Source organism: Centroberyx gerrardi, chromosome 5 (assembly GCF_048128805.1).
Source record: "Centroberyx gerrardi isolate f3 chromosome 5, fCenGer3.hap1.cur.20231027, whole genome shotgun sequence".
NCBI lineage: Eukaryota > Metazoa > Chordata > Actinopteri > Beryciformes > Berycidae > Centroberyx > Centroberyx gerrardi.
In genome coordinates, this window is record NC_136001.1 from 14,481,799 (window position 1) to 14,625,977 (window position 144,179).

The 144,179-nt window shown below is 42.4% G+C and overlaps 3 protein-coding genes across 4 annotated transcripts; 2 read left to right on the forward strand and 1 right to left on the reverse strand.

The window, feature by feature from the left end:
• Positions 1–4,622: 4,622 nt before the first annotated feature.
• Positions 4,623–22,719, reverse strand: arhgap40 (Rho GTPase activating protein 40). The gene is made up of 15 exons (XM_071903867.2): positions 22,404–22,719; positions 19,892–20,115; positions 18,805–19,025; positions 17,689–17,767; positions 16,290–16,441; positions 15,312–15,477; positions 14,630–14,721; positions 14,042–14,119; positions 12,296–12,455; positions 11,200–11,282; positions 9,870–10,076; positions 9,482–9,625; positions 8,855–9,006; positions 7,755–7,810; positions 4,623–7,294 (listed from the first exon to the last, which is right to left on the reverse strand). Exons 1-15 carry the CDS (start codon positions 22,550–22,552, stop codon positions 7,188–7,190), a joined length of 2,070 nt encoding a protein of 689 aa, XP_071759968.2. The 5' UTR covers positions 22,553–22,719; the 3' UTR covers positions 4,623–7,187.
• Positions 22,720–45,041: 22,322 nt separating this feature from the next.
• Positions 45,042–118,261, forward strand: ppp1r16b (protein phosphatase 1, regulatory subunit 16B). The gene is made up of 11 exons (XM_071903836.2): positions 45,042–45,124; positions 66,585–67,030; positions 89,825–89,895; positions 97,590–97,735; positions 99,376–99,479; positions 105,001–105,125; positions 111,686–111,811; positions 112,065–112,140; positions 112,686–112,815; positions 113,403–113,550; positions 114,630–118,261. Exons 2-11 carry the CDS (start codon positions 66,763–66,765, stop codon positions 115,101–115,103), a joined length of 1,668 nt encoding a protein of 555 aa, XP_071759937.2. The 5' UTR covers positions 45,042–45,124; positions 66,585–66,762; the 3' UTR covers positions 115,104–118,261.
• A 5,388-nt stretch (positions 118,262–123,649) lies between these two features.
• Positions 123,650–134,154, forward strand: fam210b (family with sequence similarity 210 member B). Of its 2 annotated transcripts, none has more exons than XM_078283905.1 (3): positions 123,650–124,336; positions 130,787–130,986; positions 133,056–134,154. In XM_078283905.1, the coding sequence occupies exons 1-3, from the start codon at positions 123,788–123,790 to the stop codon at positions 133,270–133,272; spliced, it is 966 nt and encodes a 321-aa protein (XP_078140031.1). In that variant the 5' UTR covers positions 123,650–123,787; the 3' UTR covers positions 133,273–134,154. The 2 variants fall into 2 exon arrangements, with proteins under 2 accessions (XP_078140031.1, XP_071760023.1); XM_071903922.2 differs by having other exon boundaries at positions 130,790–130,986.
• The last annotated feature ends 10,025 nt before the right edge of the window (positions 134,155–144,179 follow it).

Genomic DNA, 144,179 nt, shown 5'->3' on the forward strand with positions numbered 1-144,179 from the left:
TATAAGCCTACCACGTTGCAAAATGTTATTTGCAGTGAATTATCCAAATAATGCAATTGAGTATATTTTTCAAACTGCTCTCTCTCTCTCTCTCTCTCTCTCTCTCTGTCTCTCTCTCTCTCTCTGTGTGCCTAGTATTGGCCCTGTCAGAGCCTGTAAAGAGCTGAATGAAGTGTGCCGTCCTGTCTGTCTGTCACAACAGTGCAGCATCATCATCCTCTGACACAGTGAGATCACTGGGGTGTCCCCCACCCCGACTGAGGAACACACACACACACACCCACACACACACACACACACTGGGGACTGGCTTGCTAACCTCCGGCATTCCACTGTCATCGCTACAACTGTCCTCCCACCTCTCTCTCTCTCTCTCTCTCTCTCCTCCCTCCCTCGCTTATTCCTTTCCCATGGTATATAGGCAGGAAAAGACCCCTGGAGGGAGTGATGCAGCATGGGCGTTTCTCTATGGTATGCACGTCATATAGCAACTACTGGACAGCATGGTGACGTGTGTGTGTGTGTGTGTGTGTGTGTGTGTGTGGGTGTGTGTTGCTGAGTGGGTGTAAGCATGGGATATTGCGGGTCTGCGTGGGCAAGATCACAATTCTGGCGCGAGGAGCTGTTAGACAGATACCTGAAGGACAGAGCTGCTGCATCCCTCCTCTCCTCTCCTCTCCTCTCCTCTCCTCTCCTCTCCTCTCCTCTCCTCTCCTCTCCTCACACATGGCTCAGTTTGGAGTAGCAGGAATGGAGGCACAAGTTTTTTTCCCTGCTCTTAAGGACAAAATGGGATGTGTAGGACACAAAGGGGCGGGGTACAAGTGCAAAGAAATAAAGAGATTGGGGAGGCAATTTTTATGGTGATGTATTTGATCAAAGTGATGGTGTGTGTCTTCTGTGTGTGTGTGTGTGTGTGTGTGTGTGTGTGTGTGTGTGAGAAAGAGAGAGGGCGGGAAGACAGTGACGCATGGGGGAAGTCGTGAGTCATGACTCATGTTCAGGAAGGGAAGCACAGCCCTCCTCCTTCAGAGGTTTTTGAAATGAAGAACGCCGCACAACACACAGAGCTCCAGGCAAAAAGCTCTCTATTGTCCTCGTGTCTCTGCGATAAGGTTTGCATGCCACTCAGTAGCTGCTGTCAGCATCTGCATGCAGTCACGAACACACACACACACACACACACACACACAAAACCATCTCTTTCACATCAAAATGTGAATGTCTCAGTGTGGGCATATGCATACCTACAGTCATACAGACACATTTTGTTCTATAGATTATAACACACTCTGTCAGTCTGAAGTGTGACTGTGTGTGTGTGTGTGTGTGTGTGTCTGTGTTTGTGTGTGTGTGTGGTAGTGACCCAGGGGACGGGGTGTCTGTCAGTGTGAGATGAGTGAGTGTGTGACATGTCACAAACATCATCAACTGTCTGATTCTTGTCACAAACACAAAGAGAAAAGCCACTGCAGACTTTGTCCAAAACACATACTCCTTTTGGATCTTGTCCTAAAGCCCTCCCTCCCCTCCCCATTAGAATATTAATTTGAATTTGTAGAATTTTTCTTTTCTTTTCAAATATATCCTAAATAGAATAATATAGCTCTGAATGGCTGAAATAAATTCAAATTCCCAATTGCCTGAGTAAATCAGTTTAAGGTTATCTGGGCCGGAAGCAGCCTCCTTTTAGCATATTTGCACTGATGGATATTGAAAGATAAAGAGGGTCTTTTCATGCAATCATTTTATCTTTAATTATGTGTTTTATTAATGGCACTTTTTATATGGAAATGTCATTATATGACTACTGCATTTTTTTTTTTTTACATATTATAGGCGACATTTATTTAGAGCTGCTCTTTTTTAATTAAACACTTTTCCTTTAAAAGTACGGGGCAAAGTGAGTGGCTATTTAAATATCTTTGATGTTCTTTTCAGTGTGTCAGGGAGCTTCCTGATGCAGATTCATAATCAGCTCTGCACGGCCTGCCTGCCTGTCTGCCTGCTTTTTCCAGGAGAGATAGCATTCTGTTCATTACGCGCTTCATTAATTTAAATGCTAATTGATTCTGCGAGGGGGCTTTCAGACCGAGGGCCAAGTCCTGTCTTCCCCATTGATTGTGTGCATGCTGTGTGCACCTGCTGAATCCTGGAGTGACGCGTCCTGACAGAACAGCCTCTCCCGCCTGTCTGTCCGCCTCAAGTGTGCCGCTGATACGGTTTGAGTGCTGCAAGCCAGGGAGACAAGTGCTACACTAAAAACCCCGGAGCGGCCGAGCATACGCTGGTAGTTTAGGGGCCCTGAATAAGAGGTAGAAAGAAAAGCACAGCCAAACATGAATAAAGGTAGCTGGCACACACTTAGTGATTGGAAAAAAGACACAGAGCATGGGGCAGTTAAATGATCCATGCTCCGTTGCTAGGAGACACTGGGGCTGGATGCTGCAGATAAACGATGAGTTTCACCCCTGGCGGCGAGCAGAGGGTGGGAGAGAGTTTGAGAGAGGAGGGAGGAGAGGGTAGGAGAGGGAGAGTGGAGATAGGGAGAGAAAGATGGGAGGGAGGAGGGGAGGGGAGGGGGACTGGCGGGTAAAGGGGAAACCGGGAGCGAGGATGAGGAGAGGAGGAGGAGGAGGAGGAGGTTAGTCACGTGACAAACAGAGACATTCTCATTCATGGCAGATAAGCTCTCCTTTCTCCCTCCTGCCCCCCCAAACACACACACTCAGACACACACACTTCTTTAGAGCTCCATACCTTCCACCTCTATCTTCCCGTCATCTCCACCTCTCTCCTGTCATTCACAAAAGTTGGTCAGGGCCTGTTCGTTTATTTTCTTCAAGGGCCTGCATCCTTGACATGTACATTTATTTCACATTTTAGGCATTCAGCTGGACATTTTTAATTTACGGTGAATTACACTTCGACACCCAGGTGTTGATGGACATATTGGCTGCTGCGGGGATCAAACCTGTGACCTTACTACTTTTAGGGTGGTCTCTCTAACCACTAGGCCACCCTGCAAATGATTTATCTCAATTATGGCATTACCTCAGCACAGGCTACAGTCCTATAATTATGAGCTGTTATGTTAAATTTGTTGCAGAAAGTTTCCTTTCCATCATCATCCTTTGTCTGCCTCACTTAGAAACATCATTAGCAGCAGAGAGAGAGAGAAAATTAGAATGTAAAACTTTTTTGTGTGAAAACCATCTCATCAATGGACTAGTCACTAGCAGGAGCCAGGAGGGAACCAACGCTGCCACTAAATAAGCACAGGAAAGTGCTTCGTCTAGCACCATACTGGTACTTTCATCCCTCGTCAATCTAGTCGACTCCGGTCAATCCAGCACAAAAGACAGAGGAGGAGAGGAGCGTTTCCTCCATCAAATGCGAGGGAAGTGGTGTGTTCTGAGTGCGTGCCGTGATTAGCCCTGAATGGGACGCAGAGGCCTGATTGGCGGAGAGAGCCGGGGGTCAGGCGTTCTGCCAGGGGCTCATACAAAGCTGCTGATTGCTATTCATCCATTGATTACAGTAATTTAGATCTGCAGCAGGCCAAAGGGGCCTATGTCTGGCAGGCTGGTTGGTATGCTGTCTGGGGGGTGCAGTCTGCGGTTCGTTTAGTGATTTTTGTAGTCAGAGACAAGTGAATGAGGCCTGCAAAAGAACCAAAAACAGTGTCAGGAAAAAGTTATAGCCCCATTGACAAAAGGTGCAACGCTGTACTCTATTATTATTATTACTATTATATCCATCTGAGAGAAAATCTAGGAGATATGTGATGTGAGATGTGTGTGTGTGCTGCATTGTGTAGATCTCAAACAAAACATAAATATCTATCTGTGCATTATTGAGGGAAAATATGTGATATATAATAATATAATATAATAATACACTATTTAAAGGGTTTCATTCCAAAATGTTATATATTCATTTCGGAAAAATGATGCTATCAGTCAATATTTCAAAAACAGATGATTTCACTATTTTGCAAATAAAGGCCTTTAGATGGCACATTACTTTAATCCATAACATGCTTTACTTTCATGCCAGCAATCATTTTGTAAGTAGGCATCAATGTTTTTTTTAAACGGTGAATATCTCATTATGGAATTAAACACTTAATTTACAGCCATAATTAATTGGTATATGTTATAAAAATAAAAAATAGTTCTCTGGTTACTCTGGTTATTTGGTGGAAAAACTGAGTAAAAGGTATAAGACAGCAATATGTCTGTTTTTTACCGATCCTTCTGACTTTCAAATGCACATTTGGACACCGTGAGACCTTGGATAATCAAAGTTGATGAGGCAGTTAGTTGAGAATGGTTTTCTCGGAGCGAAGGGAATGATTAATCAAGGAACTGAGCAGCATTGGCCTCTCCACCCGCACACATTACAAGGTTAATCTATCCATTGATTATACCAGTAGAATAAACCATTACTTCACTATAGATTTTCTCCATTTTCGTGTGTGTGTGTTGTGTGTTCTGCTGCCTCTTTCTGCAGCTGTAAATTCACATGCGTGATAAATGTCACCTTATGTGATACCATCTTATACCTCATCCATTTCCCCATATTGAAAACATTCATACATATTTAACACAATATTATTTTCACATTTATTGACAAATAAAAACATTTTTTTTTTTTTACAAAAGCTTTTGTTGCTGCCGTAAAGTCTACGGTATTTTCACAGGAGTATTAAAAACAATGACTTGTGTAAAGGGCATAAATAGACATTCTAGACATTTGTTGACAGACATGTAAAATAAACTGACATCTTTACCACACTAAAAGGTAGAGTCCACAACCACACATATGACAAACCTCATTTGGTCATGGCAGGAAACAGTTGACTGGCTATCACTTACTCTTTACAGACTCCTTGGGTAATGATATAGATAACACTGTTTCAGAGATATCTATTATATTTTTTACCCCAAAGGAACAAACAACTTCCTCTTTTTCTCTCACAGACAAACACATTCACATATATACGGACGTAGAGTCAATAGAAACCTCATGTAGCGTGAACCTCGACGACCCCATATCACATTGTTCAGCTGTGTGTGTATGCATGTCCATGCGTGCTGCGTGTGCCATGTGTGTTTTACACAATACGTGTCCATGCGGTGTGCTCCTGGTTGGGCTGTATAGTGTCACACTGCTCGCCCTCTGGGATGCTGCTTTAGAGGTGACCTAGTTCTCCTGATTATTGTCAGCAGAAGGCAGTTTCATCAGCGCGCTTTGTGCCGAGGCATTCAACTGTGCCTTGGACCCTGGGACAGGCCAATTGGACTTGTGTAATGAAGCTCGACACACATGCACACACGCGCCCGCACACGCACACACACACACACACACACACATTCATGCAAGCATGCGCGCGCACACTCGTCATCCGGTCCAGGGCAGCAGAATTTATAACCGCTATTTATTACCTTCTCCGTTATCAAAGAAATGTGATTCTTCTGCGCTATTCTGATGCATGTACCACTGTGCCATTATGGTCCATTATGGGGAGCTGACAGAGATGGAGCAGAGGGTGTTGATGGATGTTGGTGCCGCCCGACTGTCATTACTCTGCCTATCGAGTCTGCCAGACACTTCCCACAAAATGGCCGCGGAACACCAACATGGCTCCGATCAGAGGAATAAATGATTCGCGTCTGATGATCAGTACAAAATGTTACCACATTCACTTGCTGCTCACGCCTGTTTGGAATAACTTACTGGTTTTCTGTGTTATGAGCAGAGAAGCAATACAGTCACAACAAACACACAGTACTGCTGCGATAATTTCAATGCCTCTTCAAGGGAGAGTGTACTGTTTGAATGAGCAATATTTACAAAATGAAATGTATCTTTCAAGAAGTACTGTTAATCGTTCAGGAGAAACAAAAAGGAGAGATGCAGAGCGTGAAGCAATATGTACAAGAATACTGTAAATTCCCCCACAGGAGAATGGGTGAGTTTACACAGCTGTTGCGATACTGTTATACTGAGTGTAGCAATTTGACTTTATCCTAAAGTTACTCTACAGAATATTCATCAAATACGGAAGCAACACCATTATCACATTCATATAAATAATCAATTATACACAAGAGTCACTTCAATACTTTTGAATCCATTCATGTGTTTAAAAACAAAAAACAGAACACTGAAGACCAGCTTCACTATCTGTCCTTAACTCCCTTTTGGAGGTACAATAAATGTCCTTGAGGTTTAGACACCAAATCCCTTGGTAATGAAAAGAAAAGAAGATGAAGTAGAGTCTCTTTGTACACTGCTCTTTACGGGTTAGGGGTCCTTGGAAGTTCATGGATTTTTATAAGGCCCGAGAGAGAGCAGAATGTCACAGATAGAGGGATATCAGTTCATCAGGGTCTCTTTCCCCTTTTGAATGGCGTGGATATCAACAGAAAGGAGCCAATACACAGGAACTCTCTATCTCTGATTCCTTTGTGGTCAAAATGGGCAACGGAGAGAACGGGCGACGGGGAGAGAAAGAGAGAGAGAGAGTGAGAGAGATCAGTCAGTCAATCAACCAGTCATCCAGTCAGTCGGTAACTGTATGCTTATAGCCAGAGGTGCTCAGCATCCCCATCTGCTCTCTCATGGTTGGAGTTGATTGCTTGAGAGTGTAGCTGGCAAACCAAATGGCCCCAGCCGCTCTCTCCTCTCTGCTCTCTCCTTTCCATTGGCTCTCTATTGGAAGTAATGAGTCACGTCACCAGCCTTGCTGCGGCATCACAGTCCTGCAGCAACGCAGGAGAGGAATGAGGGAATGGAAGGAGGAAATGGAGAGGTGAGGAGAGGGACAGAGAGACAGAGAGGCGGACGGAGAAAGAGAGCAAGGCGTGTGTGGCCTTCATCTGGAGATAGATTGTTTTTTTCGGGCTCTGCTCCTGGCAGATTCCACATCTATCCATTTCTCCTTTCTCTCCACTCATCTGTCCGTCTCTCTCCTTCGGCCTGGTTGCTTAAAGGAGGCGAGGGACTACGGACAGATTGACAGAGAGAGAGCTGCATGGATTCCATTTTCTTTTTCAGGCTCTGCCCTTGCCTGCCTCGGTCGTTTCCCCATCTCTCCATTCCCTGGTCTGTCCTTCATCCATCCCTCCATCCTTTCATCCATCATCCATCGTTCCACACCCCCCACTGTGTCCTGACCGTCACAGCCCTCTGCTGGCGTTGGGTTTCAGCTTGATGAACCACTCTCCTCCAGGATTGCTGTTGTACAGATCCAGAAGGTGTGTGTCGGGGTCCAGACAGTGCTCACCTGTGTAACACACACACACACACACACACAATTTTACTGAAAGCCTTATTTGTTGGAATTTTTATGGCTGAGCTAAATAAAGAATCAGACTGATTAGTTTTAGGTAACAGTTCATGACTCAACTTTAAATGTCAACAATATGCTCAAGTCAGTAATCTAAAGGTCAGAAGTTTTTCTCCGTTAAAAGACTTCTTTCACAAAGCTGAACTCACTGAACAAGTTTTCTATCCACTTTCAATGCTTCACATGTACATGCTCTCCTGTGTGAGAGCATGTACATGTGTGTGATAAGCATTTGTCTGCTCTGATAACTGCAGATGCACTGCCCGTGTCTCTCTGGCTCTTGCACAGTTCATTACATAAGACCTTGCTACCCTCATCAGCTCAATGAGCATAAAGACATGCAAATGTCAGAGCCGCTCCGATCAGTCGGAGAGAAATGGTGCAGCATTCCACCTACCGATGTTCCCTCCCACTTCGTAGATGGCACAGTCCGGATAGGCAACAGAGCCATTCCTGTGGGGGAAGACAGACAAGACCTTCATATCATTCTGTGCATTCCATAAAGGTTTGCTTTGTTGAATGGTGCAAATAGATAGTTTCATTCCAAAATAAAATATTCATCAGGTGAAAAAAGTAACACCAACTATTAAAAATGTACTACTAAAAATTGCAGTAACTTGACTGTTACGCACGTTATATAACACAATTAAAGTCACAAGCTTTCTTAAGACTTTGCTTAAAACCTTGTTAGGTTGGAATCATCTGTATTTTTGGAAATCTGAGCTGACGAATTCAGGTGGCATACTTTTATTGAAAAGCATACGTGTTTCAAACGACACTCTTTTAGTGATCTTTAGTTTTAGTTCAGTCAAGACAACTCATGTATTGATATTAATACGTTTATAAATGGTCATGACAGTTGGTTTGGTTTTGGCAGAATAGATCTGCTTTTATTGCTTGCTGCTGCACATACATTAGACCTTAGTCAGGGAGAACATAACCCCCTATAGTACATAACAGCAGATCTAAGCAGGTGGAGCTGGACAAAAGCAGCACGACTCATGACAGCAGCAGAGTAGCAGTCTGCACAGCGAGCTAGACAGAGTGAGTACGTGTCATTTAAACAGTCTGACATTAGGGTGTGTCTATGCTGATTGGTTCGCTTGTAAAGGCTCGCTGCTGAGTTAGTCCAATCAGCTGAAGACAGGCTGCTAGAGTTTCCAGACTGAATTTGCGTTGCTCAAGAGAAATATTTCTCAATATAGATAACAAATACAGGTATATGCCCTATCAAATATTTTCGCTGTGTGACAAAATCATCTATCTCTGTCCATCTGACTCAAGAATGCAGCGTTTCTGTAGTGAGTTTTATTGGAGGCCAGATTCAAACCAGTCAGTCATAATCAGATGGGCAAGGTTTGTATTTTTGAGACGATGCTGGGCCTTCCACCCTTGAAGTAATGCAAAAAGTGCACAACTTCCCCACACTCAGCCCTTAAATGAAGACGAGGCCGAGGTTAGCACATAGTCATTTAAACGGTCTGTACGGCATCGTACCTCCGCAGCTTGCCCTTGCCGTTGTCAGGGCTGGAGAGGAACTGGCGGTGAAACTGGGCTAGCAGGTCTGAGGCCCGGGAGTTGATGTTGACCTGGACCTCCATCGTGCTGCTCACCAGATCCCCAACCTGGATCTTCACTGTGCGGCATGGCTACAGGACACAAAAGAGGAAGAGAACATCTATTAATAAACTGCATCAAGGGGTGATTTGTATGAAAATGCATCTGTTACCTTCGGCTAAAGTTACTGTTCTAACTTTTTTCCGAAGTATGAACAGTGTGTGAAATGCTTGTTGTGGATCATAGGAAGATTAACACTAACAAATAAATCAGGATGAGGTCCCATTAATATTGCATGTTTCCAAAGTGTGTACAGTTGGCCTGACTCATTTATCTGGTGTGCAGACATTATTGGCCAGTATTTGCTTTTCAAAGATGTATCAGTATTAGCATTGGTTCCACAGACACACAAGAAATTGAGATTTTGACATGCTAACCTATGGCTATTATTATTATTATTGTAACTTTCCTGCCCTTTTATCGGTACCAAAAACCCTATATTGGTTGGGCCCTAGCGCACAGTAAGTAGAGTGTGTGAAGCAGTGCAGTAGTGCGAAACCAGCTGACCTCTGAGGTGTTTTTATCAGGTTTGTCCCGGCTGTCTGTGTGGATCTTCCTCAGCAGGTTCTTGATGCGGCGGTCGTAGAACTGGTAGCGCCGGTTACTGTTCTCATTCAGCTTACGCACCTGGCTCATTAGGAAGTTAGGGATCTGCAGAGAAAAATGAAGCAAAACAACATTTTTTAATGATTGTGTTTCCATATAAAGAAATTTTGAATTGAGTTTCAGGCATGGCTAATATTTTATATCCAACTTGCTAGATGAGAACAGGCATGTGAAATGTGGAAAATATAAACCGGTTTCAAAATAACTGAACTACTTGATGAGTGCTCGTCCACCAACCACCCTCACCCCCTGCTGTAAGAATCACACATATTCAACTACAGGCAGCTACCGTCCAGAGCAGGTCCTGGTAGCGGATGAGGAGCCTCATAATGTCAGCTGCCTTCTCTGCCTGTCCTTTCTCTGCCCCCTCGGTCAGCCTGCTGGGCACGGCCTTATGGAGGAAGAGGTTGGGAGCCATGATGGTTGCTACGGCCCACAGGTTCATCCTGTTCCTCTTCTCCCTGGACACCACCTTACTGAGGAACTCGAGGAGAGCCTGGAGGAGAGGGGGAAGCCATATGCACAGGGATGAAGGCATGGAAGCGTGCATACAGACACACACACACACACACATACACAGAATGAAAGCCACTTTACTGCAGAACTCCAGCCATTTTGGAATCTGCCAGTAGGTATCAAAATGGATGCAGCCTGAGCGTTCCCAGGTTTACAGAGTGGAAAGAGAGTCTCGCACTTCCAACTGAATGATCTGTAAATGGCTTAGTTTGTTTGGCCACCGCACTTGCAAAAGAGGCCACTTATACTGAAACTCAAAATGGATAAGTATAGATTACGAATGAATGAATCATCCCTAAAACTTGTAAGTCTGAGAGGCATGCTAATGCACAGTAATGCTCAACTGTCTCCAGTTGAATCACAGTATTAGTTCATGTGGGTTTTAACTTATATAACAGCCAAACCCACAGACACCTGCAAAATACGCTTCTCAATGCCATAAGCAGAGTGACGGCACACTTATATCAGTGAAAGTGAGTCATGGTTAATGCGGCCATTATATAACCAAAGAGGGTTTAAAATGTGGAATAAAAACAGAACAATACCACGATGCGTTATAAAACAGTGTGTTGGTCCGTCACCTTCCATGAAAGCACTAATTGTTGAGAAATTCGAAGAACTGCATGTAAGACTGGGGTGAGAATCCGACATTACAGCTTTTCCTCAGAGCTCGTCTCGCAAAAGCCTCATTAATTACTTTTACCGTTATGGATTCTGTAAACATCTTGCAGAGTTTATGCCCTGTAAGCTGAAATATTTCTTTCATACTCACTATTTCACTTTAAAAGTAGCTATTTACCAGTTTTCTGCCAGAAACACCAAGATTTCACCTTATAGATAACACGTAAAGAGGGAATGTAGAGAGAGTGTACTGATATAAGTGTTCAGCCTATTCCAAATGAGATCAAATGAAATGTGTATGACATGTGTGTGTCTTTGTGTGTGTATGTGCCTATCGTGGAGCATGACAAGCCATTTTGGTCTCTACTTTGTCCTGTGCATTGTTGTGCATGTCCCATAACGTGAAGTGTTATGTAATGTGTATAGTGTGCCAGCGTGAGAGTGTGTGTGTGTGTGTGTGTGTGTGTGTTTTCGGTCTGTACCTTGAGTGTGTTCCTGTTGGGCTCAGGCAGCAGCAGGATGAGCAGGTTCAACATGTGGAGTTTCTGTTTCAGCTCTGAGATGTCTAGAGGAGGAGGGAGACAGCAAATATAAGACAGGTTGATCACACACACACACACACACACACACTCCTCATTTCCTCTGTGTTTGGCCCAAGAATAATGGGATGTGTAAAGATTAATGGCAGTCTGACAGGTGGCCATTAGGTTTGTTAGCTTATGTCTCCGTGGTCACACATCGTTCATCACGTTGCACGCCGCACGCTGATTCCCCACCACCTATACTTCAGCTGGTCATCAATCAGATTATATTAATATCAATACGTTTTTTTCTTAAGGTGAAACTTATGTGTAAGTAGCTGATCCTTTACACCGGTTTCTCACTGCAGAAGCATGGAGGCAGTGCAGAGACGGCTCTAAAAAAGGCTATCAACTTGTTCATCTTAATGTTGAGAGAGCAGCGAAGATGAGCATCACACAGCGCTGTCATCACGGTAAAGAGACTTCGGTAATTATGATGTTAACCATGCTGAGCTGTCTGGCTAAGTGGGCAGTAGATTAGCTAGGTAGAGTAGAGGAGGAGAAGGGGAACGGTTGTGTACATGTAATTATCGCAGCTGGACTACTAGATACAGGAGCACCAGAAAACTTCAATTGAAGGATCACATGCTCCTGTATAGAGTTGAGCAAATTCCTCAACCCTTGGGTTTATGAAACCCTTTTCAAAACCAATCAGATAAACTCAAAAGTGCATGGTGGTCAAGCTAAAAACAAGGCTGCTTTTTCTCAGTTTGTGAATTGGCATTTTGGAGATAAAAGGTTTTCACCCGACAACAGTGATTTGTACCTACTGTTCAATGATTATACAATATCAATGTAATAAGATTTAAAATGTTGTATACTGTACAGAATAACACCACAACAAACCTGAGGTAAAATATGCATTAGGGAATCGGAATCTAACTTTTAATTAGTTACAACCGGCGCTGGTAATCACGTCTTAAACCACTAGCTGTTCCAAGTCAAACCCAAAGCAATGAAAAGCGTCGGGGGCGTGGAGTGTCGCGGTTACACTGACCTCTGACGGCGCTGAAGGTGTTGAGGTGCTCGGCGGTGAGCAGAGGAGCGGGCAGTTCCCGGATGAACTTCTTGAGCAGCGCGGCAGCGTCGTTGGGACTGACCTCGTCCCAGCTCACCGCTCCTGAGTAGAAGTTAGTCTCCAGGTTCTGCTGTAGCAGCTGAGGACAGGGCAGAACCAGACGCTTTCAGAACAACATGATAACAGATAACAGGTACAGACTGACAAAAAAATCAACACTATACCAGTCTTTCTATAAGTTCACACCCAGTTAATTTAACACTTTTGAATAGTTTTGAACAGCCGCCCCAGAGCTATATCAGCTCTATGAGTGGACAAACAACTCTCCAATCAACACTTGTCAACTCCAAATAATTGTCACTGAAAAATCAACACAGCATGGATTCTGACTGATCTTGAAAATCAGTCATGACTGATGAATCGAGGCTCTAATCATCCTAAAAGTCATGTAGCCTACACAGCAAATTTTCCAGTGTTCATAAATGCTGAATTTGCAGTGACAATTATTTGGAGTCTTGAATGGAGAGTTTGTTTCCTGATATGGCTCTGGTGCGTTGTTCAAAACTATCAAGTGTCAAATGAACTGTGATGGGTGTGGACTTATATAAAAACTGGCATAAGAGTTGATTTTGCTGCGTACACACTGGACGCTCGCAGGGCAGCAAGCTAACTCGCTAGCGATGCTATCTGTCCCTATTTAAGCCTGTTAGTATTAAGTTAAATTATTGATTCTTATCATTTCACAGTCTGTTGCTCACAGAGACAGCTATATATATAAAAGCTGACATGGATAATATGACAGTCTAATAAAAACACTAAATAGTTCCTTCAAATTGGTTCACCGACAATGTAAAAGTGCAAGGTCTGGGCAGGTTTGTATGAGCAGGGGATGAATCCCACAGACCCCGACTGATTCCTGCCTCTCTGTGTTTATTTATAGTCAGGGTAAAAGCCTGCTGTGCTATATTCTGCTAATAGGACAATATGGAGATTCATTCCTTAAGTTATGAGGATCTTAACAGCAGCTGGGAGAGGATCGGTCACAACCAAAGCAGACTCAACTTGGTTGTACTCTCATGTTAAAAACCTTTTTAATGGTATTTCTGTATTATGAGATGATACAATCTAAATAATGTAATTAAAAGCTAGTTGTTGGAATAAAACAAAGTCTAAAATAGAGATACTGTTTTAATGCTGTTATGTTTTGCTCTACCGTGATCACTATAAACTAAAGATGAAAAAAAAAAATCAGAGACAGAAAGGGGAATTCATTAAATTTTCTCTGAATGATCATTGTTGACAAATCCATGATCCATTAGCAAGTACTTGATTGATGGACCTATCCTAGTGATTTGTTCCACTTCTGTGTTTCTCCCTCAGTGCTAAACAGCGCCCTCTGCTGACGACTTCAATTTACTTGATAGACCATCTATTTGGAAACTAAATGTCACAGGGGAGTTTGGCAGCTGAAAAAAACAAGTTTATTGATTTTGTCACACAAGTGTCAACTGTGTTTAAACTAAGTAAAAACTGGTTGATTTTCCACACTGACGTCCAAGCATTTCTGACATTTTACAATGTCAATAATTTGGCTGGACTCCAGGGTCATGAAACATTTTTCTGCATGTTGGAGGCAGCAGTCATTTAAAGAGAAAAATTGTGAGATTTTGTGTGCTATATCAGCATTGTGTGTTACAGAAAAAGATGTGGCTCCAGATACTTTACCTTGATTCTGGACTGAGACCCTGGAACCCGCAGGATCCCCTCAGAATCTACTCCTTTCTTCTCCAGAAACGACAACAACTGCAGAGAGAGAGCGGGAGAGGGAGGGAGAGAGACAGAGAGCAGTGAAAAAAAAAACAGTGACCGAGATTTAAAAAAAAAAAAAAATCAGAGCAAGAGAGGGAGAGAGAGACTTCAGCACAGAGTCGAGCATCAGCAGATATGAATCTCTCGCTTGCCTCTGCTGGTTATTCCCGGTAACTGCTGCCACAAACAGGGTGTGGTCGGTGGATTTCGCATACAGAAGATACGCATACTGATACTGTCCTACGTGCTCTGTCTGAAGGAGTGGCTTGTGTGTTGCACATGGGTAAAATATTCTGAACACACACTGGGAAAAATATGTTTTAGGGGACTTAGATAAATTAAACACACCTCAAGCCCACCTAAATATGTGAAACCATGTTCAGATACTAAAGCTTCTGCCTTTATCTGCTGCATATAAACCATCTATTAACTGTCTGTATTTAAGTTATGAAAGAGGGCATTACTTGAGGAGGTTTTACACAGATATATCTTGTGGGTGCTCACCGCCTGCAGGAACAGAGGGGTCGTGCTGTTGGGTTTGACTTTCTGATCATTCTCCAGCAGCGTGGCCAGCGGCACCCCGAAGAGGGCGCTCTCTGGGAAGGAGGAAAGTTAAAAAAAAACACATCTTGTGGATGGAAGTAAACAATTTACTTTGTTGAATATCTATGGATGACAATAAAAAGTATTAAAAAGTACAAGTAAAGTACTTTGCAAGTACCGTATGCACTTGCAAGTAACTTTTTGGCTCACCTGCCAATGTCTGGTAAACTAAAAAAATCACCTGACAAGATATATTTTTACCAACCCAAATAATGAATATCCATTTTTTTTAATAGAAATATGTCACCCTACCAGTTTTCAGGGCTATTTTGTGCATAGAATCTGCTACTGTGTGAAACATTCAATAAACAGACAAGGGCAGATTTAGAGCAGATTTTAATTTAAAACTTGCTCACTCACTATGGGTCAAATTTGTAATTCATCATGTACTGACTTGCCACATGCGAATAACGTTAAGTTTCAACTAACATTGGGCCAGTTAACCATCCAGGCAGCGGAGACACAGGAGGGAAGGTTGGCAGAAGTTAAGATACCAGCCAATCAGCAGCCTGTTTGATACGGCCCCTATGCTCACTTGTGTGTACATGCCACTGTGCATGCTTGTGTGTGTGTGCTGCCATACCTGGGATTTTCCTCTTGCCGCTTTTGTGCCTCTTGACCTCGAGCTCCAACAGGTCGCACAGCGCCGTCATGTCGATGAGAGCCAGCTGACGCACCTTCTTCATGTCGCTGTGGGACAGATCCTGGATACGAGTCACACCGAGACGACACTGAGGGCAGATCACCCTCTGAGGGGTGAGGAGGGAGGGAGGAGGGAGTGGAGGGAGGGAGAGAGAGAGAGAGAGAAGGTGAAGAGAGAATGAGGAAGAGACGCGGAGGGGATTTAAACAGGAAGTGGAGAGAGAGAGAAGAAGAAAGAGAGAGGTATAGGAGGCAGGGGAAAGAAAAGAGGATGAAAAGGAAGAGAGTGGGCAGAAGAAAGCGATGGAGGGAGGAGAGGAAAATGTAAAAAAGAGAATGTGTCAGACAGTGTCAAAACATTAATGTATAATTCCTGTACTGTGTATCACTTAACGTCGTTCCCTTTCTCATTTCAGGGGGAAAAGGCATCCGTGTGTATCTAATTAACACGTGTTTTTCGAGTACGCTAGTTCTTCCCTCTGCAAAGGGAATCTATTTAGCCAAGAATAGAAAAATAAATCTTCTGGACTCTGTAACTCTGTATTCACGCAACAACTCCAGTTTTGTTCTGAACGTATTACTTCATTGCTTTTTATTCTGCTTAACCCTGTTATATAACTAACAGGGGAAGGCTGATTAGAACTAGCTTAAAATAATAATTGTGTGTGTGTGTGTGTGTGTGTGTTAGAGCTTGACTTGAGCCCAAACCTATTTTTCCTTTAAGTGTACAATTTGCAAAGTCCCCCTGCCATTTCATGACATCACTGGAAATTTATGAAATCTCCCAGCTTCCCCTTTTTTGGAAAAAAAACTTTTGAAATCTCCAAGGAAATTCCATGACCTGGGACGTCTGTTTCAAGCACCTGCAGATGCCCTGGAGAGGGAGAGAGGGGAGAGAGAAGAGAGTTTGGTTCCTTACGGGCAGGGTGCCATCCTCTCTCCTGCGGTGGCTGTTGTTCTGGGGCAGTTTGGCCTGTTTGAGGAAGATGACGGCCTGCTCGCAGTACGCCACGTCTGTGATGAAGATCTCCTCTTTAGGAGCCCCCCGCAGCTGCTGCTCTGGGGTCACAACTGACCAGGAAACACACACACACACACACACACACACACACACACACGCACACACACCAATCTATTAGTCCAATTCATTTTGAGGAAGTCCATTGTAGAAATAAACACCACAAGATAAATCAAACACACTCCATGAGGGAACAAGAGGAGGAAGGAAAATGACAATGAAAGCAACTCCACAAATACGAGGAAACATGAGAAACTCATACCTCTCTAATCTAGCAAATATTTATCTCTAAGCATCTGGCAGCAGGTTGGCATTTTAAACTGTCTAACAGCAGTTGATACTCAAGACTAACTACAAATGTTCACATAAATGAAATAAGACCTGAACACTACAGATGCCACTGTCACCAATTAATGTGACAAATATCCTTCGGTTGATCTTTGTCAGGTCATCTAAACAATATTGCACTTCCTCATCAGCCATTAGTCATGTATTGAGAATGTGCAAAAATGTTTCACTGTTGTTTGATTTGCCTACAGATGCCAACCTGCTGTACGCTTTCGCCATTAAATCCTCAACAAATTAATTACAATAGGCTTACCAATTAGATGTAACTTCAGGCACATGAGGTTTTGTGTTTTTTAATTTTCTTGTATTCTTTTTTTCATGTATAAAAACCTTCATATCATTTACAATTAATTGAGGTGGGGCAAGTGAAGCCTGCACTATAAGGACAGTGGCTTTCCCCAGCAGCAGCACCAGCAACGAGGAGTAAGGGGATTAATCTGAACCAATTAAAAGAGAGATAACAGGGCTGCGGCCTGATCGCAGAGGGTTAGGGTTGATGTGAGCCACTAATCACATCAATCTGCTGCTCACCTAACTTCTTCAGATCTGATTTTTAAGACACGCACAATTCACACAAGTAGTTTGTAAGTTGATCTGAACACGTAAACTGACAGTCTATTCAACTGTAACAACAATTTTATGTGGCTGATTCGGGGGTGGAGGTGGAGGTGGAGGTGGGGTAAAGACTTGTTTTCCCACATTTCAAATAATTCTAATCTATCATCAACGGGGATGTAACGAATGAGAAAGAGATAATGATGTCACAGACAGTCAGAATTAGTGTGCGATGTTTTACTCACAGGAGGCTGGACAATAACCGCACATTCCCGTTTGCACTTGTATAACCACTTCTGACTGGCTATGACAAGACTGTCACCTCTTTGTTATTCCCTTTAGTTACTTGCCTTTTTTTTTATTTGGGCTCACTGTGACTGCATTAAGCAGCTCTTACCTGATAGTGGTGTTTTGGCAACCGATGCCATACTGTTCTGGGCTAGGTCCCCACTATGCTGAGACTCAGGGAGAAGGGTCTGGTGAAAAAGGAGAACATATAAAGAGAAATCAACAACAGGCAACACTTGGAATGAGGAAAAAGACCTACAAACAATACAATCATTTCTGTTTGGAGCAACTTCTACTTAAAAATCAGTGACATCTGCTAATGAGAATGACAAGCGATTCATCTTTTCTCCACCGCTGGGAATAAAAGTTGTGTTTTATTTTGTCAGTTGAGTAGATGGGCGAGGATAAAGGGAGTGTTTCTCAGTGATAAAGGACCGATAGGGATCAGAAGAACAGTGTTTCTATTCCCCTCTCAGTGCTGCTCAAACAGACAGCGGGGACAAAGCATGGCCTTTACATGTGATTTGCCTTTATTCTCATAGGTCAGCAGCCCCTCTGCTTGGAACATGACAGTAGAATACACTGAGGATGCTAATAAGTCCCTCGCCGAGTCCTGACAGACACCAGGGGAATGGATAGTTGTATATTCTTCTGCATACAACCTTGGCACAGAAAGGCTCTGCTCGCATTTAAACCTGTGTGTCTTTTGCCAAGGGATTCTATAATCATAGCTGTTATTCTGGGAATGGAAACCAGGGCAATGAATGAAATTGTAGTTATGTGACTATCTGGCAAAATTCTCTGGGTGTTTTGAAGAACTATGCATACATGTACCGAGTGTAATGTATGGATGCATGTACACATGTTGGAATACATACATGTTTCTTTGCATTAGAATCACAACATAGAAGAAAATAAAATTTGTTGTAGGGTCAGTCTTCTGTTTCTTGCTATTTGTAGATTCTTTGAAGCTATGGGCGGCTGTGTAAAGGGCACCTTCAAAGTTAATTTTGGCAGGGGAAAAATATAACCTTATGTTTTCTGTGATACTCTATTGATCCCGAAAGGAGCAATTCTCTTTTTTGCTTGTAGCGCTCCACAGGGAGGTCAGAGGTCAGGGTCAGGACAGCGCCCCTGCAGCTGAAAGGGAGTCTTGCTGTCACAGGGGCTTGAACTGAAACAGTTCAAAGACTTTCACAGTTTCAGAGTTTTAAAATGTCCTGACCTGGGCGATAGGGGAGTTGAAGACGTCGCGGACGTCGCGGGGCGGGGGCTTGTTCCTCTTGCGGAGGGACAGCGTGTAGGAGTCCAGTCGCCGCTGGACGGCCTCAGCTTGGGTCCGGGTCAGAGTGGACAGCAGAACGGCGTCGTCTACATCCTCGCTGTCCTCGCTGATGAGGTTGGACAAACCGGCATCGGCCAGCCACTGCTCCTCCTGTTCGCCCTCTGAGACACACACACACAAACACACACACACACACCAGGCATAAAGAGATATGAATACGCACAGATGCAGACATGTAAATACACACAGTCATAACATGAACAGTCATGAACTGAAAACAGCGGCAAGATGTGGAGAAAATGCAACTTAAAATCTTAAAATGTATATAATGTTACAATACTGAAGTATATTTTTAAATTTGTTGGCAACATTTCTTTTCATTTATTTTTGCTAGATTACTGAAATGTATACAGTAGTTGGCAAATAGTTAAAATTTAAATACTGAGGCATGAATACACATAGACACATGTAGATATAAATACAGGCATGGGCACAGCCACAGGTTTGAACAGGGATGCACACACACACACACACACACCCACACACACACACACACACACACACACACACACACACACAGATAAAGACTTCAGAGGGGTTTATTCACTTCAAAAGTGGAACTAAAACAGTGCATCTATTTAACATAATACCAAAAGGATCACCGGGTAATAATGGGTATAATCAGATTATTTGAATGGACATAAAAGAGCATTCCCATCAAGTCGGCATTCATGAATGGCTATTTGGCTTTTTGCACATAAAAGATGCCTGCCTGCCATAGAGTGTTTGATAGTGTTGTCATGGCGATGAGCGCTGCTTTGCCGCATGAGAGTCAGAAAGCCGATATGTTGCCATGGCAAATGCATCATTTCACAGAACATTTCAGTGGCAGTTGTGTTGAATATTCATACTATTTAAGCCTCACGCACTGTCTTCACATGAACCCATCGGCTGCCGTCTGAGCAGTACAAAACGATACAGGAAGTGCCCTTTCTATCCGACCTAATTCTACGAGTGAGGTATTTACCCTCTGACTGTCTGGAGTCTCTCCTGGTGCCGTCAAGGTCTGCGTAGCCACTCCCCTGTCGGATGGTCTCCACCTCACTCCAGAAGGAGTCCAGGCACAGTTTGTCAGGGTGCTGCTCCTGATCCTGGGACGGCGGCGTGTGTGTGGCGTGGGTGTGTTCAGCGGCTGCCTGGTCCTGCGGGCTGGCCCAGGGCTCCACGTTCATCTCGGAGGGGCTGGGATCTCTGATGCAAACATACACACATGTAAGGAAATCGCACGCATGCATACAAACAAACAAGCATGCGGGCAAAAAAATAACCCAAACAAAAACACACAAACATATACAAACGCAGGAGAAATGCTGAAGACTGGAGCGATGCAGGGAGGATAAATCAGCCAGGAGAGCCCAGAGAGATGGAGAGACAAAAGGAGTGGGATGGAGGGAGGGCCGGAGTGAGGAGAGAGATGCCGAGCGTGGACACAAAGGGGGGTCTCTATTGTTCTTGCAAAATGTGGCCTGGAGGCATAATACCGTGTGTAACCACTAGATGTCACCGCAACGCTGTGAGGTCTGTCTTTTCTAGGGGTTACACCCTTCCATCTACCGAAACCTCTCTGGGATACATCAATGTAACACAATAACATTGGAAGACACACTGTGCACAGGAGGAAAAAATCATACATCTGAATTTGCTCTCAATTTCCTTTACAAACACCAGCAGAATAGCTACACCCATGACTTTTCATGATAACATAACTGTGGGCATTGTTCTCAGACAACAATGGGACACACACACTGCGCTGGCAGACACACTAGCAAAGTTAGTGGTAAGGAGTAACAGCACCCTCGAGGACTAAAATGCGACCTAGTGATTACACAGAGAGGAAGTGGTCAGCTGACTCACCCGACTGGAGCGCAGTTCAGTCACATTCTACAAGTCAGCAAATCTCAAGAGAGACTCCATCCTCTCTTCTGAATTTCTGTGGAATGCCTGCAGGGCAGGCTTGATGGCTTATCATGCCAAGATGCCCGCTTAACCACCAGTATTTGAGGAATTAATGTGGTTATAAAAGGAGAAACAATGGCATGGTAATTGACCTATATATTAGAACTAGAAAAACCAAACATACTTTTGGGTTGTTTTCCTGATGATCATATCAACCTCTTTCTCATAAATACCCTCATTAACTACAGGGAAGAGTACCTTTTTTTGTTTTGTTTTTAAATTCAATGAGGGCAATAGGCAGAGCAATCTGGATCAATGCTTTGACATGTTAAACCATTTTCATGGTGTGTCAGAGTCGGGGGGGGGGGGGGGCAGCTGTGGTGTCAGGAGTTTCATTTAGCTACTTACGCTCACTGAAAGCTTCTTAAATTTCTTAGAAAATAGTAATTCTGATTTCTCTACAAGGAAAAGGGTCATATACTAGACCCATACTCTATTCTAGTTCAGTAATATTGCATCATACACAGATGAATGATACAATATAAAGCAAGAAAAATGTCAGTATCAATGGGCCACTTAACTCATTTGAAGCTATTTATATCACCATGGAAATTAAAGTAATTCAATGAAAGAAAAAAAATTATTCTAGACTGCTATATTCTGTGCCATCATATAATCATTCATTCAGTCACATTCAATCAATGATTTCATCTGAAAGACCTTCAACATTTCAGCTGTGTTCTGAGCTTTTGACAAAATACTGCAAAACATGAAATCTATTTTCTCCGTCACCTGCCCTACTATAACGCTCCGATAACCCCAAAGACAGAGCGATATGGACATAATAAGGCCTCTCATCCTCATACAGCATCTGGCTGGCACCGACATCCCAACCTCACACACAGCTGTCCGAAGCCAAAACATGTGTTCACAACCTGCTGCTACTTGTGGATAAAATACATGAAGCCTGAGAGATCAGAGGTGTGCAGACAGCAGAGCCACAGCAGCGCAGCCTGGACCCTGCTTCTGTCAGCTGATGACATACTGTACATAATGTAGGCATATAGAAAAAGAGACAGGATTCTCTGATATGATAATCAGGTTCCATGACAATTTCCCAGTCAAATTAAAATATTATAATATCATTATTTTGAAATGGGAAAAAAGTAAACCACTGACAAGCTCGCACGAGTAACTTGAGTTCTATCCCCCAAAGGAATGAAGCATTTTTTCTACACAGTCACACAATTTTCATGCACTTTAAGTGTTAGGATAACAGGAAATATCAAACCTCAAAATAGGGTCACCTCCAAAAAAAGGTTGGGAACCCCTGTGTTTGTGGATAACACCGTTGTGTAGTCCACAGCAGAAGCTACAACTACCACAACTGCATGGGTTTGAATCTTGAATGCTATGATGCTGTATCTTAGCATTCAGATTTTATTTACTGCCGCACACTGTGGCATCTACAACTTCATGATTGGCAACTTCAAATGTAGACAACATCCAGCACCTTTACCAAAACATCTGAGTCTGGAGCCGCTGATCCAGCCCCAAGTGCAGTTGTGTCTCAGCGGACCTACCTGTCTTTTTTGGTATGTGTGGGAGGCTTGGCGCGCCTGCCACCGACTGGGTTTCGGGTTGGACGGAACCTGAATTGGTTCCACCTGGTGCGAGGAAACTGCATGGTGGGGCCGAGCCTGCTCACCACCATCTCCTCTCTGCCTCCCATATCCTTAGTGCTGGAGGAATCCAGGAGCTACAGTCCAGCACAAAACCTAGCTTTATCCAGTCGTGGTGGTTGGACACCGTGTGAGAGCGAGTAAATCTGTCCCCTGCTCCGGTTTCTCAGTGTGAAACTTATGTGTGGTGCAAGAGGCTGATGCTGCAAGGCTTTACGGGGGCCAAGGGCAATGTGGCGTGTTTGTGAGCTGAGCTGGAGCTGGAGCTGGAATGCAGGAGGGAGTGACGACTCCAGTACATCATCACGTCATTCACACCTGTCCCCTCCCTCACCGCTCCGAGGTGACACACCCTGCCTGCCTGCTCGACAGCCATCAACTTCCTCTGAACTTCAAACAGGAACCCTCTACCACCTAAAAACAAAAACACTTTGGCTGAAACACAATATGGAAATTGCTCTTGCTAGTCCAGTTGAAGTCTAATGGAGATAAAAGATCAACCCTCAAGCTACATAAGTGAAAGGGCATAAGTCGACTAACGTAAAGGGCCACTGACACTGACATGTACAGCTAGGGGCATTTTATTGGCCTTTTAGTGTATACAACTCTACTTAAGCTAATTAATCAAGGGTCCTTTGTTGGAAGGAGAGAGCAGTTTATCAGCCCTTTGGTGGACTATTATATGTCTATAATTAAGTTACACAAACGGATCAAAGGATGAAGGATATTTTGTTGACACATTTCAATAGCAAACTTAAAGTTGGTGGTTGAGCTCACAATGCAAACAGGTAATCTTACCCCAACTAAATATCACATACTTCTGTTATGACAACTCTAATGACATGGCATACTAAATCAAATCACTCCATATGTAGAAGACAGCTCACTGTTGCAACATTCACATTCCCATAGGTGACATCCTAGTTCGACCTGATACCTGAGTGAGGCTAACAATAACTGGATGTCAAGTGGGTGGCTGTGTATGTGTGTGTGTGTGTGTGTGTGTGAGAGAGAGAGAGAGAGAGAGAGAGAGAGCGTGAAAGTTAGATAGAGGGAAGAGATAAAGACAGAAAAACAGACTGTAGGAGAGGGAGTTTCTCAAGTTCCTCAAGTGAAACAGGCCTGTCAACATTGCTTGCTAACCCAACCATCCCCCACCCCCCACCCCACCCCCACTCCAACCACACACACACACACACACACACACACACACACACACACACACACACACACACACACAACCCTTCCACCCAAACCCCCCACCACATCACATTCACTCATCCTTGTCATGATGATGACAAGCTCAGGTGAGGATGTAAACAGACGTGGAACATCTAGTGAGATGGGGAGAAAATCATTCCTGCTGTTTTGACATTCAGGTAATTACAATGCAATCTATACCTCTTTTACACATTTAACATAAACATGCATGTTGTGTGTATTTCAAATGTCTGCTTATGCATGAGTTGACTTTTGCACGATTCAATCAAAGCAATCATAACATGACATATTTCCATGAAAATTCAAATTGTAATAGCAGTTTACAAGGATGAGCCTAACCAGTCATTTATTTCACCTTCTGCAGTCTGTCATATTATTCTGCTTTTAATGTAACTACAAATCTGGAGTACAGCTGAAAAAAGGTTTTGCACTTCAATATCATAGTTGTAATACTGAGGCAGAGTGAATAATAACTCAAACCACAACCCCTAGAATGACCTAAAAACCAAGTTTGCCTGCAACCTCACCACAGAAAACCCCTGGAGGACAGACTAGAAAGAGGAATGAAGAAAGTTCAGAATCTGATTTGGCGTGCTTCCTTGTTTTGCCTCGGGAACCTCAAGAGGAAAAGCAGCCTTGTCTTATTTTTAAACCTGGTGAAAAATACTCTGCACCTTGCCGACAACATATAAAGCTCTGCAACAAAAGAAAACACGTTACATGCTACTGTTGTAAATAGACAATTGAAAATGGCGACAATTGAAAATGTCAATGAGTTGAGATTGTGCCATGTTGAACGGGCCGTGCATTAACAGGGAGAATCAACAGGAAACTATCCACTCTAAGAAAACAATGAACAAAATGTCAAGCTGGTGTCTACGTTTATATACAACATTGTGGGAAATAACACAAAGTAACCCCAACCACCAACTCCAGTCATGGACTACAGTAATCCACTTGGTCACCACTGAGAAAGCGGCTGATAGAGAAAGCAACACAGTCTTTAATCCTCGTAGCTGAATTCCACTGCAAGCCTCTTAGCTTCCAGAGAATGCAACAGTTAGGTCGTGCAGCCTTGAGAAAGTGTTTTTTCTCAAGGTCTGTCACAGCATGCAGGATCTGACCCATGACAGAAAGTGAGGCTTTCAAAATAATTCAAAAATAGTGATGATGAATGATGGTTCTGAATCACAGTATCACCTATAAATTCCTCAAACTTTGTCCCAAAAACAATACTTTGGGATATGAAAAATGAACAAAAATCAGACCATGAAATTGTTGCCCTGAAATGTTAACAGTGGCTCCTCAAGGACCCCGAATATCTCAGTCACTAATGCCAAACTGTGGAGTTGCAGAGGAACAATGTTTTTACACCCTGGCCCAGCACCCAAGCCCAGTAAAGCCTAATAGTGGTAGAGTAGCTTAATCCAGACCTCAGCCTCAAGCCCCAGCAGCCCTGGGTCTACAGCAGCAGCAAAGACCTAATCCTACCTGGCCTTGGCCCGGCTGTTGGCCCTGCCTGAGAGGAGCTGCCGGGCCGCCGATCCGCTTCTCCCCCACGGCATCCTGCGGTTGTCCCCCAAAATTGTTGTGAGCAGTAGGAAACAGCAGCTGCCTGCCCCTGGCAAGCTGTTTCCTTGTAATCTCCTCAGTGCATAAACACATAGAACAAGGACAGTCTCACCGCGCTGGCAGGCACGTCACTGCATCGCATCCTGGGGCAGGAAGGGAGCCTGAGGGTCTGCATGGGGGGGCTGGGGAGGGAAAGACGCTGAGTGGCTGAATGGCCCACCGGGGCTGGGACACAGACCGAGGTAAGAGACTGTCTGAATGGCCGGCTGGATGGACGGGGCTGGACCTGGGACAGCGGCATGCCTGAATGGATGGCAGAGGCTACAACAGCTGCATGACTGATGGCTGGCTGGCCGGTTGGTTTGGCTGACTAGTTGGCTAAAGCTAGGCTGGGGCTGCATCATTTCCACCACAGAGATGGGGGAATGGAGAAAACATCCTCTACATTAGCGACAACACACTCACTTATTCAATTACTGACTCACTCAAACCAAGACGCACTGAGAACTACGGTCTGCTCTTTAACTTGACTTCTGTGTCTTTATGGTTTTCATCAGTAACTGGAGGTGATGATCCACTTCACTGTCACTCATTTACAGCAGGACACTCACAACTAAAGAACTATGGACTCTTCTAGCTACCACCTCTGACAAAGCTCTCATAAACACTTCAGACTGAAGCTACTGTACAACACCACTAAGGGCATTTTCACACTATTTGCCAAACTGAAACAAACTGAGCTGTTGGTAAAATCCAAAATGCATCAGAGAATTAAAGTTCTTTTTAATGGGTTAGGCCAATTCTCATTATTTTTCTAAAATGCCCCCACATTTTTATCATGGTACAGTTACCACAACAAGACCATGGTCCTCAAGAGTTAAATTCAGATCAGATAGTCTGGAAAGAGACTCTTGCCTGGGCGCTGTCAAACTTCATCATGGTTTACATCACTTTAGAAAATGATTTCCTACCAATCATGTCTGTTCTTTATTGAGCGAAATGTTGTACTACTGTGAAAATTTAACTTTAACTGTTAATCTTCACCTTAGCTGCAATTTTTCACAAACTCCCATCGCCCTCTTCTCATATGCATGTAAACTGAGATGACATCATGCCACGGGAACATCTGGGTTCTTCATTGATTAGATGGCACTGAATGGTGCAATACAGTGATGTATGTATTAATGTAGTTAAATCTTTTTGATCAAAAGATAAAACACACTTTGGCATTTTATAACAAATCATATTGTTCTATAAGCGTGTTTATATGTATGTAACATGCTATAAGCTATGTTTGCTAACGGTTCAGTTGCTAACATCAACTAGCTAACGTTACTGTATTCTCTATAGAGATAAAGAGATAAAGACCGCTGATGAACTAGGGAGCCACATGCAGAGCTGAGATCACATTCAAATAAACTGATGCAGGTGTATATGTCATCACCACAAATGCATCATGGGACTGTACTGGAATCTGTACTTCTCCATCAACTCATTAAAGTCAGTGGAGAAAGAGTTTGGGGTAAATGTTTGAGAGTTGTACCTAAGGGCAGCCTGATATTCAATATCAGCACAAAATGTGGTTGAGGCAGCATTTTTTTTTTTTTTTTTTACAAAAAAGCAAAATAGTCTGAACACGCCCCTACAGTGAAAGTAAGATAAGCTTGTTTCAAAGATAGTTTTAGGAAAGTAGGCCTTGAACTGTTGGAACTGGTGTGATTGCAATTCATTAAAGTTGCTGAAACTGTAGCAAAATGGATAGAGAACAGCCTTGCAGCAATAAAAAAGGCAGAACTGACTCACTCATTAACTCACTTGTTCAAACCAAAACATTCACTCAAGTAGACTTATGGACTCTTCTAGCTGTATCTCTGTAATAGACCATGGCCCTCATCTGACCTGAGCTCTGTCTGTATTTGGCATTTTGAGTACAGAGGCTGGCTGATAACTGAAAGGTGGTTGGTTTGATCCCCGGCACCAAGAGAGGGCTGTATTCCAGTTATGAGCTGGCAACTGAGAGAGGCTGGTATTTCAGCTCAAGTACCCATCAATACTGCTGAAGAGATACGGGGGCCGTACAAGCTTGGCAACCCTGCACTCTGAACTCAGTAGAAATAAATATGTGTCGCAAGCTTTGTTAGTAGGTTTATCTGCCAGTGTATCTAGGGGGGGAAAGAAATGACACTTGTCTTGTAATTGACCAACAAACTACTGTATACAACAACCTGTTGGAGTTCAAAATATACTTACTTAAACATTAACTCGCTTGATGACAGAATGTATGGACCTGTCTCTATCACCTTTACCACTATTACTACAGCTTTATGCTGAACCACTCATTAGCTTTCTGAGAAACTCAAACCAAAAACATTTTACCATGAATGTAAAGCAACATATCTGCACCTATCATTTTATGTACATTTTGTCAGAATGCGTGGAAGCATTGTTGCTGACCCATTGCGCTCTTTCAGATCCTGTTACTGACTGACCACAGATACCTAATATGACCTCCTGCACAGTATCAACCCACAATGAGCCACTGCAACCAAACAATTTACACATATCTCATTCTCAGCAGCCACTAGTCCTCTAAACAGTGGACATTTTCAGGACCTCTTGCAGGGTTGCAAGGGCTCTTAAGATTTTTAAGACCAAGACACAGTTCTGGGATCCAGGCAAATTAAATCTACTGGTACTCTTGTCATGTGGGGATGCCACACACCCACAATCCTTCATCATTTGAGAAGATACAAACAGCAAATTACCACTCAACACCAATGAATGGCAGCAATATCACAGCTGGACTGAGAGGCACTGTAGTCTTCCCCTCCCTCCACTGGATTTCTAGGTGGGTGAACTCACCAGAAGAAGACTTCCAACTCAGTGTGCATCCTGCCCATAGTTTTATCAAGTGCACAAATCGTTACCTGGTGCTGAACTGGTTTGAAATGGTTTGATTCATTACAATGTCATAATCTAGCCTGGTAAGACCATCCTGATCACGTGACCTCACATTCTGTTTCGCTCCACGGATCAGTCTGGACTTCTAGCCGCCCACATCGATTTCTTGAAATTACAATGTAACCGGGCCAATCAGGGACTGCGTCGTAGTTGATGACGTGAAATACAGGCCGCCGCTGGCAAAACAGTAATGGCGTCTCCCGAAGCAACGAGCGGTAACATTAACGTGAGTAGAGTAAACACAGCCATAAGTGCAGTTATTGCAGAAATAGACTCAATAACAACAATTAAACAAGAACAAGAGTATGCACTAGCGGAGTTTCTTGGCGGAAAAGATGTTTTCGCCGTTCTTTCAACTGGATTTGAATTTGGATTCACTGATTGGCTGAAGGAGTTTGTCTGTCAAAGCAAGTACTCCCGCCCACTGAAATCGATGTGGGCGGCTGGAAGTCCAGACTGATCCGTGGAGCGAAACAGAATGTGAGGTCATGTGATCAGGATGGTCTTACCAGTTATAATCTACCTCAATGTAAAATTTTGTCATTTACTAAATTTGTTTGGATATGAGAGAGCTTTGTGCGAGGCCTAGTTTGGATATGTGTGGAGGTCTGTAGGAGATTAATACCCATTTGCTCAATACATTCACGTCACAGCCTTCACGTCACCCGTATAGGAGCTCATTATTCAGGATTGGACTGTGTAACACAACAGCAGCGGACATTCATAAGCTTTAAATTCTGAGAAATCCATACAGTGTTTGTAGAAACCTATATTAGCTACTGGTAAAGGCTATGGGATAAAACCAATCATGTGACATCCCAGACATAGTTCAATGTGATTTTTCCTAAGCAGAGATTTTTCAAAAGCAGTATAGACATTCAGCAAATTTGCTACACTTCCGCACTGAGCTTTATGCCTAAGATAAAATATGGTTTTAGTTAGTTCTGTATGTCAAAGGAAATTAGGTGCCTATTTCTGGAAATATTTAGTTAACTGTGCTCTCTATTTAAGCAGCAGAGCAGTTCATTTCCGCAGTGGAGATACAGGACAGGTTTCTGTTGAAACACGTGGAGCATCCTCAGACTGTGGGTGTGTTTATTAACTAGGGGAATGATGTGCCAAAAGATGATGGAGAGTTTCATTCCAGAATGAGACATCCATCATTCGAAAAAAAGTGTCACTTTCACAAAATGGTTGCTAGCACAAAACAAAACAAAAAATAATAGTACTTTTTAAAGGATAGTAGAAAGCTTAAGTCTCTGATTGACAAAATGAACACTTTTACAGACTGGATCCTCTATATTTTAGAGATATTCAACTTCAGGTAATGATTTGTTTCCAAAATGGATCCAATGTGCTTTGGAAATAAACTCTTCAAATATCAACACTCTGCTCTCGCCACTTTAGAAGCCCTGGATGTCCAATAGATTGTATTGAGTACTATAGCTCAGTGAAGCCTCCTGGCTGTGACTCACATTAGTGTTAAACTAACATGACCATTGGGCTTTTTCAAATAAACCTCCCCATGTCAGTGGAAATCTCCCTTGTGGCTATCAGTCACCGTTGGGGTCAATACAGTCAATTCAGTGGTGACATTTTCTCTAAAAATCACTGAAAATGTTTTTCCATAAAAATGCTCCCACATCAAATCAATAAAGAAATAATTGAGAGCCAATGCTCTATCACCAGTAAACTGAACACAGTATCAATTAACATTTTAAACTGATTCAGTTGAAACCAAAGTAGGCTGAACGCTGCAGTATATGATGTCTAAATAACTGGCAGGATTAGCACAGTCCGTGCTGCGTCTTTCAGCTCTCTGGCAGCTGGCCCAGTCACTTCTTACACACTTGGTTCACCCATAACCAGCTCAACACAGATTAGGGAGACAGCAGAGATCATTCTTGGGATTTTGCCTTCCTCGTTGGCTCCCTCTGTTCATACTACCTCATTACTCCCTCCTCTCTTCTCCATTGTTTAAAGCCACAGTAAGTGTATAAGCCACCGCTCACTTTCCTGCTCTCTGGGGTCTCCACTCTCATCATGTCTCATTTCCCTCCAGGTAAAGTACAGTAAACCCCTTTTCTGCTCCCCTATGACTCCAGGTAAGCCTGCCACTTCATCACCTTCCTTACCTACAAGTGTCCAGTATAAACCCCCACCTACTCTTTATCCATCCTTCAGCAAACCTAGCCCTTCTCACCACAATCTTCCTAAAATCCCCCCTCCCCTCCTTTCTCTCCCATCACCCCCGACTGTCTTTCTCTTTCTTGGTCAACTGTAAGTCAAGCTCCTTCTCACCCTGTCTGACAATCCTCCTTAGCTTGCAGACATTTAAGCCTGGAGGAAGAGGAGAGAGGAGAGAAGGTGATGGCATGTTGTTATGTGACCCCGCAGATGGCATGTGACAGCCAGCTCAGCCTCATGCCCTGCTCATCCACCTCTTGACAAGCAGGGCACAGTGCCTGTGCAGAGTAAGAGGGAAAGGGAGGGGGGGGGGGGGGGGGGGGGGCAGGAAAGTGGAGCAGAGGAGAAAACAGGAGAGGGAAAAAAAATGAGAAAAGAGAAGGAGAGAAAAGAAGGGAAATGCATGGGGAGAGGGGAGGAGAAGAGAGGAGACGAGATCAGAGGAGAGGAGGGAGGATATGAGAGGAGAGGAGGCATGGGAAAAAAACTGAAGCTACCTTTTTTTTAGTTCTTGGCATTGTATGTTGTCTCTTGCAGCTCGTTACTTATAGGCTAACTAATGAGGATTGATGACTGCTGACTTACCACTGTCTGCAGTTATTGTAAGTTCCCCTGGACAAGAGAATCAGCTAAATGTCTAAAATGTAAATTATAACTGAGGAGAAGAGGAGAACTCAAATGGGACCCGGGCTAAGCCAAAGCCATCGGCACTTCCAGATGGTTTGACTAACGGGCGCATGGTGACGCAGAGCCTGGGCGATGCAGCATGTCACTCATTTCAATAACTGGAAACTCAATATTAAAACCATGGCTGCATACCCGCAAATGTGCGGCCCACGTGCACACACACACACACACACACACACACACACACACACACACAAAGAAACTAAATGTAATGCAATGTACAGGCACCTATAAATGCTGGAGTTCATTGGATGCAGTCAATGCGGGTTTGTTTTAAAACTGATGACAACAGTGTTCCACTCAAACCAGTGTTTTGAATTTAAATTAAAATAATTTTAAATAGCAAAGCATAGGTCTATAGTGCACAGCTTACTCATAGGTACTATAGATTTATATGGGATGAAAAAAAGGATCATACGCACGATTTCACTGGATAAATGTATGTAGGCAGGATTCTGTTTCAGTGATCTAATTCCTGCATCACACCCACAGTGATGTCTTCCACTCTTCATTATACTTCATTTATGGCTTCAAATGTTTGGCAGAAAAACACATCTAGGTGGTGTAGCTAAGAACATTTTCTGAAAGCATAGATGGTAACTGAGAAGGAAAAGGTCTTGCTTATGGCCATATCAACAGGAGGTCATTCAGTCAATATCCCCCTGTGTAAGGCTCATATCTGAATGAAGTTATAATTTATAAAATCACAAAGACATAAGAGTGTCTAAAACACCTTTGCTGAGGCCATGCCAATGATATGTATCACCCTTTTATTTCCTTGTGGTCAAAAATGTTTTTTTTATGGTGTGAATTCACTCAAGACAGGAGTTCTTATATTGGCTTCAGCCAGGGAGCTAAATAATTTATCAATTAATTGCAAATCAGCTTCTTAAGGCAAGTGCCTCTGAAAACATGGTTGAATGTAATTCTTGGAGAGATAAAACTAGGATGTTGTTTCTTACGGATGTCTGAGATGAAACCCTGTACTAAGGTGATCATAACAACTGTCAGAAATGATTGAAGCCCTATCTGCAGGGTGTAATCCTATCCCTGTGCATATTGCACATACTGTATGTGCATGCACATGTGAGTGTCCATGTGCGAACATGCATGACCCATAAGAAGCGAGCAAGCGTGAGAAATGACTGATTGAAACTCTATCTGCAACATGGAACTCTATCTCTCCTAATGATCAGGTTAAACTGGCTTCCTTTAACGCCGCCATATTTGCTCTACAGTTTAGCTGTTGTTGACACTTGGTTTTTGGGGGCAACAGAAACAGTGGGTTTATTTGCATCAGTCAGAAAGACAGTTAAAAAATGATTGCTCATTATGATCAAAAGGTTATGTTAGGTTATACTATGATCACATGGTTATGTTAGGTTATATTATGATCACAAGGTTATGTTAGGTTATATTATGATCACAAGGTTATGTCAGGTTATGTTATGATCAAAAGGTTATATTAGGTTATGTTATTATATCTTCTTATGGATGACTCTATAATCACGCTTCTGGAAACAGACCGCAAATTGTGTCATCCACACATACAACTGTGCCATCACTCGCAGCAGCTGCCTAGCTGAGTTGTGCAGAGCTTAAGCTACTAGCAATGAAAGCTGTCCTTGAACACATTCCCTTCTCTCGCCATATGGAGCAAAAGTGGATTACATGAAGAGTTCTACTTTGACCCTACTGTCACTGTTTACTCTTACTGACCTGCAAACACGCCCACCTGGGCCGGCTCTTTTAGTAAATGTTTTCCATTTACCTAAAGCAATCACTATGGCTAGGGTATTCTTGACAATTTACACTACTGACAAGGAGCAGGAATTCTTAAAAAAACAAAACAAAACAAAAACAGGTCTACAGCCTTATTACACAGCATGTGGAGGCCAGTGATTCTCAAAGAAGGGTCTGGGGACAATGAGGGAATGCCAAGGGGTCTGCAGCAAAATGATGAATATCCACTATTATCTCCATTTTGAAGTAATTGACAGTCACAATGCAATAAGATGGGCAAACACATTCACTAAACACCAATAGAGGGACAGTCAAGCATAGATCATATCATTATTGAAGCAGTCAGGTAGACATGATTTTAATAAAAATGGCCAGGCTAAACAATAATACACATCATCAGCATGTGACACTTTTGAATCTCCAGCTGAAATAACATTTCATTTTTTCATTTTCATTATTTCATTCCTTAAATTGATTGACAACATACACAACCTCCATATTGTAAGCCATTATATTATCAATAGGAGCAACCTTTATGAACCATATGAGATAAAAAATAAAAATAAAAAATAAAAAATACCACAGACATCAGTCCCTATAGGAATAGTATAGCAGGAAAAAAAGGTAGAGATGTACCCTTTTTCTGGAAGTGAGCAGTATTATAGGCTAATGCATTAAGGTCAAACATAGTAGTTGCTTTAGCAATAAGATCTACTGGAACACTTGCATGCAACTATATGTAGCTGCAGTTATCATGGGCTGTAATGGAGTGCAGCAGAAATGCAAGATAAAGAAGTTGTGCAATGCTTTGAACAGCATGCACGAGACAGGCAGAAAAAAACGACCATAGCAACAGGTCCTGGTACCCTAGCAACCCGAAACGCTTCCCGACTGGAGAAGCGGCACACAAAGCCAATGGCAATTTTACGCGCACAAAGCACACAATTACACATAACTCGAGTTAGCCGCTATTACCAATCCACATATACCTTTTGAGTAAGATAACAGCTGCGTTTTTTTCCCAAAGAATTCACTGGGTTTTTGCAAGATGTGCAAAGGGGGAGTGGGTTACAAACAAAGGAATCTAGCTACCGCACTGAACCAATTCACTTACCTGGGAAAACAGCATCGACCCCCCGACGTGCGAAGGCTCGACTGTGCCTCTGTGGTGTGGGAAGGGGATTTTACCACGACAACAGAGAGGACTCTCGTAATGTAACGCTGTGCAAGTGACAACAAACAGATGGTAAGTAGGCTTGCCTTGCCTGGAGAGGAGAAGAGAGGAGAGGAGAGGAGAGGAGCTGCCGCTGCTGTCCATCCACGTTATCCTTCTCACCTTGCGGCTGACGTCACCACGCCGGGCTCCACAACAACATCGCCATATGACATGCTGGGGTGCTCTCCGCTCTCGCGCTGTCCCTAGGCTACTGCATCGCTTTTGTATAGATATGTTAAGTGTGTTATTCGATGTGATCTCAACGCAGTAGAGTGGGTGTGAACGATGGGGCTCGAGCATAGATCACATCATTTTTGAAGCAGTTTGATTTTCTTAAAAGAGAAAACGGATAGATTACTACAATAATAGTAATGCATTTGTTTGGGATCTTCGTCTGAAATAACATAGGCTATCAGTTTCATATTACCTCCAGATCCAGTGAAACCGATTGACACTTCGCCAGATTTAACCCTTTCCACCCAGATTTCCCAAACTTCCCCTTAAGTAGCTTCAGACTTAGAAAAAAACATTTGTTATGTTCTGTATACATATTCTGTTTCTACTCATTACACTGCTTTATTGAAACCAAACCAACATTGAATTCTACCATACAGGAAGTCACCATTAGCCAGTGGAAGTACCTCCACCAGGCGTAGGATAGATGTTAATATGAGGAGTGTATTCCAGCATTAGGGACAAGCGCAGTGTGTTTGCATTACTATAAATGGAGACTGAATTCCATCTGCTGCCATCTCGACCCCTGAATAGCCTATCATGTTCACTTATGCCTTCTCACTGTGTATCTGCTCTCATATCAAAGAAAATATTGAAACCACATAGACACGCTGATGCAATAAGATTAATTTCACAGACATCTTGTTGCCATCGTGTACTGATCACCTATTACTCATTCAAACCAGCCCTGCACTGTATCCACTGGAGTCACAGCCTGTAGGTGGGAAGATCATTCCTCCTGGACAGATAAAATTCTTTCTGGCATCCTGTTTTTGTTTTCATTGTCCTCTCGGCTTTCTTTCAGACAAGCCAGTTCATTCCAGCGCTGTGTGTGTGTGTGAGTGTGTGTCTGTGTGTGAGAGAGAGATAGACAGAGAGAGTGTGAGGGAGAAAGACACACACACACAGACAGGCAGACAGAAAGAGAGAGAGAGAGAGACAGAAAGAAAGAGACTCAGAGAAAGAGAGCACAGAGCGGCAGTAAAACAGCCCACTCTCTTCCTGCCATTGTTTCATCCCAGAGACCCAGATGAGGCCCAGCTAGGCCACGCCTCCCGGGGTTAGCTTGCTCCCCGTCTGTTGGCCCACTCCTCCTACTGCTGCTCAGAGTTTCCATGGAGACAGAGAATATGCCTGCAGATGATTGCATCCCCTGCTGAAAGGCATTCATGGAGACAATACAGGGCAATCTGAAATTCTGACTGTTTAAAGAGCAATGTGGAGAAAATTTCACCTATTTCTTTTGTGGGTATTGCATTATGCATTGGGGAAAGGGATGGTGAAATTCGGTCTGTCACGAGAGAAATGCTATGAGAATTTCGTCTATTCTTTTGTACGGATTCAAATGTGCATTAGGGAAAGTAGAAACCTCCATAATGACGTTACTTGTCAATTACACTCAAATAGAAACTTAACAAATGTAGGACTGGAGTCTCTTACCTCATCCCTTATTAGTGTATAACTGTAAGGTACACGACTTTGTAATGACATACTATAACCCGTGTTTGTGTGTGTGTGTGTGTGTGTGTGTGTCTGTTTGTGCATATTTGTGCATGTGTAGGTGTGACTGTGCTCATGTGAATGTTTGGTATGCCAGAACTCCATGAGTGTGAACTCTCTTGTGTATTTGTGTTTTGTGTGTTTGTGTGTGTGTGTGTGTGTTTAGATGCCTTTGTGGTTTTGGTGCATATATGTGCATGCACATGTGAGTGTCCATGCACTGACATGCGTGACCCATAACAAGTGAGCAGGCGTGAGAAAAGACTGATTGAAACTCTATCTGCAGCGTGGAACTCTATCTCTCCTAATGATCAGGTTCAACTAGCTTCCTTTAACACGGCCATATTCCTCTCTGCTGAGCCATTTCACAAACACAGCCTCCTGTTGTTGACACCTGGTTTAGCTCCAACAGAAACAATAGGCTAAATTGCATCGATTAGAAAAACCACACCCGGCGTTGCTCAGGTCTTACATTGGCTTGCATAGTGACATGTGTGCATTAAGCTGGATTGGTAAGTTCCTTAAGGCCCTGCTCTGCTTTAGTAGACCTGGAAAAAGGCCAGACATCTGCCGCCTTGCTCGCTTGATCCCATTTCACACTGGCACGTGAAGCCTGCCCTGCTTATGAGTCAACAATTTGCATCAGCTTTTTCAAGTAAATCAAACATATATTTAGTAATGACGAGCATACATTGTCACACATAATATATATTACATTGCACATACCTATATGATAGGCTAATGCAGATTGTTGTGTCTTTTCTGAGAGAAGTTAACTTGCAAAATTTCAAAGTGGAATGTGAAGGATTTTGAAATGTTCTCACCGGGCAGCAAAATGACTGGAGCCTCACTCAAAACATTGTTAAAGGCCTCACACACTAAGAAAAAAAAAAATCTCTATATATATTGTTAACGAATCAAGTCAAGTCCAGTCAAGTTTATTTATATAGCCCTTCATCACAAGCATGTCTTTGTAGAGAACAAGTCTACCTAGATCTAAGTAATCAACACTCAATCACAAAACAAAATGATGCAATACAGTATGCAACAAAATAAAACACAAGAAAACAAAACAAAGCACAAGACAGAAAATAGGAAAAACTCCTAAGAAAAGCCTTATAAAGCAGACAATTATGGCTTATCTATCTCACATGGCCTCTGTGTATCGAAAGCACACGTTCACATTCATGTGCAAGCATGTCATTTACCACAACGATGTTTACTCTTTCACATCATAAACTATTATAGCTTTTATTTTCTCAAAACTGTCAAAGCATTTTTTAGTTAGTTTAGAAAGAAAAGGTTTAACTTGAGTGGGGCGATTACATAAATTCGCAGACAATGGCCACTATTCAAGCAGGGCTAAACTCACTTACTATATTTAACCATGTCTTACTTATGCCATTCATTCACAGCAATATCCTGCGTTGGGATTAACCCTGATTTGAGTGGGGTAGCAAAGAGTGTTGGTGGGATGTGAGCTCACCCGTAGAGTTCTGATGACGCTGGACAGAGGGATTAAATGATGTGAAAGACAAGTGAAAGAAAGAGAGAGGTACGAATTGCATAATTTCCTGTGGAAGTTAATTCAAGTTTTTAATTTAATTTAATTTACGATTTCACATTTCTTAATTAAAAAAGAGTTACTGTGTGTTTGTCTATACATTTTGCATGAGCATGTGCAGGGATTCGCTGTAAAGAAGTATTGTGTATATTGCTCCTGATGTGATTAGAGGAGTAAAGTGATTAAGTGGGTAAATAGGATTTTGCAATCTACAATCTTCTCAGTACCCCCATATGAGATTTGATCCAGTTCAACAAGTTCAATAAGAATACTATGTTGAATTCCTTATATTAATGCACCCAAATATTTGCATTTTTATGGTGAACAGTATAGTGCTACCTCATCTCCTCTCATTTCATCTCCTCATCTCTTCTGTTCTCCTCTCCTCTCCTCTCCTCTCCTCGCCTCTCATCTCAAGCTGTCTACTAACATACCGAATGATAGAATAGTTAGTTAGAGAGGTTATTCATGGAAACTGTATCCAGTTTTATTGTCTTTAACCCATCATGATGTTCATATCTATACTGGTCACGCAATGGTTATTTTGTCAAGAAGAACAATGACAAAGGCCCACTGGATTTAAAGTCTTTCCAAGGACCTGTTTGTAATAGTGAATACCTGCTTAAATCAGACACAGGGCCCGTTCTGCAAACAACCATGTGGAATAACATCAGTCATAAAAATTTTGATAGTTCACGAGCCTGCAGCCGCTCATTTTCAGGCCTGGCCAGAGAAAAATTGTCCCCACTGAAAGGGGACTAATGGAGATGGAATGGAGTTGACAGTCAAATCAAACTCTCAGCTGGTAACTGTAATCCTTCTATTCCACCCCTGGATAAACACATTTGTTATGGTAAAAGCATTCTTAGCAGTAAGAAGAGTAATGTATAGAGAAATCTTAAGAAAATGGCTGACTCCCCTTTGTAACTGCTGGCTTTTGTATCCTCTTGTCAGTGAAACACGCATACACAAATCCTACCCATTCAAATTAATGAATGCTCACCGGCCAAGTGGACATTGCAGGGGAAAATGACAAATGCCTGAGATGTAGAGATTAGATTTGAAAAGGTGGCTGACCATGCGAATGTGTGTTGTTGCATTCAATAATGTTTTGCAGACAATCTGCTACAGCAATGGTATATCTGTGGCCAACAGGGTATTCAATAAATAAAATAAATACACAGGAATTTGTCTTGATGGCACTAGCACACAAGACATATCATTAACTTCAATAGAAACACAGCACCGTGAAAACAGCACCTCACATATAGTGCAGACAGCACAATGGCTTGTACACATCACTCCACATATATACATTCAACATCCATGTATTATGTGCATCCAGACAGCACTGCATAGAGTAAAGCACTGCTGCAATGTCACCTGATTCCCTAAGAACCTCTTCTCTCTTATTCAGCAACCTATAATGGTTCCTGCCCAATGCTATTGCTGTTGCTGAGGTAAGTAGAAACTGTATGAGAGGGCATTATTACTGACAGTGCTACTTTGTTTTGCAGGTGCCAAGGGACTGCAGTCAAACACCACACCAGCACCCCTCTGTGTTGTAATGTGGGTACTACCAAGGTGTTAGCAATCTACAAAACAATCGAAGATGTTCATCAACAATGATAGTAAATGCATGTCATGTGATACCATGTTTTTCAGGTACTGACAACTTAAATGTTCGTACTTCTCACTTGACTTAAGGGTGATTTAAATAAATGTATCATCATCCCATGTGTTTTAAAGTGTAATTTCCCAGTTCAACCACCAGAGAGCGCTCTGAGCTTTCAGTACAAAATGCCTGCTGCTTAGTAGGCAATGCTGCAGAGGGCAATTAGAGGGAGAAGGAGGGCGAATGGCATTTTCTTGTTACCAGATGTCACAAGAGGCCACCCCCCTAAAGATTTTTGCAACAACCTGAGTGAACACAGGCAGTTAATTCTGTTCTTCACACCTCATCATTTAATCTAAACAGGTTTACATGGTTTTCATAAACAATACTCTTTGAAATAAGGGGGCATCTCCTGACCTTTTCCTGAGAGATTGGCTTGAATGTATGAGCTGATTCTTATGCAAATGTATGCACAACACATGATTCACTCCAAGTGCAGCTGTTTACATTTCTGAGTTTCAGACAATCACTGAAATGACCAGATGTAAACTGGTGTTTTTTTCAGTCCTTACTTAACTATAGGCAATTTGACAGAGATTACATTCTCAGGTACGGCTGTGACTTGTGAGAATAGTTGAAGAGGGAAGGAGTGGTGCACCGTTGGCTCAGTGCAGCTCTACTGAAGCAGTTGGGGGTTAAGTGCCTTGTTTGAGGAAACTTCAAGACTTGGCTTATGGGGCTTTTTCACTTCCCTCATTCATATTTTTCAGCCAGTCTATGGATTTGAACTGGCAAGCTCAGGTCACAAGTATACTTTGTTTACATTTCAGGCTCCTTGCTGCCTGAAGGAGCCACCACTGGTCTGTCTGTGTTAAAAGAAACAGTTTTTAAAGCGCAAACCACCAACCAAATTGTTAAGTATCATATTCGGCCAGTTCTGTGTACTCCGTGCTCAACCTCAGTGGCACTCCCACAGCAGCCTAGTTGCAGAATCAGACCACATAATGCCTCCAGCAGAGAGTGAATTACCCCTCTGCTGTTATTGTTAGTGTCTGTTTTAAGCTTTGGAAAGCTGTTGTGTCATTTTTGCACACAGTAACATTGGGACCAAAGCTTACCACTTACTTCCAGTGTCCAGCACAGGATTGTACAGGGAGCTCTTGGTCAGACATGGATTCACACTCCAGGTATTTAGCTGCACTCTTTTACAGCATAACTTATAATGAGTCCAAGCAGCAGAGTAAGTCAGTATTTTTGAATAGCTATGCTTGTAAGTAGCCCAATAATAAAAATTAAAAAAATGCAATGGACAGCAATACAATGCCAAGGAAGAGAAGAGGATAGAGGGGAAATTCTTTATATTGTAGCCAATGCAGATGAAAGAGAATCACACTCTTCGCAGAATTGCCAGAGAGGAGGAGAAGTCACACTGTAATCTGGTTTACTGTCAAATCCTCCAATAGAAAAATCAAACTTTCAGATCTCACTTCAGAGCTGCGTTATTGTTCCTCTCAGCATGATATTGCGCGGTAATAATTGGCTGCTATGACAGGTTGGAGAGACGTACAATAATTTGTGTGTTTGAGTGACAAAGTTTGACTGACGCAGACTGTATCTGGGTTTCGCTGCTGAACACCCTGCCTGCAGCTCGGTCCCTTTAATATCAAACAGAACTCTCTGTATCCTTTCACAAAAACCTACAACCAGACACCTATTACAGAGCCACTGTACATTTGGAGGAAACTACTATTACGAATCTGCAGATGGTTTAAACTGTTTAAACTACAATACTAGAAAAAATAGGAAAACTGTGAGAAAGATGGCGAAGAATACATGAGAATATTTAAAGTGATTAATTTAGATAATTGACAGAAATTACCCTGGGCAAGCCGGACGAAGTGGATGATGATGACAGCACCATTAACAATATCTCAGGAGGACAGGTTAAGTTGCAAACACTGCTGCCACTGAATGACAACGATTTATATTGCTATCAGAAAGAGGGCTTTGGCTTCTCTTCATACAGTAATTACATCAAACTGTGCAAAACCAAAGCCGTCTATCGTTTTTGTAGATAGGTGGCTCTGTTCCAAATGCTGGATTCATGATTTCTCCCTTCAATTGAGACATCAGCAATATGCAAATAACTTAGTAAGTGCTCCCTGGAAACACACTTATTTGTGAATTCACTGTCCTTGGGCCGTAATGATGACACGTTCTATTCCTTTCTCAGAAGAATTGCTTGCACCGCAGAACTTTTACACAAAATCTACCACTTTTGGATCTGAGACAGCAAAAAAAGTCATTGAGGGTTCAGGTTTTTAGGTCATTGGCTGATGTAATTTTTCTTTAGGAGTGTAATAGGCTAGTAGAAACATTCTTGTGGTGAATTGTCTCCCCGGTTCAATGCCAGATCTAAGAGAGTTAATGCCGCCTGGATAAACTGGATGTGGAAAATTATCTCACCGTTCTTTTCACTCCTAAATGTATAGGTATTCTCCAACATGCTATAACTGCCAGAGGAGTCTTATAGACTTGAGTGATAATAAAAACTTAATTATTCCCTCTTTCACTTTTCTCCCTGTGCACTCAAGTTGTTCCTTTCACATTTCATTCAAATCTGTGAGTGCACCCCCCATGGAGCCCTTAGCAGCAGTTCAATGGCGGACACTATTTCCATTTTCTATGCCTGCAAAGTGGTCTTATTTGCCTGTTAAATGACCTTAGAGACAACACACGTGTCATCTGCAACTGTCGAATTTGCATCTCCATTGCTCATAGTGTGCACGACAAGTACACTTATTTGAGGGTCTGTGTGCACTTCAAGTACACCGACCCTTCCAAAAAAGTACTTGGTGCTATTCTCTTGATCTCTCCACTACATGCCATGCATCATTGTCTTCATTCCTATAAAAAAAGACTACTCCTGTATGATGGGGTGCCTACCCGCCTTGAACAACTTCACCTCTGCAACAGACCATAAAGCAGAAATAGTAGTTATTGTTGAGAAAAATCACAGTGCTGGAGGAGCTACCTGCACGGCCCAAACAAGACAGGAGGGTCAAAGGAATGTGGCATTTGTTATGTTGCTGTAAACTGAGACCTAGCCAGCTTTTGGATTTATCACTCAACTGGTACACATTTTGACAGATGGGCACACAGACAGACAGACAGAGAGGCATGACAACTGTGTAAGCATCTGTCTGTAAAGATAATGGCCAGGCTCCACCTCTCTTTCAGTTTTCAGCAGCACAATCAGCCCTGAAGTTACGCCATACATGGATCTGGCTTCAGAATGTGTGAAAATGAATATTCATAGTGCAGATACGCTGATGTCACATTTTCTTCAAAGAGAAAACATATTGTATGCTCTAAATGCAGAGAAAGGCATTGAAACTGAAGAAAAAGTATAGCTACTCTAATACTCAAGCAGCCTCACAGTAAAGCACATTATACTATTGACAACTCAGCTCATCCAGTGCCGTTAACCACAGGAGGCCGGTCAATATTAAAAGCTGCAGTGCTCCTACAAAAGGGAAATGCATGAATACTTTAATCGCATTGTGATAAATAACAGTCAGATTGATATTCAATTGATTGCAAAGAAGTGGTTGGTAATAAGAGCGTGCTCGGTCCGCGTCGATGTGCTAATATCTTAATGGGGAGATTTGACAACATGGACTCGTGGCTCATGGCATCTACCTGGCATTGATCCAATCTACATTAGAGAGAGAGAAAAGGAGAGAGAGGGAGAGTGAAGCGAGAGACGGAGATAGATACATAAGGGGGTGGGAGGATCAATGCAGGCCGGAGCAACTTGGGGCCAAAGGCATGCGGTACATTGTGGAGCAGACTCCTAATACGTCTCTTAATAACTCAACACGCATTTTTCTTTCAGGAAGCGGGCTGCAGCATACTGTAGGAATCCAATAATTTGTGTCTGTGCGCTTGTCTTATTAGTCACAAACTGTGTTTCTTTGTCTGCCTGTCTGGCTGCTTATTCAAACCACACAACTGATAATGAACAGGTTCTGACTTGAAAACTCACTTTCAAAACTACTTAAGCCATCAGCGCTTAATGATCACATTAGCAATTTTCAACCACGTTACAGGCAAAGTCAGCATTTTCATTTTTCTCCTGAACCTGTGTTTTCAAAGTTAAATGGCTGCAGAATAAACTTGAGCGGCATACCCGAGGGACACAGGAAAGACCTTGTGTTCACTCTCGGCTGTTGAGTGCCTTGTTTATTAATGCCACCCCCAACACAACAACCACCTCGCTCTCTGCTCCTTGGGAGAAGTGGGGCAAGTGCAGCCACAGTGCAAGGCCATGAAATATGTAGAGTGCAGTCTTAAGGCTCAGTACGCCCACCATGGGACCAGGAAGATTGGGGTTAGAGGAGAGAGAGAGAGAGGGGTGTGTGTGTGTGTATGTGTGTGTGTGTGTGTGTGTGTGTGTGTGTGTGAACAAACACTTTACTCCATCAACCCATACTGCTGACCCAGTTTCTCAGATCAGGACGTGTGGTGAGACATCAAACATTGGTTTTCTGCAGAGCATGGTCATAAACCGTCCAAGAGAATGGCAGTTTTATTTCCCCCATGTTACCAATGTCTATGTGCGTGCATGTGTGTGTGTCTATGTCATTACATTTTTGGCAGAGATGGTGTGTGTGTGTGTGTGCACGTGCACCTACATGTGTGCGCCCACAATGTTTGGTTATTACTGCATTTTAGTACATAACACTTGAGACACAAACTCATTAATAATACATTACGATCATTTTGTCTCCCATGAGGCTCATTATGAGTATTGCAGATATCTTAACCTCGTGACACGTTTCTTTACCTGTCACGTTCCTAAACGCACGGTGACGTCTTCATAGCGAGGTGATTCTGCCTCGGCCACGAGTGCCTCGGAGCATAGCTGACATTCTGGAGCTCTTAATGAAACACATGGCTGGGAAATGAATTTCCTCTCCATCCCTGAGGAATCCCCGGGAGCCTATTACAGGGGAGACAGCTTTTCCTCTCCTGGTCACTAATATTCATAGTGGGGTGGGGCAGTGTTCCGGATACAACCACAGAAAGATAGAGAGGAGTGGAGAAAGAGAGTTAGAGTGAGTTAGAAAACCTGGTAGAGAATGTGAGAGAATTTGCGAGAGAGAAAGAGAGAGAGAGGAAAATGAGGAGACAGACAGACAGACAGACAGACAGACATAATAGAAGACAGACACAGAGAGAGAATGAGGAAATCCCAAAGAGTGGGAAGAGAAGCCTCAGAGATCACATTAATTTTTCATGTGCATTACACATTCTTACAAGGTCTACTTTCTCGCCGGAGAGTGGGGGTACAGACAATGTAACCTAATTTAAGGGTCTGATTCATTTTCAACTTTAATTTATTTTTGATGCACTTCATGAGCATTAAGACAAGTGGAAAAATACTGCTAAATGATAAAAAATAAAATACACACATGAAGGGCTAGTGCAAAGATGATGGCAAAATAACTTTTTTAAGGCTCAGCATCACCGCTTAGGAAATAGGCCTATGATGTGGGAGATGCAAAAGGAGAATTTTCAATGCTTATGCTTTAGAGTTATTGAATCATTTTTAACAGCTGGCACATCCAGATCTATTGTTTTAGTAGTTGAAGATATGATGCTACAACACCATACCTTTTCCATGTCAAGGCCCCCCAAACAGATACAGTGAGGAGAGTGATACCCTTGATCTGCACATTCATAAATCATTCTCTTAGTGTCCTAGCTAAAAGGAAATACAAAATGAAATAAGACCCTTGCTCATTTTCGCTGGGGTCCCCTTGGAGCCTCCTCGAGGGCCCCCGCGCGGTCCCGGGGCCCCGCTTTGGGAACCGCCGCCATAAAGTGTGCCCGCATTCGCGCTCCAGTCTCCTCCCTCCGTCCCTCTCCGGCCCCGCCCTCAAGGAGTGACTTGGTTGTGTGAGAGAAGAGAGACTCTGCAGACACACGCAGCTTTTCTTATCAGCCCCGCTCTGTCTTTTACTAACGGGACAAGTTTACACCTCCGGGATATCGGTGTCCGCTCTCCCTTCTGCCCTCGCATCCATGTGAACGTCTCGACTTTAAACGAGAGTGTGGTGAGTGGAGAAATTGTTACAGATGTTGCCAGTTTGTGGGGGCTGAATGCAAGCACGCCGTGGACTGATTGTAACTGAAAGGGGGGAGAAGAATTTTTTTTCTCAGTAGAGGAAAAAGCGGCAGGCAGGCAGGCAGGCAGGAGAGGCATGCCCGTCTCCTGCTCTTCTTTGAGCAGTTTTAGCCCCACTTTACCGTGTGTAAGAGTAACTAAACGCTGTAATGGCGTGTAATTATACTGGTAAAATCAGTATTTCCGCTGCTGGCGCCTATAATTCAGCAACAAGGCTTGTGATTAAAAGATAGGCTTCAACATCCTCCCCGGGATGTTGCTATTACATCGCTGTAATGTTGCTCGCTGTGGACCGCGGCTGCAACGTTACTGCTACTTTGCAAGTGTGGGCTGTTGGGACACTTGACCGCTATTGCAAGTAGTTGAGGACTGTAGCGAGCGGAGTTTATTTTGCTGTAACTTCACAAGCCACTGTCCCATACAAACCCGAAGGAAACTGTGTTTTCCAAGAGAGAGAGGCTCATCAAAGCTGTAGATATTTTGGCAAAGAGGGAGGAACAATGTCTCCATCTCAAACTTTAGAATGATAAATACGCAAATATGTATAGCAATTCAATTCATATGTATATGTTATGCCTTATTGTATGTAAAACATCGACTTTTTTCACTTATGTTCTGTTTTTCAAATCTGTGATATAAAGATTTAGCTTGTAGGAGTTTTATTTATTTTTATTTTTTTACCCCCCTTGAATCACTTGGTGAGTTTGAGTATTCATAAGCCTATCGTAGCCTACATCTCTCACATAGTAAGACAGAGTAGGCTGCATTAAAAATCCATGACATCCTTAGTGCTGTGATGACCACTGTGCCATCTAGAGGCTCTGTCTCTAGCTGGCACTGCTTCTGCTCTCCTACCCAAACGCACTGTCTCAGCCTTCTCAAAGTTCACCAAAAAAAAGATGTAAAACACTGGTGGCTGTGTTTGTCTCAGTTTGTGCCAGATGTACGCTTTGTTAAGGTAGGTGGTATCCTTGCCTGGTTGTGTTGCCCTTTAAATGTTTGATGTGTGGAGACATCTTGAGCGCTTTCTCCTGCTGTGCCTCTCAGCATCTGCACCGGCTGTCAGCTCATGTTAGAAATGCGCTGTCAGAGAGACAGTACTCTGCCCATATGCACACACATGCGCGCGCACACACACACACATGTGGGCACATACATACACGCAAACTCACATGCAGGAATACTTGCACACACATGAGGACATACAAGCAGGGAAGTATATATGCACATGCAAACACAGGCAAACATGCAAATACAAACACACACCATACTTAAAAATACTCATGAATACACATGCATGCACGCACTCACATGCATACAAACAGCATTAATCCTATGAGCACATCTAGCCTCACACGGTCACACGCACATGTATGTGTACACGCACTCCCTCATGAACACATACTGTACACACAGACACACATTCTGCCATGATCACAAGAACCAATGCACACCTTGTGCAGTGTGCACACGCACTCATAAACACACACATGCACACGCACACACTGCTTGCCCCTGGTAATGCACTCCTCCGTATTACAACCAGCCATTACCCCGGTATTTTAGACGATGAACCATTAGTCTGTATACGGTATAATGGCAAAATTAGATTCCTGTGAGTGTCTGTGTGAGCAGTCTCTCTGATCTCTGAGGAGCCCCACTGCTCTCTCTCAGCACTCCCACTTCACTGATGAGCTGCCTCCATAATATATTCTCTGTAGTTTTGTACCCTAACTGATGTTTAATTATTCCGACACGGTGATTTGGCTGTTGCTCATGAAATATTGAAACGGAGGAGGCCCAGGAGGCATGCTAAAAGACACAGGCTTCACTTTATCCTTAAATTCAGCTTGCAGAGGAGCTGGGCACTGTCTGTGATTGACATCAAACCAAGTCAACACAAACACCCAACCACCCAAAAGTTGTTTATTGCCATTTTTGCTTTGCCAGTGCTCACAGGGAGTCTGTTTCTTATGCTTGAATTGGAGATCTCTTCCTCGGCCCCCTGCTTCTTAAGATGTCTTCCCTAAGCCATGCCTCAAACCAGCGTGCTTGCTTGGTATCGAAAAGCGATTATACTAGATCAACGCTCTGATTACAGCTAGCGACCAGGCACTGTCTGCTAATCTGTGATCTTAATACTGCGGCAGGCAAATCTCAGGGCAGCCATCGAGCCTAATTAGAGGCCTCAAACTCTGCCGCCCCATTTCTTAGCCATATTTGTATGCCAATCTCTTACAAGCACTCATTCACTTTCTCATTCCCCTGATGTGGATTTAAATATGTAGGATTGGCGTAAGAGTCGGTGCTTGTGCCTTGTGGTTGAGTTTTGCCAAATCATCAAGGAGTGGATGTTGGTCAGGCAAATTTGGTTTTCCACACATTTTCCCCAAACTCTTTATTGAACAGCATTGAAAGCATTTCTCCTTGTTACTCCTGTGTTACTCCTGTGTGCTTATTCATTTGTGTGTTTGGCTGGGTTATTGACCAGTGTAAACAATGGATTTTAAAATGTGTAGCAGGAGTACAAAAGATTATAGTCCTTGTGTCTAGTTGGTGATTTTATGCAAAATTATACAAAATTGCAAAAGAATACCAAATTAAAAAGGATGAGCAAGTAAATTATAGTTTACTTCACATTGTCCCTGAAATCATGTTTTTTGGCTGGGTTGATAGTGAAGTGATCAGTGGACACAATGGTGTGTCCCCTGCTGGTCAGAGCCAGCGGGACCCTTGGGATTTCTGAACCCCAACTGTGAGGGTAAAACCACCGAAACTGGCTGCATGTGTCTGTGTCTTTGTTTTGTATTGCAAAGCTTTAGCACCATGCCATCTCAATCCTTTTAGCCTTGTGTGTGTGTGTGTGTTTGTGTGTGTGTTTGGGAGTCTGTTAATTTGCAAATGCTCGTGTGTGAATCTGTGTTTCTGCATATTTAAGTGTATGCAGCGCAGTGTGTACTTGCATGGCTCTATAGGCCTTTATGCATATACAGTAGCCTGTGTAGCTCACAGCGTTTTCACAGCCTTCGCCGACCCAGCGCTGCGTTTGTGGCTCATTGCACTTGTGCTTTAGCTTTTCTGCATAGAAGCCCAGCATCTTGTGCAGACTGTGTCCTCAGACGTACACCCACCAATCAGAATCAGTGAATCATCATGAACAGGAAGTGAGCTCATAGAGTTTGTGGCCTGTACTCTGTGTTCAGGAAGTGCATTTGACCCAAGGGGCCATTGTAAAGGTTTTTTCCTCACATTGTTATGGAAAGCACAGCAAGCTTTGCTGGTCCAGTATGAACACAGCACATGGTTACGACGGGTAATACATTTTCAAAGAATTTTGCGAGTAATATTTGAGGTTTCCTTATTATTTACCTATGTTAGAAAGCATGAAATTTGTCTACTGCAAAACACTGCTTGTCAACTGCTCTCCATACAGCCTATATGAGGCTTATAAAAGTTCTTAATATCTAAAAGAGTCGTGCTCTTGTTCTGTCCTGATGAGTAAAATGCCTCTTAGATTAGAGCAACACAGCTGTTGAACTTCAAAGGCAAAATTCTGCCGACATTGAAAGTGCTGTTGAAAAAGTGCCTGTGTGTGTGTGTGTGTGCTTTTTGAAGGCTGTTTTTATGAATTCCCCCTCTGCTGTTTGAGATGGGCCCTTTAATGTCTGGTTTGCTCTGTGTTCCCTCCCTGTGTGCTCTGCCCCCATTGGTTTTAAATGGACAGCACACTCCTGTGCCTGGTTGTGCCTGGTCGAGCCAAGGCTGCAGCTGAGATGTGTGTGTGCGTGTGTGTGTGTGTGTGTGTGTCCATGGTTTATGGTTTGTGTCCTTGATATTGCTCCTTCTATGTGCTGTATATGTGCGAGTATGAGCGTAGGTGTGTCTGGAAGTGTTTTCTTGCTATCATCATGGTTCACTGTGCTAGAATGCCCCGATTATACACACACACACACACACACACACACACACACACACACCCTTAACATGCATTCTCAGCTTGTAGAACACCCTGTTTAAGTTAAAGTATGTGCCACACTGTTTCACCACTAGTGTTTTGCCCATTAAGGTTTCTAGGTTTTTATGAACTAGTGATAACCAATGTTCTTTGGCTCAGATCTCTAAAGTGCGGCCTCCCTTTAAAGTGTTGACATCTGTATCCATTGAAATATTAATGAGCAAGCAGAAGTTTGTCTGAAAGCTTCCTTTTAGGAATCCTCAAAAGAGGCCAAATATCTAAGTGCGTTTGTGTTGAGACAAGATGCTGGTGATGCCATCACTGCCTTGTGTGTGTCTTAACTGATCAGCGACAGTTGCCGCATTCATTTCCAAATGAGTCACAGGAACAGGCTAGTTGCACATGAACGCTGTGGCGACGTGGCACTGAAAAGGTGATGGCGTGTGGTCTTCCCTTGCACCAGCTCTGATGCAGTGACATGGCCAACGGTCTACAGCAGCAATCACCAGACCCAGAGTCCTGCTGGTTTTCAGTCTAGCTATCCAATCAGGGACTGATTTGCACCTGGGATGCAAGGTGAATGCAGTTTCAATCACACTGAAACAACAAACTATCATACCATACACAAAAAAATTACTCTTGAGATTTTTGAATGATCCCGCCCCTCTGCCTCCTGTTTCAACAGGAAATACATCACATTAAGGGAGCAAAATGCTCTCAAAATGCAGTTTTATTGTGACTTAAACTTGATTGAGAACCAGTGGTCTACAGCCTTTACTTTATTCTGCCTTTATGTAGTCTCCACTGTTGGCTTCAGATATCCACAGCACACCGAAAATTGATGATTGTTTGGAAATGTCACATAATAAAATCACATGTAAAAAGAGGAGTTAATACTGGACAAGGCCAGACATGCTTTAACCTGGGTTAGGGTTGTTCCTAATCTATTTAAGTTTTGGAGGTAATAGAGGTAATCACCATAGTTTTTTAGCATGAACAAAACCTCAAGACACACCTGAGTTCACTCAGCAGCACAGCTCTCTGACTGAGAAGCACCGATCTATCCAACATAATAAAGGATTGCAATGATGAATCCAAAACTCTCCTGCCATCCTTTTTATCTACCTCTCCTTTTCTGGATCTAACAAACGGAGAGAGGAAGATATTTGGTTTTTAAATGGTAAAATGAGAAGTCAGCATGTAGAGCTATGACTGTGCCTGCAGTTATTGGGACAGTGCAGGCTTTCTGTGTGTCCATCTTGGTGTAGTAGTGGATTAGAAGTGACACTTACTGCAGGCTGGCTGAGTCTTTAGCCTTGTTTACTCTGGCTGGGTCTTAGCCGGGGACTCAAACCATCATTAGGCAGTGAAATGACTCAACATCGGGACAAATCCGCAGACAGAGAGAGAGGCAGAGAAACAGAAAGAGGAACAGTTTAAAGAAGAAAGGGAAGAGAGAAAGACAACAGAGAAAAAATGGATATTCCTGAATTTGCCCGGAGATCCAGAGTGAGCCGGATGACTGCAGCAGGGGTGGTAGTTACAACCTGGAGGCCAGGGCGTGCTGTGGTCAAACCCCTTTATAAATAAACAGACAGATTGGTCCAAAATAAACATGAATTGCTCATGTCAGTGCGCAGTGTGGAGCAGATGGGTGACTAACCCCACCCAGGAGCGGGACTGCAAGCCCTAAACATGAGCTGCTGTTGTGGAGAGAGGCTGTAGGCCAGGTTTTCCCGGCCTTGGGGTTGGGACCCTTTGTGAGATAGAAAACGACCATTTCGGACATTTATCCATTTCAAAATAGACTTGGGGAGGAGGGGGTCAGGAGTTTTCTGACCTCAGTGACGTGAGGTCACGTGTCAGAAAAGGATGGGAACCCCTGCTGTAGGCTCTGGACCTCTTACTGTAAGCTCTAAGCCTGGCCTGCTAGCTGCCACCACAGACGCAACACGCTGCTCCGCTGATGTAACGGAAAGCAATAGGCTTACCTTGTGCAGGTGAAATAAAAGCCCCCAAGTTTATAAAAAGCATCTCAGTGGGGAAAAAAAATGAAACCATCATAAAAAAACAAAGATGACAAGCAAAGAGAGACTACAGACACCAAACGACAACAAAGAAGAGCTAGAAAGATAAATGGACTGTCTTTTGGACATGGCTGTCTACTGGAGGCTACTGCCGGGGAGAAGAGGTTTATTATATCCTTTCGGAGTTAGCCTAGTGGACTGTTAGACAGGGAGCAGGACAGGAAAACTGTGGACTGGGTCTAGATGAGAAGACTGAGAGTCATCAACACTTGAAGAGATTGCCCCAGAAACTATAATACGGCTGATAATTATCTGCTTGGTCATCTTGGTTTTGTATGAGTACATCTTACTGGCTGTCTTATTTAGGCTGTTTGCTGATATGATATAATCCGCTGAGTTAATAAGATTGATTCTGACCTTAAAGTCATGTTTGAAGAATGGCTGCTGTTGGTGCATGAGGAATACAAGCATTGCTTAAAGCTCAAACACTTCAACAAGGCTGCTATTGTTGATCAGCATTCCCCTACAAGAAGCCTCAGTATGCCCAAGCAAAAGAAAACAAGAAGCTTATTAGTTGTACAGTAAGAGTGTTCTTAATCCATTACCTTACACCCTGTCTGTTGGGTAATCTGGGGCTTCAGCCTGACCTACTACTGTCACCGTTGTAGCCCTGTACATCTGTGGTGGAAAATCATCTGATCTTACAATACGGCAGGAGACGTGTCTTATAGTTTGTTGTCTTGCTGCCTGAATTATCATTTTGTTCTTGCTACTTGGAACAAAATGATAATTTTAACCATGAGTTCTGTTATAAATAGAAAATCCATGTCTTGTTGTCTACTTGGAACAAAATGATAAGTTTAACCATGAGGTCTGTTTAGAAATAGAAAATTCATACCTGTTCATTGTTTGTGTCTGAAATGTGAGTCACCGTCTGTCATTTGGAGATAGTTTGGTTTTAAGCCAGATGGCAACAAACAAGTACAGATTCTGTGCAATGTTTGCCTTAGGGTTGTAGCAGCGCTCCAAGGTAATAAAGTAGTAATTATTTATTAATTGAAGTGTGTAAATAAGGACTACAATAAGAGCAAGACAGTAACAGACGGTCTAGCTGCTACTACTTTGAGAAATACTGCACTGAAAAATGTGAAAAAGTGAAGGTATTTGTCAAGGTGCAAAAGTACAGTCAAATAATTTTGTTTCCTTAAACCGAGACAAATAATCCTAATTAATAATTGTGATCACAATATTTGGCAAAAGAATTGGGATTATCATTGTTGGCATAAATGTGCAGCCTTAATTGACAGTATGCTTTATTGTTGCATTCTTAAAGGAAGTTAAGGCATGTTTGGCAAGCTGAATACATGTAAGGATCTTCTTGGCTACCATTTCACTCAGTAGAATAATACATTAAATTGTTGAAATGGGATTAAATAAAAGGCCTTAAATTGGAACTACAGTCTGGGTTTTTCCCTCAACATTTGGAGAGGTAGATCTTGCCTTCCCCCTTGGCTTAGGATTTGTTCTTGGCCCTTAAAAGGTTGGTAACCACTGCTTTACACCTTGCCTGTTGGGTAATCTGGGGCCTCAGCCTGTCTCTGACCTACTACTATAGTAGGCCATGGCTGCACAGGCCATGCACTGGTTTTGTCCTGCTTGGCTAAATACTGGATTGAAGGCAGTACAATGGTGGGACTGTTGGACCTAGAGCAGCGTTGACCTGGCTGTGTCAGGCAGGATGAAGTACAATTTTGAAGTAGGTTAACAGGAATTGTAATGTGGAGTTTGTATGACTGTAGGGCCAACAGCGCTGTGCAGTGCTGAGTAATATGTTGGTCACTCGTATGTTGGTCAGTAGGCCCTACGGGACGAGTCCTGGCAGAGAAGCGTGGATGTACTGCAAGATTGCTGGCCTAGATGGACTATTTACAAGCATCAAGCAAACAGCTTATGCGGACATAAGCTAATGTAACTTGGGTGCTTATGAGTTGAGTTTAGCTTGCTGCTTCATGTTTTTTAGCCCCGTGACAGCAGGGGCTCTATGTTTGTTCGGTCGGTCACTCTGTTCCCCACTTTTGGTCACGTGGGTGAGCAGGGAGTTCGATTGCAGACTCAATTGGGAGACCCGAGTTTGATTATTGGCAGGAACGCTTCCACAAAATTCAATGTTGCGGGGCTGTTAGACTCTTAGTCTTATTGCCTTGGAATATCGGGCTTTCTTAGAATACACATGCATGCAGGGCTTCAGTCAGAGTTATCCTGGAAGTATTGCTCCTTCTCGGGTCAAAGTTGAGTGCTGCTGGCCAGTCCTGCCATTTTGTAGCACCTCAACACACTGCTTTTGTCTATATGCTATCTGCTGTCTACCACTGCCCTGGTTCGTCACAACGACAGGGGAGACAATGACCCAGAATCAAGTTGACCTGAGTGCTTTAAATCAAGGCTCCACTGGAGGAAATAAATTCTCTCCCCAGCAGCACGCCCAGCGCCAACTAGGACAAGTAATCCAGACAGAATAAAAACGTCCTCTTGGAGGACGTCAGGGGAGAGAGGGATGGAGCAATGGAGACATGACAGGGTTGGTAAAAAAAAAATGGAGAGAAAGAAAGAGAGAGAGGGCATGAAGGCAGACTGTTACGGATAGATGGAGGAGTGATACAATGCTGTGAGAGTTCGGCTTAGATCGTTCTCTGACATAAGAAAAGTTATCCCACTAGAGAGAGATCTGGGCAGTCGGATGGAAAGAGTTTATTTAGAGTAAAGCAATATTCAGCACAAGATGGAGCAAGTTTCTGCTTCCTATTCCTCCACAAGACAATTATAGTTTCTTATAGTGGCCTGACAGTTAATCTGAGTACAGATTTTGCTTCTTGGCATGGCTGCTAATTCACAGGACTGATCCCATATTACATACATTGTAGTGAGGAATTTGTTTCTCCACATATTCCTCTGATCCATTTCACCAGAGGGATCAGAGTGTAGGGTCAGCCATTTGTGGCGTTCCTGGTTCTGGTTCAGGATGGTCACTATAGCCACCTGCTGCCTCATTTGGCTTAAAACATGCACTAACAAATATGTATGTATGTGTGTGTGTGTGTGTGTGTGTGTGTGTGTGTGTGTGGAGTCTGTGGAGCTTCATGGCTCAGTGAAGCCTGTTCTGTTTTCTGTTTATCTGTTTACATACAGCAGCTGCTGCCACTCTGCTTTTCTTTCCACTCCTCTGCTCTCCTCTACCACTGATTAAGTATAGTCCCTCTTTTTTCCCCCCGTCCTTCTGTTGGTAAAAGGAAACTGCTGATACTGCTGAAGGGAGCACAGAGAGACTTCCAGGGCCAAACATAAAACACTGACAAATTAGTTCATACTGTCAGGGACCAACCTCAAGGTAAAAAGACACATTTGAATAACGAATCAAAAGCTCAAAAAAGGGTGTTTATTGTGACTCTCCTTTCACTTAACACCATCCTTGGTACTGTGTTATCAAATCACCAAATTGAATTATTATTCACACTATTTCTGTACCCAGTTGAGTAAAACTTGAGTGAGTTGGATGCAAAACGACTGCCACAAACTGATCGCAGGAACACACGCCATGGATATAACAAGCAATGGATATCTACAGATGGAGCATAAAATCCCCTCGTTTTACACGTTTGGCGTTTAACCCACCGAGGGGAATTGCTTGGAACATCTTGCAGCACTAATACAAGCTAGATGCAGAGTGGGGGGACTTCTACAACAGCTACCACTGTGTGTAAGATGTAATATACAGAGTATGTGTGTCTGCCAAGCCCTCCAAAGATAGATCTGTGTTGTGTCAGTGTGACTAACGCGATTTCAGTTTGACATGGCCAGGGGTCACATTTCGGCTAATGGCTGGGGTTGTCAGAGAGGTCAGATGTCAAATCGCAGTGTAACACTCAAAACCAACTGCTTCCTGTTTTAATGGCCATGTGCTGTGCCGTTAGCCCTTGGTGCAGTGTTTCTTAAACAATGGCTCAGGGCCCAAAATGATCACTAGTATGTGGTAATGATCCTGAGTCTCGGGGTGAAACGGGAGTTGTAAAATTTGGGTCCTCGGGGGAAGAAGTTGAGGAGCTGCTGTCAGTGTCTGATCATTAGCATCAGTGAAGCCCAGTGGGTCTTTCCAGGGCCAGCGACAGCTCCAAACAATTTGAACACAAAATCAAAAGCATTATTTGTTGTTTTGAGGCCATAGCCCAAACTAACAAAGCACAACAAATGATCTCATAGATTTCGCTTTGGGTGAAATTCATTGATTTTGAAAATGAGTAAGTCCTGATTAGCCCTGTTTAGTCCTGCAGTGAGTTTTTGAGGTGTGAAACAAATCGAACATCAAGCAAGTTACCTCCATGGGCTGGATATCACAGATAACATCCTTTAAGTACCTATTAGCATGGGGTAAATACCACACATTGTCAAGCCTTTTCTGGTATGCAAGGAGTGGGCTGCGCATTGATTTTCTTAGAGTGTATGCCAGTGCTGGGAAACTCTGGAGGCTCAGGCCGCCACCTTCACCAGCACCAGTGACAGATAGTGTAGTGACAGACAAACACAGCACAGTCCCTTGTCATGCATGTGGTTTCATTTTGTTTTGCCTTGCCCTGAACACCTTCATACGGCTCCATCTATGAAATCAGAGCAGGCCGTCACATTGCAAAAGGCTTTATGGTTCAATTTAATCAGAAGAGAGAATGAGAAGTCATTTCATTCCAAGAGGCTGTATTGCTCAATTTAAACATGAAATTGGATCAGGCTATTTCATTTCAAAAGTATGAACATGATAATTCTGTAATCCCATTTTGCTTTCCAAAAATGGTGTAAAAAGTTAACTTGAGTTGAAAGAAAAGCTTTACACCGCCAAGCTACATTAAATCTTACATTTCACATTGGCTCCCTGCAGAAATCCTGTATTAATTTTGCCATTTTTAATGTAATTAACAGCTGAAATTTTCTCCTGTGACCCTGAAACCAAGCCAAACCATTGATCAAGCACTGGCAAATGACAACAGTAGATGGGTTGGAATGACACAAGGTTTCTGCCGGACACTAAAGATTTATATCTCCGCAGTGAATGATGGCTGACATCCTTGGTCTCTGTCGTTTGCACGGCAGCTGTAACTCCTACCGCTGTCTAACTGAATGGTCTTGGTGGGCTTTTTTAATCAGCTTGGCCTGCCTTTGGTATTAGGAGGTGATTAAATGAATTAGCGGGACCTGGAGACATCGGCAGTGGCCTGGAACATAGGGGCAGGGGCTCAGGGGGCCAGGAGGGGTGGGGGGGTTGGGGTGTCGGGGGGTTTAGGGGGTAGAGGGGGCATAGTGGGGACTGGGCTCAGCCTCATTCAGCTGCAAATTCACAAGCAGGCATGCGTGCACAGTGTACACACACACGCACACGTTCTCATAACATGGTGAGGCATAGGCAGCTCACAAGGACACACACATGTAGCTAAACACATAGACACAGACACAAACACACACACGCACTCTCTCTCTCACACTGGGCCATTGTGTGTGACAGTGCCGTCAGTGTGTCTCCATACGGACTGTCCTGACACAGCACACGCCTCCTCGCTGCTAAATGTCACGCACTGTTACCGACATTATTAGTGATGCAGAGGGCCACTTGTGTGTGTGTGTGTGTGTGTGTGTGTGTGTGTGTTTGTGTCTGTATGCTCATGTGTACACTGACAGTTATGCATTCTATGTGCTTGTTCATGTATGTGCTTGTGTGTGCAGGGATCTTTCAGGGCCTGTTGAATTGCACTGAAGATTTCCTCTTCCCCCTGATGTGTTTGTCTCCTGCTCCCTGTGTGTCTCTGTCTGCGCCTGTGTACATTTTTGTCTTCGCATTTGCCTGTGCCAGGCGGAGACTGATAACGGTATTTGCTCGTCTCCTCATAGCAGCCTGTGATGTATTGGATGAGGAGAGGGGACAGTGCGAGTGCAGCAGTACTCACCAGCAGCACAGAAACAGGACTTCTTTATTTACACCACATGCTGCTGCTGCTACTGCTGCTGGCCTTGTTTGTACCACACAGCTGGCACCAGTGTTACCCTGGCACAAGCTGTGGTCCAATCACACACACTGGAACGCTGCGTACACACACTCATATGCACAAACTCACACATATGCATACATGGGACACACAGGCACAGAAGCAAACCAGCACACACATGCTCTTGGGGTCTGCAGCACGGCCTTCTCTGTGGAGACCTGCTGATTGATGGGGTCACGACCTTAGTGGGCGGAGTTTTCTTATTTTGGCAACTTCCTCCGACTGACCGTTGGAGCAGAGAGAGGAACTGTGAAACTCTGCACTGCTTTGTCCTGACCTGCTCCTGCAGTCAGGAGTTGCAGCAATCGGACATCCAGAAGATCTATCCAGTACCTGATGAAAATGACAATTTTAGCGGTACTTGCTATGAAGAGCCTATCTATAATGTGTTATGGGGACATTTATAAAAATGTCAGACATTCATAATGGAATGTAACTGAGTGAATTATAAGATATGGTCTTCATTAGAAGTGTTATTAAAATCCTTTGTACTGGATAGAGAGGTGTTCAAGTTTTACATAGAACAAAATCCTGTAATATAATGTTTTCAATAGTGAACATTATCATTTAGCTGAAAACCTTTTGACCCCTGCTGGGTTTTTGTCAGCACCTGGATTCTCTTCTAATGTTGAAGCTTTCATTTTAGGCTGAATTGTAATCTTTCTTTGTTCCTTGTAGCCTTTCTTGTCTTTCCATATCTCCTCTCATATTCTCCCCTCTCAACCTTTATTAGATGAAAGGAAGAGACGGGAGAATGTTTTGGCCTTCTCCAAAATGTTTTGATAAGGTGATGAGGAGGAGGTTGCGATGATGAGAGAGGAAAACTTGAAAGGCTGTTGCTGTTCAACCGCCAGACCTCAATTTGAGCATCATGTCCATTACCTTTTAATGTATTCTCTCTCCAAAAGAATCTGCATTAGGACACTGATTCTATTGGCACCCACACTGCTCAAAAACACTCAACTGGAGCGTCTGGCTTCTGCTTCAAAATTCAAATGGATTCAAATGCATTCTTGATCCTGGTACTAAAAAATGAATTGATAAGACTGCTTACCTTCCGTTGCCTTTGTGCATGGAAAATTAACTTTCTGCTGACTTTTTCAACTCTTCATGAACCGTAGTACAGCGCTCAGTATGCCTGTGCAGGGTTTGAGCCAGGATGCTGCCTTGGCATTGGAGAGAAAACAACAAGTTGGCTCCAGCTAGGGCCGGGTGTTGTTGGAAATTTCTGATACCGTTGCCAGTAGTGGCACCTTAGATAGTTTGTGTAAATTAACTTGACACAATATTGCATCACATCAGCTGCATTGCATTGTATATTGATCTAAAATTTAATCTTATTTAAGTTCACATATATTCATTTCTGATGTCATGTTAGAAATTTTATGGACCATATTCGAAACAGTTTAATATGATGCCTCAATGAAAACCTTTTTCATGCACTAACCGTGGCAAGAGGTGACTAAGCACCTCAGTCATCAAGCACACTAACTATCACCATGCATGGATAAAAACAGATTTCTTTACACATGGTTACGACAGAATTGTCATTCACCCATAAGCACAATCTGTTAGAGCATTGCTATTTTGATGTGCTGTTTGTTTGCTGTGCACTTTTACATGATGTGCCGTTGTTAGTAGAAAGTCTGGGGAAATGCATTACCTCAGTCGGTGATTGAATTGGTGCTGAACGGCTGATCGCACTGTTAAAAACATCAGTAATTGGAATTGTCCTAAAAACAACCTGATCGTTGCATCCCTAATCTTCATCCACTTGTAGCATTGTGGAAATGTCTTTCTGAGTTGAAATGTGTACTGATGCAGAGTATGTAGTGTTGAGTTGTGTGTGGCCTGTAGCCAATTGCCAAGCAGTTAAATATACAGCATGCAGATGCTCTGCCAGTCACAAGTAAAGCTGAATACAACAACACTGATTGGCTGTTAGAAGAGCAGCTATAAAAGGTGCAGGATTTGTTATGGTGTTGTATTCATTTAACTGAAAAAAGTATCCAAAGTTTGCATTGAAGGTCCTAACATTTTGTACACACCTAGAAAACAATGCTGAGTGCAAACTGTATTGTCAGTTAACTTTGTACGTTTCGGTCGTCGGTGAAGAGGGACAATTGGGCGTACTGACCAAATTCCAGAGGGATGTTTTATATTTAAAAGAGGCCTAGATCAAAAAGCCAAGTTCAAAACCCGACTGTGGGGTATTGCGTACTTTAGTGTGGTGTGACATCACATACCGTGGTGCTGCCATCTATACGTCTGTGTTGTATTTCCCACTGTGCCAAATCACCTTCATAATGTTGATGGAAGGTCCAGCATGACCTCAATCCAGCTGGTTTGTGGAGATATTAGAGTGAATTAAAGCTGATGTCAGCGCTGTTGTCGTGCACACACACATATGAGCACTGTTAGTATGCATAGAGACATGCACATACACACACACACACACACACACACGCTTATATGCCTATACTTGTGAAGACCTTCAATGACTGTGTTCATTCCCTAACCCTAATATCAACCCTCTCCACTACATGCGTAACCCAAAGCTAACCCTAATTCTAACCCTAACCCTGAACCCAAGCACTAACCCTAAAATAGTCCCTTAAAAGAACTGAGGACCGGCAAAACATCCTCACTTTCTTGAGTTTTACTTTTCTTTCTGTCCTTGAGAGGACATTTGATCCTCAGAAGCATAAAGATACAAGAATGCAGACACATTCAAAGACAGACACGCACTGGCACTGGCAATGATGAAAAGAAGAAAATGGATCGTGATGACCTGAGTGCTCGGTGACAAAGCCTTTGTACTGAGTCCTCAGACGGCCAAGATAGGCAAGATAGGCAAAATGTCTCAACTACCCTGATTTCTACAGCTGCTCCATACAGTCTGCCTAATCAGACAAATAGCTTTTAGTTGCAATTTATTTATTTATTACAATTAATGTCAAACTTTTTACTTATGCAAAAGCTGACATAGTATTTATAGCATGTTTGTTTACAGTTCTGACTCTCATTTTCATAATTTACCTTTATTGATATCCTGGACTGGCAGGTCAACAGCAGATTCAACTTTTTGCAAACTGTCAAACCCCATTGACTTTTACTGGAAAGTCAATGGGGAGCTGCTGCAAGGTGGATGGAAAGTGGCCGTGCCCTGTATGTTTGTAGGCAGAGCAGAGCACTTTCTAAAGTCGAGACCAGTTAAACTTTTTAGAGAAGTGCCCATGACTTGACATGAGCATATTTTTGTGAGCCAACTAATCACAAGGAAGAAGAAGAGATTTCACGGTACGTAGGCAGTTTACGACGACAACGACCAGAATGAAAAAGGAGAAAGTCTAGTAGTAATTGTTACTCTGTTGTTGTGGGTGTTTCTTCAAAGTGCCTGAGAGCAGGACATAAATACTGTTTACTGATAGTGGCGGCTGCTTGATATGGGAGAAAAATTTGCGTTGTGCGACCCGCTTTTTCAAATTATCAGCACAAAATGCAGTTGAGGCGATGCTTTTTCTACAAAAATGTGGGAGGGAAAGTGTGAGTGCGCCGTAACGTTCTTATTTGAAGCGGCGGAACCGATGGAGGTCAATCTGTGATTTTCTGCCTCGGCCCTGGGGGAACGGCTGTAATATCACCAGTGGGGCTTACAGTTGCCCAAAGCTCAAACAGGTTGTCTTTGCTTTCTGCCAGGACATCACATCAAGTGCGCTGAGTATATGCACTCGGCCGGTTTTCCATGCACCGCTGAGTCTCTTTATGTGCATTTCCCCTGGGGGCTACAAACGATTTATTCTATTCTATCTTTGCCCATTAAAAAAAAAAAAATGTGAGCGCTAAGGTCCGCTTCTCATTCACCTGTTTTTAATGTTATAGAGATGGAGTGAATACAAACAGGACTACATGTGCCTGGGTGCAGTATGCTGTGTTTTTTTAATGAGAGTGGGCGGTAGCCTTCACTAGTAAGTCATAAAGACTGAATGAAGAGCGACAGTAAGGAGGACAGTCCACCAAGAATAGCAGCCTGGATTCATGCTGTTGTACGTACATGAACACAGTCATGGATGCTCCTCATCAGTATAACTCCATATATGCTGTTCATATTGTTAAATCCAACCAATCTCTCTTCAAACATGAAAGCCATATGCATAGAGAGCTGGGTGGTGAAAAACTAATGGGTAGAAATTGCTGACAAGTTGTGTTTCTATGCATGTGTGGGTCTGTGTCTGTGTTTTTGTGTCTTTACTTGCTTGTTTGTCTCTCTGTGTATATTTCACTGTACTTGTGTGTGTGTGTGTGTGTGTGTGTGTGTGTGTGTGTGTACTCTAAGTAATATAATTACCTCTCCTCTGATTTGATCAGCAGAAGCTCCTGGGTCTCATATTGCCGGAGCTAATGCCACGGACCATCAAAGACAGATAAAGAAAACACTGGACGTTTCCTATTTGTCACACATCCTGTCTGAAGTTAATACACTTTGCCCGCTGCACTCACATCTAACAAGAAAGAGATGAGTCGCGACTGCGCTCACCCACTTTGGCGTCGTTAAACCCAGCACGTCGTAAAATATACAGCATTTTCTGTAGAATGTTTTGCAGATGTCGGGGGTTTGGAGTAATCTTGGTTGTTGGACCCAGGTTCGCTCCTTGGCCTGTTCCTGGATCAGTTCCCAGTTTATTTGGCTATTGGTTGAAACTTTAATGATGAAATACTAATTGTTATTTTTTTTTGAGGCGGGGGGGGGGGCTGTACAACATTCATTAATCCGTAATCATCCTTAATTATATTTTGTAGCTCAGCTGTAGTTTTTCTGTGTGTGGCCCCTGCAGTGTGTGTGTGTCTGTGTGTGTGTGTGTGTGTTTGTGTGTGTGTGAGAGAGATCCACTGGAGCATTTATTTTTTTATCCACCAAGTTTCCAGTGCTCTAGTCAGCTCCTATAAACAGGCGAGAAGGGGGTGTAGGTGGGGCACACACACACACACACACACTCACACACACACATACACCCTTTCACTGGCTGCAGTTCATCTGAGCTTATTTTATTTTCACAGATAAAACACATTAATAAGGCACTAAAAACTTTACAACTAAACAAACATTATTCCTAGTAAATTCTGCAATATAAAGAAATGACCAAAACAAGTATCCTTGTGCTCGTGGTTTAAAAAACATCAACACTCACACTGAAGCTGTGTGTACCATTGCTCATAACTTGTATTTGTTTTACACGTTCTCCAAACAGTCTCCTTTTTAACCAGGCAGCATGGTGTTGTGTATTTCCTGTTTTAGCTATGACAATGCATTAACATGAGCGGAGGTGTCTGGTTTGTGTCATTACTTAATGGATGTGCTGCTATCAGTAGCAGCCTGGTAATGGCTTCCCCGGGAACAGGGACAGGACAGGCAGCGAGACATGCTGTACCTGAAACAACACATGACGGGGGACCGGAGGATTAGCATCTCATACCCGGAAACCGAATGTAGTTAATGTGTAGTGCTCATCACTTCTAATCGTTCATGTATCAGTACAGTACAGTACCATGCATGTATAAATTTAGCGTAGGTGGCCCCAGTGGGAATCCAACCCTGAATCCAGGCAGCGTCATGCTCTACTCATTAAACACCAATCTAGTGCAGAACATTCAGAGAAATGACAGAAAAAGCACAAAAATGCAGAATCTGATCACAATTAAAATCACTTCATTCATCAAGTACAATAAATGTACAGGAATTTATCTTGGTGTCATTGGTGCAGAGTAGGAATGGGACGTTTATCTCACGATACGATTCGATACGCGATATGGGGTTCACGATTCGATACAACCACGATACGCTGTAATAAATAAAAGTTCAGTGACAACAAAGTATGACACTGCAGAATTATGTTTATTTCTGAGCCATGAGTCTTTCTAGCCATGGCACTGGCTTGCTAGAATGTAAACAACAATTTAAAGATGTCATTACAAAGGCCCCATGATACGTATGGTCACATTTTTGTATTGCGATATACCTGAATTTCAATATCGTCCCATCCCTAGCTAGTGCAGAACTTATTGTCAATTCACATAGTGACATGAGGACATACTGGCCCACATGGGACAGGGATCTTACACAGTAGACTGTACATATCACTCTACATGTATACAAAACCTCAGGGGGAAATCATGGTGACTAATGCATGATTTTAATAAACAGTACTCTTAATAAACAGCTATTGGCATTTCTGGGCCCATGTTGTTGTTTGGTGGTGTGTTTTCTTATTCTCGCAGATAACTGGATAGACTAGATAAGGTGAAGTGCCGTCAAGACACTTCCAGCGCAGCTAGAATGGAGTTTGATAGCAGAAGAAATTTCAACTGGTGTCAGTCCCGCAGAATCAAAGAGTAAGGCCTTCTTTCTAGAAATCCATTGTAGAAGAGGAAGAGATACCAATTTCTCCATCGACAGAAGCCTCAGTAGACCATAATGCAATGCAGCCAAAACATGTTGCTGTATGTTTTGAGTAAGGGGTGCAGCTCTTCTTTTTTCTCGATCGGGAATAACTCGCTCTATTGCTCCTACTATCCTATCACTATCACTATTACTCTCTACACCTACAAGTATAACCCACAGCAACAAGTTCATGCCCGTCCTCCGGGGGTTGTCGAAAAGCATTCTGGGAAATGTAGGACATCGCTAACTCAAGCAGAAGTAGACAGTTGAGGGAATGTGGGTGCACCTAAGGCTAAACTTTTTAACTTTTACAGTAGGGACCCACATTTTCAAAATATGTTTTTTCTCACCACCAAAACCTTATTTTTGCAGGCTGTTGTATAAACTAATCAAACAAAATTAACTCTATTTAGGGGTTATTAATCTTCCATTGGGATTTCTAAAGGTTTACATAAAAAAACATAAAAATGCCAGCAGCTTTAGCTACAAATTCCTTCAGAATACTTTGGGACCCTATTTTAATCTTCTTGTGATCGACCTTTGGCTCCTGACCCAGTCTTTACAAGGCATTTGCTTTTAGCCATTTTGTTGCGTTAAAGGCATTTTCAATTTATGTTTATTTGTACACAAACTCCTGTAGTTTTGCTCCACTTCATCATTGATATGGTTTATTAGAGTAGACAGTCAAGGGCGCACTGACGTCCTTGAGCTGGAAAAATCTTTATGCATCTAAAGATATCTGAATCAACAGCTTGGCAAGGTTTTGAGTTTCGTTTGTGTGTGTGAGGATGACTTTTGACTAACTCCACTTTGCTGCCAATAGAAAATGCAACAGACAACTCTTGTGTGCACACACTGACACACACACACACATGCACACACACACAAACACGCTACTTTGTAAACGGAGGACTGAGAGTGATGCTGAAGGAAGTGATTAGGCTGCTGGTTTCCTGTCCATGTTCTCGGCAGTGAGCTGGTGGTTGTATTGTCGCAGGGGAAACACACTGTAAGGACGGTGCTAGACTGATTGGATATGGTCGTACATTGTGTTGTGGAGTGTTTTATTAAGGGAGGCTGACTGACAGCAGGCACACCTTATGTGCGCTATTTTATTAGAGACGGGTGGCAGACTGCAACACAGGAGGAAATATTCATCAGTAATTGTCAAATAGTAAGTCAAAACCTGTTTGATACATAAAACATTCATGTCAAACATTTTAACAATTGTACCGTATAATTGTACAGTATAATTTGCTGTTGAAATGTACTTAGTTGTATGTGTATGCTGTATAATTGTGGTTTTGCTTGCTAAGTGATTAGGAAGTACTGTAGTTTGTTGGGGGCAGATTGTCTGGCTGCACGTTAAGATGTCCGTGCATGTGAGAGTGCTGCTCAAGGGAAGTGGTCTGGCTGTGCTCAATCATTAGAAACTTGTGAGTTATGTCGTGGAAGTTTGACTTTTTTCAGGTTTTTACAAAGCATAGCATTCTGCCATTGGTCTATATTACGAACAAATGATTCACAAATGACTGAACCATTTATGAGCTACATATTTAAGTCTACGAATGGCCTAGCTAGTTTTTATCCCCTCTAGAAGATAATCTGTACCGAGTATCAAGTCAAATACCAATTCCCGAAGAATCACTAAAATGGATATATACCTGTTTTATTGATAGATCTCCCTGTGTTTTCTAAAAAGAACATAAAGTTAAATGAAGCTAAAGTTAATATTTCTTTGTCGTTGACTCGGCGTACACAGCAAAGACAAAAGAACAGTCTGGTAGCTTTTGTTCATGTTGTTTGCAGCCGTACATGGTACACCAAGGTAGTGATGACACCAGCAAACGGAAAACAGCTTCAGCTCACTGCCCCAGTAGTTCTGACTCTTTTATCGGGTCCCCATCTTATTGGCGTCTAGTTGTAGCATTCAGGAAGCGGTTAACCTTGATGGAGGATGGTAGAGAGAGGTCTATAACGGCTCACGAAGCAAATGGAAACTTTAGACTACAACCCATGCACAGCCATTTAGATGAAACAGAGAAATCAGCTGCAATTCTCAGAAGCAAATCTCTCCTCCTACCTTTCAGCCATCTTGAGTTGATAATCTGGCATCTTTGAAAGGCATTGTCTTAAAATGTTGCGTTTATGTGAATATAAAATTGCTTGATGTGAGCCTGTGAGTGTTTGAAGGAACAGAAATATGATTTGTATCTACGTCTTTTGGCATCCCAGTGAATAGACAATGCTCTCTCAAGAAACAGAAAATGGAAATATTTGTTATGTGGCAAAAAAGGTGCCAGTCAGCTTATCTAAATAATGGGTCACATACTGTGTGTTATTACTATTGTTTTGGCTCTTGCACTCTTTATTTTAGGTGCATTTTTTAACAGTGATACAGGAATTTGAGATTATTTTTCGTCCCTGTGGATAGTAATAAATTATAATTGGTATTTAATTGATCCCTGGAAAAACTGGTAGAGATTCAGTTACTTGCTCAAGGACACTTCAGAAGGATGGATGCTTGCTGACATGGTGGCTTGAACTCAGGTTTTCCGGTTGAAGGACGTGGCTTTAACTAGGCCACCCTGCCACTAAAGTGCATCAGACAAATACTCTACTGTAAAATGTCAATGTTTCCCCAGTGCATGTGGCTGAAGATTTACTAGAAGTTTTAGGCTGCATATACAGTAACTACTTCCACATTTTACGTACTGATTTATTTATTAAACTGCCAGGTACTAAAGGCTTGTGGCAGATATTTTTATGAGCAGTTTGTACAGTTTGTGCTAGTGAAACAGCCTTTTCAAAATTGATGGGTCAGCTTTTCTCTCTCTCTCTCTCTCTCTCTCTATCTCTCTCCTACATCCTCTTCTATTTCACAGGAAGTCTGCTGCTGCTGCTGCTGAAAGGATGATGATGAAGATGATGGGAGGAGGCCACGGCCGAAGGTGCAGTCCTCGCTAGAACTGTACATTCTCCCCTAACTCCCACCGCTCCACCACTACCCACTACTACCTCCCTCACCTCCCCCCCGGCTGCCATCGCTGCTCCTCTGACATCATGGCTAACCACCTGGAGCTGATCCAGGAGCTGCAGCAGCTGGACAAAGTGCCCAGTCTGGAAAGGCTGCGGGCGGCCCAGAAGCGCCGAACCCAGCAGCTGAAGAGATGGGCCGTCTACGAGAAGGAGATGCAAAACAAGAAACGTAAGGCCGACAAGAGGGGCCGAAACGCCAACAACCACCAACATCTGGAGTCCAAGAGGCACGTGTCGTTTGCCGCCAGCGTGGCGCTTCTGGAGGCATCGGCCAGGAACGACCCGGATGAAGGTAGGCGTAATAAGCAGGCAGTTCTCCACAGCAAGAAGTCAGTGCCACAGATAATGAGTGAGCTCTGTTAGGCCTGTTTGACCCTGTAATGGAAATGATGATGAAGACACGAACTATACAGGTGCAAATGGCACATACGACCGATGGCCATGCAAAAGACAACAATCGCAGGTTTATACTCACTGTAACGAAAGAAAATATGTTCTTGTGTGGGTTCCAACCATGAGCTCAGAGTCAAGCACAGTCCAAAGCTTCTTGACACCAGATTTGAATAATTATGCCAATTTCAGCTTCACCTCACTACTTCAGCTGGATATCAAAATGCCAAGGTCAGTAAAACGATTAGCTTGGTCTGGCCCACTTAAACTGCCAGCGGAAGTCACTCCATTCTAACTGAATTTGTTCTGCTAGGAGAGTGTTTTATCATAGGGAAATAATGGAGTTGTCACGCTGAGATGAAACTCTGCCAGTCTTTTAATTAAAATTTCTTCGGATGGTGCCCCCTATTTGGAGATGATAATTGTTTCCCACCAGCACAAACAGTCCCACGATGCTGTTGCATTGCTAACAATGTGTCAGTGATGCAGGAATGATAATAGGCTACTATCTTTTAGATATGGCATTTCATTTAACTTCACTGTTGGTTGAAATTAGAAGGAACTCTGTTTTAATTGCAACAAATGCAGCCCAAGGCTGTGCTACTGTACATTCTTTGCTTATGTAAGCTGTTTAAAGATAAAGAAACAGCCACCCGGCTTATGCATTTTCACATGATTCTTACAGTGGCCGAGCAAAAGTAGCTACACACACACACATGCACTGACATACATAAGCTCCTGTTGGAGTGAGAGTCATTGGAAGTCATGGGATTTGTGGAGTCTGGACGGTCTATTGGATTTTACCATGGTGTGTAACCTAAATTAAGATTAGATAAAACCAGCAGGCGATAAAAGGATATCACCTAATTGGATAAAAGGGAGCAGTTCTTTCCAAGCGGCATACTATTCTCTCTCAAAAAAATCCTTTCACCAAATATGTTGGTGCAATTGCCAAGACTGTTGCCGCTTTATTACAGACAGATGGAAGTGTTGTTGTTGTGTGAAAGGTTTGGGAATGGTTTTATTGAACAGTGCTAAAAGGTTTTTGCTGTACTCTACTGTGCTGCCTATAATCCCCAGAAAGTCTGCTGCTGAGCCACTTAGACTTTCAACGCAGTTTGTTGATGATCATTTTTTGAACTCTTTGTACTCTTCTGAGTAGTTGTAGCCCTACAGTACTGGATACTCTCACTCAAGGATGTTTTGATGGAAAAAAAAACTGAAATGTGGTTTCTCCACTGCAATGTAGAAGAACTAACAGCAATTTACTGTGTGTGTTTAAGTGATCAGGTTGTCTTTGTGCGTGCTCAGGGTAATGGGACATTTGTGAGTTATTTGCATAAATCTGGTGCCAAGGGGCAGCTTTTGTGTGCAATTTCTACAGCACAAATTCTTTGGGAGCAGACAAAACATACTGTAGAAAATAGTAGGTTGCATTCTCTGTGGCCAAGTGGATTTTCACATTTCACAAAAGATGTTTTATGGTATTTGGGCTTTTGCAGCTAAAATGAAAAATAATCAAATTTTGAAGGCTACCTGGGCTTGTTAAGGTTACATATTTGGATGTTTGTAAATTGTAACAGTAAGCAAGTAGCTTGAATGATATTTGTTCAGCCTGTATAGCCTTGGCCAAACAAAAGCTTTACATCTAACTGTCACAGCAGGCTATTACAGCAGGTGATGCAGTAGGCAGACTAAATGTAAATAAATATACAGTATACAGTTGTTTTAGATGTGCATTTATTACAAAAGTTATCAGTATGGCGAAGTAATAAACTTGAGGGACTGCAGCTACAGAATATATTTATATGCAGCACAGAGTCAGTAGCAGAGACATTTTGTTTTTGTTTGCAAATTAGTTTCTGGCCATTATGAGTTAACCTTTAACGTGTAATGGGTACTTAAGTAGTTTTCAACCCTCTTGTTTGTTATGCTCACTCATGTAAATAATAAGCATATGGTTACTTGTTAGTTTTATCTCACTATGGATGTATACAAATTGTGTGTGCTTTGCCCACATCTGAATAACACTACATGAGCCTTCCCTGTTTATAGTGTACATCACAGCTTGCCATACCCTGGGCTCTACATATGTTTATGTATTAGATATGGCAGCCAGTGTAGCTCGGTGTGCAAGGCTAGAGACTCCAGAGCAGATTTATTTGCATTGGTGTGGGCACAACGGATCTGTGGAATCGTTGTCAGTTCTCCTTATTGCTGGCAGTGCGTGAGCATAAAAACGTTCGCTATCAGCATTGTTTAATGTGGGTGACCATGAAAGAGGGAGGGAGATAAAAAGAGAGAGAGGGAGACGGTCTGCAGTGTTGCCCACACCGCCCCACTGGCAGCTGGTTAGCTCAGGATTCTGATAATCTCTTTTCTAGTTCCCTCCGGTCCCCAAATGCTAGACCAGGCAACACACTCCACACAGCATACTGCTCCAGCATGCAGGCCGTCCTTCATAAAAAAATATTATTTGACATTATCCTTGACTCCCCCGTACAGTCATTTCAAAGAATGTGATATTGAAAAACGAAGAAAATTGAATCTAGATGATAGAAATTAGATGAAGCGTTTAATTGAAAAATGGAGAATAGAATGCAGAATATCAATGGAACCTGCTGACTTTGGTGTCAATATACATTTTTCATAAATCACAACAAAATGTGTGTAGAAGAACGTTTTATAATTGGAAGTGCTTAAACAATGAGCTGTGCAGCCCAGCAATGGAAAGTTACAGATGGGGTCAGGAATAAATAGAACCACACTAATCACCTCCTGCGCAGGAAGAGAAAGCAGGAGAGAGAAAAAAAACAACAACAACAACAGAGACTGAGCTTGACCCGAGGCTGACTCTGCTGGCCTAATAAGGTGAAAAGTTGGATTGGTTGGATTGACTCCTGTTTAATCCCTGATTGGTTGGAGTGGGACGTTTCCTGTCATTCTTTAACTGCTTTGTATTCACTGTGGTTACAGTCACAGCATCACCGGCCTGGCCGCAGGGTGTGTGTGTGTGTGTGTGTGTCTGCTGGGAAGTGTGTGTGGTGCACACACACTGACTAATGTGGGTGCTTGATTGATTGATTGATTGATTGATTGAAATTCTTTATTGATCATTAAAATACAAGTGGCCCCTCTAGCCAGGGATGCCCCAGATACAGAAATCATCAAAAGGATAAAAACACAATAAAGCCCAAAGGCTTATTTCCATCGTTTACGTGTGTGTGTGTGTGTGTGTGTGTGTGTGTGTGTGTGTTTGTGTGCATATTAGTATGTGTGTTGCAGGAATGGGGTATTTGCCTGGGTTGTTGTGTTTCTGTGTACTTGGCAAGGTTTATCTTGAAGAGTAGACAGTGTTATTGAAACTGCAGTGTATGTATATGTGTACATGTACAGAGTGTGTAGGTGCGTGTGTTCATGTGCATGTGTTTACATTGTGTGTGTGTGTGTTTTCTGTCCTCTCTGGCCGACAGTTGCCCTGTCATTATAACCTCCTCTCTGGTGGCTCCGGGAGCAGACTCACCAGGCCATGAGGGGAGGTTAGACACAGATATATTAAAGCCACAGAGGATAAGATGTGTACTCAAGCTGAAGTGTGTGTGTGTGTGTGTGTGTGTGCGGCTGTGTGAGAGAGAGAGAGAGAGAGGGAGAGAGAGAGAGAAAAAGCGAAGGTGTTTTTGTGAATCTGTGATCACGTGTGTGCATGTTGCGTATATGAGCTTGTTTGTGGGTGCTATATATTTACAGTATGTGTGTGTGAATGTGTGCCTCTGTGTGTTTGTTTGTGTGTGTGTGTGTGTGTGTGTGTGTGCGCGCTTGTTTGCTACCCGGAGAAACATCGACGAGGCGGGGATATGAGGGGATAAGATAGGAAAGGATAGGAGATGGGATAGGATAAGATGGGATGGGATACGTCCTGAATGTCGACCGTTTCTTCACCCTCCGGCAGCACCCGTCCTGAACCCTCTGCCCCCACCCAGTGATGAGGGCTGATGGCTGTGAAATTACTGTGAAGCACCTCAGTGTCTCTCGGTGCAGCTCTCTGGCTATTGAGACTGATAGGTTTTCTCCCCTCCAGAGAGCTGCTATCCAGCAGAGGAGCAGTGGATGGGGTCAGAAAGGACAATCAACACATAGCCTACTCTCGCTTTCACACTCACACACACACACACACACACACACACACACACATACAACACACACACAGACACAGACAGTATTGACTGATCTGACATTTTCTTGTAACACTGGTGTTATCTGATGAAATTGTAAAGCAACTTGATGATTGAAGACGTCATGGGAAAGTACGGGAATCTAAAAAAAAAACAAAAAAACGTTAACAATTGTGCGCTGAGGAGCTTCATTCCACCATTTGAAAAATGTGACATCTACAGTACTTTTAGAAAATGATTACGTACAAAATGAACGTAAACCTCACCATGGAATATTTTTTTAAGTTCTAACTTAATTGTAATTTTGCCTTACAATTATATTATAACACTTCTTTTTTTAAAACTTTTGTAAAATGGTTGCTTTGAATTCTTGAAAGGGCACAAAATGTTAGAGCTCCTAGTCCTTAAACCATCCATGCTCAGCGTCCTGTAGAAACCACAGACCTCCGACTTTGCAACTTTTTCGTGCTGCAGTTGGCAGCTGATATTTTCCCCTAAGCGCAGAATGTTTCCTTATCGTGAGTCCAAGCTAAATCATTTTAAATGTATTGCAATCTGTCAAAAAATGCACAGGCATCAGTGCAAAAAAATCAACCAGTTTTTACTTCTGAAAAGTTGGCCATTTTTGGAGATACGCGGTTTCTTTATGGCACTGTGACTATATTCCCATTCCACTCAGTAATTCATAGTACAGATTTTCTTAAGAGGACAAGATTATTTTAAAGTCTATCCACTCCTTGCAAAATAATGTCACACTGTTTGTGTGTGAGTGTCAGAAATGACATAACCAATTCTATTTCGGTCCTATTTGAACCCCGTCCGTGTTTTACAGTTCTGTGCTTTTCCCACCTCTGGGCCCTATTTATTCACCCACTCACGTGGCAACACCCAGTGCACTAATTGCTGCTTTTTCCCACTGAAAATCATAACTTATATGTCGGCGTTGAAAAAGCCACGCTTTAGATCCCCGTTCCATTTTTAGGCGTGCGGCTTTCGCCTCTGGCTCACCACCTTTTCCCTTCCATATCATCATCATAAAAACACAGAAGAGGAATAACTATAGATTTCTGGATAGAAAAATACCCAGGCAGTAAGTAACTACTCTTGGAAGGAGATTCTGCGTGTGGTTTTGTCTCTTTTTTTCCCCCTCTCTGGTTATTTGTGTGCAAATTAGCTCTCAGAGGAGCTTTTGTCTTCCTCTGCTGTCTTATTAGAGTGGTAAGGCTGTCTCCTCAGAGGCCTTAGATAGGCTTAGCTGCTCCCAGGCATATGGCAGCAACAGAGTGGCATTAAAAAGACAAAGAAGGACAGAGTGAAAAGAAGACGAGTCCAGGACAAATAAACATGCATCGCGTTGGCTGCAACTGATTGGATTTCACCTCTGACAATGATGCCGGTTCTTTCTTCTTCCTCTCTCCTCGGTGCATTCTGACTCTAGCTTTCTGATTGCGTCCATAGGAAGAAACAAACTGAGAGATGTTTCTTAACCTTTACCCCTGGTTTCAAATGTCAGTAGAGAGATTATCAGTTTGACCAGCCTCTCACATCGAGTCTGATAGGAGATGAGACTGGACAACATAAGTCAGTGGGACCTTTGTGTTTGATTTTTACAGTGACTGAACTTCCCCGCTCTAATGGAAACTGGTTCTGAATGACCAAGGCCATCTGCAGTGGAGGAGTTTAAGAGTTCATACTGCTTTGGACACACTGAACCACAATAATATCTATTTTATATTAGGGCTATTAGGGCTTTTTATTAGGGCTTGAGATTGTGATTTTACAGATTTTACATGTGTATTATCTACTGTAAAACATTACATTATCTACAGTGAAACACATGCGGCTGCAGCTTTTTAAAATTATTATTTTACTCTACCAATTAAACAAACTTGTTCACTGATCTGCCTCTTTTAGAGAATCCCACTCTGCAGTGTCATGCAGTCAGCACATAAACAGTGGATGTTGACTTGTTGGCCAATCAGAGGCTTCTTTTGCTAACCAATCAGAAGCCAAAGAGGCATTTATAGCCAGATAGTGAGAAGAGCGGAGGCCAACTGAAAGAACTCAATGACACTGAGGAGGAGGAGGTTACTGGTAATTATGCTCCAGTGACAGAGGATGATTTGGTCCCGAAAAACAGCTCAACATCAGTGGTTTGGATTCAGGAGAGCAGATATATCACGAACTTGGGTTCTAAATAAAAATGTCAGACAGTTGTAGCATCAACAGGAGACAACCAACTTATTCCAACACCAGTGCAACCCAAGCTCAGATTCAACACCTGATGATCCCTTGTGAAACGGCACTTCACTTTGTTTTCAAGTGCTTTTGAATATATTTTGAGCCGTTACAGTTTATTAACTTTTGATCAATTCATGTTTTTTCATAGTGTTCATTTTACAATATTGATGTTTACTCAAAGCTGCATTTTTCCGCAGTTGCCGAGTGCTTCAGGCAGTTACAGTAAACAAACTTTGAAAAAATAGCTTAAATGGTTTCAGGATTATGAAATGTTCACTATAGAAATCTATTTCTGCTAGAGCGCAGCATCTGTTCTTTTACCTGTGTAACAAGGAAATAAGAGATGGGCGACTCAGATGCTTATATCGTAATTCAAATTGCAATATTTGCTAAAGCACATGAAATCATAATACATTTTTTTTTTTTTGGTTTTATGATGATGTTGATGGAATGTGATGTTTTACGGGGCCTAATATCTTCTGACAGTACAAACAACATTTGGATTGAGCCTTGTCTGAGCCTTAACTAACTTTGTATCTTTTCTAACTTAATGTATATTTGTTATGTATCCAGACACGCTGACGTGTAGTCAACATTATTATATCCAATGCCCTTTAAAAAGTAACTCATCTGTAAAGGATTTTAGCTGACTGAACACTCCTCAGAGCATTATCTTGCTCAGCACGAACTAGTGGCCCATGGCAGGAGGTTTTGTGCTCACATGTGCAGTTAACCTGGTGTGATCTCTGACCTTTGACCTCTGTAGTGTAACCTGGACCGTCTCGCGTGTTGCGTCTGGTGAGCTGACATGAATCACGACAGGGATGAGCAGTCTGCATGGACACGAATCGATGAGCAGCCCGCCGGCCCCCGAGGAACTCATGGCTGCCTCCCTCCAACTCTCATTTTACAGATGTAGCAGTTGTGTGACACTTTTTAGACGCCCGTCTCTGCACTGCTGCTCCACTCCTGAGAGAAATCCTGCAGGCCTAATGCAGGGCTGATGTGAGGTGGGGCAACATACAGTAAAGATAATTTTTTTGGGCATTTTTTGGACAGTTACAGTGGAGAGAGACAGGAAAGACATGGACAGAGAACCCGTGCTGCTGCGACTAGGACTGAGCCTTAATGGTACACACTCTACCGGCTGAGCCACCAGGGCGCCCCGGGCCAAAATACAGTAGACAAATTCTTCCACTGTATGGCTCTCTGTGCCTTCCTGACATTTTGTGGATGTAAGATTAAGCCACCCACTTGATATTTACATGTGGCCACTGGCCATCGGATTTGAATAAAAATTGTGATACCGTAATGCAGTGGCTCTCAGCCAGTGTGGCTGAGAGCTCAGACGTGTACTGAGATTTTATTTTCTTCAAATCTAAATTAAATCTGTGTCAAACAAAAATATTGCATTAACTTGCATCAAATCTACTGAAATCCTAAAATGTCATATGCTGTTTTCTGGAAGCATTTATTCAAAGCGCCTTAAAGGACCGTGACTGCAGTCATTTTTAGTGCGGGTGCCCGCTGTGGGAATCATTCTCTGATCATACATTCCTGTCCACAAAATAAATGCAGCGTGCTCCTTCACCCGCAGCTCTCTGCATTTTGCTATTTCCTCTTGTATGATCATCCTTGATTTTCTGTGACATTTCTTAGCAGTTGATTACTTAAGTGGGATTTGGCATTCAGTGTCTTGCACAAGTATGCCAAGACAACGAAAAGGTTGAGAACCACTTAGAAAATGTATCCTTGTGCATGTGGCATCTATCAAATGCCTGCTTCTGTGATTAAGAGTCTTACTGTCCTGACATCAGTGGATTTTGGAGAGCTCTGTTTTTCTGATGGGCTGTCTGCTAGATTGCTAGATTTTAGGCACATTCTTCTATATCTTGTCTTCCCTATCAGCCTCTGTGATTAGGACAGTTTGTACGGATTCTCTTCCTCACCCTGCCTTCGGCCCCACAGATCTCTCTCCCTCTCTCTCTCCCTCTCTCTCTCTCTCCCCCTCTCTCTCTCTCTGTCTCTCTAAATTAACATTCCTCCACAGGCCCGTCAGACACGGCCCTCTCTGAGAGGCACCTCCAGGCATCGCTGCCTCGGCCCTGGCGCACACTGGCACCACTGTCTCTTCCCTGCCACGCTAGTTCACGTGCCTCGGCCCGGGCGATGGGGATTGACTCATCTTGGTCATGTAGCACCGTTCGGGATTAACGGGGCAGAAAAACTGGGGAAATGCCGGGATGCAGCCTGATTGGCTGAGCTAGTTTGTACAACATTCTGGAGTATGAAAATCCTTTTTGATATCGTGTCAGGAGGTGGCGCGGCCAGTTGAAAGAGCTGGTTGAACTGGGCCATGGAATAATTAGGATTTTGGCTTATTTAGCCTCGTAACTGAGCAAGTTCTTTGGCCCTGTAACTGTCAGAGATAACAAAGGGTCTTTTATTGAACCTGAACAGTTGTTCTAATCTACAGGCTGTTGTCTATCTCTGCTGCATTGTGTCTTCTGTAGTTGAAATACTGCACTCATTTTTGTTCTCATTTGTATTCATTTTTTTTTTCTTCTGGTACTACATTTGCTCCTTTTACAACTGATCAAAGAAGCTATATTTTTCACTGCTGGTTTAGCTACTGTGTTTAGTTATCTACACTGCATTGAGTGCAAAGAGCTTGCTGAGATCTCCTTCTCCCTCTCCTCCCCTCCACATCAGTTGAATCTCCAGGGAGAGCCCCGACTCTCAAGTTAACTCCTATTTCCATGGTAACTGAGGCAGAGATAGAGAGGTCCAGGCAGCCATGGCCCACAGCTACTTGACTGCAAAGGCAGAGACCAAATACAACATCATCAGTGCTGGCGCTGCATGGGATAGTATGTGGGAAGCAGTGATGGATGTGGTCAAGGCTGCCTGGCCAGCTGGCCCTCAGGTTGCTCTTTTTTGATGTAACACTGCCATTGTAATTGCATTATCAACATTATCAACATGGTTCTAAGCATTTTGTGGCTTAAAGTAATATAACTTTAAGGGATCTCTGTTTTTATCATATGAAGGGGAGTTGGAGCTGTAGAAAGAATCACAACTTGTACAGTTGTTCTATGTTTCACAATGGCACAAATACACAGCAATACTCGGTATGAACAACCTTAGTATGCAGACAGGAAATCTACTTTGCTTACTGTGACAAAACACGCTGTCACTAATCAGGCCTTTTGCAATTTGTGCCGGTTGCTTTGAAACAAGTCTAAGTCTTAAGCAGCCTGTCAGCTATCCCACGTCCTTATCAGAGAGTGTGGAGGGAGCCTGCCTGCCTGTCTGCCTGTGCGCCGGCCTGCCGAGGGGGGTTTAAGTACAGCAGCGTGAGTCGCACTCGATCCACCGCTACCAATCCCCTGGATGCCTATTCAGCATCCCCGCTGCTGCCGTTTGCCCTCGCTCCCCCGCTCCGTCAATCCCGCCTTGCTCCACCTTCCGCTGTCTGTCCGCTTGCCCACCCACCTCCCCCTGATGGGGAGTGAACAGCCCTCCTCTGACCACCGTAAATCCTGCGATAGGATTCTGGATTATCCAACCAGGATTAGGCCTTGTCAAACCAAACAGGGTCAATGACCCTCATTAACAACACATAGATTGATGTCAGACCCCATAAGCTCAATGAGTGACCTTAACTGTATGTGTTGAAACCCCTGGACCATCTGTGGAGTGGGATGTTGTATTTAGGTCGAGCGGAGGGCCCCAAGGGCAAACTTTTGGAGGGAATTTAGATGGACAATGTGGGAAGCATAAGGGTGAGAAACACTGTGCAGAGTATAATTTGAAATGTTTGGTATAGTTTGAAACGATGTTGCTTGATGTTGCTGCGCTGAAGCACTGCCTTAAAAATTATAGTTTCCAGTGCATGACGGCGTTCAGATCTCGGTGGAATCATTTCCGAGACTCAAGTCCGAGAAACACAACAAAGGTTAAGGCAGATTTTGAGTCGATTGGGACCTTTGAGGAAGTCTGACAAATATTGAAACAGATTAAAACTGTTGTGACTTTGCTAACAAGCCGTTCGTTTTGGATGTAATTACCAAACGAGGCCTTTACGTCTGCCGTTCTTCTCCTCCCCACTGTCATCCTTCCAGTTTGGATATGACAGACATCAGGCGACTTAAATCTTCAGGGTGGGTCTGAGCTATGATGTCCAATTTGCTCCTGTCATTAAAACCTACCCTGCTTCTTTGTACGCTAACTCATCGGTGGCTCAGCTCTGTGCTGTCTCTTTCTCTCTCTCCCTCTCTGCCTCTCCCTCCTTCTCTCTGCCTAGTCAGTGGGGGGCTAGCCTGCTATCTTAATGCCTTTGATTCTGTCCTATTAGTAAGCATGCTAGAGCTAATTGGATGGCGGACTACTGCATAATCCAGACTATTACTGAGACAAACAATTCTGATGTTTGTCTCCATAACTCTATGTAGAACTCTTTTTTTTATTCCTGTGGTTCATATGTCCAGACTTGGGACATTACTGAAATTACTGTTAGATCACCAAACAGGGGGATGATTTATTTGTTTATATCAATATACCTATATTCCCTCCCTGCAAAAATATGAAATGAAACCTGTAAGAAGCGGTTTAACCTTGATTATTTATAAGAGCTAATGGTTTGGAGCAGCTTAGCTCAGGGTGACGAAGGCCTCACGTCGGAGAGAGGAAGAGTAATAATTGGAAGGTTTTGTGAGAGGGATGTGGTTCTTTAAACTAAACCGTGTCAGCTCCCTCCATCTGTCTCTGTACCTGCTGTGATGTGACTCCGCACTGATATGACTGATTACGGAGCCTGGTTTGCTCCCTGTTCGCCGAACATCGAGTAAAGTCTGCCACAGTTGAATGGGCAAGACAGATTTATGAAGCTTTAGATTTTTATGTATTTTTCGCATATAGGCTACCATAGTGTCTCTCACTCCTAGATTAGAATATTATAACCATTAAAAAGTGGGATCCTAAGATTATCCTCTTAAAGGGAAAAATCCTCCCAAAAACATAATTCAGATCCGTTTCAGTAAACATTAACAACTCTCTCCCAAAGATACAAAACCAAAGAGCCCAGTCTCTCTGTCCACAGTCTCATTGTGAAACTAACTGTGGAGCCGCTCCATTCACTGTGTGTTTGAGATTGACTTTGTGGACTCAAGGAAACTTTGTTTAAGCGTTTATCTCCAAATGATCCCTGGGAATTGTCTCTGTGTCCACTATGTCAGTGGATCACCTGAAGGATTTGTCTCTTAATTACATCATTAAGAGAATCTTGGCTCTGTCTGCAATTTGGGAAGCTGAACAAGTCACTCTAAAAGCTACAAAGTAACAGCCTGAGATCATTCGAGTATGTTATGTGAATTCTATTTTAGCGTTGATTTACTCACGGTGACCTGGGGAACCCCAGCTGAGTCCCCTTGCTGCAGTTTGTTGTGTTTTCCAATTGGTTTCCCCGCCGCACTATCTAACTACATCTGTTAAAGCAGCGTAACATACAATTAAAGTCTCTTAATAGCTCATCATGTGGGGGATAATTATAACACACAGTGGAATGCTAATTATATCAATGATCTTCTCTCCTAACGTCCTACTAAAACCAATGTCATTTAGCTGCTACTTACGAACTTGCCAAGTGGCCTAGTTTCTACACAGTAGACAGGAAGGCGGAAAAAGGCTTCTTTAGTGTTTGGAACATATTATGTTGTCATTTTCTCAAAACCGCTGCACTGTTGGTGTGTTTAGGACCATTTAGTATGTTTGTGCTGAGATTAAAATAGCTCATTTATGCTAACTGATGCACACTGATGAATATGTCAGCCCTTTTCCATTTGCGGTAAATTGGTTAGAAACGAAAGACTTGGGCCAGTGGCAGAGCTTGGAATATTGATAGAAGCAAATACCAACATTATTTAAATACCAATGTTTTGATCAATTACCTCCACATTGATAGCTGCATGACAAATATTCAAAGACAACATGAGTAGGCTCCTCCTCCAGACCATTCCTTCTTCTGGCTGCTGAAAGGGAACAAAATGCAAAATTTTGTGCTGTTGCTTGCAGTGCATGCATTAAAAACTATGATTATATCAGAATCTGTCCTATCACCAGCATATCAGTGTTGCAGAGGGATTATAAACCATAATGACATTTTATGTATATTAGAAACCATCATTCTTCAGATCCAGCTAATCTGGGTGATATAAGGGATTCTGGCAGCTATTACTGCTCTCAACAAATATTTGCCCCTTCAATACAGTCAAGCGAGATACTCTCCGGGAAAAAAATCAATTCCCCGATTGGGCTGTGCTGTAGGTGAACTCACACAGCCTCTTATATCAAAATCCTTACTTGATCCTCACTTCACCTGCAATTCTCCCTTATCAGTGATCATCGCTTGGGAGATATGGGCCTTGGGGATTGCTGTGAGTCAGTATCCTGAGCTGAACCCAATGATGAGAACATCTAGGTTATTAACTGTTCTGTACATTTAGCTCATGAACAAAATTCCCCTCTTCAGTGACCAGAGAAGTGCAGATGTTATATATCATGTGTCAGCTACAGAGATTGAAATCCTCAGCCAAACTCATGTGAGAGCATCGGTGCATGCAATGTGCTCTATTATGAAGCTCCCTTATCAATTATCTACTAGGGATGTCCTGAACATGAATAGATATTTTATAGTTATTTTAATAGATAGGGATTGAGAGGAAGTCCTGTCTGTCATCTTCATCTCTAATAGCTCGCCTTCAGATTTTGGCTAGCGAGAACTAGATAGCACTAGCCCCATCTGGAAAGTACTAGCCTCGCTGTAGTTGGTAAAATTAACATCCTGGCTCTCCTGTATGTCTTTTGGAAAACATCACTTTTACATTGTTTAGTGGTTAGAAGATTTATAGCCTTAGTAAGAACTGGCAGTAGCACTGTACTTTACAATGGCCTTATTGTAGGCTATTAACCTGGAAAAGCATTGTAAGTACACAATAGGTTAACACTAGAATAAGGCCAAAGCGTTACCGAACAGGCTTAGAAAACTACAGAATCCTTAGATGAATATCCATAACTCTGGCTCCACTCCAGTACCTTCGTTATGTGACTGACCCCTTATCAATGATCAGGGTTTAGCAACGATGTGGCCTAAATAACTTCAGCGTAGTTTAATTCACTTGTTTCGGATCTGTGGCCACTCCCACGCATACACACGCACACGCACACACACACACACACATACACACACTGTTGTCAAGGCACTCTAAGATAACAGGAAGGAAGGGTGGGCTTCACTTCCCCTGCCGTTGTTTATTGATGTTCCTTTTATCTTTTGGGAAGCATCTAGTCTGGCCCAGCCCCCTCCTCCCTTGCTGGGAATGTGCAGGTCCTGCCCAGGAAGGCATGCTGGAGATTTGTGCATTGCTCTGTTAGTGGGTTGTGGGGGCGGTAGATAATCACCATGGTGACCCTTCAAAGTTATGGATTGCTTTTTAAATACTTTTTGTATGAATGTGTGTGTGTGCTTCTCCCTGATCAGACGGCAGGCGTGGTGTCCCATAGCGCGCTGCTTCAAACAGATAGAAATCCTCATGGTGCACATCACCAACTCCAGCTCTCTTTTAATGTTTCCTTTCTTTTTCTCTCCCGCTTTCTTCCACTCTCTCTCATTTTCAAACTGCTGAGTAACTTGCTCTGTAATATATAGTAACCCTTCATTCCTGTGTTCTCTCTTTTTTTCTTTTTTTCCCCCTCACCTAATCCCTGCTACCTTCCTCTTTCAGAGTTCAGTAACTTTCTGTAATATATAGGATTCCCTCGCTCCTTTTATCATAAAACTCAGCGAGGCCATGGTGGAGATAAAAGTAAAGAAGTTGCCAATTTTTAAGTGCACTTTTAATTGAAAAACAGGGCTGTTCATTGAGATTAATATGCATTGCTGATGTTTCTCATTAAGACTAAATGGAGTTGACTGCAGGTAATGAGACATATAAGCCAATGTGTCCAGAAAGTTCTCTGGTAATTCTGTCAATTAGATTTTGCTTCTAAGAGGGGTTTGGTTGTTGTTGTTGTTGTTGTTGTTGTTTGATGTTCATGTGCACACTCTCTTTTTCCATTGAAATGTTTCACCCATCAATCTTTCAGCAGGGAGGAATTGTTTTTGAACTGTCTCAGTATACATGCATTTGTCTTTTATCTTTTGTTTCTTATCTTTTGACAAATCTCTTAAAACTGCGACCCTGGAGCTATAATGTGACAGGTTTTGATATGATGTAAGAGATTATCACCCTCTACACACACACACACACACACACTCTTATATACAGACACACTTACATACACGCATTGTATACTGTAACTGTATAACAAAACAAATCAAAAGAAAGAGGGAGAGAATTCCAATTCAAAAAGCACTTTATTGAACTCTGCTCATACAAATTGATTCAGACAGACAGTGCAATGAACAAAAAAACAAAAAACAAATAATTCCTATCTTCCCAGAAATATGAAATAAAACAACAAAATATAACATAAAATGTGCATTAAATTTGCATCTCATTAAGACTAAAGGGGATATGACTGCAAGTAATGCTAATGTATCCAGAAGGTTCTCTGGCAATTCTGTCAATTAGATTTTGCTTCTGAGAGGGTTTTGGTGGTTGTTGTTGTTGTTTGATCTTAATGTGCGCACTCTCTTTTTCCATTTTGAAACAGAATGTTTCACCCATCGATCCTACAGCAGGGATTGTTTTTGAACTGTCTCAGTATACATGCATTTGTCTGTATGTGTGACTGTATTTGACAAATCTCTTTAAAGTACGACCCTGGAGCTATATTGTGACAGGTTATGATATGATATAGGAGGTTATCGCCCCTACACAGACAGACAGACACACAGACACTCACACACTCTTATATACACACGCTCACATACGTATACACACTATATGCTCTAGCTATATAGCAAAAAAGAAACAGGGAAATAATTTAAATTCAAAAAGCACTTTATTGAACACTGCTCATACAAATTGATTCAGAAAGTGCAGCGATCAAAACAAAAAACAAATAATCTTACCACCTCCTCCCAGAAATAAAAAATAAAACTACAAAATACAACATTAAATATGCATTAAAAGGGAAGAGAAACAGAGTAACAAAAGCATGCATTAATATAAAGAGAGAAACACAACTATCTGAAAGAATATCTCGCTCCCTTCTTCCCATCACCCTCATCTGAAGCTATATATCACACATCATAACTCAGATCCCCATTTCATCCCCACATTAACTAATGCATCAGCAGTCACCCTTTCTCTGAGAAAACAATTCAATATCAATGCATACATTTGGTGTGTGCCAGCCTGCAACCAATCCAATATCAAGCCATGCATTTTGTCGCGAGCGTGTGTGTGTGTGTGTGTGCTTACATGTGTGTTATTGCCTGCCTGCATGTGTGTTTGTTTATGACACATCACTCTGTCCGTGCCTCTGGTTTCCAATGCATATTTCAAAATGTATAATTTTCAGCTCCAGAGTGTGTGTGTGTGTGTGTGTGTGTGTGTGTGTGTGTGTGCAGTTTCTTCTCCATTTGTGAGAGAAGAGGAGGCAGAGCTATCTGACTTCTGCCTCTGACAGACACCATTAGGTAGCTGTCGCCTTCTGATTGCTTTTCCACACTCAAACAATGGGGAAATAGAATGTGCTTATACATCACTGTGTGCATGACCAATATTTTAGACAAATACACACACACACACACACACAGACACAAGGAGGCACACACACACACATGCGCACACACGTGTACTTTGGAATACACATGGCTCACACATGCGTGAAAATGACCGTACACGTGTGCACAAAGAAGCATAATCACATACCCACTTTCAGGTGAACGTGTGTCACAACGTACACACACACACACACACACACACAGTCCCATACTGCAACAGTGCTGTGTGTATGTAATGACATGTGTATCTAATGGAGATTAATAGCAGGCTGTCTCAGCCAGGGAAGTGGACAGTGACAGGGTAGCATTTATCTAGTGCTGCTGGTGATGCCGAGCCTGTCACTCATCCTGAATTAATTTCACTTCGCTCCATTATTTTGTGAAACTGCCAACCTTCGAATTGTTTTCAATTATGCTAAAATATAGAGTTTTGTTCAAGTTGAATGTAAGTAATTCGATCTCTCCTATCTAATCAGAGTATCATAGCTGTTGGAAAATTGAATTTCTGCTTTATCCACGAGTCTCCGAGACCAGGGCCAAATATTATTTGCAAATGCATTTTATGGTTAGTTGTATATCAGCTAGGTGCCAGATGGGTTGGGCTTTAAGTTTTACTTTATCCAGATCCCCATAAGCTATTCGCCACATAAGGCAATAGTATGCCTATTTTACAATACTACTTATACTTTTCTTGGGAGTTTTTCCTTGTCTTCACTGAAGGTGTAAGGTTAGTGGTGCCGTATAGGGAGGTTAGGCCTGTTATGTCCTCTCAACATGCTATTTTCTGCCTTGTGTTTGTTTTGTTTCCTTGTGTTTTATTTTGTTGCATACTGTATTGCATCGTTTTGTTTTGTGATTGCTTGTTGATTGGTTAGATGCAGGTAGGCTCGCTCGAGTTCCAGCATGTTAATGCAATCACAGGAAATTATTTGAAAGTCAGTTTAGCATACATTTGTGATTGAAAATAGGGTTTTACTGATATGGGTTTTTGAAAGCTGATATACAGATATTTTTGGATTGAAACTGCAGCTGGCTGAGGTTTGGTACAGGTAATCGATGTGTTAAAATTTGACAATTTTCTTCCTAAAAAAGCACACCCATTCAATATTTCCGCCATCATTTTATTCTTGGCATGGTGTAAAAGCTCCTGAAACATCATTTAGACCATTGAAACCCAGGATGATGATAATAATGGAAGCAAAAGAAGAAGAACAACAACAAGAAGACCATGTTCATGCATAAATGTTGCACTAGAATCAATTCAGGTTAAGGGTTTCCTATAGACGACTAGTGTAGTATTGATCAATTATGCAATAAATAAACTATGTAATTAAACAGCCTGCATCATATCCATCATGTCGGAGGTGGATGACACTGACTGGCTGATATCCGATTTTCAATAAAAGGCAAATAGCCTAGTTGAAAACTTTCCTGACACTTGCCCTGATCCATCCCCATCCATCTGGACTCCCGGTGCATGATGTCTATCTGAAGTAAGCGGCCTTGGGATGATCAGTCAGAGGGAACAGAATCACAGGATATTACTTGTTATTTTTTGTTGCAGCCTATAGACAGGATACAGACGCATCCAATCATACTCTATCTCCCCTGAATGCGGAAATTATATTCATACTTGCAGTTACATACGCACTTGACAGATGCGGTATCAAGGTAGAAGATAGTTGTTTGTTCAAATTCTTTTTATCCTTGTGTATTTGCTCCATAGAGAGATTTATTTCATACTTCCTAGCTTTTCTAATCAAGCAAAACACATAGTTGTGGATGTAACAGGAAATTAATATTTCTTAAATTTCTCTTTCCTTAGCTGTAGACTTACAGTGCGAACGTTGGCATTGTTACCCAGAATGCAACAGGGTTCCTTCCCTCCGTAGTGATGATGGATGTGCGTGTATGGTTTCCATCAGTGCATCCGTTTCGATCCACACTGTTTAACTTTGTTAGGATATGCAGTAAATCATTTACATGTGGGCGTGTGTGTATGTGCATATGCGCGTGTATGTTTGTATGTCAGGAGCATGTGTGTCTGTGTGTGTGTGTGTGTGTGTGTGTGTGTGTTTGTGTGTGTGTTCATGGACTGCTGAGGGCGTGAGTGAAGTTCCTGCAGCTGCAGTGCTGGTTGACAAGCAGGTGGCTGATGGCATGGCTGTGATAAATCATCCAGCGCAGTTGATCCCAAAATTTGGGCTTGTGACAATTTAAAAAAAAAAAAAGTGATTGCCTGCTTACAACACCTGATGTGGCAAGATTCCCCTTTCACGCTATTTCATTTGATTAATAATTTAAAAATAGCTTGAAAGCTGCAAATATCAGTATTTATCCAAGTGATTGTATTAAAAAATGTTATACAATTTACTTTTGGTAAATCAGGTTGGCATAGTGATTAGTGAGACTGACCAAACCTCCATTACAGCAAGCATCTGTCCTGCCGAAGTGTCTTTGAGTAAGACACTGAATCCCCACCAGCTCCAGGGTCGATTTCCTGTAGCTCCGAACTACCTGTGTATGGGGGCAAACAAAAAGATGAATGCCCTCTTTGGGAAATCAATACACTATCAGAAAATCATTCCATGACCTCCCAAAATCCCCTTATAACACCTTTGGGATTGTCACACCCAGACTGTGACTCGCTGATGTAGTATTCAGTTTACAGGGATGCTATATTAAGAAGCAGGGAAGAATCAAAGTGGAGGGAAAAAAAAAAAAAACAGCCACTCAACATAAAAATCTCCTATCACTTCAAAGCATCTGAGCATCTCTTGGGCCTTCTTTACACCTGGCATTAACATATGTCTCGTATCCGGATTGTCTAGATATGATTTAGCTGGATTACATTTACACCTGCCATTAAATTGCATTCCTATACACACTGAAATTGTATTTCTCTTTCACTCGCCAAACCGCAATTTCCCTTGCATGTCACTTGCTCTTGAAATATTAATGTGACACTAAACACCTCATCTCACTACTTCTCCTTCCACACGTATCCTGGCAGTTCATTTTTGTTGCTATATGTGGATTGGAGACTGATTACATTCACACTTTGCTGTTAATGGAGCCAAATGCATATCTGACCATATCAGGAGGTGATCAGATCTTCAGTGCATCTCAAGTGCATTTACACCTCGATTTTATGCGTTTTTGCTCTATCTAAGGGTTTTTCCTGGCTCATAAAGGCTTAGTTGGTGCCTAAGGGAGGCTGGTCTGGCTTTGTCATGACAGCTAACTTGACACCCAATCCCTTCTTTTCCAATTTTATGCTTTTATAGACACCAGTTTTTGTCATAGACTAACATAATATTGTCCTAGTTGTGGCATTCTTTAGCTTTTTTAAATCCAATTTTATGCTTTTTTCCATGGCTAAGAGAGCCAGAACAGACAAGTTTGTCAATATTAATTCATCACTATTTCAAATATTTCTAACATTATGCTATGATGAATCAGACATGTATTTCAATAAGCTGCTTACCTTAGAACAAATGTTAACATCCATTATTCTGTGAAATTGATTATGTAAGATGTGGATGCCCACATCGTTCGATTGGCTGACAGAGACAGTGTGCAATGTCTTGTTTTGGTTAAATAAATGGGACTAAAACACACAACATCTTTGAGCGTATTGGGGTACCTCATACTATTATTACATTTACCCCATACATGTTGTCTCAGCCTTTTGTTTCACTCTCACCTTTATGAAAAACTCACAAAACATGCTCAAAAATGCTTTGTCATATTAACTAATGCTAGGCTAGGATTGGTCTATCTACCTTTGGGGGAGGGGTTTAGTGAAGGGTCAGTTGGTTTACTCTACAGGTGAGCTCACTTATGGCACAGGGGTCCATTCATTTTCCATAGCCACTTATTTAGGGTCAAAGGGAGGCTGGAGGCTATCCCAGCATGCATTGGGAGCGGAAGGCAGGAAAACACTCTGGACAGGGCACCAGTCCATCACAGGGCGAACACACAGACAGACAAACAGGGAGAACATGCAAGATTCAAACCCAGGATGTTCTTGCTGTGAGGCGACAGTGCTACCCACAACGAAAACATAAAAAACAAATAAAAGTAATGGAATCAATTATTTTCAGTAAACTGTCTGCTCAAAGCATCCACTCTGGAGCCCCTCTTAAATAGGCTTTTATTTAAATGCAATTTCTGAGCCGATTTAAATTAAATTATCTAAATTTTCCTTAGGCAGCTCAAAATTACATTTAAGCGGCTAGCCCAAGATTTTATAATACAAAAAAACAGCTACAATCTGATCACACAGGACATGCTAATGTAAAAGTAAAAGTAGTTCCTTTGACATGACAGTTTTTACAGTGTTTACAATCCAGGTTGTCCACATCTACAGCACAACACTCAAAATGTTCAATGGAAAGCAGAGATGGTATGTGACATTAATATAATAAAGTCAGACTGTACTTGTACTGTATATTGTTTACTGTATAACCTTGCTTCCAAGTCTCTGATCACTCACAGCGATATTTCACTTTTTACCACACATAACTCTTGCAGCACATGAACGGTCAACCATCAATTTTGACTGCTCCAGGGACCTGTAGTCACTATAGCTCAGTTTGCTTGGTTTTGAAAACCTCATATAAAAATCATACTCTAGGCTGTTTGCAATTGGTGGCCACTGGTGGCCGTGGATTTTAAGGGCAGCTGATGTTGGAGATTGGCTGCTCCTGAGCTCCTGTGAATTTGACCTTGATAAAACAGAATATTTTCTGTCAAAGTGAAAGTTACATATTAATGTCGATGCTCATCAGAAGTAGTCTAATAGGCCCAGGGCTGAGGCAGTGGGATAATGGTCAGAGTGATACTGATTATGGGTGCACTTTCACTATTCTGCTTTTTGCTAGAAGAAGCACTTCAACCACATTTTGTGCTTGTGATGTGAATATTTGAAAAAGTGGGTCTCGCAATGCGCACTTTGTTTCCATAATGACCAGCTGCCACTATTGGCAAGCAGTACTTATGTCCAACTCTCAAACACTTACAAGAAACTCCCACAACACAGTCAATGTGCACAGCGACTACCAACTTTTCCAGCAGTACTTTCTCCATTTTACTTCTTGTTCTTGTTGTTGACATGACTTGTCTATATACCTCTTCTGTGGTGTGATTACTTGTCTCACAAAAAAGCGGTCCATGTCATTTGAACTGTTCTTAACCTAAGAAAGCACCTAAAAAGATGCCAGATGCAACACCTTTCCAATGCAACCGATTTTGCAGAGGGTTATGTTTTAAAGGAATGTGTGTACAAGTATTCTTACATTCTCGTATATGCATCCATGCCTGTATTTGCACTGTTTGCGTGTTTGTCCAGCTGCATGTACGTGCATGTGTGTTTGTATTTGTACAGGCGTCTGTCTTTGTGTTTGTGTGTGTATGTGTGTGTGTGTGTATGTGTGCCTGCATGTGGCGTATCCCGCTCATGTATGCATGGCCATTGGTTATGTTAGTCTAAGGGACAGATGTGATAATTATCATCCCAAATCTCTCTCATCTCTCTCTTCCAGCTTACAGCTTGCTGCGCCATAACCTGATTTATCCCCTCTTTCTGTCTGTTTTTTTTATTTATTTATTTATTTTTTTTGTTCCTGTGAAATAAAGGCAGATGGCAACACTGCCAAAAACAGAGGATAATGATGTGGAAAGGAACCCTGTGTGCCACCGCTGCTTCCTGATCGGGCCAGCAGGTTTAGCAGTAGCAGCCAGGCAGACCGGGCCAGAGCAGCCTTCCTGTGTGCAGCCTGTGATAGCCGATATTCTGTGAATTAGGTTCCAGGCAGAGGGTTTATCTGTTTGGACTACTAGGCGGACAAATAGTGTAATCCCAAAGCGTCATTACATCATCTGCAGCCCCGACCAGCCCTCCTCCTCCATCCCCAACCGTCCCTAACCCCCACCCACCCTTCATCCACCTATTTCCAAGGTCAGTTGGATAACATCCTGGCGCGGCTGATCATTTGATAGATTGGACTTCCTGCGCGGATACATCGCTACGAGGCAATGTTATTAATGGATTGCAGATTGATTGGTGATGTCATTAGGCTAGAGTAGGTTAAGCTGAAGTCAGATTTGCACCACAGCGCACCTGTAGGCTGTATGTGCGATATAAGAGGAACGGGCTAGTAAGGAACATAATGTATCTTTCATCTTCTGTTTCGGCTGCAGCAGGCGATGCAGCCTCTTCTTTCTGAAATATTAAGTGCAACTGAACAGGCGTGTTGCCGCACAGTACATACGCCCTTCAACTGATGACTGATAAGAGAGCACTAACTGGAATTTTTCAAGCTGTAATTCTCAGCCACAAAACAATAATGCAGACTGGTAATTCATTAGCGCATGTGAAGTGTGCAGCAAAGTGAGGCCGCTACATCTAGCTTCATCTGCAAGAGAGAGGAATTGCAATCATTCAAACAACATAAAAGGAACCTAATATTCAAATGGAAATGTTGCCCATGGTTTACGTTTGCAACTTCCACCTCCATTTATGTGTTTTCTCCCTTTCTCCTTCCACCAGTACGCTACCTGTTGAAGAACAATGTGAGTCCAGACCTCTGCAACGAAGATGGTCTCACCGCTCTGCATCAGGTGAGATTGTCCTTATTGCTCTCTGTCTCTACTTATGTTTGTCTGTCTGTCCCCACCTGTACCGCTTGTATTTTGTTTTTTTTTTGGTTCCTCTGTCTGACCTGCCCCTCTCCCTTGAGATAAACAATAGGTATCTACATTAAAAATAATAACAATAACAACAACAACATGCAAGTTATGGGACCTTCAAAAGACTGATGATAGTATGTTCCTCTTGTTCCTTACCAGCCCATTTGCTGGGTGCAGCAATACATGACGGGTCAATATATAAAATTGAAATAAAAAATGACAAGTGATGTATTGCAATTTGATATAAAATACTGAGGATTGTACAAAAAAATTATTCTGCCAGAGGTTCAGTACACACCCATTCAAACTGTCATATTTGTCATATCTTGAGCTTATTCTGTCGAAGTCCAACAATCAATACCGTCCTGTTTTGCCTCTGTGGATCTTGGGCTGAGCAGAGTGTAAAATATCACAAGTCTATTCTATTTTCTCTTTTTATCAGTCAAGTCTCGGCTCACCATCACCATCTCTGTCATTGTTGAAATCTAATTAAATCATCGCTTGGAGGAATTAGTTTGCAGGGGCAGGAATTGAAGGCCTGGTGTGAAATGGAGCTTTCAGGTTTTCTGACATCGGAAAAAAAAATATATTTTTCGTCTCTCACTATTGAGAAAATTAGTCCATTGTGACGTGGGACATTAATAGAGAAGATTAGGCCTATTTTCACTTGCTAATTAGTGTCATTAGTGGCAAGGTAATCAAAGATTTCAAACCCACCTCATCCAATCAACCCCCTTGTCTGGAGATCATTTTCGCTCACAACTACTCAGTTGTCGGTGTAAATAATGTTTCATTACCTGTCTACTTTGCTCACAAATCGTCCCTCGCTTGGATGAGGAAGTTACTTAGCTCATCAAACCTTCAAAGTTTTTCTTTCATCTCCATGACTCATAGCCAGTTCCTGTCACTATACTGGAGACCTGCCCACAAAAAAAGGGAGAGGATTACTCAGTAAAATAAGGCAATGATTCATCGTAATTTAAGTGAAATGAGCTTGTAACCATGAAAGAATGAGCGCAATTTCCTGACTGTTGAACTTTGCATGAATAGATTTCCTAGTTTCTGCCTTATTTTTTCAAAATCATCATGCGATTGGCAGGCATGCTACAGCACAGTGACTTGTTGACTGTCCTCTTGGTCTAGTCCTCATATCAGACTCAGAGCCTCTCTAGACACGGCATCATGGTCTGGATGACGTTAGTCACTCTTAATGGACAGACAAGTAGACGATTATAATATAAAAGACACCAAGCAGATAGAGTGTGCTTAACCCATGACCCTTTGCATTACAGAATAAAAATTTAAAAAAAAATCCAGACAAAGACATGAAAAGATGGCTCTTGTTCTTTAGACATATGAAGGATTTGGTACTCATCTCTTATCTAATTTTTTCTCTTTCTTCTCTGCTTTTCTCTCCCATCCTATCTCTTTCCTTCTCTCTCTCTCTTCTGTTTGTGTGTCTCTCTCTTGACAGTTGTTCTACCTCTCCATCTCTGACTGTTTTCCTCCTCCGACCCCACTGACGATTCTCTCTCACACACATTCAGCCTCTGTCTTGGTTCCTTTCGCTCTGCCTCGGCTAACACACCCCTCTCTCTTTCCCTCTCGGCTGCTCAAAGCCTAATATTCAGTCTCCTGCTGGGAAGCAGCGAAATGTGCGGGGAAAGAGAAAATTGAAGTCCATCAGTCACCACCAGCGTGGCCGGTGTTTTAAAAGCTGTGGGCCGCTGGCTGCCAAAAGATCAGATTGACCTTTCGGCTTTGAATGTGCTGTGAACAGACTCAAACCGGATAATCTGCTATTTGGAGGGGACAGCCTGCACAATTTCTTCAATATGAGACCTTTTCAGTTTTGTCATGCTTTGAAAAATACCCCCGTACACAGAGAGATAGGAACACACACACACACACACACACACTCTCAGTCAATATGTGCATATACACACACACAGCCAGGGCCTTGTAGTCTTTTAGTCTGTATTCTGTTGTCCTGTTACTCAAAGCTAGATTAAGGATCGACAGATAGATAGACAGTGAGAAGAGAGATGAGTGTCAGATGTCAGAAGAGGGACACACACATACGCATGCACACACACACACACACACACACACACACACACACACCACTATACAGGACAGGGAGAGATAAATGAAGAAAAGTGGCGGTGATGTTTCTCTAAATGAGATGTCATACCTACCTGGGGTTGGCCTCACCTCCCTGATATGAGACATTAATCAATAGATGGCCTGCAGTGCTACTGTTCACCCCCCTCCACAAACACCCATACATACACACACACTGACACACACATCTCACACATATACTTCAATATTTACCATCTCAGCCCTTGAGGAGGAGTTAATGTTTCATGAAAGCACCTTGATAACTTTAGTTCTGACACGCAGAGAATGCGTAATTCACTCCTGCCTTGTGTGTGTGTGTGTGTGTGTGTGTGTGTGTGTGTGTGTGTCTGTTTCTGTGCGTGTGTAGCTAGTCGGCTAGATGACATATCAGGATGCTGTGATGGATGCTGGGGATAAACTGAGTCCTTTGGTTCAATGGCAAGGCTCTGCTGTGTGTGTGTGTGTGTGTGTGTGTGAGAGGGAAAAAATAGGCCTGCCTGGGGCCGGTTCCAAACACACCTGCTTGATGTTGCCCCATATTTGGGCGAGGGTCTACTCTCCAGGCAGCTGTCGTCTGGCTCTGAGGTGTGTTTGCTTTACGAGCGATGGTGTGTCTGACCGGGCGCCATGACCTCGCACATCAAGACTCCCACACACACTGGAGGAGTCGCATTTAAAGGCATTACTTCAAAGATTCAGCCAATCTAATATTTATGCAGAATGAGAGAGACGGGTCCAGAGATGACCGAACCGAGGCAGGCTTTTAACTCTAATGCTGATGTGGCCTTGGAGACCTTGGTTGTTATGATTTGATCATGATGAGCCGTTATGATGTTACGGGTCCTCCTGTGTGTGTCGAGATTTCTCTGACATCCAGCTCTTGGTAGCTGCAGCCTCTGAAGCCCTAACGTCAGATTTATCAGCCTTTCAGTACTGTCTTTATTGCCAGAAGCCGTCCAATATTGGTAATAACCCTGGAATTGCCACTCCATCCTCTCGTAGGCCTGTGTCTTTCATTATTAATATTATTTCATTCATTTTTCAGAGATCTGTTTTAATGCCGCCTCCCTATTAGGCATGTATGCAGTGGAGAGTGACTGGGAAGAGGGAGGACTAGACGAGCAAGACTTGAACCCACACATCATGAGTGCACGCCCCGGCTACATTCCCTACTTGTCAAAGCCCTAATTCAATTCATTTAGCTGCTTCGCTTTACTCCCCAACTGTAGACCTTGTTCATTCAACTCTCGCCCCTTTACTCCGACCGTCCGCAGCTCATTTCTGCCCGAGCCCCATCCATCTAGCTCTGTCGTCTATACCCCAGACTCAACTCTGCTGCCAGTAATCAAGCTCCCCAGCTCTGGCCGCAGTCCTCCGCTCTCTCAGCTCTGGACTCCCAACACTCAGTCATGTCATATTCAGTCATGTTGTTCCCTAGTACACCCAGCTCTTCCAGATCTATTAAAATCGAAGCCATTTTTTTTTTATACCTCCAGCTGTCTCGGCCTTACTCCCAGTCACCCAGTCCTAGTCACTGTCCTAGTCTTGCTCACTTAACTCCGTTTCAGCTCCACTGTCAGCTACAGTCCTCAGCACCATTGAGACCAAATTTCAGTCAGTCCTAGCCATTCAATCCAAGTCCAAGTTTCCTCGTCACTTTGCTCCTCACCCCCAGCCGGCCCTCTCTGCCCACTGACAGATCCCAGCAAGACTGTTGCTGTTGTTTTCCAGACACACAGGCATAATCTGGGCCTTTGTCAGGGCCACGCTCCTGCCCTTGTTTGAATAGTTTTCATGGGCAGTTTATGAAAGGCACATTATTTCCTTTCCATTGCCAGGACAAGAGGGCTGGAGGTGTTGTACAAGGGATCTACAGGGGAAAGCTAGGGGTTTAACCCAGCGGCTAGTTAGCATGTGGGTGAAAAATATGTGTGGTTTCTCAGAGGAAAGCTAAGAGATTAGCCTTGCAGTTAGCTAGCATGTGGGCTGAAGTATGTGGGTTTATTCAGAGGAAGGTTAGGAGATTAGCGCAGTGGTTAGCTATAGCATGTAGGCTGTAGTCCATGGGTTTTTTCTCAAGTAATCTGTTATGCCAATGCTACAGGCTAGAGCTTTAGATGAAAGCTAATCCGTGCCTATTGGATTTTGACAAGCTTGTATGTCTCTCATGTTGGTTTTATGAGGCTGCTTGAATATCTTCAAGCATGCCAATTACCAGACAGACAGAAAATAAAATCTATATCCTGCCTTTTTGAATTACCATGCAAGGAGAAGCAGATTGGTTGTTGGTCACGGTTGATGTAATGCTACATGGGTTTCACTCAAGTTGCACTTGCTCAGTTGGAGTTTGCCAACACGCACACACAGACACGCACACATACACACATGCAGACAAAGAAGTAAACAAATAAGCTGTGCTGACTCATGTACTGTCTTTTCCTCTGAATCTATATTGTCTTCGCCGCTCATGACACCTTTTGACACAGACAACACAGGAAGTACTTTACAGAAATAAACCAACGGCCGCAGCATCCCACTTCTGCTTCTGACAGCTCCACGAGGAAATTATTAAACACTTCACTCTTTCTCGTTATCGCTCTCTCAACTTCCTTATCTGAGCGTCTATGACAGTAAAGACCCCCGGAGAGCGCTCAGCAGCACATCTTCTCTGTAAACCTGGGCTCAACGTAGGCTATAGACCTCTCCCCCTCGTCTAAAACGAGGCTAACCGCGCTCAGACGACGTCTCCGGCGGCCCGTCGTTCCTCCGATCGACGTGAGCTGCTTTGGATGCATCCATTTCACCTCTAATCTATCTTTCTGCTATCTGTTCGCTGCATCTGTGCAGTAATTTCATTTCCTCTGTTGTGTTGTATATTCATTTCTGTGACCCCCTCCCCCCACCACCACCACCACCCTCTGTCACAGAGAGCTTGCAAGCTTCTTTATCTGAGCAGCAGTGACAGCAGAAACTAGAAAACGCCAGAGAATGCACTCCAACTCATTTTTTTTTAGTATTGTATTTATTTTGTTAGACAGTAGGAAGGCTGAGATGGAGACGGAGTAGGGGTGACCCAGGAGAGAAGGTGGGGTTTGATCTCAGGCCAGCAGTGGGACACTTTGTGCCAGGTGGCCGTCTTAACCGCTACATCATCATGTAGCTAGTCACATATGGCAGTCTTGTCTCCTTTTCCGTTAACTCAGTTCTGTGTGGGCATATCACGTAATCACACTCCTGTGACCGCATCAGTGTTAATTTGATTCATTTAAGACGTTTAAGACATCAAAACATTAACATTTTATTATTATTATTATTATTATGAAAAATATAAGATTACTTGAACATTCCCACTCTTTCATTTTGTATACAATGCTGTGTTGCTGCCTAACAACGCCTCTTAGCTGTTTTAAAATCCCTTTAAAGCACGGCCTCTTGTGGCTTATCGCTTAAATGTTAATGATGCTAATAGAATGCTGAAAGTGTCTCCAGTTGTTGTTTGCATTTTGCAAAGTGACTTTCGTCTGTCTTCTAATCTGCCTGGTTTTTTTTGTTTTTTTCACATTTCTTTCTTGGCATTTCCATCCTCTTCTTGGTTTATATTCATGTCTGTGCCTCTCGTTGCTTCTCCGTGTCTCTCTCTCTCTCTCTCTCTCTCTCTCTCTCTCTCTCTCTCGCTCTCTTACTCTCCCACACTAGAAACCTCTAGGGAATGCACTTCAGCTCATCCTCTATGTAAATCCATGATGAACACACAGCGTAGTCTTCTCTCCTCGCCTCAACATTTCTATCCTCTAGGTTTATATGGTGAGCATCAGTGATGTAGCAGTGAATAAAAAGGTGGGAAAGGAGAAGAGTTTGTATTAAAAAATGCTAAATATCCATTTTGGAAAAGGAAAATCTTTAAATCTTTACAGTTAATGTTAAAATGCAAGTAGTGCAATTAACTACCTGGTAGGATAGAAAACAGGACTCTGGGTCCCAAGGTCCAGGGTGGAGAATCTCTGCTGAAATTATAGCAAATCCAATTTGTAAAAACGTGTTATTTTTTCAACCGAAGAATTGTCTTCTGCCCATTAAAAAGTTCCATAATTTATTTTAATATCACTCGGGTCACTTTATTTTACAAATTCCTGGTAGACTTTTCAGGCTAAGTTAAAGCTGCATTAAGTAAACAAAAAACGATTGTAGTATGTCTACAATATGTCTGCAGGGGTTTGATCGGGTTATCGATCAATATGACTCAACGATTACTTCTCTCAGAATATGTCTGTCTCAGCGACCGCTACTGACAATTTCCATCTTTCCATTTACGTTGTGTCTGCTCCCCACAGTCTCACTGTCTTTTGTTTTTCTCCCCGTCGTTATTGTCTTTGTTCAGCAGCATGGCTCTGCCACGCTCACACCAATTAGCTCTGATGGAGAAAACTGCTGTTGCTGACAGCATCTAGGTTGGAGGTTGGTTTTCATGGAAAATGTCTCCTTCCTCCCCACCCTATAATCACACCCAGTTTTACCAGGAAAATACTTTGTTGTCTCTCTCTCTCTCTCTCTCTCTCTCTCTCTCTCTGTGAATTGTGGGTGTGTTTCCAGTATTGCCTTGCATCTGGGATACAACCCGCACAAATGGGTTAGATGTCAGAAAGACTGTGTCCAAAGCGGCTCAATGTGTGCTGTGCAATATGCTATTAAAGGAATTTAGTAGAGATGCAGTATGACTTCTGTATGGACTCCTTCTTTTGTGCTGTGACAAATTAGTCTCTTTTCATCCATTTCTTACACTGTATAAGGTACTGAAGCGTACATACTCAATACAACATAGCTGACTACTCACAATATGAATTATATGGTGCACAAGGCTGAAAAATACTATAAAATAGCTCTCCCATTCAACCAGTATTCCACTTTTCTCCCAACAAGGGTAAATCTGTGGTTCTTTTTCCTTTCCTGTCTTTGCTGCTTTTGTCACCAGAGTTCTTACACATTGATGATTGTGCTGAAACAGAAAGGGCATCCAAATGTTTTTCAGATGCCCTGCGAAGTGTAAACTCTGTCTGTTATGCTGTCCCCTCTTTTTCTCTCTACTTCATCTCTCTCTCTCTCTCCCCCGGTCCTTCCTTCCCTAACTCCCACCCTCTTTCCATCTTCTGCTGCATTCCCTCCCCTCTCTCTCTCCCTTTTTCCTTCATTTCTGTCTCTGTCTTTCTCTCTCCCTCTCTCTCTCTGCCCCCGTTCTCCATCTCACTCCTTCTCCCTTTCTCCATTTCTCCCTCCTTCCCTGCCCGTCTTCCATCCCTCCTTTCCTCTATTTCCTTCTCTCTCGTACCTCTCCTCCCCCCCCTCCATCTCTCCTTCCTCATTCTCTCTCGCTCTTCCATTTCTCTCGCTCTCACCTTCTGTCTCTCTTCCAGTGTTTTCACGATGCCGCAAACCAATGAGGTGTCACAGTAACAAAACTGAAGCAAGTCTCAACTGTCCCCCTCTCCCTCTCTCTCTCCATCCAGTGTTGTATAGACAACTATGAGGAGATGGTGAAGATCCTGCTTGGCCGCGGGGCCAGTGTCAACGCTCAGGACAACGAGCTGTGGACGCCGCTGCACGCTGCCGCCACCTGTGGGCACGCAGGCCTGGTCAAGATACTCATCGCACAGTAAGACACACATACACACACACACACCAGGGTCAGATATTTACGGGGACATTGTGGGGATTCTTTCAGTGTGTTCTGTGTGAGAAAAACAGTCAGCGGCTCTTGATCAGAAAACAACCGAGTACACAGCCTGAAGCAGTAGAAAGTGATGGAAAAACGCAGCCAGCAGTAGAAGAAAATGCCAACCCCACACAAACCACTGCATCAACAAAAATAAAATAACCTATATGGGCAATAACTCAACAATCGAGGGGTGGATGATGGACTGGTTGGGGACAGAGAGGGGAAAACGGTTCCATCCTCTTCTGTAATGCCTGCTGCAAGTTTCCAACAGTGGGAAAGTATGGGTCATATCATGATTTAAATCTCAGTGGTACAGTGTTTAGCAGCCAATATGCAATGCAAATGTATTTCATACTTCATAGCTCAACAGAATTGTCCCCAAAAAGGACCAAAATGCCCCTGAAAATCAGATCAAGGAGGTAAAATAGGCCCTGAAGCCTTTCATGGGTGCAAAAACTTTTAGCATGTGCAAAACCAATGACATAACCCCTGATTGGTCAAGTAAATTGTCTTGCAGTGCTGCAATGTTCAAAGTTTTAGTGCTGACTTTGAACATTGCAAAGGTTTTTGTGCCCTCTAAAGGTTTTAGTAAACCGGACCATAGAGTCGCATGGGCACACACATTGTGGACTTTGTGGTGGAATTTAATTGGATTCTCTGATGTAACAGCAGGATACACATATTCACACAAAGAGAGATGCACAGATGCAGACAGAGGCGAACTGACACAAATGCAATTATGTATGCACACTCACAATGTTGCTACCTGTGGACATACAGGGTTGAATAAGATCCGTATTCAATGGCTAGATACACACACATACACACGCGCGCGCACACAATATACAGAAACACTGTTGCCATCTGTTGACGTGGGGCTTGCCAGTCGTATTACTATGGCTCATTATGCAAGGTGAAATGGCTTATTAAAAACCACTGCATAATGCAGGCCAACCTGCTCTGGATGGAAAGAGTAAATATAATTCAATTATCAGTGAGTGCTATCAATTAGCGCTCTAACTCAAATTTGTACTTATTGCAGCGCTTGCGTAGTTTGACGTAACATCATGCTGTGTGTCAGACTGCAAATGTCTTGACCTTTAAAGAGAAAGAGAACACTCCATAGCACAAAGTACAGCATGTATGTCAACCAATAGCGTGGAACTAAACTTATTTTGGCTCACTGTGGTTAGCAGCAAACTCACACAATGAGATTTTTTTTTTTTTTTTTTTATTAAAGTCTTTCAGGCAAGATTTCAGGATCGGGATGCTCCATGAAAATCTCTGAGGAAGAATACAGTATAGTCAGAGGGTGAATTGAAAGCCTTTGAGAGAGTGTGGCATCTCCCTTGTGAAATATCCCTTATGAAATACTTCTCTGTGTTTAATAAAAATAAAATGAAGACTTTACCCTTCCATCGGTCCCTTTTTTAAATGTGAACAACTCTCCTGCTATAGTCCTCATCTTGAACATTATACATTCAGAACCATTATGTGCCTCTCTGCAAATTATTATTCCATATGTGTATTTCATGTATGTTCTGTATTCTGATCATCTGTCCGCTTGCCTCCTACAGTGGTGCAGATCTGCTGGCGGTCAACTCTGATGGGAACATGCCCTATGACCTTTGTGAGGACGACCCAACACTGGACATCATCGAGACGGCTATGGCTAACAGAGGTAAATTATTAATGTTTGAAGAAATGTCACACAGGGGGTTTGTTCTAGGTTCTGCTCTCGGAGCAGAAGACACAAATTTGAAAGGAATGACTCAAGCACATTGGTATTCTTGCTATTTCACATGACTGTGGAAAAATGGATGTTTCAATCTCCCCTCTGAAATATCAGTTTACTGTAGAACCTCATTAATCCACACTGTGCAGGAATAGGGGTCATTCAAGCCATTGAAAAGTTTGGATGATTAAAATACCAAGGCAAAGCTTATTCAAAGTATGACACATGCATTCCGCAACATTCTGAACAGGCTAATTTAGATTTTAAAAGTTGCATTCATCAACCAGGATTGGTTGCTATTTCAGTCACTTTACCCATTCGTCAAGTGATTCCTAAACTTGGGGTCCTTGGACAGAACCTTGATCAAAACCTTTATCTATTTGTGGGTCCTTGAGCAAGTTTGGGAGCTCATGTGTTAGACTGATCAGACAGACACACATGCAGTAAATGACGTAATACTTAGTTTCCACATATCTGAGCAGTTGCAAGGATTGTGCTTTGTCTCTTTTCTTCAGTATAATGTCAGTTAACTCTCACTTGCACCATCACCATCCTGTTGATAGAAGCTTTTAAACAGTTCACTTCCAACATATTTTTGGGAAGCTGAGATAAGAATCCTACTAACGCAAGACAGATACAAATACATGCATTCTTTTTCAGGTACATAATCTTTAAAACCACTGCATGTGAGTGGAGTCGCATACGATCAAAGCGTATTTGACAATTCTCTTTAAGGTATAAAAAACCTTTTCTCACATTGAATATCTACAGGTTACCTTGCTTATGTAGTGGGAAAAGAGTTTGTGTGTAGCTTCTGCAGTCTTAAAAAAGTGTGCCAGCCACAGGAACAGATTGCTGTGGAAGACGGCGGTGGGGTCGAGAACCTGGAAAGCACTTGGTGTCCCAGACAGGTTTTGTGATTGACACCTCAGGGAGCTGGGAGATATTCATAGTTCTCTAATTCCCCAGGGGATGCAGATTGAAATACTGTATATTCATGCTGTGTCACTGGAAGTGGTGATGGCCGGCACTGTGTGTGTGTGTGTGTGACAGTGTTTGAAAAAGAGTTAGAGTAGATGCATATCGACATACACACATTAAAACGCAAATGGACAGTCCAGAGTGTTTCAGATATGTGTGTGTGAAACAAAGTGTGAGTGACTGAAAGAGAGACGTAGAGAGAGAGGTAAAAATCACACTCCTCAACATAAGCTCCTGTCAAAGTGTTTTTTTTTTCTTGTATTTGTAATTAGATACTTTCAAGGGTAGTGTGCGCATGGTTAGCAACAAACCAACAAATGTCTAGTGCTGCAGGAGGGACTTGTGACTGCAAGGCCGCCCATTCAAATGACCAGAGTGACTTGGAAAATTCTCCCCTCCCTCAACAACTGGGGTCAAGCTGCCCATGAGCAAGGCACATAACCCCAACTGCTCCAGTGCAGCCGCTCAGTGGCCCACCGTAGAAGACTGAGGCTGTACCAGGCAGCACCCAGCTGTGGTTGTGTGTTACTGTGTGGATGTGAAGCGGCGTGTTGCTGGAAAGCATCATGAGTGCTCAGTCAAATTTCCCTGGATAAATAAAGGTTAGAAAATCCCTCGTTATTCAAACCAAAAGAGTGTAAAGTTAAAGCTTTTGATGGTTTGAACAATGTAAGTTGGGCGAGAGGAGAGTGAGTGGGTGCTTGGAGAGAGGGAAAAAAAGAAGAGACGGCGAGCCCAGCGTGCGGTTCTCAGCTTACAATATAGGATCTCTCTAGCCACAGAACGCACAGAGTGGTACAGTAGGTGAGAAGAATGATTAATAAGCCGATCAAAGGGAGCACAGTGCTGCTAATTGCTCCCTTAATGTTCTCAGCACTGTATTGCTGGATAGGACTACCCTCTCCTGGGACACTGCAGGGATGGGCACACAGGCGCACACTCTTTCTCCCTCTCTCTCTCTCTCTCTCTCTCTCTCTCTCTCTCTCTCTCTCTCTCTCACACACACACACAGAGCACGTGATATGCAGCATCGACTGATCTGACACTTTCTTGATCCTGTCCCATAGAGCCCAGCTCATCTGTGCTGAGCCTCGGTGATAAGAGGGAAATCTGTGTACCTGGCATGGGACAGTTGGAATAGAATGGGGAATATAAACTAGATGGGTCAGACCCATCCTATGCCTGTTCAAAATGGATACAGATGGGAGTGCAGTGTATCCAGTGGAGAGGTTGGGTTTAAGGCTGGGCAGTAATTCAATATTATCGTTTATCATCTTTTAGTGGAATCGTATTGTGACGGTATGATTATATTGTGATATCGTGATACACAATTCTGTTGTCTAAATTGATAACAAGCAAATTGGGTAGCACTTTACATTATGGTACAGAAATTACAGGGCAATAACTGTGTAATTACAGAGAAATGACCAGAAAGTATCTGCAGCAGTTAAATGCAGGTAATTTCTGGTCATAACAAGTAATTATTAGCACAATAACAGTACTACATTAATGTAGGAAGTTTTGCAATCATTACTGAATAATTACTGTGTAATACTTTGGAAACATTTGTTCACCGGTCCTTTCCTTCTCTCTTACATGGAACTTCCATATTCTAGTTCAGATGACTGCTGACAGTATTGTTACCCAATACCTATTATGAAAGTACTAGATAACACCATGGGAACTGTAGTGGCAAATAATGTGAGGCTTGATACCTCAATATTACACTGATTTTACTCTCACTATAGCTAAATGAATATAATGGAAACAAGGCAAGTGAAATATGTGACATTAGTACCAGAGAAAGACAGGTTCCACTATTGGAGGCTGACAGAAATAACAGAAAAACAGACAGAAAAGTAGTAGCTGGAGGGATGCATTCCATATGAGTCGACAAAGCGGCGTGTCACCTTCCCAATCCCTCCGCCTCAAAGCGCCCCTCTGGCTACGATTGTGATCCAGAGGAGAGTGAGGGAGCAATACCAAATTACTTCAGCTCACCATTCCTGTGGACCATGGCTGAAACTGTGGGATCTGTGTACAAAAAGTAAGAGAAATCCGTTTCCCCACGACGAAAGGATTGCATGCAGGAGACGCGACTAGAAACAACTGCAGTGACCCAGGTTCACTTCCGAACACAGTGTCTTGAGAAAGATCTTGAGAAAATCTTGATGTGACGTCAGGTGTCTGCGTTTGGTTTCTTAACTGTGGGAATAAGAAAAATACACCACAAAACAAGAAAATGGGCCCAGAAATGCAAGGTATGTCACCAATAGTGAGAGTTGATTTTTCCTTTTAACTGATAGCTCATCTTTTCAAGTGACGAAAATGGCATGACCAGTTCATGGTATAAAATTAATGATACTACTACCACTACTACTACTACTAATAATAATAATGATAACTTTATTACTTTTCAAAACAAGGTTACAAAGTGCTTTACAAGAAAAGGTACAATCTGTTACTGCTAAGAATAAAAAATAATAAAAAGTTGAACACAACAGAAGCATAAGACAGTCGTCATAAGACAGTCAAGTAGATAGATAAGAGTGATTCAACAGACCAAGGGTGACTGAAAAAGCCCCGTCACCCTTGGTCTTCTATCTGGACTGTGGAACAGCCAAAAGATTCCTTCCGGAGGATCTCAGGCTGCGACTAGGCTCATAAAGGGTTAAAAGCTCAGCGATATAACTAGGAGCAAGTTTGTTGCGTGCTTTAAAAGTAACCGATAAAATCTTAAATTTAATCCTACATTTTATAGGGGGACAATGGAGGGAAGCTAAAGTGATATGTTCTCTCTTTTTGATCCTTGTGAGGAGTCTGGCAGCAGAATTTTGGACCAGCTGTAGTTTGTAAAGGCTTTGCCGGCTTTAACAGGTGAGAAGAGAGTTGCAATAGTCAAAGTGAGAGGAGATGAAAGAAGCATACCAGTTTGCAGGTTCTTCGCAGATATAAATGAAATTATTTTTGCAAGTCTTCTTAGTTGGAGGAAGCAAAATTGCACAACTGACCTAATATGCTTGTCCAGGCTTTCTATGAAAAATGATACAAAGATTAGTGGACAACAGACCAAGATGTCTCATGATTTGGCGATTTATGAAGTCAGGACCTGTAAGAATGACTTCTGATGTGTGAGGATGTAATTGCAAAAAGTTTTGAGAGTTTTGAATGACCTGAAGGCATTTATTGAGTGCATCAATTTTGCAGTCACATAATAGTAGTCACATAATTTTTTTGCTGTGGTGGAGGAACCTAATCTTCAGCCTAATCTGCATTTCAAAATTCCGCTCATGTTGAATTGGAATGATCAAACTTTTCTTTGTGACGAAACCATTCATTTGGAACTGTGATTTAGTTTGTAATTGTGGAGCCACTTCAAAAGCTATGCAATTCAGAACAGTCTGATTAATTTTACCTCTTAATTAATGTGTAACACATCCATATTAATATTTATCAGACGAGTGTATTTGCCTGAGAAATTAGTATTGTTACCCACATGCAGAATGTAAGGCACAGTTTTGAGTGACAAGCTGTTTTCATTAATGTTAATCTCCTTTTTCTCTAAGTTTGCTGGGCAATATAATACATTACAGTGGAGCTATAGGAGGCTTGGTTCTCCACTGAAGCGTGGCGGTCACAGCATGCAGCCTCACCTGGCAGGAGGACACTAGGATTAGAGGTGGAATGTAGAGCGATCGTGACAGATGGCATCAACTGAGACTTGTACCACAAAACTCTTGCCAAAAGGTGCTAGGAAAGGAGCTTGCATAAACCTCCATATTGAATTACCTAGATAAAATTGTCATTGAATATGTTTTTGAATATTTAAACTACAAATATGAATAGGGAGCTCTTTATTTATCTTACAAATGATGGGCCGATTTCTAAGGAATTATGATGGTCAGAAAAGGTTTTGCATACCTTTTAAAGTAGTTATTTGAAACCATATTCAATTATATCTTTGCCCATGACCATCCAGAAAAGGAGAGTTAGTAAAAGAGCTTCACTGGGAGCTGAGAATATAGTAGGACATCAGGCCAGTATATATGAATTGTTTTTTCAAATACTCAAAATGTATTCAACAGTGCTTTTGCCCAGGTTTGGCCCATGTGCGTCCGATTATTGATCAGTGTAGCCAAAATCTGGGTATTGCTGCTGGCATGTGAAAACATTGCAACCAAACTTGATCATTTTTAGTTCAAAGCTTAAATTTCCCTCCTATCTGTAGAATAAGTTTGACTGTGGAATCCATGAAAACTATTCAAAACCCTCAGTGTGATCTCAAAAATGCACGGCTGTCAATCAGGAAAAAAAATGACTTATTTTTTTATCACTGAAAAGTTTACTTTTTCAGATCTGCATTCCTTCTCTGTCTCTCTGTGTGCCTCAGTTCATGTAGACCGTTCCTATCAGAGGATGTCAGGGAAGGCTGTCTGCCCGCTGTGACTGGCATCCAACGTGTTCTGCCTGTGTGTTTGATTGACAGGCATCACCCAGGAGATGATCAACGAGACGCGAGCGTCAACAGAGAGGAGGATGCTGGGAGATATCCAGGAGCTGCTGAGACAGGGAGAGGAGGTCAACCAACAGGACTCCCAGGGAGCCACACTGGTAAGACACTGTGGTGTTTCTGTGTGTGTGTGTGTGTGTGTGTGTGTGTGTGTGTGTGTGTGTGTGTGTGTGTGTGTGTGTGTGTGTGTGTGTCCTATTAGGTTGAGATCTGGGAACAGGCTTTCGGAGTAAACTAAAGTCAGTGTTATGATCCTGGAACCATCTTGAGACGATGCATTTTTTATTATGCTGCTGGAAGTTTCCAGAAAGATGGACTGTGGACATGAGGGGATGCACCTGGTCAGCAAGAATGTTCAGGTATGAGCTCCTTTGGTACTAAGGGACCTAATGTGTGCCATGAAAACATTCCTCACACCATTACATCACCACCACAGGCCCGTCCTGTTGACACCTGGCTGGATGGATTCAGAGAGTCATGCAGTTTACACCAAATTCTTGCCACTGTCTGATGGAGAGGATCTGGTCCTGAAGAAAAATGAGCCTACACACAAAAGAGCATCACAAGCAGACACAAAGAGGGAAAAAAAGGAAATGTTCCGGAAGTATTTAGAGGAGCATCTTAATTATGGATTCACCTTTAAAGATTGTGATGGAGAGGCATTACATGTGTGTGTTACGTGCTCTGCAACATTCGCTAATGAGGCTGAAGACTTCAAAGCTAGTCAGGCATTTAGAGACTCAGATTAACATCTAAAAGGCAAGTCAACTGAAAGATTTCAAAATGCTTTGCGGATATACAAATTATCTGTGTTCATGAGCACTGAATGAATAAGCCTGTCATAAGATAAAAGATGAAAGATGTATGCATTAAAAAATCTAAGATGGATGGAGAAGTGACTGGAAAAAAACACAAGCAAAATCTATGAAATTTCACCAATGAATTAATAAGCTTGACACAGAATATGTCTGCAAAGTAGATGTGCTATAATGAGCAATTACTAAGACTTCCACAAGTTTCTATGGACTGAAAATGGGCGAAAAGTAAATGCATGAAACACAATTAGCAATGAATGAATAAGCCTAACAAATAACTGCAAATACATAAGATATGAGTATAGTAATGAGAAATGAATCAGAGGGTTTACGGACTGCAAATAGGCAAAAGATAAATGCATTAAATGACAAATATGTCTTCAAATAAAGAAAAATCAAAGAATGCGAAGATGTGTGTGTGTTGTAATGAGTAATGAGGTGCGGTGGGCTGTAATTAGACAAAATAAATTTATTCTGGAGGGGGAAATTACATCACTATTTTAACTTTATTTTTATGTTGATTTGATTGATTAGTCTGTATGTAATTATTAGAAAATGATGAGAAATGAACTAAAATAGACCACTGAAGTACAGTAAAAATATATAGGGGGTCCTCAACTTTGACCACCCCTCATTTGGGGGTCCATGTGATTTGACGGGTGAAACCCAGTAGGGTCTTTTGTTGCTGTCGCCCATACGCTTTAAGGTTCAACAAGTTCTGCACATCACTGTTGTACTGAGCTTATTTGCATATTCGTGGCCACTCCTTCCGTCTTGCCACTCTGACCTCTCATCAACAAGGCATTGTTGCCCACAGGACTGCAGCTGACTGGATATTTTTATCACACCATTCTCGGTAAACTCTAGACAATGCAGTGCACGAAAATCCCAGGATATCGTCTGTTTCCGAGATGCTGGAACTGGCACGTCTGGCAGCAATGATCATGCTGTGTTCAAAGTCGTTTAAATTTATTCTGCTCCTGGCCAGAAAATGTATTCTTTTTAACTGGATTATGGATAAGCCTCCTACAGTCACGCAGTGGTACCGGGAAATATTTAGGGTCTTACCCATGGAGAGACTCTGTGCTAGAGCCAAGGGTAGCCTAAAGATCTTTAATAGGATATGGAAACCCTTGATCAGCTACTTACCGGATGATCTGGTCACCCTCTTGCAGGGAGGCAAAGATACCCTATATTGGAGTACTTCAGGGCAACCACAAGGGACTCATTCTACCTGAGCAGCCAGTGTCTACTTGCCTTACGATGATAAACAGTCGGTCATAGTTTACCTTTTTTTTTACTTTTTTTACATACCATCATTGACCAAAATTAGTAAATTAATGAAATTGAAAGTGCTAAAGGGCCAATTTGTTGCATACTATGAACTTACCTCAATTTACAGTCTTTTCCTTTATAATTGTTGTGTACTGTGCAAAAGTGTTTGTGCTGTGTGCTCCGTAAGTTGTGAGAGATGACCTCAGGGGTTGGATAGGTTGGGGGGACAGGAAGGACAGTGTCTTTTTGTTAGATTTTCTTTATTGGGTTGTTACTGTTGGCTGTATGTTTGTTTTGTTTTGTTTTTTGTTTCTTCTATAAAAGCAAAATGGAGCATTACTAGCTAATTATGTTTTTTTCTGTTTGAACTTGTATGTATCTTAGTAATGTTCCTGAAGAAAGAGATTTAAAAAAAAAAAAAAAAGTTGTTTAAATCACACATCTGACCGTTCTAGCGTTTAGTCGAACAGTAACTGAAGCTCTCGACCCTGGCTAAATATCACATGCAAGAATGCCAAGTCGATACTTGTGTGTCCTTGTGGAGAACGTTCTTGTAATGTTGTCTTAAAGGGGACAAACGTCTCATGAAAGCAAGCAGAGGAACGTCCCTACAGTTTGAGGTGGGCTGCGTGCTTGACGTCGTGCGTGCGATCAATTAAGACACGCAGTTGCTCATTTTCCCGTCTGATTCAACCCGCTCTGATGTGATGTGTCGTTCTTGCAATGAATCTTGGGGCTCCCCATCCGTTCTCGTCGTTCAAGTCGCCATCCGATGGATCCTCAGTTGGAAAGTAAACTTCTGGAATATTTATCTGTCCTCTGTCCTTGCGTTCTTTTGTTTTAGAATCACGCTTTGGCCATTAGGTATTACATCAAACGCATCATGGAGGACACAAGAACAAACAAGAAAGTAAATTGGGAAAGGGCCCCTGTCTACATGTTTTATATACTAAGTCACAGCCACATGACTCACTTGTCTGGAGGAGTGAGCTGTTTGCATAAAAATGAGGAGGTGTATCTAATTAAGTGGCCACTGAGTGTGTGTTAAGGTTGATATTGAGAAACTGTTGAGTATCAGCGTCCAGCAGTGCTGACGTTTGATGCAGTGATGCATTGTAGAAAGTCAAGTAGGTCTTACGTCCTGCTGAGAAAAATGAAAGTGTACAATTTCCTGTGTAAATGCCTTAATGAAACCTTCATAATGTTTCAGGGATTTAGCTAAACTGGGAAAACGCAGTGAAGACCATAGCTGGATGAAAATAGCCATGGGACATTACATGGTAGTAACCCAAAATAACTCTGTTAAGCTTTAAAGACTTACCACAGATTGTCTGATTGAGCTGCTTGTCCTCTAGCTTTATGCATCCTGTTAATCTTCATTCGACCATGATGAAGCAAACTAGAGCATGCTTTATTGGCAAAGAAGGGAGAAAGAGACCTAGACCTAGTATAAAGTTATGTAAGGTTAATCTGTTGTTTTCCAGTGGAACACATCATTTGTCCTCGTTTTGACCGAGGGAAATGTGGCTGTAAAAAAAGAAAAATCAGAAAGAAAATCAGTAATCGTTGCATAAACAAAGCCTTCTGATGGTTTTTTTTTTTCTTTTTCATATTTTTATTGTTATGTTGTTCTGTTTAGTGTGTGAGAAAGGTGAAAGACATACACTTCAGATTGGTGCCAGAACAACTGTTTTTTTAGAGGTTAATTTGCCATGACAACAATTAATTCTCATCTGTTTTTATTGATTAAAAGAAACAATGAAACCATAAAAAAGTGACATGGTGGCCTAGAATGGAATGGATATATAAAACGCCAAAATGCATGCAACGGTAAAAAAAGGTTGTGCTGAAAAAGTCAGATCCAATTACAGTGTACATATTGATCCAAATGTGTCGAGCCTCTCAGAAGAGGAACGCTCATCCTATTTCACTGCCCAAATTTCTTTACCATCACATTCACACTGAACACACTGATCTGAAGGTTCAATAGGTAGACTCATATTTCAGATGCTACAAAGGGTAGAGGACACCAAAACATCATGTTTATTTACACATACAAATGATAAAACACTTCAAAAAAAAAACAAGAGGAAATAAGAAATACACACATTGTGGGTGGGACAAAGATTTCTCAAGGGGTTTATAAAAAACATCACACCCCAAATGAAAATTATGAAAAAATAATTGAGGTGATAAAGTCAGATGTGGCAACAGAAAACAATTGACATCAAAAACTCAGCAAGGAGTAGAATGGTACAGTAACAAAATGCAGAAGTAACAAGTAAGGCAAATAAAAGAAGAGTGAAGTTAAAGTAATGTTAAAAACTTATAGTAAGACAGTTCTTGCTTACTACTGAAGAATTCTAGCCAAAGGTCTTAACAGGTAACAGGATGATCTGTGATTACTGCTGTATGACAAAAGCAGATTTTATTTTTTCCATCTGCAAGATAATTCACAGTGGTTTCTGTGTTTATTTGTAGAAAAAGTGGAATGATTTATGAACATTGCAAAGGAAAAAGTTAAGATGATCTCCTCGTTGACAAGTACTTTTGACTGTTTACTGTGTTAAAATTTTGATTATTTGTTTAAAAAAATATTTACAGTCCCTGTACTTCTTTTATGGATGAGAAGGGTTTCATATTGCAAAGACGCAGTGATTGGTCAAAACTGCAGACCCTTGAAAAATTTCCAGGTGTTGCTTTTGCAAAAGAAAAAAAAACCAAACCAAAACTCCTGCTATCACAGCATCACACACTCGTGGAAAGGCCGCCCAGCAGCAGTCTGCCCTGAGGCGTCAAGCCAGGCGCGGCCAAGCCCTCCAGGAACAGAAAAACCTTAACATTCCTCGCACTCTTCAAAGATGCCCCTTATTCCTCAGATAAACATCGACTTTAACATCTGAAGTAGTCCAAGACCAGGAAGCCATGGAGACTACTGATGTGTAGAAGGCTATGAAGCCTGACTTCATAGCCTCACGCTCTGCTTTCCAAATATTTTGGATGTTATGCTGTAGATACATTTTGTGTGGGTTGTAAACTTTGTAAACTGTCACAACAGAAGTTGTTTTGTCAAAGACGCATTGACACTTTTAAAGTACTGCAGTTTTTTCAGTGATATGTATTTTTTTTATTTATTTTTTTGTGGCATTGTGCTTTCTTCCCTGCTTCCTAGGAGATGAATACAGCATGCGTGTAAATTGAATATAGGCTGTAAAAATGTCTGTAATTACCTTTTACCTGTCACTGTCAAAGAATTGCCTTTTTCTTGATCATTTGTTTTTACTTGATGTCTCGGCTCCTGTCGGGCTTGTGCATGCCTCCTACTGTAGTAAGCATTTGATTTACTGTATTTCAGTGAATGATTACAAAATGATAAACTATATAAGAAGCAACCCATAGACTACAGGCTAGATTGCACATGCATACACCATATCAAGTGCATGTGTCCTCCTTACAATGCACAAGGATGTGATTTTGCTGTTTCTTTCTCTGCTAGTTACAGCCTAATTTCCCCACAGGGATCAATAAAGTTTGATCTTATCTAATCGCTTGCATGCATTTCTCCTCCCTACACTCAAATATGTATCAACCCGTGTGTCCCCCAACACTAACACAACTGTGTAATACGCTGAGATCATATTCTGAGATTGCTCAAACATATTCCTCTCCAGTGAGGGAAATCTTACTAACCTACTTGTAATGTCAGGCCAGTTATTTTCCAACCAAGATAAATCCGTTCTCACCAGCCAGAATTTGAATGGGTTCTCATGGAAATATCATTGACATAGCAGCCAAATAACCCGCATGGCCAGTGGCAAAAATCCTCAAGCTTCCTCCTTGATCCCTACAACTTTCACCGCTGCCTCCATATTGTATGACTGTGTGCAGCCAAGGTAAAAAAAAAAAACAATAACAAAAAAACAAGAACACAGAGGACAGCAACAGTTATTATAGGATTATAGGATTTTGGTTGTTTGTAGCATGCTAGCTCATCCATTGTTTGCTAGTAGTAGTTGCTCTGGCTACAAGAAAGGATATGAGCTGGCATCCAAAATCTATCTTAAGACATATGAAAAAGGAATTTATGTGTTTTGATTAAGACAGGAGTTTTATATCATCATAGTATAGATATGGTAGCCAGAGTGAGTAGTGATACACTCTTCTCAGATCTTGGTTTGCTGATACAATTCAGTTTCGGAACTGCTGAGCGGGCCGTTTCAAGCCAGCAGTGTCAGCCGTCCCAGACTGTTGAGCCTTTTGGAGGTGTCATGGGCCTAATTCAACTAAACGTCCGTGATTGGAGGTGTCCAGTGCCATTACAGTACCTGCACTCACACACTCAACCCTGTAACATTTAGATTAGGCGGCTTGTGAATGGTGCTGCCTGTCTGATTCTCTCTAGATTATGATGATGTAGCCTGATGTCCTCTATAGTCACCATTTGTGGGTTAGTACATTGTTCTCTGACTTCTGTATGAAGGCTAACCCTGGATTACGGCACAAAGCACTGTAACATCAGATCCTGTGTACTGGTAAATGCTCAAATCTTTGTTCTCCCTTTGCCCTTGTAGCTCCACATCACAGCGGCCAATGGCTATGTGCAGGCGGCAGAGCTGCTGCTGGAGGGGGGAGCGCGCATGGACCTGAGGGATTCAGATGGATGGCAGCCTCTCCACGCCGCAGCCTGCTGGGGTCAGGTGAGGCAAACACATAAACAGGAAATGGATATGCACACACACGCACGCACACACAGATCAGCACCCGCACACAAATGCACAACAGACGCGCGCACACATATTCAGGGAGATATGCAAATACACATGCACACACACTGGAAAATAAACAAAAGCATGCAGGGAGATACACATGGCACACACACACACACACACACACACACACACCCAGAGGCTTTTTAAACCATTAATCTAGTTTGCCACTGTTGTTTTCCAGATGCATGTAGCAGAGCTGTTGGTTTCTCATGGAGCAAGTCTCAATGCCAAGACCTTCCTAGAGGAGACTCCCATCGGTATGTTTACACCCCCGACACTTCAACACCCTGATATCGATGCACCTGTGGGGGCTAAGTGGGGACTTGCTAGTTCAGCACATTCATTCCCATCCAAAGCTGTTTTTAGATCTTCTTTGAACCAAATCTGATGATACTAGTTATGTCAGCTTTTACATTTTTGGCTGCCTCTGTGGTCAGCAGAATGTAACATGGTAAAAATTAATAACTTTAGTGTAATGTTAACAGGCATTAAGAGAGACTGGTAGCATCGCTACAGAGTTAGCTCAGGAAGGCCTGTGTGTATCTATTGTGAATTTAATCAGCTATACAGTGATCACAGGAATGATGCAGTTTTATTTCTGTGTCTCTATTCAATGTGTAAGAATAAGAATTATCCAAATTCCGTATAAGGTGTCTTTGAATTCAACATATCATATCTGGCATGATTCAGAAACACAGACACATGTACGGTTCATAAAAATAAGAGAGCAGCAAAGCACAATTAACACAGTTTCATTTGAAAGGAGCTGATATACTCTGTCCTTCATCCTTGTCTGTTTCAGATCTGTGTGAGGACGAGGAGTTCAGAGCCATCCTGCTGGACCTGAAACACAAACACGACATTATCATGAAGTCACAGCTCAAACACAAGACCTCACTATGTAGGCGGACGTCCAGCGCGGGCAGTCGCGGGTAGGTGCTGACATCTGGTGGTGGTGGTGCTGCTACTACACCTTTTTTTTATTTATTTTTTTTTATTTTTTTTTAGGAGACGGGGGAGATAGGGCAGTTCAGCCTCCCTTTAATATTGTGTTGGCTTTCAGATTCAGTAAGACATTAACAACTGCTTCTGTTTTGCTGTGTAGCTTTTCGGAATATCCTCATAGTTGTCCCTTGAGTCCTATTGTGGGATTAGCTGCCTCATCCTCAATGCTAATCTTACCCATAAATGGGGAAATTGCAAAACATTCACCTTATCTTATGGGGGGAACTTCAGTGCTAGGACAGAGCGGAACGTCACAGGAATCACTTCCTCATGTTTGCCTGTAATGCTAGTATCAACACTATGCTGCAACAGTACATTTCTACCTTTACCCTTCCCTGTGCTACTGTGAGGTGGAATGTAAAGCTAAAGGAGTAAAAGCAACCTAAAAGATGATATATAATGCAGAAAATTGTTTTGCAAAATAGTAATTTAGATTTGAAAATACATTTTTCATGTTTGGTGGCCCGAGCACGTCTTACTTTCACTAATCATACCTGCCATCTTGTGTTCCCAGAAAAGTGGTGCGGCGAGCCAGCCTGTCAGACAGACACAACTTGTGTCGTAAAGAGTACGAGACGGAGGCCATTGTGTGGAGGGGAGGGAGGGAGGAGGAGGAAGAGAGAGAGAAGGAGTCTGATCAGGAGAATATCCAGGTGGTTAATGTGAGTCTCCTGATTACAATGTTTTATTCATGTTGCCAAGCTTACCTAGGAATTATGTTTAGCAACTGAGTAGGGATCAAGTTTGTGCTAGTCTTACACTTTGTTTTGGCAGTTCCATTTTTTGTTTTTGACTCACCGATTTGAGTATGCCTATTAATTATTATGCCTATTAAAGGAAAAATCCACCTTAATATACTTTAACACTGTTGAAAAACAGCAATTGGTGATGTACCTTGTATTTCGGGTGGTGTATTTTCTTATTACTGTGGATAACTGGCCAAACGTAGAGAACGTCACGTCACATCGAGATATTTGCAGCTACAACTGAGTTTTAATAGCAGAAGAATGTTCAACTCTTTAAAACATCAACAGTAAATGTCAGGTTTTGGTGTCAGTACCTCAGAATCAAAGAGCGAGGGCTTCTTTCTAGACTCACCATTTTGCACCGACGTTCAACAATCATACAGGGAGTAATCCATCTTAGAAGAGGAAGAGAGACCAATTTCTTCACTAACAATAGCCTCAATAGACCATAATGCAATGCAGCCAGTTTTTGTTGTTTGTTTTGAGTAAGGGGCACGACTCGTGTTTTCTTCTCGACTGCAAATACTCACTCTGTTGCTCTTACTAAGCAATCACTCATTGCTATCGATATTTATCTCTCTACCTACACAAACTGAATGCAGCAGGTTCAGGCACATTTTCTGGTGGTTGTGAAAAGGCATTCTGGGAAATGAAGGGAATCACTAACTGAGGTAGATGAAGTAGATGAGGCAGGTTGAGAGAAAGTGGGTACACCAAAAAAGTAAATTACAACACTGCATCACAAATTCCTGAAATGCACTGAACATCACAGATCGATGATATCTAACAAGCATATCCGAGGGTGGAATTTGCCTTTAACATAGTGAATGGATTGGCTTTACATCACATTTTATTTGAGCTTGATAGCTTGAGCACTCAAGACATCACACTGTTGATCTATCCAATAGGGAAATCAGACCTCCTAAGTATTTCATCAACCAAAAGGGAAGCCTTATAGAGAGATTAAAGTAATCCTTATTGATGTTCTGCTACAGGTCAAGCCAGTAGCAGCTGGAGCGGTGCCAGAGAAGCCCAAGCAGCCCACCATCCTCAAAGACGGCAGCAGCAAACAGAATGGCCTCATCTCCACGACAACCTCCACGCCCCCACAACCACCCTCCAACGGCAACACGCCATCCTCTGATAAGGCCGCAGTCATCAGCGCCCAGCCCACCACTGAGGAAGCCTGGCCTAGGGAGCGTGCTCAGACGCTGTCGGAGCTGAAGAAACAGAGGGCCGCCGCCAAGCTGTTGAACCATCCCTTGTTCAACGGTCACCTAGGTAACGGATCCACGGACTCCTTCACTGATGCCAAAACCAGCCCCGAGGACCCCCGCATGCCGCTGGTCTCCTCCAACGGCAGCGCGGTTTACTACACGCCAGCCAGCGGCGACCCGCCCATCCTCAAGCTGAAGCAGCCAATGGAGGAAGAGCAGCCGAAGACGCGGGCCTGCTGCTGCGTGTCGTAGCGCCGTAGTCACGTGACTGTTTACGGAACAGGAAATGATTGCACAGAGAGGAGGGAAGCAAGGAAAGTACTGAAGGAGGGAAGGAAGGAGAGAGAGAGGGAGTGATGTCCCAGAATGCACTAGAGGTGGATGGAGCTGATCTGAAGAAAGCTTGTCCCTGTACCCAGTACATCACCTGAGCTCTCTCCCCCCAACCCCAACTCCCTGCCAGAAAAGGATGGAGAGCCAACCTTTAATTTGGAACACGTCCCACCATCCTGTGGCGGTTGTTTGACAAAGAAAAGGAAGAAAAGCCAGGATGGAGCAGATTCCTGTCTTTAGCACGCTGTGCCTCCCTTCCCTTGGGCGACCTTCCCGTTCCTGTGGAGCAGGTCAGCGGTCCTGTGGTCATGTTGGAGAGGAAGGCAGAAGAAAGTGTAGAAGCTTGTCCCCGAACCTCTTGTACCTCCCCTGCCATCTAACTCCTGCTGAAATTGGAGATCCTTCCTCCGAAATACAGGCTTGTTTGAAGTGTTTAAGAGGAGAGGAAAGTAACTAACCAGTGCTTGTTTGTGCCCTCAGACCCCGCTGGGATTCAAATTCCTTTTCAAATATGGAGTCTCTCTACCAAACAGAATGGAAAGAATGCGAGGGGGAGAAGCAGGAGTCTTTTTCTGGCCCTGCTGTCCCTCTGCACCTTTAAGAATCCAAATGAGGACAGTTTTTCAGCCTTTCTCCTGGGAAGAGGCAACATTTTTGAATGAGAAAGATGATCATACGATACTGTACGTTTTGCCATCAGAGAAGGGGATGGAAGAGAGCTTTTTTTACCCAACAAATGGATGGCGTGTTATATCACATATTACACAACATTTTTGCAGCTTTTCTTTTTAGGACGGAGTCACATTGTTGTCAAACCACATTGTTCTGCTTTTACACCAAGTTCTTGTTGTTTGCAAATGTGCAGAAAGGCCATCATAGAAAGGTCAGGATGTATTTTATCATATCGTGTTGTACTGCAACATATCAAAAACGTAGCAAAAAGAGATCTGTGAAATCTCTTCCGAAGTATCCTCCATGTTGAAATGCTGCCTGCATAAGTAAAGGGAAGGAATGCCATAAAACAGTGTTACAATATTCAGGAAGTGTATTTCTGCAATGGAAGATGATAAGAAAGAATACAGTACTGCACTAGTGTTTGAAACTATAACTGTACATCTGTCTGTCAAATTATTCCTCACCTCACCGTCCTTCCATGTCATGTACCCAGACTGACAGTGGTGTTATTCTACATTATACATAATCCACTTTGTGCTTATCCATATAGATAATTTAAGCAAACATTGTTGAAAAAATACTGTACATTTTTTTGTTTTAGTTCTTTATTTATGAAAATAATGTTATGTATAAAAAAAAAATGTTACGATTCGTAAAAAAGTTGAGTGTATTTATTATTTGGATGATCTGTGGAGAGTGAATGCAATATAGGATGAGCTGGTGAATCTTCCAGCAAAGCACCTTCTGAAATGGAAATTCAAATGTTACTGTTCAACTGACAAAATGAGGTTAGGGTTACTGTCTGCTTTGTCTACAGCTTATTGAAAACACACAAACAACAACCCATCCTACTGGGATGGATTCCATATTTGATTGTGACCCCAACAGTGTTGTTTTTTTTTTTTCCGTTTGTTTGTTTTGTGGCCATTGTGTGGCTTCTTTTTTCTTCTTCCAGTCACTGTACCTGTCTCATTAACAGAAACTGTAAATGTTATGTTATGTATGAAAATAGTGTAATGTATTACTGTAAGTATAGTAATGAGTATTCTGAAGATACACATGGACTATATGCTTGAATATTAATCCAAGCCAAGACGTCGTCACTTTTTCAACATTAATCCACACATGGATTGGTATGTAGCGAGCCCATGCCGTGTACATCACATGTTCTTTGACACAACTTTTCTCTGACATTAGAAGTTCCAACACAACACTCACACTCTCCAGTCTAGAAACCAAATACTAGAAGTAGCTTGTTTGCTTAATTCAGCTAATAGCAGCTCCTCTAATCGCCCTATGAGTGCCAAAGAGTCTTCCATGATAAAAAAAAAAATAATAATAATAATAATAACAACAGGTATGAACATTTGAAATGTTTGGGGGAAGGCTTTTCCTTACCTTTTTAGAGATTTGTTTGCTCAGGGTGGTGGCCCCCTTCTAACATGTGATTACCCACAATGCCACTACCACCTTATCCCCACAACCCCTATTGTACAGTGTCAATTATGTGTACAGATGAGTTTGTAAATATGTTTGTATCATTAGCCCTTTATCTGTTCCCATTAACTGCATTTACATGTCTGTGTTGTTACTATTGTGACATTAAGCTTTGGTCACTCGTATAGGAATATGAAATGCAAATACCCACAACGATGAACAATATTAGCAGACCAATGGTTGTTGGGGGTTACTGTGAGTCTATAGATCCCCACTTTGTAGCCCAAAAGTCTAAAATCCCTATGGAAAGTCAAGTGCACCCAGATGTCATCGTCATACCTACTGTTTTCTCACACTGCTGCAGTGACCAGTGTTGGGGTCCATTCAGAATAGAGTTTTCTATTTACTTCCTACACAGTTAGTTTTGAGTATTGGAGTATAGGAAGCCGAGTTTGATTTTCAGCTACATTTGAGGAAGTAGAATTCCATTCAGTCACTGTTAAAGAAATTGTAATTTCCCCTATTTTTGGTTCCTTCTTTTTTCAGAAGCTTTCAAGTTAGTGAGACCATACTGTGATGGGACAATTGAATTTCACTGAATTCATTCCAGCTCATTCGTGTCAATATTAGTTGGCTCTGTTCAGTTGAATTCAAATTCCAGTTCTGCTTCCTAACTAAATATCAAATTCAAAATTAAAATTCAATCGTATTGATTTGGACTTCACAAATCTTTCTTTCTGCACCACAACCTGGTCAACAGTGCCGAGTTCATATCAGCCAGAAAGGGACAGTCACCTGTTAAAAACTAACCTGTATTCTGATGGTATAAATCAGGGCTTGTGACTGACTGCAAGCCTCATTGTCTATAAGGATAAGATTATTAAAAAAAACTACTGATTTTGTAATTACTGGAAAATACTGATGGTTGCATTAACATATTTTGAATAAATTGTATATTTTGAGAATTTTATAATGGTCTCCTCTGAATTAGTAAGACTGTTTTGTGTTAAGGGGTAAATGGTACAGTGGATCTCCTGCATTATGATAAGAATGCGTATCGTAAACCCGTGCAAAATTTTCATTGATTTCAAATTTTTGAACTACATGAGGTACGCATATTTTATCTTGCCAGACACTTAAACAGCCTCAAAAGTGGACGCATCACTTGCATGTTAAGATAAGTGATGTGCTCTTCTTCACCTCGTTATTTTCGGACATCTTCAGAATGTATTTGGATTTCGTTTTTTTTGGTGAAGGTCTGATGGAAGCTGTATGCAGTTCATACATAGTGTATGTAGGTCACTAACTATTTCACCCTCATGCGTCTGCTCTCTGTGCCCTCCTCATGCCCTCCTTATGCAGCTTTTCTCTGTACTGAGACAGGCAGAGGGTGGACCGTCCTTCACTGCACAGCTGTCAGGGTCTTGGCCCGGCTCTGACTGCTTCATTCACTGATTCTCTCTGTCTCTCTCTCTCTCTTGCGCTCTCTCTCTCTCTCTCTCTCTGAACTTCCTCTCATTCACTGGCTCTGGGGTCAACAAGGTCAGTGTTTCTAATGGCTGCACTCTGCTGGCGTGACTCAGACACTTAGCATTTGGTTTAGAGAGACGGAGTTGAGGAGAGAGTGAAGGAGAAGTGAAGACACATATAGTATATTTGATGTTATTCCATGTTTATTATGAGCCACAGTTGCAGGATTTTGAACATTAGCCTGGTGGGTTTCTCTTCCTGCCATTTCCATACTTCCTCCACCTCCATTTTCAAATTCTCAGTAGTGAGGCCAGTTTTTATGCTTGGCCTAGCTTGAAAAATGGCAGCCACTGGCATAGTGGGCTGGTAAAATATTAATCCCTGGTCAGTTTCATTACTGTTGATTTTACAGGAGTGGTTGTTACTGGTTTTTATACGCTTGTGTTTTATAGAGAAGCTGCTGTCTCTTATTAATGTTTGCCTACCATAATGCAATAAGCTCTCATAAAACAGTGTCTGCTGACTAATGTATCAGCTCAGATTTGAAGAACAAACATTACTAATACACATAATTTGTCAAATATTTGCATTAAATTACAGTCCTATGTGTGTGTCCTGAACAAATACGCATTAGAGAAATCAACCTTTCATCTAAGCACCCCCCCCCCATCCCTTCGGGACAGTCAATATGTCCAAGGCATATAGACAGAGAGAAAGACAATGGTGCTGAAAACATGATCCAGGCTGCATTAACCTCCATCTGCGTAGCCCGGCCTTCCCATTGTGCCTGAGCTGTTACTCGGGCCTCGGCCGGCCGTATTCAGGCTCAGCCAGCTGGCTCCAGCCCCAGTCCTTCAGTCCCTCCAATCCTCTTCAATGAAGAGCGAAGTGGACCAGTGCCAGCAATAGCATGCAGACACTGACCACTCAACAGAGTTGGGTAGATGGAGGGATGGTGAAGGGAGGCATGGAGGAATAGTTTGGAGAGCAGTGGATAAAGAGAAGGAGGGCGGGGGGGGGGGGGGGGTTCTTGGGTAGGAAAGTGAACCAATGCCAGGAGGGGAATAGACACTGGATGGACAGATGGATGGATGGATGGTTTGAGGAAAGAAGGCATGGAAATGGAGGGTGAATGGCAGGCCGGAGGCAGAAGTATTCATTGAGGAGGAAAGTGGAGCTGCGCCAGGAGGACACAGCTATTGACTATTCTGCTAATTTGTTAGAAGACGGATAGGAGGGGTGGACGTCCGCCCCGTTCCCAGGATCAGACTTATGGGGCTTCAGTGTCCTATTTGACCTGAATTATATATTGGGTACTGAATTTAAGATGCCTAAGTAGAAACTGCAGATGCATGTCCGTCTGTCTTTCTGTCTGTCTCTCTGTCTGTCTCTCTGTCTGTCTGACTGGCGGAAAAAGGATGTTTACAGAGGGATTTATACTGAGGGATTAGTTATTCTTTCTTCAGGTTCAAGAGACTGCATTTCAGTCCAGATATCAACTACTTAACATAACTCTTCAACCTATTCGAAACCCCTCATTTCTGCAAGGCATGAGAAAATTATTTCAGGCGTTTTTATGATGCCAGTAACTATTTTAAATTTAAAAAGGTAGGCTGTGTATGTACGTGTGTGTGTGTATGTGTGTATGTGTGTGTGTGTGTGTGTGTGTGTGTGTGTGTGTGGACAGTCTATCATAAAGAGCTTGTCGGCTCAAGAGGAAAGCTGTGCGGGACTGGGATCTAGACTCCATAATGCTCAATCCAAATAGCACAAGCCTTACAGTGTTCTGGTTTTTGAAGGATAATGGAGACTAGTTGTTCTGGGATGATTTTCTTTCCTGGATCTCATGTAAAACAGTTACATAAATGCCTTCCAAACCAGCACCAGGACACCTGCTGTTGACAGAGAAGCAAACTTTAAAAGGAGTTACATTAGTTAAAAACACCCAAGACACTATTTTACACCATAGAGATGGGAGAAGCAACTACAGAGATGGACCAGGTGAAGTCACGACACAAACCGAAGGCGCTGCAAGCATCCAAACCATTCAACCTTGACTAAGGCAAGATAAGTGATACTGATAATCCTCTTGATAGTCCTGCTTGATATAGTAAACTTGACCGACTGGTTTCCTGAGTATGTCACCAGAGCTAAAACACTTATAGGATGCAGTGTACCTATCACATGTTGGTTTCTTAGTACGTCCTCAGCCCCATAGCTGCATGCCAGGTTGCCAGGCTATGCCCTATTCAGTTATTTGCAATTAAAATACTGCTGGCAAATCATCTTGATGATGAAATGATGAAATAAAGAATCACAATAATTTTACTTTTGGGGAAAATGAATCATGGAAATTATGGGTTTACCCTGGTTAACCTTGTCTGACAGTGCTGTGGAAACCAGGCTAACATGTCTGTGTCTGAGTGATTATGTAATCTGGCGGCCAACACGTAGACCACAATGCACTGTCATTCACAGTGATGAGTATGTGTGGAAGTTACATAGAACTGGAAGTTAGTTAGAACTGATTGGTCACTGGTTTATTGAGCAACAAACACACTGTCAAGATATTGTCATGCATTTGCTGACACATTATCTAAGGAACATTGTTAACAATGTTTCTAAGAACTGAAGTAGTTGGTTGAATGCCTTAGATTGTTTGAGTGTGTGTATTTTATAACTGAACAATGTTTTGCATTTAAAATGCCTCAGTTTTAGAAGTCATGCGTGTTATTCTTTAAGTCTAAGACAACCAAATCATCTTTTTTTTTACTACTAGCAGCTCACCCCCTCAGCAAGAAACCAGAGAATGTCATACTGATGCTAAGCCAGCCGGGAGCTAGTCCATAAACAATTCATGGGAGATTAACTTAATGGAATTTCTGTCTGAACTTTTACTTCCAAATGACCTTCATTTTGGTATAATGCTTTGAATTCTGAGCTAAAATATGTATCTTTATTCCCATAAAATCATTCTGGCCAATGTCACAGTCACCTTTTTCCATTTCATTCTCTATATGGAACTGTACATTTGTCATCACAGATAAGGGAACGTGGAAAACTCCTTTCCATTATTTCTGGCAGTGAGAGGCAGTAGAAGTGAAGTTAACACATACAACTGAGGTATGGGAATTACACATTTTACATATTTTAACACTTACATTGTGTTTTTCCCCATTGACAAATATGTCTTGTTCTCGTCGTTAATAATAATGGATAAAAGAGATGATTTACCCAATCACTTCAAACAGAAAGAAGAAGGGTTTAAAATGTATTAGACGCTTTAAAGACCACATGTTGTGGTTTGGCAGAGGAAAAGGTTGGGTGCTCCATTAAACCACTAACTGTAGGTTGTTTTTAATGGCTTACTGCCAAAGATTCTTCCCTGTCCCCATCTCCCTCCCCCTCTCTCTCCCTTCATTCCTCTCTCTTTCTTTCTTCTTTTCACTGTGTGTGTGTGTGTGGGTGTGTGTGTGGGTGGGTGAGTGCACGTGCTCAGCCTTTATCTGCATGACTTCCTGAGCTTGCTGCTCAAGAAAGGAAAGTTTTAAATGTCACGGGCAAGAGTTTGTTCCTTCAAATCTTAAAGCAGGCCATTTATTATTACACAATGATTCAATAATAAATACACACAAATATATATATAAATGATTAAGCATTCTCAGATATATAGTACATAAGTAATTAAGGAACTGTCCCAATACTTTTTCACATTTAGACACATTTAGTGTTGGTTTTGTGTTCTGACTTTGTGCTGGCCTCACCACTTCCTTTTAGGTTGTGCTGTCATAGACACCTCCATTCAGATTTGCATAAACATGTATTTCTACAGCACTGACACAGAGATCTGAAAGAGAAGAGAAGAGAAGAGATCAACATTGTCAAACCAAGACAGGAACATGTTTTTTGGCTTAATCTAAAACACACCAAAAAATATTTATACAAAGATGAAAAGGGTGATACACAGTGTAAAGGTGAAGCAGAGCAGCGCTGCCTGACATGCTGTGTGCTTAAATTATCTATCTTTCTGGACCGGTAGATGCTACTTTTTCCATAAGAGACCGGAGTAGAATCCAGCATGTTACAGTTACAGTGACATTTCTACCTCAGCGTCTTCTCCCTTGTCTTTCTACTGGGTGTTTGGATAGCTTTATCTGCCCCATAACAAATTGGAGCGAACATAACACCCAAACAAAAGATAAGAAAAATGATAACCTGTAAGACTGTGAACATATTGTGTGGATTAGGAAAATTAAAGTCCTCCATATTTTCCTACAGTGATTATGTTCAGTTGACTGTCCTCAAACAAGATCATGGAAAAAGAGCCTCCACCTGGTCTGCTTATAACTCTCTGACTTACTCATAAGTCATAAAATATCCCACTTCCTGAAGAGACATGCTATCATTAGCACATACCCAGTAACATTGCCCATCATATGTGCCAACTCAACACATATAGCTTAGTCTGTTCCTCCTCTACAAAGTGAGTATGCTGAACTGGTATAGAGGATGATCATCTATAAAAAGCAGGAGGGAAATTAATAAAGAGATCAAAATCAGAATAGACACTTACCCCACTGCTGAAGCTAAAGACGCCTACAGAATAATTTGATTTATCATTAATAGTCCTTATCTCAAGTCAAATGTCTCAACGTTTGTTGACAAAGTTCAGAATAATTAAAAAACAGTGCTTTAACAACACGCTTATATATAATAGACCCAAGGATGCACGCCTCAAAGTAAGTTCACAACACACGTAATTGAATTGTGTAAGTTTACATTGTTACACCTTTAAGTACCCTCCCCTCCCTTCACTCCAGGCTTGCGTGCACATTATCTGCGATTGCGCGTCAAACCTCATTGGCTGTCGGTGATTATCGGCCAGCAAGGGGACCAGAGGGAGACATGAGGGCGCAGGGCAGCCTGTCCACAGCTACTCACATTAGCCTTTATTAGTTATTCCAAACGATTTATTCGCTGTATTTTAATCTCTGTGGCCTGTCCAGCTCATTTCAAGGACAATGTTTTTGTGTCGCGGTGGAGCGAGGCTGTCTGCAGCGGCTTTGGACCAAGCTTTCAAAGCACCGGGCTTATTTCAAGTGCAAGTCAAAGCAAACAGACTAAAGGACGTTACAGTGACATTACGCAATGATTACACGTTTCAGTCTTACCGGGCTGTCTGTGTGTCCGCTGGCGGTGTCGATTCAACACTTTTGCACCAGGGGAAACGAAAGGACCCGAGGGACCAGCTCGCTGTCCAAAACTGGGACTCATCATCTCGTTTCATAATCACGGACTGGGGACACTTGGACCGGGTGGCCACTATTGCTTTGAATCTCTCCAAAAGTGTCAGCTCTCATGGCTTCAGGCAGCCACGTCTTCATGCAAACAGGCGCCGAAGCAGACGAGCGACAGAAGCGGCGGGCAGTGTTTTGTTTACGGGTGGCGGGGAGGCTTGCAGCCCGAGCGGCTCCACGACGACCACGCAAACCAGAGCTTCATCCACGGCTGCAGCCGCGCAGAAACGCGACACGGACACCGGGGACGCGAGCACTGACAACAACAAAGGGGTAAATGAAACTCTCCGTCTGAAGTATTTGTCTAACCCCGCGCGGCCACTTAATTTAACAGTGTTTAAACAGTCCAGTCTGGTCCGCTCTGTCCACAGAGGGCCCGTGTTCAACTGGTGGGATCACGCCGTCTGTTCCTCTGTGCCAGTGGCGCCAGGGTTGAATGAAAAACCATGAAATATGCAAGAGGTTGCTGCTCGCTGTCTGTCTGCCTGGGCCGTTTCACCCGCAGCCATGTAAGCAGGCAGGCTTGTTATACAACACGGCATGACGCACTGACGCGCACACGTGGGCTGTTCATTTGCATGGGTACAAATGCTATTCAAAATAGGCCATCCGTAATGTTAAATTTACCTGCTTTCAAAACCTGTTTGAAGCCGATCTAGTGGGAGTGTTATTTGGCTGTCATTCGCGCTGTGTTGATGCTGACTCACTGGTTCACAGGCAGCGTTTGGCTCTATTAGAGCTGGGCATGAAAAGCATCCTGCTCTGTTATTGAGAACAGATAGCGGTTCATCATTCAACAATAATAAGTATGAGTCACTTCTAAACCACACATCCTGAATTAAAAAAAAATTAAGATGTGTGCCTATTGCTAATGTAGTGTTATAAAAAGGTGAATGAACTATGACCTAAAATTGGCCTCATTACTATGAGGCATCATAGCCCCATTATAAAGTTAATGGGGCTATACAGTTAAAGTTACTAGCCTACTATATCCCAGGGCCGTAACCATAATACACATCGGGGCTGACATATCCGCCCCATTAATTAGGTACGACAAAATTGCCCCCTCTCCCCCAATATTATGGTTAATAATTGTTCTAATTGTAATTTATTTCGTTTTTTGCTATTCTACCGCGGCCAGCCATGGACCACTGTCCAAAATTATCATTATCATCCATACTAGTAAGTAATAATAATGTTACTTACCATCGAATTGAATAGGCTACGCATAAAAGTTGGGTGATGGGTTTGTGAAAATGTTCTGGGGGAGGACCCCCAGACCCTCCGGCATATTTGGTCCCCACAGTGTTGAATACATGGTTAAGGCCTTGCTCATCAGCTTTATGAAAATTATGAGGACTTACTATGAAATGATCAAGACTTCTGTCTATAAAGATAGGTAAAACCATGAATAGAGAGAGATTTATCGCCTCTAGTACTGGAACATGCAAAATGTAAAAAAGGGCCATTGTCAAAAAACAATACCAAGGCACACTTTTTGCAGTGAAAAATATGAAAAAGCCTTTTTTGTATTGGTTTACCACCAACGCGTTTCAGCTTACATGCCTTTATCAGGGTGCAAACTCTATTCTGCCAATTTAAAAAAAAAAAGTGTAAACTGAGTTCAAATGGGTTTACCCTCCATTACACCCCTGATCCACACATGACAAGAAACAGGATTACATTTTAATGAGCTTGGGTTCCAGGGTACGAGACTAAATTAGACAGTTGTGTCCCAGGATGCAGCGAGTTGCAATAGGACACCATTTTAGTCATTTTGTATGTCTGTTGTTTCAAGACAAGACACTTCGCTGTCACCATTTTGGCTGCTGCTTGAGGCTCTGTCTGACACTAGAGGGATCCAACCCTTTACCATTTCCACTCTGTGTGTGTGTGTGTGTGTGTGTGTGTGTGTATGCTTGTCTGGGTGTAAGTGTGTCTTTGTGTGTGTTTGCCACTGTGTCTTCATATGTGTGCATGTGTTTTCTTGCCTCTGAAAAGCTGTTATCAGACACAGCAGCCCCTCTGTTCCCCTCCTGTCCACTCTCCCTGGCACAACTCCCTTTGGCCACTCGCTCACATGACCCTCCCACGGCTGCTGCCTGTCTTTGCTTTTAGCTTGGCCTGGCCTGACTTGGCCCGATCCCCTCTGAAAAGCAAAGGCCTGCTCTCTCACCCACGCTAGCCTTTCTATTGTCCATTGTTGCTAGGCCAGTTGAATACGTCACCCAGCTATGGCTTCATCCTGGGGGCCCGGGCCAAATTTGAGACAAATTGCAACGACGAGAAAAGAAGAGCTTGTGTTTTTTTTTTTTTTTTCTTGTTGCCTTGTTCTTCCTTGTTTGTGCTCTGTTAATTTATTATCTGACATAGCTAGACAGAGTCTGAAGCGAGCAGAAAGTCAGTGCAGCACAAAAGCTGTTGTAGGATATGAATGGGAGATGTGTTAAATATCTCAGAACCAGAGTCGATATAAGCCAGTGATGGGCAATGGGCCACATCTCTCAGTCCTTAAATCTGTCTCCCACATCGTTCGTTTTTCACAAACATCCGTATCAGTGGTCACTGGAGATCTTGAAAGTGACTTTCTCCTTGCTTATTTTCACCGACTCTCAGCTGAATATCCTTTTGCCCATTTTTCCTGGATGGGCTTCGTATCACATCTAGAAATGTCACAAAGGCAAATACACCAATGGGACGCTTTAGTTTTTCAAAGCAGATATAACCATGAAGTTACGTGTCAGGGAAGTTGTTTGAGACCTTGAAGGCTGTGAACACAATTTCAGCCTATACTGTAGTTCTTCTGTTTTCAACATGCACCTGTTATAATCATGTATTACCAAACTTAAAGTCAGTGGAACATTTTGTAAATTGGGAACAATTATTAGTCATAAATATGCAATTATACATATTCAGTTACAATGCTTTACATTTTTTATTACAATGCTTTACTCTTTTGGTCCCAAATATAGCAAGTACTATATTACTGAAACAAATTTCCTAAAGGTTTGAGCACAAGTATCTGTTAGTAGTTTATGAAAGATAAATTAACTCAGATTTTTTTATACTAATTTGATACTAACTGTATGCATGTTATCTCTTCTATATCTCTATCTATTCTTCTGTATATTGAATTCTTAAAAAAAAAAAAAAAAAATCTGGTGTAATATGAGGAATAGCATGCGCACACACACGCATTTTCCGGCGCCCTGCCCGGTTTTTCACCTCATCGCTGTTAAAGTTGCCCTTTCCTGATACAGGCTACCTGAAGAGTAAATTGCCTGTTAGAGGTCACTATAGATAATATTCCTTCAAGTGTCGGCCTGCAGGGACAGTCTCGATATTTGTCTAAAAATAGATTCAGCATACTGGCCCCAGCTAGTATTCCCTGTTCTGTCTGTGAAGGATGGTGATTGGTCTTTGAAGGAGGGATTTGAATGACTTGGCTGCAAATGTCCTCCCATCACTTGACATGAAGCTGCTCCTTTTACTGCTTCCATTTCTGTTTAACAGACCCAATCATCAATGAAAGCTGAAAACCGGCAATAAAGCTGAAATTAAACAATTTGGTTGTAATTACTTTTCTCCCCAATATGCTTAATCATGGTTGAAACCTCTAATTAACCTGAAAGGATTCCATTAAAAGATTCTTTTGTTGTAATTGCTTTACCACAGCAGGGTCATTGGGCAGCAGGGCGGCCCGGTGATTAGAGAGAGCGGCCCGTGACCAAGGTGTCACATGTGCATTCCCTGCAGCAGCAATACGAAAAGTTGTTATTTACCGCAGTGTGGGCCAGACGTTGAACCTATCTGCTTCAGATGTGCCCCGGCTCACCCTCAGGTGACAGCACTTAAAACAACAGGATACTTAATTGATCCCTGCAGGGAAATTCACTTTTCACTCGGAGGTCGAAGTGCAGGTCAGCTACAGAACGGCGCCCCTGCAGCAGGTAGGGCTGAGTGTCAAAGAGGTTTTATGATGCATAAATCCTACATGTGACTCTATTTACACTCTGTATCACATGGCAATGTGCTGCCCCAAGTTCCTAAAATTGTTATAGAGACCAGGCATAAAAGTGACAGTTGAACCCGTTTGTGCTGCAGGGACACTGTCAGTCCCGGCCAGATATCCACTCACAGTTTGAAGAGGTTTGGTATCAGCTACACCAGTGTGCTGCTACCAAGGGTGGAGCTCATATCCTGGAAAAGTGAAGATTGTGACTCTACATTACAGTTTCACACAAAGTAAATACAGGGTGTCATGGCATTGACTGAAATCATGTTACAACTTTATTTTTTGCTGAATATTGCACTTCTTATAGGAGTAACATGTGGACACATCTAGCCCATTTCTGCATGTCTTTCAGCACGTCAAAATAATGTCTAAAAACTTACAGGTGGAGGGAGGAGCTGAAATGCAAATAGTGTTTGAACATGATGAAAGGTTTTCTGCGACGTTCAACCTGATTTGTAGGCTGCACAACACTAGAACAACACCAGAAAATCTTGTTTAGAAAGCTATCTGAAATTCCATTTCCTCTGATAAAAAAAATTATATGGTAGTCAATATAACATTTTGGGTTGTTTTTTTTCAAAATCAACTCTGCAGCCCTAATAATAAATGAATAATACTGCTGCTATGCTCTTGATCTACTTTGCACAGTTTGTACACTATATACCTGTTGTACAGGCTCTACAGCACTAAGAAGCATATTCATCCATGCAGAATGCAGTCCTGGACACATTAGCAAGAGGAAGGACAATGTTGATCTTTACATACTGCACTGTTTACATAAGTTTTCCTATCCTTCTTTCCTGCTGTTCTTACCGGCTGTGTGAGTCACATGGCTGCACCATCAATGTTCTATCTATGGCCGCTCTGTTGTCTGCTGTGGTATGGTGGTCTGTTGTTTTGTGTGTGTGTGTGTGTGTGTGTGTGTGTGTATGTTGTAGTATACCTAATCCATTTATTGGCAGCACACAGTGACCTGCCTGCTCCCTGCTACATGTCAGACGGCTGGATTGTGTCTGGCTCTTGTTCATCTTGGAGAGTGGCTTGTCTCGAGGTCACAAATACAGTGTAATGTGTGTGTTTGTGCGCTTATGAGAAGGTCTTTGTGTGTGTGTGTGTGTCTGTCTGTCTGTGTGAGAGTGACTGACTGACTTTGTTCATGAATGTGTGTGTGCTTGTGAAAGGACGAGTGTGTGTCAGTACTCTGTCAGTGAATTACCTAAATAGCACAACACCAGTCTATATTTAATCAGCTGACTCAGTGAGGACTGAATAGCCTTGGCTGGACTCTGAATAGAGGAAACACATAAAGGTCCAGGCTTTGTTTGACCTCCTTGGATGACCTCAAGGTTGAAAGGATTAGTTATTTTTGTCATTTGTTGAATTATTTATCTTTAATTTATAACATTACAGGAAGACGGACATCAATTATTGTTGCCTGTTCAGCTGACTTGTTGGCCGTCGGGTAAAACTCCCTGCAGGCTCTGTTATTGTACAGTTGAGTCTAAAACAAACTTACCTGCAGGCGCCCTGGTTTAGCTTTGGCAGCCTCGTCAGCATTTGAGCCACTAAAGAGTCTGTAAACTGGTCTACCAAAAGTCTGTTCTCCTGAACTTTGAGTTGACGGTTACAGAGATGGAGAACAGCTGCATAAAGACCCGTCATCCTCATACACACCGCTTCACTGGAACACATTACTGTTTCTTTTCCAACCAATGTCTACCTACTTTTCCACAAACTAGACCTGTAATGTAAAGTGACATAGAACTGTACATTTACCAACTTATTATAAATTAAATAAATTAATCAAAGTCAAATAAGTCAACAAATACCACAAATAACTAATTCCTCTCATTTTCTATATATAATTATATGAATAATGACTTGGGTTACCAAATCGACCGTCGATCGTCTCTTATTTTTCCATTAAATAGTTTATAGTTTTGCAGTTCTTTCCAGGAAACTCTTTTAGAAATTTACAGTATCTTATCAACTCCACCAAACTGACCACTTCCATTAAAATAAATAACTAAACTAAACTAAATAACTTCTATGTAATTTCCTTGTTCTTCAAAAGAAATTTACCAAGTACTTATCAACCCTACCATTTAACTCTTCCTCTATTTTCCCTGTAATTAGTACATAATGTCGTGGTTCTTCTCAGGAAATGTCCTCAGAAAATAACAGCTCCTCTCTTGAAAGTCATTAGGAAATTGCAGACCCCGGAAAACAAAAGTGTTACCAAATTCATACCAAAGTCATTTTTCTTAGTTTCACTGCTTGCGTCATTACTGCTCTTTCCTCTTTATAGGGCAGTGTATCCCAATGCAGTGACAGGCTGTGACTAAGACAATAGATATATTAGTCAACTCTGATGAGCTTTTGAACTTTATGTTTCGAAATTCATGCAGGAAAATGGTCAAGAACACTGACATCAGTTACTTTCTCCATACTGATGTGAAAAATGTCATGATTTTGTATGCTGAGGAGAAACTGTCTCCATTCTCTCTCTCTCTCTCTCTCTCTCTCTCTCTCTCTCTCTCTCTCTCTCTCTCTCTCTCTCTCTCTCTCTCTCTCTCTCTCTCTCTCTCTCTCTCTCTCTCTCTCTCTGTCTCCCTCTACTCCCTGTAGGGCCAGAGATTGAATTCATCCTCCCTTTTCACTTCATCCTACTTATTCCCTCCTCTCATTTTCTCTCTCTCTCCGTCCAGCAGGAGCAGAATTTAAAGGAGCCCTCTGCCACCTCCTCGTCTTCTGCGGAGGCCCCAGGGGAGACGGAGCCGGAGGAAGGCAAACCCAACAAGACCCAGCAGCTCAAGAAGGTCTTCAAGGAGTACGGCGCGGTGGGAGTCTCCTTTCATGTCGGGATCTCCCTCATGTCCCTGGGAATGTTCTACCTCCTTGTCTCTAGGTAAAACAATGTCAGAAGACTATGGCCTGTACTAGGGTGGGGTTAGTGAGTCACACAGTACCAATCTGGTTACACACCTGGGTTAAGTACATTTCAAGTATTTGTTTAAAAAGGTGATTAGTGGTTGATTAAATTGCCTTACAAGTGCAAGATTACCAGTTCCTGAGGATTTGGCACACCTCAAAGAGTTAAATATGGTAGGTAGAGTATTGAAAGCATGATAATGTTGGAAAACAATTTGTACACCTTAAAAGCTACCCTAAAACATGTCAATGCTGTTAAACAACAGCTATTGGCCATGTTCTGTACCTTAAATTTCTGGGCCCATTTTGTTTTTTGGCGGTGTATTTTTCTTATTGCCGCAAAACTGTCCAACGCAGCTACAGTGGAGTTTCAGCTGACTAAAGCATCAACTGTAAACATAAAGTTTTGGTGTCAGTCCTTCAGAATCAAAAAGCAAGGGCTTCTTTCTAGACTCACCATTTTGCACTGACATTCAGCAATCATACAAGGAGAAATCCATCGTAGAAGAGGCAGAGAGACCACTTTCTCCACCAGCAGCAGCCTCAATAGACCAGAATGCAATGCAGACACAAGACATTGCGTTTTGAGTAGGGGGTGTGACTATTTCGCGCTCACTATGCTATCGCTATTGCTGTCGCTCTCTCCACCTGCACGTATAACCGACAGCTGAATGCAACAAGTTCAGGAATGTTCTCGAAAGGCATTCTGGGAAATGTAGGAAATAACTAACTGAAGTAGAAGTAGACGAGGCAAGTTGAGGGGAAAGTGGATACAACAACAAAAAGGTAAATTACAACGCACTCAACACATTACAGAATAACCCCTGGAATGGAACTGAACATCACAAATTGATGATATCTAACAGTGTAAGAGTATCCGAGGGTGGATCTTTCCTTTTTAAATCTAAAGGTGTGTACTGGAAATTACTCTGACCTATGGGCTGCTTTTATTCGCTCCAAGGCATGCCAAATGTCTGCTGCAAAATTGCAGCAAATGGAAGCTGTAATATAGATAGGCTTCTGAACATTTCCATTCACTGAGCCACATTATACTGCACCTGTTCCTCAAGATGTTGAAATGCTACCACTCTCCGAATCAGACACGGCTACTATCATTCTGAATACTTGAATAAAACATGAGGAGTTCTGTGGCTCATGGGTCCACTTTTTAGACTTCTAACGTTCAGGTAAAACAGATAAGCTGAATGCACCTGCAGCAGTTAAAATCTTTTACACCATATTCAAATATTGTTCCTTGCTTTTTATAACCTTGTACTGGAGAGGACAAAACAATAGCAAGGTAAACCAGAACAGTTTTGGCAGGGAAGTACGACACATCCTTGATTCTGACATTCAGGTAACAAGTGTATCAGTCCACCCAGTTTCCAGCCCCTTGTCTGCCTGTCTGGCTGCGTGCCAGGGGCATGAATACCAGAGGGACCAGGCAGAGATTATCTGACAGCTTGGAGATTTCCTCATATAGCTGTTAATGACCCTTGGACTGCAGGCTGCCTCTGTAGCTCGCAACCATTGGGCATTATCACTGTGCAGCCGCAGAGCCCAGGCATGTGGCCTGGCATCGCAGTGCTGGGTAAACAGTTGTCCACGCACAGATGGATCCCTATATTTAGCTGATGAAAGTTTGGCCAGCACAGCAGAGCTGCTAATGTGTGTGAGATTGATTGAGATGTAGCTCTAAGCCTTGTGTTGACACATTCTTTACATATTTAGTTTCCTGAATAACGAGGTGAAAATGCCATAACTGAACCAAGTCTGTTCCATGAAGTCAATAATCCACCTAGCTTGTTAAACACTTTTGACTTGCACAAGTCAATGTGTTTGATTTACGCAATTCAACATGCGGTGTTTCTTACGCTGATCTTCATGGTTCACATCAGTCTAAAAACTTACAACATTGTAAATGGAGCCATTATGAAACATTCCTTTTTGAACAATGCTCCCTCTGGTGGACATGAATGTGAATTGCATCTTATTTTCCCCCAATTAATAAATTCTAACCCATTTCTGTGTCATTCGTCTCCCCAGTGGGATCGATATGGCAGCGGTGCTGTGCAAACTGGGCTTCAGCGAGGCGGTCGTTCAGTCTAAGATGGCGGCGGGAACCAGCACGTTTGTCTTGGCCTACGCCGTTCACAAGCTCTTCGCTCCGGTTCGCATCAGCATCACTCTGGTGTCCGTGCCTCTCATCGTTCGCTACTTCAGAAAGACTGGCCTCTTCAAACCACCCACAACTGCACCCTGAGGGCCCCCTGTGGGCCCCTCTGCCTCACTAAGCTACAAACACCTTGACCATTGACAGTCCTACCTAAAATGCCTGTATATATCCATACTCGTTTGCCTTCAGCTAAAGTCGCCTTTCATCACTTTCTAAACACCAGTGTGTGTATGCATTCCAAAAAAAAAAACAAAAAAAAAAAAAAACCAAGCAAAGGCCCAAAGTGGTCAAATAATATTTATTTACAATCAGAAGTATGATCAGGGATTCAGAGTTTTAGTCCTAAGCTCTTTCAGTAGGTGGAGCTGCTTTGTTGCTGATGGTGTGATCAGCCCTACTGTCTGTTTATGCTGTGAAGGTTTCCCATGGGGGATGTGTGGAAAAAGCTGATTTCTCCTCCACCGTTCCCTATTAGCTGACTTGGCCATGTTCTGGCGTTATGTGAATCAGCAGAATAATTCAGGTTCTCTCTCTCTCTCCCCTACCTCTCTCCTCCCTCTACCCTTTTCTCTCTCTTTACTTTGCTCAGACTCTCTTTCTCTCTTCCCCTGCCTCTTTATTTCCTGCTTTTGTCTTTTCTCCCTCTGTTCTCTCTTCTCAATAGCTCTCTGTCTTCTGTTTTCTTCCCCTTTTATCCCTGCCTTGCTTGCCCTCCCTTTCTTTTCTTTCTTCTCTCCCTCTTGTTCTCCTCTCTATCCCCTCTTCCACATGCCAATGCCCAAGCAATCATTGCTAACGCATTGTTATTTGAATGAAGTTGATTTTAGTTCATTGCATTGGATAAAGACTACATGTTGGTGACTATAGTGTCCTCTGTACAACATTGTGGTCATACTTGGTTTGAAGTATTTTTTTTTTTCAATTGTATGGAGTTGTATTTAACTATTAAAAAGGAGATTCAGTCTTTTATACTTGTTGTATTCTTGTGATAACATACTATCATCACTACCATCACACAGTTAAAGTAAATTAGATTATGTTTGATCACCCAGTTTCAAATTTAACCCATTTTAATCCTGGAAGAAACACATTTAAAATATCAAGTGTCCCCTGCAGTCCACACATTTTATAGCCTGGCCTCTTCTGCTTTGGTGCAGGAACAACAAATGTCCATCTAGGGACAGACATTTGCAAATTAGCTTAGGCTATAAATGTTTTGATATGTGACAGACTATTTTTTTCTAAAAAAAATTTCTATGTCTGTGTATCTGTCCCTACTCAAACAAACATTGAAATGAAATGAAGTCTAAGAAGATACTGAGACAAAAAACAACAGAATGGTTTTATTTTTTCAGGATTGCAAGTTTTTTGACACATCAATTTATAATAAATATCATTGTTTCCCTTCTTTTCAACCCATACTTGCTGTCTTGGGAGAGGACTAGGTGAAGTGAGGAAAGGCTTTTTGAAAAGCAACCCTCCATATAAAGCACTTCCCCTCTCTTCCCACACTGGGGAGCTCCTGAACCACAAATACTGTGCCGCCCATTCTCCTTCTCTTTGGTTCGACCATATCATAGAGTTCTCTTCATGTCTCCGAAGAATGAATATCTTTGGATCCTTGTGTCTTCAATATACATACCAGCGTGACATCGCGAGAAGCAGTATTACTCCCTTATTGTACTTCCCATAATCCATATAGCAAACTGATCACCAAATAACTTCCCTGGCGTTGTTCATTATGAGAGATCAGCGGCTGATGCGGCTACAAAACTACAAAACATTGACAAAATCAGTATGCAAGTTTAATGTGACAAACTACTCAAAACACCAGAAATCATATTGAATTCTTTATCATAGACATCTGGTAATTGGATAATCCCGTTACTTGAAATACCAGAAAAAAACTCATATATTCACCAGAAAAAATTGTATTTGATAAAGGATTAGATACAGCTCTTTTAAGATGGTGCACCATTATACAGTATATTACTGTAGTAACGTGTTTCCATCACACAGCCTGTTGTACTCTTCATAACGATTCATTATTCTAGTCCTTATTTTATCACAGCGGTAGGTCTGGTGCCATTCTCTCTCTCTCTGCTTCTCCCTATGTCTCTCTCTCTCCCTCTCCTCCCTCTCCCCTCGCTTGAAGGCTGTGATGGGCCAGCCAGCACAGCAAGCAGCCTCAGCTGGCATGGCGTCCCTGAAGATCCGCACTATACCGAAGGGGAGCCGCCTTGAACAAGACCCGATCCCGCGTGTTTCTTGGCGGGGGTAAATAATTCAGGAGAGTTGTATACGGAGAACTAACGGTATACGGTGGTCTCTGCCAGTTATCAGCCCCAGTTTTCAGGAATAGGCATCACTGTGACACAAACTCATACAAACCCATCTCTCTCTATCTCTCTCTCTCGGACACACACACGCGCGCACACACAGACACGCGGAGAGGAAGAAGGAGAAGCCTGGGCCTCATTAGCCATGATGAGGACAGGGAGCTGCCATCGCCTCTCCATCCCCTGCATGTCCCCCATGGCTAGGAACAAATTGGTGACAGCGCTCCCAGCCACTCTGTCGGGCTACCTGCGATGCACTGGGCTCTGTCAGGCTCTCCTCCTTCCACACGGCTGTGCATTTGCGTATATGTGTGTGTGTGTAGCTTTCTTACTCTCCCCGTCTCTGACACACACACACACACACAGTGAGAGCAGAGGAGAAGAGAGGACAGATCAACTCCTTGGTTACACTCCTTGTCACCTTTTGCTCAGCCCAGTGCCGAGTCGTGATCTGATCTGAACACTTAATCTGGTTTCCGTGTCACACATTGGTCATAGTGGCCTTGCGTTTTAATGAAGGGCCGCTCCCCTAGAACCGCATGCGAGGTGTGTGTGTGTGTGTGTGTGTGTGTGTGTGTGTGTGTGTGTGTGTATGTGTGTGCGCCCCCCCCAATCTCTTAATAAAGTCATTTACACTGTCAGACTGGCACATATCTATTATGACTGTATATTCAGACCCGGGATGAGTTCCTGACACACACGCATGAGCTGAAAAGCAGGTGTGTACGGTAGTTGTGCTGCACAAGTGCTGATGCATGCAATGATATACAATCATATGCCAAGTGCACATACTCTCTCTCTCTCTCTCACACACGCACACACACACACACACACACACACACTCTCAAACTCCCTTTCTGCCAAGCTATCTTTTTCCCGCACCCTCTTCTTTTTTTATTCATTTCTTCACCTTTATTATTTCTTAGCTTTTTCCCTCTCCGTCATTTTCTGCACCTGCTCATTATCTCCCCTTTTTCTCATTACCTTTCTCACTCCATCTCCATCTCCTGGCCCGTTCGGTAAACTTGTTAGCCCTTCAGAGTGTCAGAGTGTCTAGACGGAGAGGCGCCTACTCCGTCTGCGTGTTCAGCCAGCCTCACAGGTTCAAAGGCATCCCGTGAATTTCTTTACTGGAAGGGTTGGCACAAAGTTTCAAGGAGCATGATGCACGCAGTCATACACAATGCGTACACAAACACACACACACTCGCGCATTCTCTCGCACCTGCTCACTACCCTCCCTCTCCCTCTCCATCCGTTTTCTTTAACCCTCCTTTTCCTTATATGCTTTGGCCACTCCTCTCTCCCCCCACTCTCTCTCTCTCTGGTCTCTCTGCCTCTCGCATCTTTTTCCCCTTCACTCTCGCCTTCTTCCCTCTCACTGTCTCTCTCCTCTCTCCTCTCTCTCTCTCCCTCTGTCTCCGAGTTAAGTTTAGCAGATGCACCTGATGGCAGCATCATCCTGGAGCACCTGTCAGCTGTCTGCCTTCATCACGGCTCCTCCGCTGCCACAGGGGCCACGGGGAAGTAAAGCTGGAGACAGTCGCTACTATCAACAGCTGCATCTTATTATTTTAAACACCGGTGCCAGTCAATTTCCACCGAGATGCGTTTATTTAATTTTTTTTTTTTTTTCACGCTGCCTCCTCCTCATTCTCATTGCTCCTCAGGATTCAGAAGCTCAGCTGTTAAATGCGGGCAATTATAATGGAGCAGAGGGGGAGGCGAGGTTGGAGACACAGAGGCAGAGAGTTTATCTACCCTGTGACAGAGAGGAGAAGGGAGAGGAGGCAGCAGGCATAAGTTGTCAAAGTGTTTTTGGCAGTTGTGGATTATGTTTTTAACTGTCTGTGACTGTAACTCAGCTGAATGGCTGTCACTTGTCTAACAGGCAGCTGGGTCATTCAGTTCGCGCTTTGTTAATGCAATACTTACCATAGAATACTAGATGCAGTATACTGGGCATAATGATAATGAGTTTCGCCTTCCTCTCTCAGTCCAATTAACGTCACAGCTCCCCTCTGCAGCCAAGCTATGGCCACCATTTTGTGATCCTCCCTGTAAGCGTTTGGTTTAATTCAGTTGGGGAGGCACAATGATATTAGTAAAAGTATCCCACACAAAATGTAGAACAGAAGACACACTGGGCATAAAAATATTGACTGAGTGGTTAGAGGGATTTGTATTCACAAAAAATCCTCCAATAAAGATTCCCTCCCACTAACAACAATGAAACATTTCCAGTATTAGGTGCCTGACTGAAGGCTACATGAAGGCAAATGAAATACAACCAGCACTCTACATCTGTTGATAACACTGTTGCACCATTTAATGTGGCCATGTTTCAATCCAGGATTAGATCTTTGTCTTTTTCATCTTTTTGATATACAAACCATACATTAAATAGTTGTATCATGTTATGCTAGTTATATTTCATTTATATTTCATTTAATTCATCTATAAATTATTCCCATGTAGGTCTGCTAGACCTTCCATAGAATTGATTCCCAGTGCTCTGCTTTGCGTCTCTCCTATACATGCATAGTGGGTGAAATTCAGATTTAATAATGGGGATGGTGGGCAAGAAAATATAAATTTTCCCTAACCATTCCACAAAAAATCTAATTGTTAACAAGGAGGATGCATTTAATAAGCATTAATTGCATTGTTTCATTGTTGTTGAAAGGGGGTCGGCTATAGCATCCCCCTTCATTTCCTCTCAAATCATCCAATTTCACCACAACAAGCAGTGATTCTTAATGATCGCCTTCTCAAGATGCTTCTTTGTCGATAGTGGGATTATTTTATAGTGTGTTTTTTTTTAGGAAGTTAGAGCACTCAATCGCCATATTACATATAGCAATATATCCCTCTGAGACTGAGGGGTACTAAGACAAATATATATGCTTTTGTCCACAGAGGCCAGAGAAAAGGCCATTTGCAGTGTCTGCTGAAGCAGGCAGGTTTTAATGTCTTGCTGAAGGACACTTGGTGGAATGGTGGAAACGTTGAATGTTGCAGCAACTGAACATATTGCCCTCTGGTTACAGGACAGTGACATTTAATAATACTAATTGCTTGAATGCTATAATAATGACAAACCATATGACTTCTCTATAACCAGATATGATCCTAATTCAGCATTTATGGAAGATTCTGGTGTGGCATCTAAGCCAGTATGTCAAAGTTGCAGGGCCTAGATGATCTGTCATACTGTTTAGAAATGAGTGTTTGCCTTGCCCTCTAGGAGATGAGTGAACCAAAACTACGGCAAATGCAGCAGCAATGGCAGTCTAACGCCTTACTGATCGAAGTCTGTTTGCCTGTACACACTTCAAAACGAACATATCCCATAAATCCTCCTTAAACGATTCCTCCTTAAATGATTCCCAGAGCTCTGACTGCTCAGTGGAGGGCGCTCATGGATCAAACCATTAACAGGAAACCAGGCCAGGACAACTAGCTGAGGGCAACCAGCTCAGGCCTCAGACCGCCCCCCCCCCCCCGCCCCCCTCACCCCCAGCCTCTCAAACCCACTGGAAAGCAAACAGACAGACAATTTCTTTCAATTAGTCCGAACTGGCCGGCCCAATAAATTTTAGTTTGTTCCTCCAGACGCAAGGGCCCTGTTGCATGTCCCGGTGAAAATGAAGACTAATGGGGTATTGTGGAGCTGCTGAGTGCTTGATTTCGTACCACTATACTACTGCTACTTGCCTGCACCCCCCACCTCCCCCCACACACACCCACCCACCCACCCCACACATCCGCCCCACCCCTCCTCTTTCCCCTTCCCTTTTCTCCCCTTCCCTCCTTCCTTGAGCTAACTAGAATCAGTGCTGACCAGGCACAACACAAATGTTTAATACATTTATTCACGACTTGGATTCATTTTCTGTTTTAAGCATTATTCCTGAGTAGTTATGTGGAGCTATTCATCACTGCTTGACAACAGCCATGAACGTAACCATCGTTCACCCTCAGTGCCACTTCAAGAGACGGCCTACAGAATAAGACTCAGCTACTCAGTTGCCTATTGAGTTACTTCCAGTTTTTTTTTCCCCAAGATACACAGCATGTACTATGGGAATTTGGAGCTAAAATTAAAATAGCATTTTGGAGGGGCTTTTCAAAATGGGTCGATGAGTAGTTAAATATTTGCGAGGCTCCTGTTTTCATTTCACTCCCACAGCGCTGTGGGCTTTATTGAGTGGTTTCAGTTAAAATGGGATGAGGTATACATTTCAAAAGCTGGTGGCCGCCAGTTTTCATCTCCAAAACGGACATAACAGCAATGCCAATAACAATAATAAAGATGAATTATTCGAAGTATATTTGCCATCAAACACTGATGTGCGGGAGATCCTTAGGCCACCGTTGGTTGATGAGGGAAGAAACACTGTTCCTTTGTCATGCAGAGATATATTAACTACAAGTGAGTGGGGGCAAGAACACATTGATTTTACAATTCAAAACTCAATCAAAGAGAATTATGGATGGCCAGACCACTGTGATTTGCCTGTGCCGCTCATTAAACTTAACATCCATAGTGTACGTCTCCCCCTTGGCAATATAGGAATAAGATTTAACGGGGTATAGGTTGAATATTGTTGAATACATGAGAGCGGTAAAGTCACATAATAGTTAATAAAGGTGGGTGCACTAGAGGTAGGCTGATGCAACGCAGGAGAAAAAGGGGAGACGGGTGAGAGAGAAGCAGAGAGAGAGTAGAAATGCAACAGAGAATAGGGGGGGAAAGGGAAAAAGAATGGAGAATGTACAAGAGTGTGTGTGTGTGTGTGTGTGTGTGTGTGTGTGAGAGGGAGAGAGAGAGAGAGAGAGAGAGAGAGAGAGAGAGAGAGAGAGAGAGAAACTCCATTATTACAGCCCGAACAGATAAACTATGCATCAAAGTGTAGCGTTTATTGAAAAACCATTTTTATGTGTGCTTTGAGGGCATGAAAATGAGAGCCCTATGTTCAAACACATCAATACAACAGTGCAGCAGCCAATGTAGTTTTTTTTTTTTTTTTTTTTTTTTTTTTTCTTTCCCCAAGATTCCCAATCAGATCTTGTGGCTCCCTGCAGGCTTTTATGCCAGCCACAAATGGTGCGACTGCCAGACTGACAAACACGCAATCACTCAGAGTGGGGAGGAAAAAAAAAAAAAAAAAACAGCCTCACTTACTCACCCTCCTATCACAAAGGCCCTTTTAATAAGCCCATGAAAAAGAGCAAGTAATCCTTTGTAATGATTTCATTAAATGCCCTCATCACACCTGGAGATAATTCCATTATGATTGTGGCAATAAAATGAGGTTTTCATCAAGACCCGCAGACAGAAGGAGGAAAAGCTATTATTTCTCTCATATTCAGATGTGACGTTACTTCTAATATTATGATATTAGGCTATTAGATATTATATTTGGCAGAATTTATGACACTCAAGTCAATCCGTAATGTTTGTGGAGAATTTGGCAGTTTCCCGTAGACAAAACTTGACACTCTTAACGTGTTGGTAGTGAATTTGCAAACAAATGCAGCACCTGTAAAACTAAAATAACTCTTCATTAGCAGCTATGGACTCACCTTTTCTTATACCTGAAGATAATACTTTATTATGTTTTGAATACACGGCAAAAGGACCACAAGATTTACCTGAACTTGCAAGGAATCTACAGTTTTAATGGGTGATACTTTCAAATTGAAGATAAATCACAAAGAAAACACAACAAAAAAAATTTAAAGTTTTTTAAATATCTGAAACAATATTCAGGTATATTTTTGCCCAGGTATGGATAAACATAAACCTACAGAACATCCGGTCTAACCTACAAAACATGAAATAAAGAGAGAAGGAGAGAGAGAGAGAGAGAGAGAGAGAAAAGAGGGGGAGAGAGAGAGAGAGAGGTTTTTTTTTTTGCAAAGTGTGCCGAAACTTCAGCACTGCCACAATTCTGTCAGCTGGCAGTGCTGAGGTACAGTATAGGGGTCTCAAAAGAAGTTATATTATTGTTACAAAAATTCAGGTACGGCAAAGAAAAAGTGACAAAGGAGAAATGGTGAGGATACTGTGTGCTTTCTGGAGGAATTGGAAGCCATGTGTTTTTGGCATTCATGTCACAGCCCTTTTGAAAAATGCATCAAAGCAATTGCAGAACTCGAGGGACGGGGTTTGGGCACACAAAGTCGTGACCGTCATCCAAACCTCACTGGTGAGGCTGGGAGGGAACGGCGGCTCTGTACTTATTGAGGAGGGTTTGAAATAGGCTACAGTACCACTTGATAATAAAAAAAAAAACGAGCACCCGGGCCTGGCAGACCATGGTAACACAGATCCCTGTAGTTTCTGTAGTTTCTGTAGATGTGTCTGTTAAGATGTAAAAGAATACGTGTGTGTGCATGCGTGTGTGTGTGTGCATGTGCGCGTGCGTTATTGTGTGCTTGCGTGCTTGTGTGTGTGTGTGTGTGTGTGTGTGTGTGTGTGCGGTGGAAACAATTTGTCAGTGGCTGTGAGTGGTGCTTTTCATGCCTCTTGAAAAACTTGGAAACAGATTGTGTTGATTTTCATGCTTACATTCACACATGGCTATCAGCAGAAATGCCTTCTGTTTAAAGAGCAACTCTCTCTCCCACCTTCTGCTCTGGGAAATTACGAATATCGACGGCCACAGTCTAAATATGACTTTCTTACAAGTGCACTGACTGTTCGGAATTGAAATGAGATCAATTGCAGATGGATAATTCACCACAGATGTTGCACTCTCCACTCATCTTCCGCTTTGCAATTCTTGGCCAAGACTCCTCGAAAGAACTTGTTCGTTTCTCTGTGGCTAAAAAAGTGGTTTTACGAAGCAATACCAAATACTAATACATTACCACTACTACTACCACTATTTCTACTAATACGTTACAGGTATGTTTCTGGTGGGTACACATGACTACAGTGTTTTGATGAAGATGGTCCCATGGCAAGATTGCTGTACTGCATTAATTGCATGGAGGTGTTGTACCTTCACTATATCCAATACAGTATGTGCAAGGTTATTGTAGGTTACCAAAACTTCAGCCTAAAACTAAACATGAATAAAACATAAAAAAGTAGAAATAAAAAAATGTGTATTGAAAGAATGAATTCACTTTCACTTTCAGGTTTTTGACCTTTGTAATATTTAAAGCACAGTGATAATCATCTATAAATAATAATAATAATGATATAAATAAAACTGACACTGGCAACACATTATTCACAAGAATGACTGTTGAAACAAAATCAAAACAAATTTAAAACTAAACTTATATATAAAAAAAACTTAATTGAGACTAGTGAACCCAGAAAAGGTAACACTGACAACCAAAGCCCAATGCAGGCAACAATTTAAAGCAATGTAAATGGGAGATTTTACCAACAGTTATCACCAAATGCATTTTTCCATTACCTGCTGGTTCCTTACCTCACAGTATCCACATTGGGCGAGTGGGGTTGAGGTCGAGCGTCGGTTGGCAGGCAGAGAACGACGAGTACAGTGACGGGTACCTGAACCCTGTGAACCCGCTCCTATATATACTGCCTTTTGCTTTGTCAGCAGGTAGAGGAGACTGAGGAGTGGAGCCACGGCTGTGGGAGACTGCAAGAGCTTCACCAGTGAATATTGTTAGTTTGTAGGGATGGGACGATATATCGAAACTCAATATATCGCAATACAGAAATGTGACAGTACGTATCGTGCGGCAGAAAAATAAATGGTGATATTAGCTCCATTTTATTCTGCCGTAGTAATCACAAATGAACCAGCTTGCCCATCACAATTTAACAAGCTCTTCATACAAATTATATTATTTGCACTTTGTAATGACATTTTTTTAATTGTTTTTTACAATCTAGCAAGCCAATGCCATTGCTAGAAAGATTTGTGTCTCAGAAATAAACACAAATCTGCACAGTCACACTTTGTTGCCACTGAATTTGTATTTATTACATCGTATCGTGGTTGTATTGAATCGTGAACCCCATATCGCGTATCAAATTGTATGGTGAAATAAGCAAATCGTCCCATCCCTATTAGTTTGTACAAGTATGGACATGTGGCACTTGATTTTATAAGGGAAATAAAGACTGTTAATTTGTTGCACCATCTCCATCATCCTTGTTCTTATAGTAGGGGAAAAGGGGGAAATACTTCCAGAGGGCCCTTCAGACAGGTGAGGTGATCCCGTACTACACTGAATATACAGAATATTAGGCATTAGAATATTAAATGAGGTCTAAATCTATGCCAATCACAAAGGGGGAGATGTAAAAAAGAGAACCAGACGAGTTAGAGAAATATTTTTAAGCTTTGAGACAACTGAGATGTGGATTTTGCAACAGGGGCTGCAACTGAATATGAGGAAGGTGTTCTTCATATTTTGTACATTCAGTGTAAATTAGATGCATCGGGTTGGAGGGACCAGTGTCTCGTCTGCTTTGGGGGCCTAGAATTTACTAGCAGCACCCCTGGGCCCAAGTCCAATAACTGAACTGGAAATGGAACTCAAAATTCTAAATGATTGAAATGAAAATGATACAAATGTGAACTGATTGGAAACCCAAACTGTGTGTTCCTATGCTATATTCATGATTTGGCAAACAGCAGCGCAGCCCTGCAGTGTGTG

Bases quoted from the DNA above. Each gene is read 5' to 3' on its own strand.
- fam210b (XM_078283905.1), top strand. From the start codon at position 123,788: ATGTTTTTGTGTCGCGGTGGAGCGAGGCTGTCTGCAGCGGCTTTGGAC. The intron at 124,337-130,786 runs GTAAATGAAACT...CTCTCCGTCCAG, and splicing joins GCACTGACAACAACAAAGGG to CAGGAGCAGAATTTAAAGGA. The intron at 130,987-133,055 runs GTAAAACAATGT...TCGTCTCCCCAG, and splicing joins TTCTACCTCCTTGTCTCTAG to TGGGATCGATATGGCAGCGG.
- ppp1r16b (XM_071903836.2), top strand. From the start codon at position 66,763: ATGGCTAACCACCTGGAGCTGATCCAGGAGCTGCAGCAGCTGGACAAA. The intron at 89,896-97,589 runs GTGAGATTGTCC...CTCTCCATCCAG, and splicing joins GTCTCACCGCTCTGCATCAG to TGTTGTATAGACAACTATGA. The intron at 111,812-112,064 runs GTGAGGCAAACA...GTTGTTTTCCAG, and splicing joins CCGCAGCCTGCTGGGGTCAG to ATGCATGTAGCAGAGCTGTT.
- arhgap40 (XM_071903867.2), bottom strand. From the start codon at position 22,552: ATGGGAGGCAGAGAGGAGATGGTGGTGAGCAGGCTCGGCCCCACCATG. The intron at 17,768-18,804 runs GTCAGGACATTT...CTTTTTCACCAG, and splicing joins TCAACTCCCCTATCGCCCAG to ACCCTTCTCCCTGAGTCTCA. The intron at 16,442-17,688 runs GTAAGAGCTGCT...TTTCCTGGTCAG, and splicing joins TGCCAAAACACCACTATCAG to TTGTGACCCCAGAGCAGCAG.